General features: G+C 45.6%; 3 protein-coding genes and 8 non-coding genes across 17 annotated transcripts; 5 read left to right on the forward strand and 6 right to left on the reverse strand.

Annotated features, from left to right (window-relative positions):
* Positions 1–21,438: 21,438 nt before the first annotated feature.
* Positions 21,439–21,576, reverse strand: LOC119924714. Its single transcript, XR_005449410.1, has one exon. It is a non-coding gene; the product is annotated as a small nucleolar RNA SNORA7 (small nucleolar RNA).
* A 2,565-nt stretch (positions 21,577–24,141) lies between these two features.
* On the reverse strand, positions 24,142–24,283 carry LOC119923670. Its single transcript, XR_005448930.1, has one exon. It is a non-coding gene; the product is annotated as a small nucleolar RNA SNORA7 (small nucleolar RNA).
* Positions 24,284–25,859: 1,576 nt separating this feature from the next.
* Positions 25,860–31,497, forward strand: GPR141 (G protein-coupled receptor 141). Its single transcript, XM_038761929.1, has 2 exons — positions 25,860–25,920; positions 30,401–31,497. The coding sequence occupies exons 1-2, from the start codon at positions 25,860–25,862 to the stop codon at positions 31,390–31,392; spliced, it is 1,053 nt and encodes a 350-aa protein (XP_038617857.1). The 3' UTR covers positions 31,393–31,497.
* Positions 26,095–26,230, forward strand: LOC119925045. Its single transcript, XR_005449717.1, has one exon. It is a non-coding gene; the product is annotated as a small nucleolar RNA SNORA7 (small nucleolar RNA).
* LOC119924951 lies at positions 28,586–28,723 on the forward strand. Its single transcript, XR_005449628.1, has one exon. It is a non-coding gene; the product is annotated as a small nucleolar RNA SNORA7 (small nucleolar RNA).
* Positions 31,498–36,943: 5,446 nt separating the features above from the next.
* On the forward strand, positions 36,944–77,457 carry NME8 (NME/NM23 family member 8). 7 transcript variants are annotated; one of them, XM_038772476.1, is made up of 17 exons: positions 36,944–37,244; positions 42,925–42,961; positions 43,047–43,104; positions 43,917–44,023; positions 48,953–49,024; positions 51,873–52,007; positions 55,250–55,316; positions 57,672–57,745; positions 59,796–59,888; positions 60,678–60,841; positions 62,377–62,561; positions 64,037–64,181; positions 66,340–66,447; positions 68,615–68,766; positions 71,285–71,429; positions 75,055–75,293; positions 77,270–77,457. In XM_038772476.1, exons 2-17 carry the CDS (start codon positions 42,929–42,931, stop codon positions 77,284–77,286), a joined length of 1,794 nt encoding a protein of 597 aa, XP_038628404.1. In that variant the 5' UTR covers positions 36,944–37,244; positions 42,925–42,928; the 3' UTR covers positions 77,287–77,457. The 7 variants fall into 7 exon arrangements, with proteins under 7 accessions (XP_038628404.1, XP_038628413.1, XP_038628423.1 ...); XM_038772485.1 differs by having other exon boundaries at positions 62,380–62,561; XM_038772495.1 differs by having other exon boundaries at positions 51,891–52,007.
* LOC119925091 lies at positions 55,819–55,956 on the reverse strand. The gene has a single exon (XR_005449760.1). It is a non-coding gene; the product is annotated as a small nucleolar RNA SNORA7 (small nucleolar RNA).
* On the reverse strand, positions 70,773–70,910 carry LOC119924974. The gene has a single exon (XR_005449648.1). It is a non-coding gene; the product is annotated as a small nucleolar RNA SNORA7 (small nucleolar RNA).
* Positions 77,458–83,344: 5,887 nt separating the features above from the next.
* On the reverse strand, positions 83,345–104,058 carry SFRP4 (secreted frizzled related protein 4; the record flags this gene model as incomplete). The annotated part of the gene is made up of 6 exons (XM_038761939.1): positions 83,345–84,019; positions 87,827–87,890; positions 89,293–89,491; positions 92,143–92,208; positions 92,297–92,377; positions 103,650–104,058. Coding segments are annotated over 6 exons (1,005 nt in total), but the record flags the coding sequence as incomplete, so codon positions are not given.
* Positions 104,059–136,512: 32,454 nt separating this feature from the next.
* Positions 136,513–136,650, forward strand: LOC119924296. The gene has a single exon (XR_005449095.1). It is a non-coding gene; the product is annotated as a small nucleolar RNA SNORA7 (small nucleolar RNA).
* A 5,410-nt stretch (positions 136,651–142,060) lies between these two features.
* Positions 142,061–142,202, reverse strand: LOC119924492. Its single transcript, XR_005449203.1, has one exon. It is a non-coding gene; the product is annotated as a small nucleolar RNA SNORA7 (small nucleolar RNA).
* Between the last annotated feature and the right edge of the window lie 1,977 nt (positions 142,203–144,179).

The following is a 144,179-nucleotide window of genomic DNA, read 5'->3' on the forward strand; positions in this document are numbered from 1 at the left end:
CCCGCTTGGGCTGTGAGGCTCCTGAACAGGGACAGCCACTCGGGCTGCTCGGCATGAAGCCAATTTGGCATTCAATTCAGTGTGCTCCAGCTACCTTGCTGTACAGCAGACATACCAGTATCAAAATGTTTCCCCTTTCCATAATTTCAGGTCTTCACACTCGGGATGTTCCCAGCTGTGTGAAAGAACCCCAATGTAGGAATGATGAGGAGAAAGAATGTAAGAATGATAAAGAGAAAGAATGCATGAAATAATAATAATAATAATGATTATGGTATTTGTAAGGTGCTTACTATATGCCAGGCACTGCGATATGTTCTAGGGTGGGTACAAGCAAATCGGGTTGGACACAGTCCCTGTTCCACATGGAGCTCACAGTCTCAATCTCCATTTTACAGATGAGGTAACTGAGGCACAGAAAAGTGAAGTAACTAGCCCAAAGTCACACAGCAGATAAATAGTGGAGTCAGGATTAGAACCTCAGACCTTCTGACCCTCGGGTCCTTGCTTTAAACCGCTACACCATGCTAGAACATGGAGAAGCAGTGCTTCCTTGTGGATAGAGCCCAGGCCTGGGAGTCAGAAGGATCTGAGTTCTGATTTTGGCTCTGTCACTTGACTGTTTTGTGACCTTGGGCAAGTCACTTTACTTTTCTGTGCCTGTTACCTCATATGTGGAAAGGGGAGTAAGACTGTGAGCCCCATATGGGACATGGACTGTGTCCAACCTGGTTAACTTGTATCTACCCCAGAGCTTAGTACAGTGCCTGACACATAGTAAGTGCTTAACAAATATAATAATAATAATAATAATAATAATAATAATAATAATAATAATAATAATAATAAAGCCGGTTTGACATTTTTACACCAGGCAAAGCTCTACCAGCCAAACTTTATTTTGGCTCTCTTCTACCCTCTGCTGATCATACTATGAATCACATCTACCAAGAAAACCCACCTGTTTATGTATGAACGCATGTACATATTTATTCACTTAATCATATTTATTGTGTGCTTACTGAGTGTGGAGTACTGTACTAAGCACTTGGGAGAGTACATTACAACAATAAACAGATACATTTCCTGTCCACAACGAGTTTATCATCTAGATGGGGAGACAGACATTAATATAAATAAATAAATTACAGATGCTGATGTAAGTGTTGTGGAGCTGGGAGGGGGGATAATAATAATAGTAATGATGGCATTTGTTAAGTGCTTACTATGTGCAAAGCATTGTTTTAAGCGCTGGAGGGGGATACAAGGTGATCAGATTGTCCCATGTGGGACTCACAGTCTTAATCTCCATTTTACAAATGAGGTAACTGAGGCACAGAGAAGTGAAGTGATTTGCCCAAGGTCACACAGCAGACATAATAATAATAATAATGATGGCATTTATTAAGCGCTTACTACGTGCAAAGCACTGTTCCAAGTGCTGGGGAGGTTAAAAGGTGATCAGATTGTCCCATGGGGGGCTCACAGTCTTAATCCCCATTTTACAGATGAGGTAACTGAGGCACAGAGAAGTGAAGTGACTTGCCCAAAGTCACACAGCTGACAATTGGCGGAGCTAGGATTTGAACCCATGACCTCTGACTCCAAAGCCCGTGCTCTTTCCACTGAGCCATGCGGCTTCCCATGAATAAAGGGAGCAAGTCAGGGAAAAATATGGAATGCTTCTTTCAGGAGGATTTTTTAAGTGCCTACCATGTGCAGAACACTGTATTAAGTACTTGGGAGAATATAGTGAACATAGTAATAATAATTAGAATGATGGTATTTGTTAGCACTTACTACATGCCAAGCACTGTTCTAGCTGCTGCAACCCTCAATCCCACTGCACTTACTTAGGTACATATATAAAAATTATATATTATAAATTAATTTATACTCATGTCTGTCTCTCCCTTTAGACTGTAAGCCATTAAACTATCACACAGCTGACAGGTGTAAGACATGGGATTTTAGCCAAGTTGTGAAGATTGAACCGACATGATTTAGTGACAGATTGAATATGTGCGTTGAATGAGAGAGATGAGTTGAGGATGATGCCCAGGTGATGGGCTTGTGAGACAAGGAGAATGGTGGCGCTGTCTACAGTGATGGGAAATTTAGTGGGAAGACAGGGTTTGGGTGGGAAAATGAGGAATTCTGTTTTGGTGTTTGAGGTGTCAGCTGGGTATTCACAGAGACATATCCAGATGGCAGGAAGAAATACGAGACTGCAGAGCGGGAGAGAGAACAGAACTGGAGATGTAGATTTGGAAATCACCTGTGCAGAGATGGTATTTGAAGCCATGGGAGTGAATGAGTTCTCTGAGGAAGTGGGTGTAGTTGGAGAATAGAAGAGGACCCAGAACTGAGGATTCCACAGTTAGAGGGTAAAAGGCAGAGGAGGACCCCACAGAAGAGAGTGAGAATAAGCACTCAGAGAGATAGGAGGAGAACCAGGAGAGGACAGTGTCAGTGAAGCCAAGATAAAATGTTTCCAGGAGAAGGAGGTGATCCACAGTACTGAAGGCAGCTGAGAGGTTGAGGAGGATCAGCATGGAGTAGAAGTTGTTGAATCTGGCAAGCAGGAGGTCATTGCCTTAGAGAGGGCAGTTTCCATGAAGTGATAGGGATGGAAGACAGATTGGAGGGGGTAAAGGAGAGGAACTTGAGACAGCAAGTGGAGATGACTCACTCAGGGAGTTTGGAGACAAATGGTAGGAAGGAGATAGAGCAATGACTAGAGGGAACCATGGGGTCAAGGGAGGGTTGTTTTAGGATAGGGGAGACACTAGTGTGTTTGAAAGCAATGGAGAAGAAGCCACTGGAGAGTGAACAGTTGAGGGTCACAGCCAGGGAGGGGAAAAAGGAGGGGAGCAATCACATTGATAAGGTGTGAAGGGATTCACTCATTTATTCAATCGTATTTATTGAGCACTTACTGCGCACAGAGCATTGTACTAAGTGCTTGAAAAGTACAATACAGCAATAAAGAGAGACAATCCCTGCCCACAATGGGCTCACAGTCTAGAGAAGGGGAGACAGACACCAATACAAGAAAACAGGTATTAAAATAAATAAATAGAATTATAGATATATACATATATACATAAGTGCTGTGGAGCGGGGAGCAGAGGAAGAGCAAAGGGATGGAGTTGTGGTGACACGGAAGGGGAGCTGAGGAAAAGTGGGGCGTAGTCTGGGAAGGCCTTCTGGAGGAGTTGCACCTTCAGCAGGGCTTTGAAGGGGGGAAGAGTGATTGTTTGGTGGATTTGAGGAGGGAGGGCATTCCAGGACAGAGGCAAGACATGGAACAGGGGTCAGTGGCAAGATGGGAGAGATTGGGGCACAGCAAGAAGGTTGGCAACAGAGGAGCAGAGTGTGCAGGCTGGGTTGTAGAAGGAGAGAAGTGAGGTGAGGTAGGATGGGGTGAGGTGATGGAGAGCTTTAAAGCCAAAGGTGAGGAGTTTTTGTTGGATATGGAGGTTGATAGGCAACCACTGGGGATTTTTGAGGAGGGGGGTGATATGTCCTGAACATTTCTATAGAAAGATTATCTGGGCAGTTGAGTGAAGTATTTACTGAAATGGGGGAGAGGCAGGAGTTTGGGAAGTCAGAAAGGAGGCTGATGCAGTAATCCAGTCAGGATAGAATGAGGAATTGTAGTAACGTGGCAGAGGTTTGGATGGAGAGGAAAGGGCGGATCTTGGCCATGTTGTGAAGGTGAGACCGGCAGACTTTGGTAATGGATCGGATATATGGGGTGAATGAGAGAGCAGAGCCATGGATGGGATCAGAAGCACAGGTGGAGGTGGTGGGTTTTGAAAGGAGGTGGGAGATCTTCATACTGTTCCAAGAGATAATAATTATTTATTTAATAAATTTATGTAATTATTTATTTAATTTAATTTATTTAATAATTATGCATTTATTATTAAGTGCTTACTATGTGCCAAGCACTGTTCTAAGCCCTGGGGTGGATACAGGCAAATTGGGTTGGACATGGTCCCTGTCCCACATGGGGTTTGCAGTCTCAATCCCCATTTTACAGCTGACATAACTGAGGCACAGAGAAGTGAGCTGACTTGTCCAAGGTCACAAAGCAGAGAAGTAGCAGGTGTAAGATGTGAAAGTCAAAGAGGGGGCAGGTGGAGGGAGAGATCAATCAATCAATCAGTCAATCGTATTTATTGAGCGCTTACTGTGTGCAGAGCACTGTACTAAGCGCTTGGGAAGTACAAGTTGGCAACATATAGAGACAGTCCCTACCCAACAGTGGGCTCACAGTCTAAAAGAGAGATGGAGGATGATTTTATGGAGATCATATCTCGTAGTGATGATTTTTTGAAAGAAGTAGGAGCCAGGTCATTAGGGTCGGGAGATGGGGGTGGGAGGGACAGGAGGCTTGAGGAGGAAGTTAAATGTCTGAAACAACTGGAAGGGCAATAGGCATTGAGAGTCAATAAGGATGGAGAAAAGGTGTTGCTGGAAAAAAATGTTGATGGAAAGAAGGCCCAGATGGAGGGGGTAGATTTTGAGAGGAGACAGGAGATTTCTTCCTGAGCTGTGAATTGGTAAAAGCAGGTTGGGAAGCAGAAACTCTTGTTCTTTCAAAACTGGAGAGGTCATCTGAGTTACAAGTAAGCTGCTAGCATGGAAATTAGACTGTTAAAAAGGAGTTTGCAGAACACTGGAAGAACACTTTGCAAAGGTCACTAAACTACTAAATGCTTAGTAGAGTGCTCTGCACGCATTAAGTGCTCAGTAAATACCATTGGTTGGTTGATTGAGTTCTTACTGTGTGCAGAGCACTGTATTAAGTGCTTAGAAGAGTACAGTAGAGTTAATAGACACAATTGCTGCCTTCGAGGAATTTACAATTAAACTGGGGAGAAAAGAATTATAGGTAGGGGGGAACAATTTGGTCTTTGCAGTGGGAATCCCACAGAATTGATAGATCACCCTCTAGACTGTAAGTTCATTGTGGGCCAGGAATGTGTCTGTTTATTGTTATATTGTACTCTCCCAAATGCTTAGTACAATGCTTTGCACACAGTAAGTGCTCAATAAATGCAGTTGACTGACTAACTGATTTTCTGTATGCTCCCCTCTAGACTGTAAGCTCCTTACGTGCAGGGAGCTTGACTATGAACTCTGTTGCATTATATTCTTCCAAGTAGATACCTGTCTACTTGTTCTATTTTGTTGTCTGTCTCCCCCTTCTAGACTGTGAGCCCGTTGCTGGGTACGGACCATCTCTATATGTGGCCAATTTGTACTTCCCAAGCACTTAGTACAGTGCTCTGCACACAGTAAATACAGTGCTCTGCGCTCAATAAATATGATTGAATGAATGAATGAAAAGTGCTTACTACAGTCCTCTGCACTCAATAAGCACGTATTAAATACCATGAATTTATTTATTGATTATCACCATCTTAAATAAAAAAGGAGAGAGCTGACTGCGGAAACTACCACGATATCAATCGAGCAATCAACAGTATTTATTAAGCAACTGTTGTTTTACTTATCTCTGTTCCCTGCAAGATCTTTACCAGCATAATCAGCCTGATTTAATCCAACTTCTCTTTTCTGTCTGCTACAGAAGATATTTGGATATGAGGGGCTAATAGCAGCCTTTTCCGTCATACATATACCCACCATATACGCCTTCTTCTTCAAGAACTAAGACTGTGGCCTAGTAGATAGAGCACAGGCCTGGGAGTCAGAGGACCTGGGTTCTAATTCTGCCTCTGCCACTTCTCTGCTGCATGATCTTGGGCAAGTCTCTTAGCAGCACGGCCTAGTGGATAGAGCACGGGCCTGGGAGTCAGAAGGAGCTGGGTTCTAATCCCCGCCATGCCACCTGTCCGCTGGGTGACCTTGGGCAAGTCACTTCACTTCTCTGGGCCTCAGTTACCTCACCTGTAAAATGGGGATGAAGACTGTGAGCTCCACATGGGACGGGGGCTGGGTGCAACCTGATTATCTTGGATCTACCCCAGAGCTTAGAACAGTGCTTGATAAATATTAAGTGCTGAACAAATACCATTTTTATTATTATTCTCTGTGCCTCAGTTCCCTCATCTGCAAGTTGGGGATTCAGCACCTGTTCCCCCTCTTACTTAGACTGTGAGCCATGTGTGGAGCACCCCACTCTAATAATAATATTATGGTATTTGTTAAGTGCTTACTTTGTGCCAGGCACTGTACTAAGTGCTGGGGGCACTGTACTAAGCTCACTGTGGGCAGGGAATATGTCTGTTTACTGTTGTATTATATTTTCCCAAATGCTTAATACAGTGTTTTGCACATAGTAAGTGTTCAATAAATGCAAATGAATGAATGAATGAACCTGGTTATCCCGTAACTACCCCGGTGCTTAGTAGAGTGTTTGGCACATAGAAAGTGCTTAACAAATATTATTATTATTATTACCATTCCAAACTAATCAGGTTGGATACAGTCCCACATGGGGCTCGCAATCTTAATCTCGATTTTACAGATGAGGTAACTGAGGCCTAGGGAAATTCAGTGACTTGCCCAAGGTCCTACAGCAGACAAGTGATGATAATGATGGTATTTTTTAAGTGCTTACTATGTGCCAAGCACTGTTCTAAGCTTGGAGCCTGGATTTAAACTCAGGGCCTGACTCCCAGGGCCCAGGCCCTTTCCATTAGGCTACAATGCCTCCCTGCTCTCGATAAAGACATAGAAATGGAAATCTGCAAAATGGAACCCAAATGGACCCGTACAATTTCTCTCCTCACTCCTGCAAAAAGAGCAGCCTCCCCGTCCATCCCACCCAGGTCTTCTCTCTAAACTGAGCAGGAGGTGTCTGAGAGAAAGTTCAGAGAGGTACAGAGACTCTCCCTTGTTTCAGCAGTCACACACTTCCTTTATCAAAAGCCTTCACGTCGGTCGGCCCTGATCTAATTTTGCAACACTGAAGAGTCCTTCTGAAGAGCTTTGTGTGGGGGGCGGGGTTCATCACGATTTTAGGGTTTTGTGGTTGCTAGTGAAGACAGAAACTTGAAAAACTTCAGCTTCCTTTCCACTCCCCGTGCAGTGTTCAACTCCTGCTCCTGTCTACAGTGCTCCTCTGGACGTTGACAGCGGAGAGAGCCTGGATAAGTCACTGCGGAGTAGCTGCCCCGGAGAGATGCAAGAGCACGGCTGAAGTGCAGGAGAGCAAGGTGAGACACGTAAGGATCCTTTTCCCTCCCTTTCACACTTTTAAGCCTCCCCCTTCTCTGGTGCCATATCAGCCAGGCAGAAACCTCTTTTGCCCTTCTCTCTTTCTCCCCATCTTCTCTCCTTCTTGGCTACTCTCCACCTTATTCCCTTTGCTATCTGGAGCAGGGAAAACTTGGTTGGGAAGCTGAGGTGAAGGGAAGAGTGGCTCGCAAGAGGAGGACCTGAGCTGTGGAGATACTTGTGAAGAGCAGGAAGTGTCAATTCCTCCCGACAGATCACCTTGCCTTTTTTAGATCAATTTTTTATTGGTATTTGTTAAGCACTTTGTTCCAGGCACTGTACTAAGCACTGGGATAGATGCAAGCTAATTAGGTTGGACCCAGTCCCTGTCCCACAGAGGGCTCAGAGTCGCAATCCCCATTTTGCAGATGAGGTAATAGAAGTACAGAGGAGTGAAGTGACTTGCCCAAGGTCACACCGTGGGGCTGATATTAGAACCCTCTTCCTCTGACTCCTAGACTAATGCTCTAGTATGGCCTAGAAGAAGCGGAGTATCCTAGTGGAAAAAGCACAGGCCTGAGAGTCAAAAGGACCTGGGTTCCCATCCCTGCTCTGCCACATATCTGCTGTGTGACCTTGGGTGAGTCACTTCACTTTTCTCTGCCACAGTTCCCTCCTCTGTAAAACTGGGGATTAAGGCTATGAGCCCCATGTGGGACAGGGATTGGGTCCAACCTAATTAGCTTGTCTCTACCCTAGTGCTTAGTACAATGCCTGGCACACAGTAACCACTTATCAAATACTATTATTATTATTATTCTTAGTCACTAGACCACTCTTACTTGAAGCACCGAGAAGTGAATTGACTTGCCCAAGGCCACACAGCAGACAAATGGCAGAGCTGGGATTAGAACCAAGGTCCTCTGACTCCCAGGTCCGTGCTCTATCCACTAAGCTACACTGCTTCCTTTCAGTCGGTTCTGTCTGGTGCACGTCTTACACCAGCCTGGATCAAGAGAGGAAAAATTCAAGCGGCCAACTACCTATCAATCAATCAATCAATCAATCAATTATTGAGTGCTTAGTCTGTGCAGAGAATTGTAATAAGCACTTGGGAAAATATAAAACAACACCTCAAGGGGCTTACAGTTTAGTGGGGGAGACAGTCTAGTGGGGGAGACAGACATTAAAACAAATAATAGACAGGGGAAGGAGCGGAATATGAGAACATGGACATAAATGCTCTTGGGCTTGGGGTGGGGTAACTACTGAAGTGCTTATGGGGTACAGACCCCAAGTTCATAAATGATGCTGAAAGGAGGCTGAATAAGCTGGGGAAAAGAGAGGTTACTTAGGAAAGTCTTCTCAAAGTGTGATTTTAGGAGGGCTTTGAAGGTGGGAAGAGTGGTGATCTGTTGGAGTTCCAGGCCAAAGGGAGGATATCAGTCAGTCAATTGGGTAGGGATTGTCTCTATTTGTTGCCAAATTGTACTTTCCAAGCACTTAGTACACTGCTCTGCACACAGTAAGTGGTCAATAAATATGATTGAATGAATGAATTTAATAAGAGCTTTCTGTGTGCAGAGCACTGTATTAAGCACTTGGGAGAGTACATTAGAACAATATAACAGACACGTTCCCTTCCCATAACAAGCTCACAGACTAGAGGGGGAGACAGACATTAATATAAAGAGATAAATGATGGATATGGACATAAGTGCTGAGGGGCTGGGAGGGGGGATGAATAAAGGGAGCAAGTCAGGGGATGCAGAAGGGAGAGGGAGAAGAGGAAAGGAGGGCTTAATCAGGGAAGAAATCTTGGAGGAGATGTGCCTTCAGTAAGGCTTTGAAGGTGAGAAAAGTGATCATCAGTTGGATATGAGGAGGGAGGGTTTTCCAGTCCAGAGGCAGGACGTGGGTGAGAGGTCAGCAGCGAGATAAGACGAGATCGAGGTACAGGCAAAGAGTTAGTGATGAGACAGACGAGTTGCTCCTTGCAGCCAGGGAACGTGTCTACCAACTCTGTTGTACCAAACCCTCCTAAGGGCTTAGTTCTGTGCATTGCACACAGTAGGTACTCAGAAAATACCATCGAATGAAGTAAGCACTCGATATCATTGATTAATTGATGGCAGCAGTGAGTGGGTTGGCATTAGAGGAGCCAAGTGCATTGGCTGAGTTGTAGTATGAGATTAGTCAGGTACTTAGAAATGGGAAGCTGCGTGGAAAGAGCACAGAACTGGGTGAGAGGCCCTGGGTTCTAGTCCCAGCTCTGTCATTTGTCTGCTGAGTGGCCTGGGGCAAGCTGCTTAACTTCCATTTGCTTCAGTTCCCTCATCGACAAAATGGGGATTCAATACCTGTCCTCCCTCCTCCTATACTGAGATCCTCAAATAGGACCTGAATATCCTGCAGTGTTTCATACAGTGCTTGGCATATAGTAAGGCCTAACAAATACCACACTTATTTCTTTAATATTTTATGCCCAAACATGATAGCAAGTCACCCCTTGGTCTGTTCCGCTTTTCACAATCCTGCCTCTGGTAACTGAGCTTGATTCCACTCTCAACGCCCTGTTGTGAGAATGACCAAAACCAGAACCTCCCTCTCTGCTCAACTTCCCTTTGGTCCAAGTGTCATTTCCTCTTCTGAACAGGAATAGGGCTTTTGGTCTAAACTCAGGGAATGGACTAGTTCATTGAAAATGGAATTTGTAAATTAGAATAAAATTGCATTTGCCCCGGGGGCTGTAAAGGCCATGTACAATCAGTCAGTCAATCAATTGATGGCATTTATTGAGTACTTATTGTGTGCAGAGAACTGTAATAAGCACTCGGGAGAGTACGGTACAAAGAGTTGGTAGACATTTTTCCCTGCAGCTTCACAGAACATGTAGGCTGCTGGAAATCTTCTCTGTGCTGGTTGGTGCTCAGAAAATATTCTGTTTTTGAAATGTGAACACCTCTCACTCCTCATCCTTTCTTGTCCTTCATTCACCTGGTTACTCCCTTCCACTTCTACTAACTTCTTCACCATGTTTCTCTCTCTTTCTCTCTCTCGCTCTCTCTTTCTCTCCCTCCCTCTCTCTCTGATACCTAAGTCCCACTCTATTTTGAAGTTCTGTCTCTCCCTGGATCTGTCAGATGCAGCTATGCCTGAGCACTTTTCAGTTTCTGTCTTTCATTTCTCTACGTCTTTATAGCATCTGTCTCTTTCAATCTTTGCTGTTTCCCTCATTTTTCTTTGTCGCTAAATCTCTCCTTCTTTGTGTCTTTCCATACCTCTGTGTCTACCGCTCTGTTGCTGTCTGTATCTTTTGCTTCTGGTTCTTCTGTCTGTTTTTCCACCTTACTCATCTCTCTCTGCCTCTGTTTCTCCAGTCTCTGGGGCTCTGACTGCCTGTATCTCCTCACCCTAACTTTTATTTTATTTGTGTTTGTGTTTCTCTGCTACCGTCTTTCTTTGTCTTGCTGCCTAGCTCTCCATCTTTCCATCTCCCCGCTGTTTCTATCTTTGAGTCTCTGTCTTTCCACGATGCTGTACCTTCCTCTCATTGTGGTTCTCTATCTTTGCCTTTCAATCCCTGCTTTAGAACTCTGTTTCTTTGCCACTTTCTGTCTTTGGGAGCTGCTTTCTCTGTCAGCATGTTTCTCTTAATGCTGAGCCGGTTTATGGTTCTGATTCTAATTTTCTCCTCCCCAGCTATGAGATCATAATTTCTGCTACACAGAGTTTTACTGTTCTGTTGCTTGTTGCTTGGCACATAGTAAGTGCTTAACAAATACCATCATTATTATTTATCTTCCCCTGGTGGTTTTTCTTTGCTTCTCTCCAGGTTGAGACTCATTATGGGCAGGGAACGTGATGTACTGTACTCTCCCAAGCATTTAGTACAGTGTTCTGCACATAGTAAGTGCTCAATAAATACCACTGATTGATTGAGGCTGTTCTTCTCTGTCAGTAGCTGCCTCAGTGTCCCCCTTCTTTTCCCTCTCTCCCTCCCTCCTGTCTATCTTTGCATTTCTTCTTCCTCCCTCATGCTCCAGCTTGGATTTCTTTTTGGGCTGAGCTCAGTATAGGAAGTTGAGGGATAACAATGCTCACAGTTAAAAGGAGAGTCCAATGAAAATAATAAAGAATACACACTGGCTAATCAATCAATCAATCAATCGTATTTATTGAGTGCTTACTGTGTGCAGAGCACTGTACTAAGTGCTTGGGAAGTACAAGCTGGCAACATATAGAGACAGTCCCTACCCAACAGTGGGCTCTTAGGCCCTGCTCCTGAAAAGAACAGGAACAGACTTTCCATCTAGGTATGCTAGGAGGTAGAGACAATCCGCCAATCGATACTACTTTTCAAGAGTATTGAGCACTTATTGTGTTCAGAGCATTGTACTAAGCCCTTGGGAGAGAACAGAGTAGTAGAGTTGGTAAACCCATTCCCTGACCTCAAGGAGCTTACAGTCGAGAGGGGGAAGGGAAGCAGTATGGCCTAGCAGGAAGAACACAGGCCTGCAAGTCAGGCCTGAGACAGGATGTGGGCAAGGGGTCAGCAGCAAGACAGGTGAGATCAAGGCCCAGTGAGAAGGTTGGCAATAGAGGAGTGAAGTATGTGGGCTGGGTTGTAGAAGGAGAACAGTGAGATGAAATAGGAGGGGACAAGGGGATGAACTGCTTTAAAGCCAATGGTGAGGAGTTTCTGCGTGATGCAGAGGTGAATGGGCAACCACAGGAGGTTATTGAGAAGTGGGAAAGCATGTCCTGAACATTTTTGTAGAAAAATGATCTGGGCAGCAGAGTGAAGTATGGACTGGAGTGGGGAGAGACAGGAGGCTGAGAGGTCAGCAAGGCGGCTGTTACAGTAATCAAGGTGGGATAGGATAAGTGATTGGATTAGCGTAGTAGCAGTTTAGATGGAGAGGAAAGGGTGGATTTTAGCAGTGTTGTGAAGGTAGGACCAAAAGGATTTAATGATGGATTGAATATGTGGGTTGAATGAGAGAGAGGAGTCAAGGATTCATTCATTCATTGAATTGTATTTATTGAGCGCTTACAGTGTGCAAAGCACTACACTAAGCGCTTGGGAGAGTACACTATAACAATAAACAGACATATTCCCTGCCCACAATGAGCTTACAGTTTAGCTGTTTAGGGGAGACAGTCAGTAATATAAATGAATAAATAATGTCAAGGTTATGGGCTTGTGAGACAGGAAGGATGATGGGGCTGTCTACAGTGATGGGAAAGTCAGGGGAGGATAAGGTTTTGGTGAGAAGAAAAGTTCTATTTTAGACATGCTAAGTTTGAGGTGACAGGATGACATCTAAGTAGATAATGTCTTGAAGGCAGGAAGAAATGGGAAACTATAGAGAGGGAGAGAGGTCAAGGCTCGAGTTGTAGATTTGGGAATCATTCACATAGAGGAGGTAGTGGAAGCCATGGGAACGAATGAGTTCTCCAAGGGAATGGATGTAGATGGAGAATAGCAGGGGCCAAGAACTGAAGCTTGAGGGACCCCCATAATTAGGGGGTGTGAGGCAGAGGCAGAATCCACAAAAGAGATTGAAGATGAGCAGCCAGAGAGATAGGAGGAGAACCAGCAGAGGACAGTGTCAGTGAAGCCAAGGTTAGATAGTGTTTCCAGAAGAAGAGGGTGGTCGACATTGTCAAAGGCAGCTGAGCGGTTGAGGAAAATTAGGGTGGAGTAGAGGCTGTTGGATTTGGCAAGAAGGAGGTCATGGGTGACCTTTGAGATGGTGGTTTCTGTGGAGTGAAGGGAATGGAAGCCAGATTGGAGGGGTCAAGGGGAGAATAGCAGGAGAAGACCTTGAGACAGTGGGGGTAGATAGCTCACTCAGGGAGTTTGCGGAGGAATGGTAGGAGGGAGATGGGGTGGTAACTGGAGGGAGCTGTGGGGTTGAGAGGTTTTTTTTAGGATAAGGGGAGACATGGGCATGTCTGAAAGCAGTCACAAACAAGCCACTGAAGAGAGAAAGGTTGAAGATGGCAGTCAGGATGGGAAGAAGGGAGGGGGAGAGTGTTTTGATAAGTTGTGAAGGAATAGGGTCAGATGCGCAGATGGAGGTGGTGGATTTTGAGAGATGGCAGGAGATCTCTAGAGATACTGCTGGGAAAGATGGCAGAGTTGAAGAAGGAGTAGTAGCGGGGAGGAGTTGGGGAGAGGCAGGGGTGATTATAGGGAGAGCATGCCTGATAGTGTCAATTTTCTCAATATAGTAAATGTCCAGGTCATTGGGGGCAAGGGTCTGAGGAAGGAGTTAAATATCTGGAACAACTGATGAAGGAGATGGGCATGGGTGTCAATCTGGATGGAGAAATAATTTTGTCGGGTGGAGGGAAAGGCAGAGTTAAAGCATGCAATGATAAACTTGAAGTGGACGAAGTTGGCATGCTATCTAGATTTCCGCCAGCAGCGCTCAGTGGCTCATGCACAAGAGCGAAGGAAATGGACTGTTGGAGGTGACTCAGGGCTGTGACTTGGTAGGAGATCAACAAAAGGATAGGGGAGTGACTGAGTTGAATTCAGTTGAGAAGGTGGAGTTGAGAGCATCACTTTGGCCATCAAGGGAAGGTAGTTTGGGTATAGAGGTTAAAGTGACTCACTATGAGTTGAGAAAATTGGATGGAATCAAAAGCTTCGAGGACTTTGTGGGAGAACAGCATAGATTTGTGGGGAGGAGGTGTGTGAGAGAGAAGGCAGTTGAGGTGTTGTGTTTGACACATAATAAGTGTTTAACACATACCATAAAAAGGGGAAAGGCAGGCATTTAAATAAATTATGGATACATACATAAGTGCTGTGGGGCTTAGGGCGGGGTGAATATCAAATGCTTATTTGAAATGATGCAAATCCAAGTGCAAAGGTGATACAGATGGAAGAGGGTGTAGGAAAGAAGTCAGCGAGGTGAGGATAGAGGGGGTGAGTTGATTGAGTGCTTTATCAAGACCTTATTGTGATTGGAGCACTCAACTAAACACTTGGAGAGGTGCTATAGAGGAAAAAGCCTGCCTTTGAGTACCTTCCAATTTAACTGGGGAAGCAGAAATGAAGCAGGCTAGAAATATGAGAAAAAGGGAATAGAAAACTGTACAGGTGAATAAATAATGGCTTCAATAACAAAGTGGAAAGAGTACAGGATGGGGAGTCAGGGAATATGGGTTCCAGTCCCGGATCCACCACTTGCCTGCTGTGTGACCTTGGAAAAGTCCTTGTGCCTGAGTTTCCAAATCTGTAAAATAAGGCTGAAATATCTGTTCTACCTCCCCTTGAGACTGTGAACACCACATGGGACAGGGACTGTATTCGATTATTATTTGTTGTACTCTCCCAAGTGCTTAGTACACTGTTCTGGGCTCAGTAAGCGCTCAATAAATATGATTGATTGGTCTCTCATCTCTCCACCCCTTTTTCCTCTTTTCCTTTCATTGCCTCTGGTGATTCTTTTTCCTTCTCCTTCCCCTCACCTTCTCTCTCCTTCTTGTTTTCTCACCTTTTTTTTCTCATTTTCACCTCTTCGTTCTCTCCCCATTTTGACCCTTCACAGCTCTGCCCTCTCAGTGCTCTGCCTCAAGTTCTTCCCCATGCATGCAATGAAAAATCGGTGCTGCTCTGGTGTAGGATGGGCCATCCATTTCCATGAGGATGAGGTTTCCATGAGGCTTTCTGGAAAGAGATAGAGTACCCAGAACTGGTTGGACCTCGGGACTAAACAGAGTAGAAGCAGCTTGGCCTAGTGGAAAGAACTCAGGCCTGAGAGTCAGAAGGACCTGGGTTCTTATCCTGCCTCCTCCACTTGCTTGTTGTGTGACCTTAGGCAAGTCACTTCACTTCTCTGAGCCCCAGTTCCCTCATGTGGAAATTGGGGATGAAGACTGTGAGCCCCATGTGAGACAGGGACTGTGTCCAACCTGATTAGCTGTATCTACCCCAGTGCTTAGAACAGTGCCTTGTACATTGTAAGCACTTAGCCCGTTGTTGGGTAGGGACCGTCTCTATATATTGCTGATTTGTACTTCCCAAGCGGATAGTACAGTGCTCTGCACACAGTAAGCACTCAATAAATACGAATGAATGAATGAATAACAGATACCATTAAAAAAAAAAGATGAGGTAACCGATGCTCAGAGAATTTAAGTGACTTGTCCAAGGCCACACAGCAAACATCCACCAAGCTAGCTCTCTTCCTCCCTTCAAAGCCCTACTGAGAACTCACCTCCTCCAGGAGGCCTTCCCAGACTGAGCCCCCTCCTTCCTTTCTGCCTACTCCCCCTCCCCATACCCCCACCTTACCTCCTTCCCCTCACCACAGCAGCTGTATATATGTATACATGTTTGTACATATTTATTACTCTTTATTTTTTTTACTTGTACATATTTATTCTATTTATTTTACTTGGTTTATATGTTTTGTTTTGTTATCTGTCTCCCCCTTCTAGACTGTGAGCCCGCTGTTGGGTAGGGACCATCTCTATATGTTGCAAACTTGTACTTCCCAAGCGCTTGGTACAGTGCTCTGCACACAGTAAGTGCTCAATAAATATGATTGAATGAATGAATGAATGAATGAAGCAAGTGGCAGAGCTGGGATTAGAACCCAGGAGCCTGCTCTAAACACTAGGCAACACTGCTTCTCTTGCTCCTTAGTCAACACAACTGGCCCTCTGGAAAGCAGTCTACCCCTCACATCACAGGGGAGGACTCTGTGATTTGGGCCACAAAAAAAAGAAAGTGTCCCTCTAGACTGTGAACTCACTCTAGGCAGAGAACAAATCTACCAACTCTGTTGCATTGTACTCTCCCGAGCACTTAGTACAGTGCTCTGCACACAGTAAGTGCTCAATAAATCCCATTAGCCGCTGGATAAAGCATCCACTTGGAGGTAATTCTAACTGGAATGGGCATTCATTCATTCAGTTGTATTTATTGAGCGCTTACTGTGTGCAAAGTGCTGTACTAAGTGCTTAGGAGAGTAGAATACAACAATGCAACAACAGTACCTCACTCCTTTTTTACCCAGAGGCCTCGCTCTTCGGCTTCAGTTTCTCTAAAGCGGATCACCCAAACTTCTCCCTTCAGCCCTGACCTCTCTTCTGACCTGCAGTTCCACTTGCCTCGCCTCCTGGCCATCTGCTAGAGAAACGGCATGGCTTAGTGGATGGAGCACAGGGCTGGGAGTCAGAAGGTCATGAGTTTTAATCTCACCTATGCCACGTGGCTGCTGTGTGACCTTGATGAAGTCACTTCACTTTTCTGGGCCTTAATTACCTCATCTGAAAAATGGGGATTGAGACTGTAAGCCCCACGAGGGACTGTCCAACCCACTTTGTTTGAATCTACCCCAGCATTTAGTACAGTGACTGGCACATAGTAAGTGCTTAACAAACAACATTATTATTATCATCTCTCTGTAAAATGGTTGTGGCAGGGAATGTGTCTGTTTATTGTTATACTGTATTCTCCCAAGCACTTAATACAGTGCTCTGCGTGCAGTAAGTTCCCATAAATACGACTGAATGAATGAATAAATTCATGATAGCCCAGTGGCACCTCAGATTTACTCTCTGTACTTCTCATCTTTCCCCTTAATCTCGCTCCTCCTCCTAACTGAAACTGATCATTTAGGGAAGCACCGGCCAGGCCAGGCCTGGGAATCAGAAGATCTGAGTCTGAATTCTGGTTCTGTCATTTGTCTGCTCTGTGATGTTCTCCCCCTTCTAGACTGTGAGCCCACTGTTGGGTAGGGACTGTCTCTATATGTTGCCAACTTGTACTTCTCAAGCGCCTAATACAGTGCTCTGCACACAGTAAGCACTCAATAAATACGATTGATTGATTGATTGATTGATTGATGTTGGGTGAGTCACTTCTCAGTGCCTCTGTTTCCTCATCTGTAAAATGGGATGAGAATTAAATCCTACTCCCTCCTCCTTAGACCACGAGCCCCATGCGGGACAAGGACTATGTCCAACCTGATTACTAGTATCTAGAACAGTGCTTGGCACATAGTAAGCACTTAACGAGTACCATAATTGTTGTTTTTATGATTGTTATTTGTCCCTTCCCCACCACTCAAATAGCCACCTTCCTGCCAAAGTCTAATCATATTGCAGTTAAACGGAACAATCAGCCTCCTTGCTGGTCAGTCAGTAAGTCAGTTGTATTTACTGAGCTTTTACTGTGTGCAAGGCACTGAATTAAGTGCTTGGGAGAGTACAAAAAATAATAAACAGACATATTCCTAGCCCACAATGAGTTTACAGTCTAGAAGGGGAGACACACATGAATAGAAATAAATGAAATTACAGATATGTTCATAAGTTCTGTGGGGCTGGGGGCTTGGGGTAATGAATAAAGAGAGCAAGTCAGGATGATGCAAAAAGCAATGGGAGAAGAGGAAAGGAGGGCTTAGTCAGGGAAGGCCTCTTGGAAGAGATGTACCTTCAATAAAGCTTTTAAGTGGGGGAGAATCATTGTCTGTCAGATTTGTGGAGGGAGGGTGTTCCAGGTCAGAGGCAAGATGTGGGCCAGCAGTCGGTGGCAAGACAGATGAGATCATGGTACAGTGAGAAGGTTGGAATTAGAGAAGCAAAGTGTGCATGCTGGGTTGTGGTAGGAGAGCAGCGAGATGAGGTAGGAGGGGGCAAGGTGATGGACTGCTTCAGAGCCAATGGTGAGGAGTTTCTGTCTGATGCAGAGGTGGATGGACAACCACTGGAGGTTCTTGAGGAGGGGGAAACATGGACTGAATGTTTCTGTAGAAAAGTAATCTAGGCAGCAGAGTGTGGACTGGGATGGGAAGAGACAGGAGGCAGGGAGGTCAGCAACGAGGTTGATGCAGTAATCAAGGCGAGATAGGATAAGAGATTGGATTAACATGGTAGCAGTTTGGATAGAGAGGAAAGGGTGGATTTTAGTGATGTTGAGAAGGCCGAACAGACAGGATTTAAAGGTGGACCGAATATGTGTGTTGATTGAGAGAGAAGAGTCAAGGAGAACACCAGGGTTACAGGCCTTTGTAACAGGAAGGATGGTGGTGCCATTTACAGTGATGGGAAAGTCACGGGGAGGACAGGGTGGGAAGATAAGTTCTGTTTTCTATATGTTAAGTTTGAGGTGACAGGAAGACATCCAAGTAGAGATTCATTCATTCAATCGTATTTATTGAGCGCTTACTGTGTGCAGAACACTGTGCTAAGCGCTTGGGAAGTACAAGTTGGCAACATATAGAGACGGTCCCTACCCAACAGTGGGCTCACAGTTTAGAAGACTGTCTAGAAGGAGATGTCTTGAAGGCAGGAGGAAATGCGAGACTGCAGAGAGGGAGAGAGATCAGGGCTGGAGATGTAGATTTGGCTAGCATCCGTTCTCTCCGGTCTACATTACATGCCTGGATTATCTTCTCAAACTGTTCCTCAGCTCTCAGGAGTCATCTCCTTCAAACCTCCCACTGATTTCCTGGATTTCTCCGCATCAAACTCTCTTCATCAGTTTCAAGATCCCTGTCTTACTTCTCTGTTCTCTTCATCCTCGATTCCTCAACTCACTCTGTCCACTCCTCCCAAACCAACCTTCTAAATCTCCCCCCCTCGACTCTCCCGCCTTCACCCCCATGTTCACATAGTTCCCCTGGTTTGGAATTCTTTCCTTCCCCAAATCTGATGGCAGCCCTCCCCGACAATCAAGGCCCTCCTGAATTCTCACCTCCTCCAACAAGCCTTCTCCAATAAATTCCCAGTATCTTATAGCTCCTGTAAAGCCAATAGCCATTTCTGGCCCTTGTGAATTTGTTTATACCAGAATTCAGCACTTTTATGTAAATAGGATTATGTTGCACCTTCAATTTTATGTCTCTCTCTCTCTCTCTCTCTCTCCCATTGGAGTGTAATTTTCTTTTGGGAGGGGAATGTGTTGCTTCTTTGTTTCATTTTGAGTTTCCCAAGTGCTTCGTACAATACAGAGCACCACATGGGTGTTCAATAAATACTATTGCTACTACTAATGCTATTACCACTACTACTACTACTGCATGGCCTAGTGGATAGAGCACGGGCCTGAGAGTCAGAAGGACCTGGGTTCTAATTCTGGCTCCACCACTTGTCTACTGTGTGTCCTTAGACAAGTTATTTCACTTCTCTGTGGCTCAGCTCCCTCATCTGTAAAATGGGGATTTAGATTGTGAGCCCTATGTGGGACAAGAACTGCATCCAACCTGATTTGCTTGGCACAGTGCTTGAGACATAGTAAGTGCTTAACGAATACCATGTTATTATTATTATTATTAGTACCACTACAACTGGGACTACTACTACTACTACTACTACTACTACTACTACTACTACTACTACTACTAGAGAAGCAGCGTGGCTAAGTGGAAAGAGCATGGGCTTGGGAGTCAGAGGATGTGGGTTCTAATCCCGCCTCCATCACATGGCTGCTGTGTGATCTTGGGGCACGTCACTTAACAGTTTACAAGTAAAGCAAAGATGAAAAATGAAGAGCAGATGACACAGAACTGGGAGTCAGGAAGTCTCACGTCCTCCCCCTGGCCTGGAATGCCCTCCCTCCACACATCTGCCAAGCTAGCTCTCTTCCTCCCTTCAAAGCCCTACTGAGAGCTCACCTCCTCCAGGAGGCCTTCCCAGACTAAGCCCCCTCCTTCCTCTCCCCCTCCTCATCCCCCCCACCTTACCTCCTTCCCCTCCCCACAGCACCTGTATATATGTTTGTACATATTTATTACTCTATTTTACTTGTACATATTTACTATTCTATTTATTTTGTTTTGTTTTGTTGTCTGTCGCCCCCTTCTAGACTGTGAGCCCGCTGTTGGGTAGGGACCGCCTCTATATGTTGCCAACTTGTACTTCCCAAGCACTTAGTACAGTGCTCTGCACACAGTAAGCGCTCAATAAATGTGACTGAATGAATGAATGAACTTAACTTCCCTGTGCCTCAGTTCCCTCATCTGTAAAATGGGGGTTAAGACTGTGAGCCCACATGGGACAAACCTCATTACCCTTGACCCTATCCCGATGCTTAGAACAGTGCTTGGAATATAGTAAGTGCTTAACAAATGCTATTATTATTATTATTATTATTACTATTATTACTCCTACTACCTAGTTGTGGTCAGGGATTGTGTCTGTTTATTTTTATATTGTACTCTCCCAAGCACTTAGCACAGTGCTTTGCACACAGTAAGCACTCACTAAATACGATTGAATGAATGAATGAAAACTACTAGCAACTTTTTTATTGTGCTCTCCCAAGCACTTAATACAGTGCTGTGCACATAGTAGGCACTCAATAAATCCCACTGATTGATTGATATTATTACTACTACTACTATTACTACTTCCACTACTACCACCAATACTATTACTACTAATAATGATGGTATTTATTAAGTGCTTTCTCTGTGCCAAGCACCATTCTAAGCTCTGGGGTAGTTACAAGGTAATGAAGTTGTCCCACATGGGGCTCACAGTCTTAATCCCTGTTTTACAGATGAGGTAACTGAGGCACAGAGAAGTTAAGTGACATTCCCAAAGTCACACAGCTGATAGGTGGCAGTGCTGGGATTAGAATCCACAACCTCTGACTCCCAAGCCTGTGCTCTTTCCACTAAGCCATGCTGCTTCTCAAATGACATCTATACCTCTACTACTACTATTACTAGTACTACTACTGCCGCTACTGCTACTTCTACTGGACAGAGCACAGGCCTGGGAGTCAGAAGGACTCTTCCTGTCTGTTGTGTAACCAAGGGCAAGTTACTTCACTTCTTTGTGCCTAGGTTCCCTCAGCTGTAAAGTGGGGATTAAGACTGTGAGCCCCCTGTGGGACACCTGATTACCTCTCTTTGTTGCTGAATTGTACTTTCCAAGTGGTTAGTACAGAGCTCTGCACACGGTAAGTGCTCAATAAATTCAATTGAATGAAAGAATGAATTACCTTGTATCTATTCCAGCGCTTAGAACAGTGCCTGGTACATTGTTGTTGTCTTATGCTGTCGAGTTGTGTCCGACACATAGCGATGCCATGGACACTTCTCTCCCAGAATTCCCTACCTCCATTTGCAATCATTCTGGTAGTGGATCCATAGAGTTTTCTTGGTCAAAATACGGAAGTGGTTTACCATTGCCACCTTCCATGGAGTAAACAAGTCTCTGCCCTTGACTCTCTCCTGTGACACTGCTGCCCAGCACAGGGGACTTTTGCCTTGTAGCAGATTGCCTTCCATTCACTAGCCACTGGCCAAGCTAGGATTGGAATGGGTAGGCCTCTGCTTGACTCTTCCTCCCATAGCCAAGACTGGTAGAGTACTGGAAACTCTCCAGGTGTGACCCTGAGCGGTATGCCTGGCACTTAGCAAGCGCTTAACAAATCATTATTATTATTACTATTATTGTTACTACTACTACAAGAATCATTCCCCCTCACTTCAACCCCCACCTTCCTTCCCTCCTCCCTTCCTCTTCCCCTTCCGTCCTCCCACGAATGTGTGGGGGTAGGGATTTGGCTAGATCAGAGCTGTTGCCTCATGTTTTCAGTAACCTCTGGAAAGAGGATGTGAGCTCTTGTTCAATAGTGAAACCATTTCACATTCCTCTGTGTCTCAAGTATGTTTCAAGTGCCCAGAGGTTGGTGAAGCCACTGGGGCTTGGGGTCCATTTTTCAAAGCCGGAGTTGGAATTGTGCAGCCTCTTTTCTGAGACCTCTGAGCGAGGATTATGAGCTCGTTGTGGGCAGGAATGTGTCTGTTGTTATATTGTACTCTCCCAAGAACTTAGTACAGCACTATGCACACAGAAAGTGCTCTATAAATACCACTGACGAAGAAGAAGAAGGTCTTTGGTACAGTGTGGCCCCTGGGAAAGACCACAGGCCTTGGAGACAGAAGGACCTGCTTTCTAATCCCAACTCTGCCACATATCTGCTGTGTGACCTTGGGCAAGTCACTTCCCTTCTCTGGGCCTCAGTTACCTCATCTGTAAAATGGGGATTGATATTGTGAGCCCCAGATGGGACAGGGACTGTGGCCAACCTGATTAACTTCTATCTACCTTAGTGCTGAGAATAGCACTTGGCACATAGAAAGTGCTTAACAAGTACCATAATTAGTATTACCTGGGGTCTTACACCTCTTACGCCTGTTGGCTGGGTGACCTTGGGCAAGTCACTTAACTTCTCTGTGCCTCAGTTTCCTCATCTGTAAAATGGGGATTCACTATCTGCTCTCCCTCCTACTTAGACTGTGAGCTCCACATGAGGCAGGGGCAGTGTCCAACACAATGATCTTGTATCTAAGGCAGAGCTTAGCACAGTGCTTGGCCCACAGTAAGTGCTGAGCAAATACCAGAGTTATAGTATTATCATTTACCATCAGACCTGAATGCAACTGGATATTAAAACCAGAGACCTAGTTTTCCAGATAGTTGTTCTCTGTTTTCTTCTCTTTCAAATTCCAAAATACATTTTTGGCTAAGCCCTTGATTCAGTAGGTTTCCTTCCCTTTTTAGGTATCATTTCAGCATGTTTGGATGAGATCTACTAGGGATCCAGGTCTGTTTGGAATCAGCGTGGTGTAGTGGATAGAGCATGGGCCTGGGATTCAGAAGGTCATGGGTTCTAATCCTGACTTCACCACTTGTGTGACCTTGGGCCACTCTCTTCACTTCTCTGTGCCTCAGTTACCGCATCTGTAAAATGGCGATTGAGACTGTGAGACCCAAGTGGGACAAGGACTGCATCCAACCCATTTTGCTTGTATCCACCCCAGCACTTAGTACAGTGCCTGGCACATAGTAAGCATTTAACAATATAATTATTATTAATTATTATCTACCCCAGCGTTTGGTTCAGTGCCTGGTGCATAGTGGGTGTTTAGCAAATGTCATAATTTTCTAATAGCAAAAAAGTGGCAGAGTAGAGATTAGAACTTAGGTCCTTCTGACTCCCAGATCTGTGCTGTATCCACTGGGCCACACTGCCCCTCTGTTGTTTTCTCTAGTTGTCAATCTATTATAGACAATATTGTTGCTTCTCCCCGTCCAGAATGCAAGCTCGCTGTGGGCAGGGAATGTATCTGTTATATTGCTGTGTGGTACTCTCCCAAGCGCTTAGTACAGTACCCCTCCCATCCCAGTTCCCCTGAAGGCAGGCTGGTCTGCATTCCTAGGGGGAGGTCTCACTAAGTCTCTCCCCCGATACAAATCCATACCGGACTGTCTCTCTCCCCAGGCTAGCTCAACTGCTCAATCAATCAATCTGGTATATTTTGAGCCCTTACTGTGTGCAGAGCACTGTCATGGCCTAGTGGAAAGAATACGAGCCTGGGAGTCAGAGACATGAGTTCTAATCCCGGCTCCGTCACTTGTCTGCTGTGTGACCTTGGGTAAGTCGTTTCACTTCTCCAGGCCTCAGTTACCACATCTGTAAAATGGGGATTGAGACTGTGAGCCCTATATAGGACAGGGACTGTGTCCAACCTGATTACCATGTATCTATCCCAGTGCTTAGAACATGCTTGGCACAGAATAAGCATTTAACGATTACCAAAATTATTATTATTATTCACTGTACTAAGCCCTTGAGAAAGTAGAATGTAACAGAGTTGGTAGACATGTTCCCTGTCCATGATGAGCTTATGGTCTAGAGCCCTGTTTGCATGTGGCCAATCTTGTCTCTGCTCAGTTCTTATCTTACGCTTTTGAGTCATCTCTGACCCATAGCGACTCCATGGACGCATCTCTCCCAGAACGCCCCACTCTCCATCTGCAATCATTCTGGCAGTGGGTCCATAGAATTTTATCGGTCAAAATATGTAAGCAGTTTACCATCACCTTCTTCTGAGTGGTAAACTTGAGTCTCTGCTCTCGGCTCTCTCCCATGCCGCTGCTGCCCAGCACAGGTGAGTTTTGACTTGTAGCAGATTGCCTTCCACTCTTTATCCACTGTCCAAGCTAGGAATGGAATGGGTATGCCTCTGCTTGACTTTCGCTCCCTCCCACATCCAAGACTGGTAGAGTCCTGGAAACCCTCCAGGTGCCCTCCTGAGAGGGGGTCTGCTCGGTGACCACCATAATTAGCTCACTTGCTGCCCTGTCAGTTGACAATACTATTTTGACTTCTGCCTGCCTCAAACTCTACCAGTTTGGTAGCCCACTAGGCCTGCAGCCTGCCCTGCTGGGACTTACAGTCTCAGAAGGTAGAGAGTTTGGTCATCTCTCATATTCCAGAAGCTCGGCAGCAAAACCTCTCGGGTCCAAATCCCTCATTACCTAATAATAATAATTGCGGTATTTAATAATTATGGTACTTGTTAATTGCTTACTATGTGCCAAGAACAGTTCTAAGCTTTGGAGTAGATTCAAGTCAGTCAGATTGGACACAGTCCCTGTCCCACATAGGGCTCAAGTGCTTACTGTGTGCCAGGCACTGTACTAAGCACTGGGGTAGATACAAGGTGATCAGGTTGGACAGAGTTCCTGTCCCACTTGGGGCTCACGGTCTTAATCCCATTTTACAGGTGAGGTAACCAAGGCACAGAGAAGTGAAGTGAGTCACCCAAGGTCACATGGTAGACATGTGGCAGAGTCCAGATTAGAACATAGGTCCTTTGGAATCCCAGGCCCGGGCTCTAACCACTAAGCCATGCTGCTTGAGGAGAGGGTAAAGGGCACCCCAATATGCCCAGAAGGGGAGGAGGGTCTAGACAGGACCGGTTCATGGGATGATAGGAGTAGGGACCCCCAAGCTGGCCCAAGTCACATGATTGATCTAGGGACCCCCAAACTAAAATCCTGAACCACACAGTAGAAAGCATCATGGTCAAATGCTGAAGAATCCATCAATCAATTAATCAACCAATCACACAAGCAGTGGTATTTATTGAGCACTTTCTGTGCACAGAGCAGTGAACTAAGCCCTTGGGAGAGTACACATAGTAAGCGCTTAATAAATGCCATCATCATTATTATTATTACAATACGATCGAGTTGGTAGACAAGTACTCTGTCCATAAGGAGCTCACTGTCTAGAGGGGTGGAGAGAGATATTAAAATAAATTACCAATAGGGTGGGGTGAATACCAAGTGCTGAAAGGGTATAGATCCAAATGCATAGGTGTTGCAGAAGGGAGAGGGAGTAGGGGAAAAGAGATCTTAATCGGGGAAGACCCGAAGAAGGAGAGAAGAGAAAAGAGATGGGGGGGGCGGGGGGGGGGGAAGGGAAGAGGAAAAGTTAGGGCAGAGGAGAGCAAAGGGGAGAAAGGCAGAAGAGAAAGTTAGATGAGATGATGTAGAGACAACGATAGTCACCACTTACTATATGCCAAGCACTGTGCTAAGCTCTGGGGAATACCCAAGATAATCAGGTCAGACACAATTCCTGTCCTATATGGGCCTTACAGTCTAAGGAGAAGAGGTATTGAATCCCCATTTACAGATGAGGTAACTGAAGTGCACAGAAGTAAAGTGACTCACCTAGGTCACACAGCAGGCAAGTGACAGAGGCGGAATGAGAACTCGGGTTCTAATTGGAAGCAGAGTGGCTTAGTGGATAGGGCATGGGCCTGGAAGTCAGAAGGACCCGAGTTCTAATCCTCGATCTCATCTGCCTCACTGCTGGCCCCTCACCTATGTCCTGCCTCTGGTCTGGCCTGGGTCAGGGCTTGGGGGACGATGTTGAGGAGACCCAGGGTATGGGATGCGTGGATTGTGGGAGGTCTCTAAAGGCTGGGGAAGACAGGAATCCAGCACAAACTGAAGAGGCTTAACATTAATGACAGCTCTAAGCACTAAGCTCCCTCTAGACTATAAGCTCTTTGTGGGCAGGGAACATATGTTATGTTGTTGGGTTATACTTTCCCAACTCCCCTCCCAGGATGGCACCTGGAGAGTCCAGTACTCTACCAGTCTTGGCTATTGGAGGGAGAGTCAAGCAGAGGCCAACCCATTCCATTCATAGCTTGGGCAGTGGCTAGCGAGTGGAAGGCAATCTGCTACAAGTCAAAACTCCCCCATGCTGGACAGCAGAGGCATGGGAGAGAGTCGAGGGTGGAGACTCAAGTTGACTGCGCGGAAGAAGGCAATGATAAACTACTTCCGGATTTTGACAAAGGAAACTACGGATCTACCACCAGAACAATTGCAGATGGAAATGGGGCATTCTTGGAGAGATGTGTCCATGGAGTCACTATGGGCCTGAAACTTGACAGCATAAGATGAGACAAGACAAGACTCACCCAAGCACTAGTACAGTGCCCTGCTCAACAAATTCCACCTATTGATTAATAGCTGGAGGTCAGGGAAATAGGTCAGTCTTTTGGAGTCCAGGCTGGCAGAGAAGATTACTGGGTTTAATTAAGGAAAAGAGAGGCAGCTTCCCCCTGGAGGAGAATAGAGAAGCAACATGGTGTAGTGGATAGAGCACAGGCCCGGGAGGCAGAAGGCCATGGGTTCTAATCTCAGCTCCGTCACTTGTCTTCTGTGTGACCTTGGGAAAGTCACTTCACTTTTCTGTCCCTCAGTTACCTCATCTGTAAACTGGGGATTGAGGCTGTGAGCCCCATGTGGGATGGGGACTGTGTCCAACCCAATTTCCTGTTATTCATTCATTCATTCATTCATTCATTCATTCAATTGTATTTATTGAGCGCTTACAGTGTGCAGAGCACTGTACTAAGCGCTTGGGAAGTACAAGTTGGCAACATATAGAGAGGGTCCCTACCCAACAATGGGCTCACAGTCTAGAAAGGGGAGACAGACAACAAAAGAAAACATGTAGACAGGTGTCAAAATGAGCTTACAGTCTAGACAGGAAGACAGACATTAATTCAAATAATTTATAATATCTAATCCCAGTGCTTAGTACAGTGCCTGGCACATAGTATAAGTGCTTAACAAATACCAGCATCATCATCATCACCAACATCGTTTTACAGAAGAGGTAACTGAGGCCCAGAGAAGTTGAATTTTGGGGGTTTTCAACAACTTCTGCATTCTTTGAAAAGGGTTGGGCAACACTCCCTTGTTGGTCTTTCTTCACTTTCCAGAGCCACGCCAAGCCAGAATCCACTCAACAGGGTTAAGAGGCAATTGCCTGTTTGCCTTAGTGATGCTACTAAATATTAGCCTGCCTGGATAAACCCTAGAGCAAGAAAGAGGGGAGTTCACTGCAGGGAGGGTAGAACAAATTAAGACATCGGAAAATCCAGTCTTCAATGAAGTGGCAATAATAATAATAGTTGTGGAATTTAAGCACCTACTATGTGTCAAGCAATGTACTAAGTGCTGGCGTTGATGCAGGATGCATCAGGTCCGATATGCTCCTTGTCCCATGTGGAGCTCTCAATGTGGTGGACAGCTGGGGGAATATGGAGGCAGGCAGACTGGCTTCATCAACTGAGGCCCAGAGAAGTAACGTGGTTTGCCCAGGGTCACACAGCTGATAAGTGGCAGAGCCAGGATTAGAACCCATGTCCTCTGACTCCCAAGGCCATGCTCTTGCCACTAGACCATGCTGCCTGCTTCTCTATGCAACTTATTCAGAGCAAACTGTCTACAGGGTACCGTACTAAGCACTGAGCCCGTTGTTGGGTAGGGAGCGTCTCTGTTGCTTGGAATTGTACTTTCCAAGCGCTTAGTACAGTGCTCTGCACATACTAAGTGCTCAATAAGTATGATTGAATAAATGAAATTCCTGCCTTTAAGGAGCTCACAAGGGGGAGAGAGGTGGCTTTTCTTGAGCAAAAGGTTTAAATGAAGATCAGACAGCCAAGAGGCTTGAAAACAGACAACTGTCTCTTATCTGGAATCAGTCCATCAGCTCAGCAAGGGGCTGTTTTTATGTACCAACAATGAGGAAGGGTGTGTGGTTCACATCACACACACATATACGCGTAGATCGCAGTGTCAGTTGCATCACTTTTGACATGACAGACAGCTAGCGATCAGCGTAATAACCACAGCTAATGTTTTTGCTTCTAGATTTTCCACAGAGACATCCCCTTTAACTGAAGCTCTGCAACAACAGGAGTTTGGGGTTCTAGGTTTTCCACGATGATGTCGCCTTAGCAGTAAGCACCACCACCATGCTGATATTGAGAAGGAATAAAAGTAAAATCTAAGTCATGATAATAATAACAGCAATAATAGTACTGATAATAACAACAATAATAATTGTGGTGTTTTAATCAATGAATCAATTATTGAGCACTTACTGTGTGCAGAGTACTGTATTAAGTGCTTGGGAGAGTACATTACAACAGAGTTAGCCGATGTATTTCCTGCCCACAGTGAGCTTACAGTCTAGAAAGGGAGACAGACATTAATAAAGATAATTTATAATGTTTAATTTAAAGATCCCCTCTCAGGGTCGCATCTGGAGGGTTTCCAGTACTCTACTAGTCACGACTATGGGAGGGAGAGTCAAGCAGAAGCCTGTCCATTCCATTCCTAGCTTGGCCAGTGGCTAGAGAGTGAAAGGTAATCTGCTACAATAAACTCACCCATGCTGGACAGCAGCGTCATGGGAGAGATTCGAGTTTACTATGAGGAATGCAGCATGGCTAAACCGATTCCATATTTTTACCAAGAAAATTCTATGGATCCACTACCAGAATGATTGCAGATGGAGGTGGGGCATTCTGGGAGAGACGTGTCTATGGTGCCGCTATGGGTCTGAACACGACTCGACAGCATAACAACAACAATTTAAAGATATGTATATAATTGCTGTGGAGTTGAGGGTGGGCAAGTATCAAATGCTCAAAGGGCACGGATCCAAATCGGTCAATCAATTATGAGCACTTCCTGTGTGCAGAGCACTGTACTAAGCACGTGGGAGAATACAACACAACAATAAACAGACACATTCCCTGCCCCCAACGAGCTTATAGACAGGGCTTACTCTGTACTAAGTGCTGGGGAGAGTACAGTACAACAGATTTAGGAGACATGCTCCTTGTCCTCCATGAGTTTACAGTCTAGAAAGGGAGACAGACTAATATAGATCATTTATAATGTCAAATTTGAAGATATTCACTCTATCATATCTATTGAGTCCTTCCTGTGTGCAAAGCACTGTTTGAAGCCCTTGGGAGGTTACAGTATAACAATAAACAGACATGTTTCCCTTCCACAGCGAGCTTATGTACTGTGACATGGGGTTGAGGGTGGGGTGAATATCAAATGCCGAAGGTCACAAATTTGAAATGCTTGGACAAAGCTTACTGTGCACAGAGCACTGTACTAATTGCTTTGGAGAGTACAATACAACAGCATTCTGACTTTGATATTATCTGTAATTTATTTATTATACCTGTAATTTATTTATTTCTATTCATGGCCATCTTCCCCTCAAGACTGTGAGCTCACTGTGGGAAGGAAACTTGTCTACTTATTGTTCTACTGAGAAGTGGCATGGCTTAGTGAAAAGAGCACTGGCTTTGGATTCAGAGGTCATGGGTTCTAATCCCACCACTTGTCTGCTGTGTGACCTTGGGCAAGTCGCTTAACTTCTCTGTGCCTTAGTTCCCTCATCTGTAAAATGGGGATTCAGACCGTGAGCCCCACGTGGGACAACCTGATTACCTTGAATCTGCCCCAGTGCATAGAACAGTGCTTGGCACATAGTAAGCACTTAACAAATACTATCATTATTATTATTATTGTCCTCTCCCATGTGCTTAGTACAGTGCTCTGTACACAGTAAGCTCTCAGTAAGTACTATTGAATGGCCAAAGATGATGATGATGATGATGGTTATGATGATGAGGAGGACTGTGACATATGATGGATACCCATGGAGTGGGCTGCTTTGTCTCAGCACTTAGAACAGTACCTGGCACATAGTAACGCTTAACAAATGCCATCATTATTATCATTATTCTCCTTTTCTTAAAGGCCCAACTTCCATTCTGACTTCTGTTCTACTTCTGCAGGAATCTGTCTGCAAGTCTGGCCCAGTTCTCCCCATCCCAGATCACGGGGAATGCCGGGATGCCCAGACCTGGGCCAATTTCCTGATGCAGATACCAGCAGGCTGGAATACTTTCATTCATTCATTCATTCATCCAGTTCTATTTATTGAGCGCTTACCATGTGCAAAGCACCGTACTGAGCGCTTGGGAGAGAGCGATACAACAATAAACAGATAGCAGTCGTCACCCCCCCCCAGTTCCCAAAGAGGAGAAGACCACCCCCCGGCTCAGCCCATCGGCCTGCAGGGGACCCACGGGCCGTTCGAGTGACATGGCAGCATCCAACGTGTCTCACAATGTGAGCTCCTGCAGTCCCATACTGGCCCCTTTCCTGACCAGGCTGTACTTGGTGGTGCTCATCGTGGGCTTGGCCGGGGTGATCTCCATCCTGTTCCTGCTCGTGAAGATGAACACGAGAACTGTGACCACCACGGCCGTCATCAACCTGGTGGTGGTCCACGGCCTTTTCCTCCTGACCGTGCCCTTCCACCTGTCCTACCTCATTCGCCAACACTGGGACTTCAGCTGGGACTTCTGTAAGTTTGTCAGTGCCATGCTCCACATCCACATGTATCTCACTTTCATCTTCTACCTAGCCATCCTGCTCACCCGCTACCTCATCTTCTTCAAGAGGAAAGACAAGGTGGAGTTCTACCGGAAGCTGCATGCTGTGGCCGCCAGCGTGGCCCTGTGGCTTCTGATCCTGGTCCTCATCATCCCCGTGATGTTCTCTCACTATGGGACGTATGGGAAGTATGATGAGAAGCACTGCTTCAGCTTCCAGAAGGAGCTGACCCATTACCCTGTGAAGATCGTCAACTACTTCATTGCTGCCGGGGTCATCGTCCTGGCCTGCCTCCTTTTGGCCTGCCAGGTATTCATCACCGTGACGGTGATGAGGAAGCTGCCCCATCCTTTCCTCTCCCACCAGGAGTTCTGGGCTCAGCTGAAGAACCTGTTCTTCATTGGCATCATCTTCGTCTGTTTCCTCCCCTATCACCTCTTCAGGCTCCACTACCTCCAGAACGAGAGCCCGAAGGACAAATGCAGTCAGCTGGAGTTCTTCAACGAAGTTTTCCTCAGCCTATCAGCCCTCAGCTGCTTCGACCTGCTCTTATTTGTGATCGGTGGGAGCCGTTGGTTTAAACAGAATATCATCCACCTGCGGGGTAGCCTCTCCTGTTGCTAGGGCCCCTTGACTAGCTGAGCTGGCTCGTGAGGTTCTCAGGAGGGAAGGAGAAGTGGAAAAAGATCCTCAGGCTTCCTTTTGCCAGGATTTGGGATTTTCCTCCATGTGGTCTCTCTGTCAGTTGATCATATTTTTTTACAATGATAATGATTTGTTTACAACAATAAACAGACGTATCCCCTGCGCACAACGAGCTTACCTAAGACAAAACTCTCGTCATTCTTTCAGTCATTCAATTGTATTTATTGAGTGCTTACTGTGTGCAGAGCACTGTACTAAGCACTAGGAGAGTACAATACAACAATAAACAGACACATCCCATGCCCGCAACGAGTTTACATCTAGAGATGGGGAGACAGACATTAATATAAATGAAAGAAATTACACATATGGACACAAGTTATGGAGAGTTAGGGTAGGGGGATGAATAAAGGGAGCAAGTCAGGGTGATGCAGAAGGGAGTGGGAGAAGAGGAAAGCGGGGCTTAGTCTGGGAAGGCCTCTTGGAGATGTGTCATCCATAAAGGTTTGAAGGGGGAGACAGTCATTGTCAGATTTGAGGAAGGAGGGCGTTTCAGGCCAGAGGCAAGATGTGGGCTAGAGGTCGGCGGTGAGACTGGTGAGATCAAGGTACAGTGAGGTTAGTATTAGAGGAACGAAGTGTGTGGGTTGGGTTGTAGTAGGAGAGTAGTGAGGTGAGGTAGGAGGGGGAAAGAGGATGGACTGCTTCGAAGTCAATGGTGAGGAGTCATCTGTTGGATTTCAGGAGGAAGGGCGTTCCAGGCCAGAGGCAGGACTTTGTGCGAGGGGTTGGCGGCAAGATAGGCGAGATGGAGACGCAGTCAGAAGGTCCATTCCCTTGAATCAGAAAACCCAGGAAGCATGTGTTGGCAGGTCCCCAGGGGGAATCTGGGCTCTAACTGGCATTTCCTCCACCCTCTCTCCTTCCCTCCCTCCCAACTCCTGGAAGATGCCCATTCCCGCTGTGGGAACTACAGCATCTTCTGTTGGCCTACATTTCTAACAGCCTCCCCTATCATTATTTTTGTTATTGTCATATTCATTAAGCACCTACTGTAATAATAATGATGAAGGTATTTTTTAAGCACTTTCTATGTGCCAGGCACTGTACTAAGAGCTGGGATGGTTACAAGCAAATCAAGTTGGACACAGTCCCTGTCCCATGTGGGGCTCACAGTCTCGATCTCCATTTTAACAGATGAGGTAACTGAGGCCCAGAGAAGTTAAGTCCCAAGGTCACGCAACTAACAAGTGGTGGAGCTGGGATTAGAATCCATGACCTTCTGACTTCCAAGCCTGCACTCTATCCACTACACCATGTTACTTCTCCAGGAACTGTATTAAGTTCTGGGGTGGATACCAGCTAATCAGGTTGGGCACAGCCCCTACCCCACATGGGGCTCACAGTCTCAATCCCCATTTCAATCCCCATTTTACAGATGAGGGAACTGGGACAGAGAAGTTAAGTGACTCACCTAAGGTCACACAGCAGACGAGTAGCAGAGCCAGAATTAGAACCTAAGTCCTTCTGACTCCCAGGCCCGTGCTGTATCCACTAGGCCATGCTGCTTCCTTACTGTCTTCCCTGTACAAGTTCCTCAGTAATAATAACAATTACTATGACATTTATTAAGCTCTTATTTCATCAATCAGTCAAATTTATTGAACACTCAATGTGTGCAGAGCACTGTACTGTGTTTGGGAGAGTACAATATAACAATAAACAGACACATTCCCTGCCCACAATGAGCTGTTCTAAGCTCCGGGGCAGATACAAGTTAATCAGGTCGGACACTGTCCCTGTCCCCCGTGGGGATCATGGTCAAGTAGGAGGGAGAACAGGTATTGAATTCCCATTTTACCGATGAGGAAACTGAGGCACAGAGAAGTGGAGTGACTTGTCCAAGTTCGCACAGCAGGCAAGTGGCAGAGGCGGGATTAGAACCCAGGTCCTCTGACTCCCTGGTCCGGGCTCTATCCATTAGGCCATGCTGCTTCTCCACACACAGAGTAGACTCACCTCCTGTTGCCTCCCCAAACCCCAAAAATACATTGGAGTCCCTATTTGCCCTCCCCTCCCCCCACCTGCATACTATGTCAGGACATTATGGCGATATTATTTTATTGTTGCATTATTCTGGGCCTTCCGGGATTCACTTCCTAGGGCCATGTGGGGAAACATCCCCACACGATTGCGCTTCTGGTTCACAGGGGGACTGAAGCATGGGGGGGAATTTATTTATACATCGTGTGTCTCTTGCTTTGTTTGATAATGGTTGATGGCCCAAGTCTTGGGCCAGATGAATCTCCAACAGGTAGAGCTTTTAAAAGAATCACTATACCTGCACCAGAGTGAAAGTAGGTGTCATCAGTCACAACCTATGGAAAATTGACTTTCAGTGATATTATTTGGTCCTCCTGACCAGTCCTTTCCACGTGCTCTGATGTTACATCATCCTCTTATCTTTGCTTTTTTCCCATGTCCTCTCCTTCCATGCCAACTCTCTCCCTTTCCTCCAAATTATCTCCTCTCCTTCTCCATAATAGGAACAAAAACAAAGGAAGGAGAGAAAACATTCAATCAACCAGTAGACATTTTGTCCAATGTTCTTTAGTATGCATGTTTTGGTGTTTTGGCTATGACGATTAAATCCTGGAAGGCTAGAGTAATGCGTTCCACGCTGTTTAGGGACCCAACCCTTAGGGTCATGGAATAAATATTGACTGATAATGCAAATTATTTCCTTTGGCTGTAAGGGAAAAAGGCATTCTCTGAAAGCTCTCAGGGATACCTTCTGCCTGGAAGGGAAGGTGTCTGGGGTGTCTGGCCCCAGGGAATGTTGGGAGTTTGAACAGGGACTTCCTGTTGGCTTGTCTCCAGAGCTAAGGGAGGGGGCTGGAGTCTGGGGGAAGGACAAAGTCAAATGTGCCTCTAGAGTGTAAAGCTTTAGACTGTGGACAGGGATCGTGTCTACCAGCTCAGTTACATTGTACCCTCTTAAGTGCTTGATACAGTGCTCTGCACACAGTAAGCCCTCAGTAATAATAATGATGGCATTTGTTAAGCACTTACTATGTGCAATGCACTGTTCTAAGCGCTGGGGAGGCTACAAGGTGGTCAGATTGTCCCACGGGGGCTCACAGTCAATCCCCATTTTACAGATGAGGTAACTGAGGCACAGAGAAGTTAAGTGACTTGCCCAAAGTCACACAGCTGACAAGTGGCGGAGCTGGAATTTGAACCCATGACCACTGACTCCAAAGCCTGTGCTCTTTCCACTAAGCCACGCTGCTTCTCCATACATATCATTGAGTATGTGTCTGTTTGGGGAATGTATCTGTTGTTATACTGTGCTCTTCCAAGCCCTTTGCACACATTGTCATCAATAAATCCAATTGAGTGAATGAACTGAGTTGATTGCTAGAGTACAGATAGTTTTTGTTTTTAAATGGTATTTGTTAAGTGCTTACTATGTGCCAGGCACTGTACTAAGCGCTGGGGTTGATACAAGCTAATCAGGTTGGACACAGTCCACATCCCACGTGGGGCTCACAATCTTAATCCCCATTTTACAGATGAGGTAACTGAGGCATAGAGAAGTGAAGTGATTTCCCCAAGGTCACACAGCAGACAGATTCATTCATTCAATAGTATTTATTGAGCACTTACTGTGATCAAAGTACTGTCCTAGGCACTTGGGAGAATACAGAATAACAATAACAAGTAGCAGAGCAGAATTAGAAATCAAGTCCACTGACTCCTGTGCTCTTTCCATTAGACTACAGTGTTTCTAATTCTGATGATGTTGCACTACCCTTCCCTTCTTATGTCTCACTTTTCAAAATGGTATTCTTTAAACACTTATTATGTGCTGGGCACTGTTCTAAGCGATGGGATAGGTACACGTTTATCAGGCTGGACACAGTCCCTGTCCCACATGGTGCTCACAGTCTAAGTAGGAGCCTCAGTTTCTTAAACTGTAAAATTGGGATTCAATACGTGTTCTTCCCCAACCCCTTAGCTGGTGAGTCCCAGGGAGGACAGAGACCGTATCCATCCCAATGCTTAGTACAGTTTCTGACACTAGTAAGCACTTAACAAAGACTACAATTATTATTATTATTAAAGTCAGCAGTGAATGGTTTCTTGTCTTATTTTGTTTTATGCGATTGAGTCGCCTCTGACCCATAGCAACGTCATGGCCACATCTCTCTGAGAATGTCCCACCTCCATCTGCAATTGTTCTAGTAGTGGATCCATAGAGTTTTCTTGGTCAAAATCCAGAAGCGGTTTACCACTGCCTCCTTCCATGCAGTCAACTCGAGTCTCTGCCCTCTACTCTGTCCCATGCTGCTGCTGTCCAGTACAGGTGAGGAATGTGTCCTCCTTTCCCTTAAAATCAATCAATGGTATGTATTGAGCACTTACTGTGTGGACGGCACTGTACTAAGCAGTTCATTCATTCATTCAGTCATATTTATTGAATGCTTACTGTATGCAGAACACTGTACTAGTGCTTGGGAAAGTACAATACAACAATAAACAGACACATTCACATTCCCTACCCACAGTGAGCTTACAGTTAAGGGGTGGGTGTGGGGGAACAATACGCGAGATTGATTAGACATGCCCCCTGCCCACAAGGAACTTGCAATCTAGGAGGAATACTTCCCCTTAAAAAGGAATGCATGGCCTTGTTCTTCCCGTACCATGTGTGACACGTTCTGGCAAAAATTTGTGCAGTTTTACTCACACACCCAAAGACGTACACAAGTAGTTCTAGAAAAGCAGCTTCCCGAGAAGCAACATGGCCTAGTGGACAGAGCATGGGCCTGGGTGGTTACAAGCTAATCAGGTTGAACACAAACTTTATCTCACATAGGGCTCACAGTCTTAATCCCCGGTTTGCAGATAAGGAAACTGAAGCACAGAGAAGTGATTTGCCCAGGGTCAAATAGCAGACAAGTGGTGGAGACTGGATTAGAACCCTGATCCTCTGACTCCCAGGCCCATGCTCTTTCCACTAGGATACGCAGCTTCACTGATATATTCAATTATTTATTCAGCGATTTCATCTTCAATCATATTTATTCATCTTGATGGGGTTGAATTTTTTTCTTTTATTCCATTAGGTGGTGAGATTCTTGAGGGCAGGAGCAGGCTTCTTTCTTTGTCATTCCCTCATGAGTGTTTAGCACAGTGCTTTAAACTCAGCAGATGGTCAAGAAATACCACTGATTTATTGGGTAGGGACTCTGTGGTGGATCTGCATACAGTAGGTGCTCAATAGATATGATAGATAGATTGACTGATTCATTGAAGAGAGAGAAGAGGTTGCCACAGTTACCAGTGGGAAGAGGGGGAAGAGGTTGCCACAGTTACTAGTGGGAGGAGGGGGAAGAGGTTACCATAGTTACCAGTGGGAGGAGGGGGAAGAGGTTACCATAGTTACCAGTGGGAGGACGGGGAAGAGGTTGCCACAGTAACCAGTGGGTAGAGTGGGACCCCTTGTTGCTATAGTCACCAGGAGGAGGATGGGGAAGGGGTTGCCATAGATACCAACGGGTGCCAGGTGGAGCTCAAGCAGTAACTCCATGTTGAGCAGAGAAGTCCTTGACTCTGACAGGATCCGTGGCCTTAAAACCCACAGCCTAATCAGGACTGAGAACCAGGAAAGGGAGAGCAAGGTAAACCTACCCAGGAAATCCCAAGTCCAAAATCCTGACCAAACTCTACCAAAGAAGTGACAGTTAACCGGCATCCAGGATCCAACTCTGTCACTTCTGTTTCCTGCTCTGCCACTGAACTCTTGTCTCCGAAGAAATTCCCAGGTATCTGTTCTCCTTTAGAAGGTGTGAGGGAATGAAGGGGTAGTCACAGATTACTTTAAAGTCCTTAAGAGGACAGGAGGTGATGAAACGTTTTGATGTGTCTCCCCGCTTCTAGACTGTAAGCCCGTTGTGTGCAGGGATTGCCCCTCTTTATTGCTGAATTGTACTTTCCTAGGGCTTAGTACAATGCTCTGCACACAGTAAGCACTCAATAAATATGACTGAATGAATAAATGAATGAATGAATGAAATAGAGGACAGCACTGCAGTGACTCATGATTCAGCTTCTGAGTCCTGTGCACAGTACTCCTCACAGTGTGGCTCTGAGAAGCAGCATGACAGTGGATAGAGCACGGGCCTGGAAGTCAGAAGGACCTGGTTTCTAATCCTGGCTCTGCCACAAGTCTGTTGTGTGACCTTAGGCAAGTCACTTCATTTGTCTGTTCTTCAGTTGTGGAGCTAACTGGTGTGAGGCTAAGGGTGAGGTGATAAAGGGTGAAAATCCAAGGACAAGGGCAGAAGGGAGTGAGAGAAGAGGAAAAGAGAGCTTAGCCAGGAAGGCTTTTCGAGGAGAAGTGCTTTAAATAAGGCTTTGAAGGTGGGGAGAGCAATAGTCTGTTAGATGTGAACACGTTCTCGCCCTGGTCCGTGTCCTACCTCTGGCCTGGAACGCTCTCCCTTCTCAAATCTGCCAGACAATTACTCTCCCCCTCTTCAAAGCCTTATTGAAGGTACTTCTCCAAGAGGCCTTCCCAGTATAAGCCCTGCTTTTCCTCATCCTCTCACTCCCTTCTGTATCACCCTGATTTGCTTCCTTTGCTCTTCCCCCATCCCATTCCCACAGCACTTATGTACATATCTCTAATTTTATTTATTTGTATTGATAATAATAATAATAATAATGGCATTTATTAAGCGCTGACTATGTGCAAAGCACTGTTCTAAGCACTGGGGAGGTTACAAGGTGATCAGGTTGTCCCATGGGGGGCTCACAGTCTTAATCCCCATTTTACAGATGAGGGACCTGAGGCCCAGAGAAGTTAAGTGACTTGCCCAAAGTCACACAGCTGACAATTGGCAGAGCTGGGATTTGAACCCATGACCTCTGACTCCAAAGCCCGGGCTCTTTCCACTGAGCCACGCTGCTTGATGTCTGTCTCCCCCAGCCCCAGACTGTGAGCTCATCATGGGCAGGGGTTGTCTCTCTTTATTGTACTTTCCCAAGCACTTAGTACAGTGAGCTGCACACAGTAAGCGCTTAATAAATATGATTGAATAAATGAGTGAATTGTACTTCCCAAGTGCTTAGTACAGTGCTGTGCTCAGTAAATACGATTGAATGAATGAATGTGAAAGGGGAGAGACTTCCAGGTCAGAGGCAGGATGAGGGTGAGGGGTCAAGGGTGAGATGGGAGAGATGGAGATACAGCGAGTAGTTTGGCATTAGAGGAGCAAAGTTTGTGGGCTGGGTTGGAATAGGAGATCAGCAAGGTAGGGCAGTAGAGGACAAGATGATTGAGTGCTTTAAAGGTAAGGAATTTCTGTTTGATGTGGAGGGAGATGGGCAACCCCTGGAGGTTCTTGAGGAGTGAGGAATCATGGACTGAACAGTTACATAGTGCTTACTAGGTACAAAGCGCTGGGAAAGAAATACACAAATGATTCTTAGACAGGGTTCCTGGCTCTGAAGAGGTTCACAATTTAAGAATGGGGGGAGAAGGGGGCTGGTGAGAGACTCCGGAAAAGTGAAGAAGATAAAGACGATGCTAAAATGTGAAAGCAGAGAGGTGTTTGGATTTTATGTTTGTGAGTGACTGTGGTTCCCAGTAGGAGGGGCAAGAGAGATAGAGATGAGGAGTAGCATTGCCTAGAGGAGAGAACTCAAGCCTGGGAGTCAGAGGACCTGGGTTCTAATCCCAGCTCCACTACTTGCCTGCTGGGTAGCCTTGTACATATATATGTATATATGTTTATACGTATTTATTACTCTATTTATTTTACTTGTACATATTTATTCTATTTATTTTATTTTGTTAATATGTTTTGTTTTGTTCTCTGTCTCCCCCTTCTAGACTGTGATCCCACTGTTGGGTAGGGACCGTCTCTATATGTTGCCAACTTGCACTTCCCAAGTGCTTAGTCCAATGCTCTGCACACAGTAAGCGCTCAATAAATATGATTGAATGAATGGACAAGTTACTTTACTTCTCTGTGCCTCAGTTGCCTCACCTGTAAAATGAGGATTAAGACTGAGCCTTGTATGGGACAGGGACAGTGTCCAACCTGACAATTTTATTTCTACCCCAGCTCTAAATACAGTGCCTGGCACATAGTATAAGTGATTTAAAAAATACCACTGGAAAAAATACCTTATCTGTGCCTCAGTTTCCTCACCTACCACCAGTTTCTTCCACCTACTTAGACTGTGAGCCCCCTGTGGGGCAGGGACTGTGTCCAACCTGATTAACCTATACCTACCCCTGTAGTTAAAATAGGACTTGACACAGTAAGTCCTTAAATACCATTAAAAAAAAGAGTAAAGATTGTGAATTGGGGAATGGGAGATGAAAGCAGAGAGAGAGAGACCATGGAGAGAATTATGAAGCCAGTGGCAGGATGCAGCTCTTTGCGGAGTGAAGCGATGCAATCTGAACGAAATTTTAGAAGGGCGATCCGGGTAGCAGAGTGCAGATTAGAGTCAAGTGGGGAGAGATTGGAAGTTAGGCCATCATAGAAGAGGTTGGGTCTAGTTGAAAAGTGCCAAGAGATCAAACCAGGGTGATGGCAATAAAGGGAAGATCAATAAATATTATGAAGAAAACCTGGCAGAATGCAGAGATGCACTGAATGTGAAAGGAGAAACGCAAAGAGGAGTCAAAGATGACCTTGGGGTTGTGAGCTTTTGGGTCAAGGAGGATGGTGTCTTTGACTTTTGAGGAAGTTATAGAGTAGGAAGAAGAAGTTTAGGAGAGAGGAAGAGAAGCAGTGTAGCCTAGTGGATAAAGCACAGTTGTGGGAGACAGAAGGACCTGGGTTTTAATCGCAGCTCCGCCACTTGCCTGCCGTATGTCCTTGGGCAAATCGCTTCACTTCTCTGTGCCTCAGTTACCTTATCTGTAATATGGGGATTAAGATTGTGAGCCCCACATGGGACCTGGACTGTGTCCAAACTGATTCTCTTGAGCTTAATGTTCCGGCAAGGTAACCATGTGGAAGCACCTGAAGGCAGGAGGAAATGCAAGTTTGTAAAGATGATGGGAAGCCAGAGCTGGCAAGGGAGTTTTGGGAATCACTCTCCCAAGCGCTTAGTACAGTGCTCTGCACACAGTCCATGTCCCACGGGATTACAGTCTTAATCCCGATTTTACAGGTAAAATATCTGAGGCACAGCGAAGTTAAGTGACTTGCTCAAGGTCACACAGCGGACTAGTGGTGGAGCCAGGATAAAAACCCAGGACCCAGGCCCATGTCATTCCACTAGGCCATGCTACTTCATTTATTTCCCCTTGCCTTCAGGACAGATCTAAATGGATGTCCATCGGTCACTTTCAACATATCTGAAACTGAACTCCCCATTTTCCCTCCCAAATCCTCCCTTAATTTTCCTTTGATTCTCATCCCATCCCAGCCTTTACATACATATCCTTATCCTCTCCCATTCCCATTAGCAGTTCATTTTCATGTCTGCCTCTCCCTCTGGATTGTGGTCTCCTTGTGGGCAGGGAACATGCCTACCACTTCTACTGAACTGTTCTTCCTGAAGCACTTAGTACAGTACATGGAACACAATAAGCACTCAATAGTTACCAGTTGATTGATGGATTGATTTCCCGTCACAGTCAACACCACCATCTTCCCATCTCTACACCTGCAAACTTGGCGTTGTCTTTGATTCATCTCACCCTTTCAGACTTTCACCAAATTATGTTGGTTTCCCCCACAAAGCATTCCCAGGTGGCTCTGCTTCCTCTCCAAGCAAGCAAGCCTCACACTGTGTCCAGGCCTGTGTCATATCCTGGAGTCATAACCATATCCTGTTAGAGAAGCAGCGTGGCTCAGTGTAAAGAGACCAGGCTTTGGAGTCAGAGGCCATGGGTTAAAATCCAGGCTCCTCTAATTGTCAGCTGTGTGACTTTGGGCAAGTCACTTAACTTCTCTGGGCCTCAGTGACCTCATCTGTAAAATGGGGATGAAGACTGGGAGCCCCACATGGGACAACCTGATCACCTTGTTACTGCCCCAGCGCTCAGAACAGTGCTTTGCACACACTTAATAAATGCCATCATTATTATTATTATTATATCCCTGCAAAAATACTGCACCAACCTCCTCGCTGACCTCCCTGCCTCCAACCTCTACCTCTACAATCCATACTTCACCCTGCTGCCCAGATCTTTTGACTAAGACATCATTCTGTACATATCTTCTGGATATATCTCTGCTGTCTGGAACATTTTCCCACACATTTCACTCCTTAAAACCCTCCTGGTTACACATTTCCCTCTAAATCAAGCAGAGATTCCTGTCCGTCAGCTTTAAGGTCTCCCACCAGCTCTTTCTTCACAGCATTACTAGGACACTCTGCTTCTGCTCCAATCAAACCAAACGAGCCTCACTTTAGTCCAGGCACTCTTCATATCCCTGCCAGAATACTGCACCAGCCTCCTCACTGACCTCCCTGCCTCCAGCCTCTACCCTCTCCAGGCAATACTTCATCTGCCCGGATCCTTCATCTAAGACATCGTTCTGCAGATATCTTCTGGTTCTTCAAAAACCTCAAATGAGTTCTCTCTGCTTCAAGCAGAAACTCCAGATCACTAGCTTTAAATGTCCTCGATTCACTCTTTCTCTCCCACTTTTCCAGTTTTTCTGCACCTTCCTAACCCCAGCAGTTAATGCTTTTCCCAGAATTTCACTGACACCAAGGACACAGTACATACTGAAAAAAGTAACTTGACACAGTTATCTCATTAATTTCCCCCTCTAGACTGTGAATTCCCCCTCTAAACTGTAAGCTCATGGTGGGCAGGGAATGTATCTGTTTATTGTTATATTGTGCTCTTCCAAGCTCTCAGTACAGTGCTCTGCACACAATAAGTGCTCTTAAGTATGATTGACTGATTGATTAATCAATCAATCAGATTTATTGAGTGCTTATTGTGGAGGAGCAACATGGTGTAGTGACAAGAGCATGGGCTTGGGGGTCAGATGGCCATGGGTTCTAATCCTGGCTCTACCACTTGGCTGCTGTGTGACCTTGGGCCAGTCACTTCACTTCTCTTGGCCTCAGTTCCCTCATCTGTAAAATGGGGATTGAGACTGTGAGCTCCACATGGGACGGAGACTGTGTTCAACTCTGCTTGTATCCCAGCACTTAGTAGAGTGCCTGGCACATAGTAACTGCTTAACAAATACCATCATTATTATTATTATTTATTATTATTATTATTACCAAGGGCTCGGGTGAGTACAACACAACAGAGTTGGTAGAAATGTTCCCTACCCATAAGGACAGGATTTTTGGTGTGGTATTTGTTAATCGGTGAGGGAATTACAAGCTAATTAGGTTGGACACAGTCCCAGTCCTGCATGGAGCTCACCATTTGGCATGAATAAATGTAAAAATGAAATTCGGCAGCAGTTTTCATTTTAGTGATCTCTTCGTTCCATGCTGTTCCAGGGAAATGGCAAGCAAGAAGAAAGAAGTCCAATTACAGGTAATTTGTTTGAATCAAAAATAATTCCTTACTTTGTGTCTTAGTATTTTGGCAAAAGCAATTATCTTTTTCTTTTTAATTGCAGACAGTGATTAACAATCAAAACTTATGGAATGAAATGTTGCTGAATAAAGGTCTAACAGGTACCAGAATTGAATCCACAGATAACAGCATTATCTGGAGTACTTCTATTTTTCCAAAGATCGATCATTTTACTGTCTCCCTTAGATGAGGTCAGGATTGAAGGTGGGAGCAATTGTTTTCAAGTGGTGAGAAACAGCATGGCTTAGTAGAAAGAGCCCAGGCCTGGGAGTCAGAACACCCAGGTTCTAATCCCGGCCCTGCCACTTGTCTGCTGCGTGACCTTGTTCAAGTCACTTAACTTCTCTTATGGTCCAGTTCCCTCATCTGTAAAATGGGGATTTAGACTGTGAGCCCTATGTGGGACCTGGTGATTTTTTTATCTACCTCAGCACTTAGTACAGTATTTGGCACATACTAAACACTTAACAAAGACCACAATTATTACAAGGGGAAGCATTTCTGCTGGGCTGAGATGGGAATGATGTATCAGAACAATTGACTCAGGGGTTCTAACTGCCTAACTCTTTGTTCCTTGGGCCCCCACCACTCAGAGGCCAGAAAATCAATCAATCAATCAATCAATCAATCAATTGTATTTATTGAGTGCTTACTGTGAGCAGAGACTGTACTAAGAACTTGGGAAAGTACAATATAACAGAGTCAATAGACGTGTTCCCTGCTCACAGTGAGCAGACCGCCCATTAGAGATTAGATTCTCAAAATGATCCACGATTCGTGAAAAGCCGCCATACCCATCTGAGAGATGTCGTGTAAAACTGACTTTATTCTTTGTATGTTTTGCACTGACCAGTCCAGGCCTCTCTTCCTAAAAAGTTCCTCCAAGCCATTGACCGTGACTCTTGTATTTCAGTGATTGATGTTTATCAAGCCTGGTGTGGGCCCTGCAAAGCTGTTCAAACTTTATTCCGGAAACTGAAAAACGAATTGGCTGAGGACGAGCTTTTGCATTTTGCTGTAGTGAGTATTCAAGTCCTATTTCTATTTATTGGCTGGTGTCGGTTTTCACCCTCTGCTTTTCGAGGAATTGACCGAGGGCAAGGTAAAAGCATAACAGGTGGATCAAAGGAATCATTGCAAACCTTCACTGCAGAAATGAGATAGGGAATGCTATTTTCAGAACCTAGCCCTCGTGCTCCATTAAAAAGAGCAGTACAGTGCTCTGCACACAGTAAGCACTCAGTGAATTCAACTGATGCCTGTCTACTTGATGTTTTGAGGTCTGTCTCCCCGCTTCTAGACTGTGAGCCAGATGTAGCAGGGATTGTCTCTCTTTGTGGCTGAATTGTACTTTCCATGTGCTTAGTACAGTGCTCTGCACACAGTAAGCACTCAATAAATAAGATTGAATGAATGAATAATTATGATGATGATGATTTTAGTAACTGTGGTGTTAAATACCTACAATGTGCAAAGCATGGGGGTAGATACAATTAAAATCACACCAGACACAGTATCTGTCCCACATGGGACATGGCAGAGAAGCAGCATGGCTCAGTGGAAAGAGCACGGGCTTTGGAGTCAGAGGTCATGGGTTCAAATCCCTGCTCTGCCAACTGTCAGCTGTGTGACTTTGGGCAAGTCACTTAACTTCTCTGGGCCTCAGTTACCTCATCTGTAAAATGGGGATTAAGACTGTGAGCCCTCCGTGGGACAACCTGCTCACCTTATAACCTCCCCAGTGCTTAGAGCAGTGCTTGGCACATAGTAAGCGCTTAGCAAATACCAACATTATTATTATTATTATGGGGCTTAGGATGGTGCTAGGTACAGAGTAAGCCCTTAACAAATGCCAAAATAATAATAACAACAGCAGTAATGATGATAACTCTGATCATCTTAATGGTATCTGTTAAGTGCTTTCTGTGTGCCAGGTACTGTACTAAGTGCCGAGGTAGATAGAAGCTAATCAGGTTGGACACTGTCCTTGTCCCACATGGGGTTCACAGTCTTAATCCTCATTTCACAGATGGGGTCATTAAGGCACAGAGCAGTGAAGTGACTTGCCCAAGGTCACACAGCAGATGAGTGGCAGAGCCAGGATTAGAACTCAGGTCTTTCTGACTCCCAGGCCTGTTCTCTATCCACTTGGTCATACTGCTTCGGTCCTGCAGGCCCACCATAGCTAAAATCCACCCTTTCCTTTCCATCCAAACTGCTACCACATTAATACAACCACTCATTCTATCCTGCCTGGATCACTGCATTAGCCTCCAGTCTCTCTGCACTCCAGTCCATACTTCACTCCGTTGCCCAGATCATTTTTCCACATAAAACTCCAGTAGTTGCCCATCCACCTCCACATCAAGCAAAAACTCCTCACTATTGGCTTTAAAGCAGTCCATCACCTTGCCCCCTCCTACCTCACCTCGCTTCTCTCCTTCTACATCCCAACCTGCACACTTCACTCCTCTGGTGCTCACCTTCTCACTGGGCCTCCATCTCGTCTGTCTCACCACTGACCCCTGTCCCACATCCTATCTCTGACCTGGAATACCCTCCCTCCTCAAATCCTAAGGACAGTTGCTCTCCCCTCCTCGAAGCCTTATTGAAGGCCCATCTCCTCCAAGAGGCCTTACCAGACTAAGCTTCACCTTTCCTCATCTGCCACTCCCTTCTTAATCCCGACTTACTCCCTTTCCTCTTCCCCGTCCCAGCCCCACAGCACATATGTACAGATCTATAATTCAATTTATTTATTTTCATGTCTGTCTCTCCCAGTGTAGACTGTAAGCTCGTTGTGGTCAGGGAATGTGTTTGTTTATTGTTGTACTTTACTCTTCCAGGCACTTAGTACAGTGCTCTGTACAAAGTAAGTGCTCAATAAATACAATTGAGTGAATGAATAAATGCTTCATATCCACTCCAGCCATTAGCCCTGAGTTTTGCTCAGATCAAGTGCTTAATAAAAGCATAGCTAACTGAAGTTAAATAATAATATTTGTGGTATTTATTAAGTACTTTGTGCCAAATACTAGACTACTCGGATAGATACAATGAAAATCAGGCCAGACACAGTCCCCATCCTACATAGAGTGAGAAGCTGTGTGGCTTAGTGGAAAGAGCTGGGCTTGGGAGTCAGAGGTTGTGGATTCTAATCCCGGCTCTGCCACTTGTCAGATGTGTGACTTTGGGCAAATCACTTAACTTCTCTGTGCCTCAGTTACCTCATCTGTAAAATGGGGATTGACTGTGAGCCCCAAGTGGGACAACCTGATTACCTTGTATCTACCCCTGCACTTAGAATAGTGCTTGGCACATAGTAAGCACTTAGCAAATACCTTCATTATTATTATTATTAAAGAGTGCACAGTTCAAGAAAGAGGGAGAACAGTTATTCATTCAGTCATATTCATTGAGCACTTACTGGGTGCAGCAGAGTGCCATACTGAGCACTTGGGAGAGTACAATGCAACAACAAACAGACACATTCCCTGCCCACAACGAGATTACAGTCTGAGGGGTGGGGGTGGGGGTGGGATTGAATCCTCATTTTACTTTAGAGGAAACTGAGGCACAGAGAAGCTAAGAGACTTGCCCAAGGTCACCCAACAGGCAAGAGACAGAGCTGGGATTATAACCCAGGAGTCCTGACTCCCAGACCCATGATTTTTCTATTAGACTATGCTGCCATCGTAGAATATGGAACTCATTTCCACTGTGAATTGATATAGTGCTGTGTCTTGTGATGATTCCAGGGATGGAGGCTCATGAGAATGTTCACAGAAATGATGCAGTGAGAAAATTTGGAGATGGATGTTGAATGAGGAGTTTGAGTTGCATTATAATAATGATGGCATTTGTTAAGCGCTTATTATGTGCAAAGCACTGTTGTAAGCACTGGGGAGGTTACAAGGTGATCAGGTTGTCCCACGTAGGGCTCACAGTCTTAATCCCCATTTTACAGATGAGGTAACTGAGGTGCAGAGAAGTTAAGTGACTTGCCCAAAGTCACACAGCTGACAAGTGGAGGAGCCAGGATTTGAATCCATGACCTCTGATTCCCAAGCCCAGGCTCTTTCCACTGAGCCACGCTGCTGCCTCCTTAATAATAATAACAATAATAATAATAATAATAATAATAATAATAATAATGATAATAATAATAAGTGCAATGGGGTAGGTACAAGATAATCAGTTCCCACATGGAGCTCACAGCCTAAGTAAGAGAGATAACAGGTTTGAATCCCCATTTTGCAGATGAGGAAACTGAGGCGCAGAGAAGTAAAGTGACTTGCCCAAGATCACACAGCAGGTAAGTGGCAGAATTAAATTAGAACCCAGGTCCTCTGACTTCCAGGCTCATGGTCTTTCCACCAGGCCATGCTGCTTCTCTATGAAGAGAAACTCTGGAATTATTGGAATTGATAGGGTGCAGTGTTATGTGAATAATCGAGGGCTAGAGTCTCACGAGAGAATTAACAGAAATAATATAGCAAGAAAGTGATACAGGAGTCTTAATTTGCAATAGTGACTCTCCTTGTGTCGCAGAAACGGTAATACACTGCTCCTAGGGTACCCCTGGGGAAGTAGGGTAACCCTTAATCAATCAGTGTTGGCCTTCAGGAAGCATTTACTGTGTACTAAGCACCAGAGTAGATACGGAATAGTCAGATGGAAGGCAACCTGCTGTACTTGGTATACCCAATCTAAGAGAGAGAGAGAGAACAGATATTGAATCCCCGTTTTAAAGATGAGGGAATTGAGGCCCAGAGAAGCCAAATGACTTGCCCAGGGAAACACAGCAGGTCAGCTGCTTGGTGTAGCAACCTGGTCTCCTGCCTCCTAGAAATGGACCTTTCCATTCATTCAATCATATTTATTGAGCACTTACTGTGTGCAGAGCACTGTACTAAGCACTTGGAAAGTTCTTTCCAGTATCTCACACTGCCTCCCTATGTAGTACGCACCTTCCCTCCCGTAACCTTTAAAACTCTGTATTCGTGTCACCCCCAGCAGAAGCAGGATGGTTTACAGTCAGAATGGCAGCCTTCTTGACTTCCACCTTGTCTAGAGCATATAGAGTTTGCAGATGGAAATGATCATGAAGCTGAATCTTTTATAATATTGCTGGGTGAGAGACAGGTTTCACCCAGCGGTTTAGAAGACACTGTCATCTTATAAACCTTATAAACCAAATACACTAAGCAGTGTGGTCTAGTGGATAGAGCCCAGGCCAGGGAGTCAGAAGGGCCCATGTTCTAATCCTAGCTCTGCCACTTGTCTGCTGTGTGATCCTGGGCATGTCACTTAACTTCTCTGGGCCTCTGTTACCTCATCTGTAAAATGGGGATTAAGAGTGTAAGCCCCATATGGGACAGGGACTGTGTCCAACTTGGTTTGATTGTAACCACCCCAGCACTTAGAATAGTGCCTGACACATAGTAAGTGCTTAACAAATACTAACAAAATAGAAATCTACTTCCAGGAAAGTGCAGAATTTTAAGGACTGTTATGATCCTATTAGAATAGAGGAGTCTAATTTGTTAAGTTGCCTTGTGGAAGCAGTGAGGCTTAGGGGAAATAACACAGGCCTAAGAGTTAGAGGACCTACGTTCTAATCCCGGCTCTGCTACTTGTCAGTTGTGTGACCTTGGGTGAGTCACTTCACTTCGCTGTGCCTCAGTTACCTCATCTGCAAAATGGGGGGTTCAATAGTTGTTCTTTCTCCTACTTAGAATGTGAGCCCCAGGTGGGATCTGATTAGTTTGTATCTACTTCAGCACTTAGTTTAGTGCAGTATAGTACTGCAATCAATATTATCGTATCTTAGTACTGAAAATCACACAGTAATCATCAGGTTGACTTTGACTTGCACAAAAATGAATAGATCGAGCTCCTTAATTTCTCACCTTAATCAAATGATGGGTTTGTTTGCATTTATTTTAGGCCGAAGCTGACAACATTTTGACTTTGCAGCCATTCAGAGACAAATGCGAACCCGTTTTTCTGTTTTGTGTTGTAAGTATCACTTTCACAACTCCCTGTTGTGCTCCCCAGTTCAATTTTCCAGTAGAAGGAAAATAGAGAGAGCTTGGGGAACCCCCAGAATTGATTGGCATTTGGTCATTGTTCAGCATTGACTACATCTACTATGTTAGCATAATGGCAATTTGGTATTTGAAGCTCTTGCTTTTCATGACGGTAGTTCCCAAAATGCTTTTCCAGTAAGACTTTTGTATGTGTGTGAGCATACCCTTGATCTCTCTCCCTCTCTCCAGTCTTGTCTCTCTTCCTGCCTTCAAGACATCGTTGCTTGTATGTCCTCCCATCACCTCAAACTTAACATGTCCAAGACAGAGCTCCTGAGATTCCCACCCAAACCCTGTCCTCCCCCTGACTTTCCCATTACTGTCTCACAAGTCTGGAACCTTGGTGTTATCCTTGACTCTTTCATTCATCCCACATATTCAATCCATTGCTAAATCCTGTCATTCCCACCTTCACAACATCGCTAAAATCTGCCCTTTCCTCTCCATCCAAACTGCTACCGTGTTGATACAATCACTCATCCTATCCCGCCTGGATTACTACATCATCCTCCTTGCTGACCTCCCGGTCTCCTGTCTCTCCCCACTCCAGTCCATACTTCACTCTGCTGCCCGGATCATTTTCCTATAAAAATGCTCAGGACATATCACCCCACTCCTCAAAAATCTCCAGTGGTTGCCCAACCACCTCCGCATCAAACAGAAACTCCTCACCATTGGCTTTAAAGCAGTCCATCACCTTGCCCCCTCCGACATCACCTCACTTCTCTCCTTCTACGTCACCTCGCTTCTCTCCTTCTACAACCCAGCCAGCACACTTCACTCCTCTAACGTTAACTTTCTCACTGGACCTTGATCTCACCTGTCTCACCTCCAACCGCTGACCCACATCCTACTTCTGGCCTGGAATGCCCTCCCTCCTCATATCTGCCAGACAATGGATCTCCTCTGCTTCAGAGCCTTATTGAAGGCATATCTCCTCCAAGAGATCTTCCTTGACTAAGCCCCCACTTTTCTTCATCTCCCACTCCCTTCTGAGCCACCCTGACCTCCTCCCTCTGCTCTTCCCCCCTCCCAGCCCCACAGCATTTATGTCCTTATCTGTCATTTATTTATTTGTATTGATGTGTGATATCTGTCATTTATTTATTTGTACCGATGTGTGTCTCCTCCTCTCTAGACTAAGCTTGTTGTGGTCAGGAAATGTGTCTGCTTATTGTTATATTGTACTCTCCCAAGTGCTTAATACAGTGCTCGCCACACAGTAAGCATTCAATAAATATAATTAAATGAATGAATGAGTGTGTGTGTGTATAGCTATATTTGTTAAACATTTACTGAGTACTAAGCATCTGTATATGGTAAGTGTGCAATAAATACGATTGAATGAAGGAATGAATGAATGAATAAGACAGTCAGGTCCAACACAATCCCTGTTCCACATGTAGCCTGCCATCTGAAGAGAACAGGCATCGAATTCCCCTTATACAGATGAGGAAACTGAGGCACAGGGAGGCTAGTGACTTGCCCAAGGTCACACAGCAGACAGGTGGCAGAGTCAGGATTAGGACCAGGTCCTCTGACTCCCAGGCCAGGCCTCTTTCCACTAGGCCATGCTGCTTCTCGAGGAGGTGAACCAGAGGAAAACTTTTCTTCCTAATGTAGATGATGACTCTTCCTGGCTCAAAATCAACTCTGCAGTGTAGGTGATTGGCAGTGTCAGTAGCAGACCAGCTCATGAACCCCTAACTAACCAGCTTAATGTGGCTAGCCATTTTCAGCTCAGTAATGATTTGGGATTTGTTTGGGGCTGGGTTCCCCAATATTTAGATTTTGACCACACCACCACAGAGTTTTGAATTCATATCACCACAGCACTATCTGGCAGTTGCGAATGCTACTCAGTGCTCCATTTCTCTGAATTTGGTCACAGTTAGATCCTCGGGGCAGGAAGGGAGATTTTCCTTCATTACCTAACATTCAAAATCACATGTGGCAAAATCATCCAGAGTCTATCAGTCAGCCAATCTAGAGTTTCAACTGAGCACTTACTCTGTGCAGAGCACTGTACTAAGCACTTTGGAGTGGACTAGAAGTTCCTTATTCATTCATTCAACAACTCTGCTATGGTGTACTCTGCCAAGCGCTTAGTACAGGTCTCTGCACACAGGTAAGCACTCAATAAATACCATTGATGGATTAATGTGGAGAGTTCAATAGAGTTAGTAGATAGGATCACACAACAGACGAGTGGCGGAGCCGGGATTAGAATCCAGGTCCTTCTGAATTCCGGGCCTGAGGTCTATCCACTAGTCCATGCTGCTTTGAGACAAAATAAAGAAGCATCAACACTGAGGAGAATCTGCTTTTGGATGGTGACATATTTATGCATCTTGAGTGTATGAGTCTTAAATTCACCAAATTTTGGCTTTTAAAATCAAATGTATTTATTGAGCACTTACTCTGTGCAGAGCACTGTACTAAGTGCTTGGAAAGTACAATTCGCCGACTAATAGAGACAATCCCTACCTAATGGGCTCACAGTCTTGGGCCCCTTCTTAGCCTGAGACTGAATCTAATTCTCAACTATGTATTTTTGCCCAGTGCTTAGAACAGTACTCTTCACAAAATAAATCAATTATATTTACTGAGGGCTTACTGTGTGCAGAGCATGGTTCTAAGTACAATAGAACAGAGATGGTAGACATGTTCCCTGCCTATAGTGAGCTTACAGTCAGTAAGTGCTTAGATACTATTAATACTACTTTTGAGTTAAATGTACAAAATTAAGCAACTAATCCCCAAACTATTGTTTAAAGGGCAACTTTTCCTTTCAGAATGGCAAGATTATATCCATGGTCAGAGGAGCTAATGCGCCACTTATAAATAAAACAATAATTGAAATAATAGAAGATGAAAGAAAAATAGAAGCTGGGATAATGGTTCGCCCTGAGGTAAATTAGGACAGAGAATTATTTTTTTTCAAACCAAGACCAGGTTGGAGGGTGTTCCTCCTTTAACATTGATCGGATAGTTCCCTAGCAGTGTGGTCTAGTGGAAAGGGCCCAGGCCCAGAAATCAGAGGATCTGGGTTCTAATCACAGCTCTTCCACTTGTCTCTGTATGACCTTGGGCCGGTCATTTCACTTCCCTGTGCCTCAGTTCTCTCATCGGCAAAATGGTGATTCAATGCCCGTGCTTCCTTAAAATGTGATGTAATTTAAAATATTATTTAAAATGTGATCCCCTTGTGGGACCTGATTAGCTTGTATAATAATTATGGTATTTGTTAAGCCCTTACTATGTGCCAGCCACTGTACTAACCACTGGGGTGGATACCAGCAAATTGGGATGGCCAACAGTTCCTGTCCCATTTGGGGCTCACAGTCTCAATCCCCATTTTACAGATGAGGTAACTGAGATCCAGTGAGATGAAGTGACTTGCCTAAGAGAAGTGTGGCTTAAGGGAAAGACCAATGCATTGGGAGTCAGAGGACATGAGTTCTAATCCAGGCTCTGCCACTTGTCTGCTGTGTGAGCCTGGGCAAGCCACTTAAATTCTCTGTGCCTCAGTTCCCTCATCTGTAAAATGGGAATTAAAACTGTGAGCGTCACATGGGACAACCTGATTACCTGATATCTACCCCAGCACTTGCTTGGCACATAGTAAACAATCAATCAATCAATCAATCAATCGTATTTATTGAGCGCTTACTATGTGCACAGCACTGTACTAAGCGCTTGGGAAGTACAAATTGGCATCACATAGAGACAGTCCCTACCCAACAGTGGGCTCACAGTCTAAAAGGGGGAGACAGAGAACAGAACCAAACATACCAACAAAATAAAATAAGTAGGATAGAAATGTACAAGTAAAATAAATAAATAAATAAATAAATAAATAGAGTAATAAATATGTACAACCATATATACATATATACAGGTGCTGTGGGGAAGGGAAGGAGGTAAGACGGGGGGATGGAGAGGGGGACGAGGGGGAGAGGAAAGAAGGGGCTCAGTCTGGGAAGGCCTCCTGGAGGAGGTGAGCTCTCAGCAGGGCCTTGAAGGGAGGAAGAGAGCTAGCTTGGCGGATGGGCAGAGGGAGGGCATTCCAGGCCCGGGGGATGACGTGGGCCGGGGGTCGAGGGCGGGACAGGCGAGAGCGAGGTACAGTGAGGAGATTAGTGGTGGAGGAGCGGAGGGTGTGGGCTGGGCAGTAGAAGGAGAGAAGGGAGGTGAGGTAGGAGGGGGCGAGGTGATGGAGAGCCTTGAAGCCCAGGGTGAGGAGTTTCTTAAGAAACTCTTAAGAAATACCATTATTATCATTATTATTATTAAGATCACACAGCAGACAAGTGGCAGAGCTGGGATTAGAAACTATGAACTTCTGTCTCACAGGCCCATGCTCTATCCATTACACCATGCTGCTTCTCGTATTTCTTAAATGCTTACAATATGCTAGGTACTTTATTCATTCAATCATATTAATTCATTCAATCATATTTATTGAGCGCTTACTGTGTGCAGAGCACTGTACTAAGCGCTCGGGAAGTACAAGTTGGCAACATTATAGAGACGGGCCCTACCCAACAATGGGCTCACAGTCTAGAAGGGGGAGACAGGCAACAAAAACAAAACATGTGGACAGGTGTCAAGTCAGAACAAATAGAATTAAAGCTAAATACACATCATTAATAAAATAAATAGAATAGTAAATATGTACAAGTAAAATAAATAGAGTAATAAATCTGCACAAACATATATACAGGTGCTGTGGGGAGGGGAAGGAGGTAAGGCAGGGGGATGGGGAGGAGGAGAGCACTTTACCAAGTGCTAGGTACTTTACAATGTGCTGGGGCGGACACTAGCAAATTGGTTTGGACACAGTCCCTGACCCACGTGGGGGGTCACGGTTTTAATCCTCATATTTCAAATGAGGTACCTGAGGTACAGAGAAGTGAAGTGAAATGACTTGTCCAAGGTCACACAGCAGACAAGTGGCAGAGTGATATTAGAACTCAGATCCTCTGACTCGTGTCTACTCCAGCACTCAGAATAGTGCTTGGGACATAGTTGGCGCTTACCAAATACCACAGTTATTATCATCATTATTATTGTCCCATGTAAATGGCTGGTTTCCTTCACCCTCCTTCATTCTCAGGCTTTGAACAGGGACAGATCTGTCAGATTTGCTTAGGAACTACTATCTTCTGGCAGGACCCCGGCTAAATACCTGTTGGGGATGCCAACCCTGTGAGGCTAAGTGGAAGAAGGCTGTTGCATGAGCCTTGAAAGTTCATACAGACAATCTCTGTGGAATGGAGAATGATAAATAGGCTCTGTGACTTTCCCAAACAAAGGCAAACTGAGAGACAAAGGAAGAGTGGCCAGAGGGAAGATAAGCAGGGTTTGGCTTCCCAATTGTTGCTGAAAGAATTGAAAGCAGAAGATAAAGGGCCATGACCTCATCTTGGGTCTTTGGGAACGCCTTTTGGCCAACCTCTCTTAAACTCATTTCAAATATTCATTATATTGTCTGAAAAAGAGCCTTTTGCATGAGTTAGGAATGTAACATCGGGGAATCACGTTTGGCTAATTTATTATTCAAAAAAAAAACCAAGTCGAGAAGCAGCTTGGCCTAGTGGATAGAGCATGGACCTGGGAGGCAGAAGGACCTGGGTTCTAATTATGACTCCACCACTTGTCAACTGTGTGACCTTGTACAAATAACTTCACTTCTCTGGGCCTCTGTTACCTCATCTGTAAAATGGGTATTAAGACTGTGAGCCCCATGTGGGACAACCTAATTACCTTCTGTCTCCCCCAGTGCTTAGAACAGTGTTTGGCACATAGTAAGCGCTTAACAAATACTATCATTATTATTATTGTATTGATTCCAGTGCTTAATACAGTGCCTGGTGCACAGTAAGCTCCTAAGCATTTTAAAAAGCCATTTCCAATTCTAGTTTACACGACATTTTCAAGTTTCACTTGATAATCAACTTGCAAATATCAAGTGAGTTGCTTGCCTGAAACAAGGACCATATGAACAGTCACAAAGAACAAGAGAGTAATGGTTTTAGTGGATTGACCATTGGAAAGGAAGATTTTCACCCCAATTTGAAACAAACTAGGATCTTGGTTTGGGGATAGGTTTAGAATATTACTAACAATGCTCGCATTTACTATTCCATAGCTGCAAGAGCTAGTCTTCATGGAAATGAAGGACTCTAATGCTTGTGCTGAATCAAGGGAGTCTTTGGGCAAGTAATAATTACTTTTTTTTTAATATAAAAAAGAAGCAACCATGTTAATCTGTAATGGTTCAATTGATATGGAGAAGTAGCATGGCCTAGTGGAAAGAGTTGAGGCCTGTGAATCAGAGGACCAGGGTTCTAATCCCTGTTCTGCCATGCGCGATCTTGGGCAAGTCGCTTAACCTCTCTGTGCCTCAGTTACCTCATCTGTAAAATGGGGATTGAGACTGTGAGACTGATTGGGGACATAGTCTGTGTTCAACCTGATTAGCTTGCATCTGTGGTCTTATGCCATCAATTCATGTCTGACCCATAGGGATGCCATAGACACATTTCTTCCAGAATGCCCCACCTCCATCCATCTGCAGTCATTCTGGTAGTGGATCTATAGGGTTTTCTTGGTAAAAGTATGGAAGTGGTTTACCATTGGCTCCTTCCACACAGTCAACTCAAGTATTTGCCCTCAAAATTCTCTCATGCCACTGCTGCCAAGCACAGGGGAGTTTTGACTGATAGCAGATTGCCTTCTACTTGCTAGCCACTGGCCAAACTAGGAATGGAATGGGTAGGCCTCTGCTTGACTCTCCCTCCCATAGCCGAGACTGGTAGAGTACTGGAAACTCTCCAGGTATGACCCTGAGAGGGGAGCTTGCGTCTACCCTACCACTTAATCCAGTGCCTGCCACATAGTAAGCGCTTAGCAAATACCATTTTAAAAAATGCTTCCCTCTTCCGCTATTCATTGGCTGTTAGTAGTTTAGATTTCAGGTGAAAAAGAAAACTTGTCTGAAGATATCATAAGAGCGATAATAATAATATTTGGAAATGCAGATCACTTGGTGCTTGGGAGACCTACAGAAGAAAATGTGATCTCTGGTGACACCAGGGCTGCGGGCTTGTGAGACGGGAAGGATGGTGGTGCCATCAGCGGAGATGGGAAAGTCAGGGAGAGGGCAGGGTTTGGGAGGGAAGACAAGGAGTTCAGTCTTGGACATGTTGGACATAGGAGGACTCCTACCTCACCTCCCTCCTCTCCTTCTACAGCCCGGCCCGCACCGGGCTTATTATTATTATTATTATTTCTTTATTATTTCTTATTATTTCTTTATTCATTTATTTTACTTGTACATATCCTATTTATTTTATTTTGTTAATATGTTTTGTTTTGTTTTCTGTCTTCTCCTTCTAGACAGTGAGCCCACTGTTGGGTAGGGACCGTCTCTATATGTTGCCAACTTGTACTTCCCAAGCGCTTAGTACAATGCTCTGCACACAGTAAGCGCTTAATAAATACGATTGATTGATTGATCTCAGGGCTGTAAGCTCATTATGGGCAGGGAACATGTCTACTCATTCTGCGGTATCATAACAATAATAATAATTATGGTATTTGTTAAGCGCTTACTATGTGCCAGGTACTGTTCACTCATTCATTCATTCATTCAATCGTATTTATTGAGTGCTTACTGTGTGCAGAGCACTATACTAAGTGCTTGGGAAGTACAAGTTGGCAACATATAGAGACAATCCCTACCCAACAGTGGGCTCACAGTCTAGAAGGGGGAGACAGAGAACAAAATAAAACATATTAATGAAATAAAATAAATAAAATAAATATGTACAAATAGAATAAATAAATAAATAGAGTAATAAATATGTACAAACATATATACATATATACAGGTGTTGTGGGGAGGGGAAGGAGGTAAGGCTGGGGGGATGGGGAGGGGGAGGAGGGGGAGAGGAAGAAGGGGGCTCATTATGTTATAGCAGAATCTTTGAACATTGATGGTCCTGGGATTCACAACTGTCAAAAGAACAGAGTTCACAGATACCTAAGCCCTCCATCCTTACTTATTGTAAACTATTCTGTAGTGAAATCCTCAAGGAAACAGTATAGATGAGTTGCTCTGTCCGACCTTAAATTACACATTTGCAGAGGAATCCCAGACCTACTAATTTCCTTCAGATGAACCGAATTAAAATGAAATACCTAAAAGTTTGATATTGCCCCATGAGTAGCACTTATATACTACACACAGACATAACTGGTTCCTGAAAACTACCTGTGGTGAAGTATTTTATGGGAGCAATGGTTTAGAATCAAGGCAAGGCTACCGCTGGGGTAGTGTTCGCGGTCTCAATTTCCATTTTACAGATGAGGTAACTGAGGCCCAGAGAAGTGAAGTGATTTGCCCATGGTCACATAGCAGACAAGTGGCAGAGCCATGATTAGAACCCATGACCTTCTAACTCCTGTGCTTTATCCACTATGCCCAACTGTCCCAAGCCCTTAGTACTGTGCTCTGCACATAGTAACCACTCAATAAATTATTGATTAATTGATTGATCTTCTCCTAGAGGACAAATACACTGTTGCCATCATAAAACCAGATGCTGTGGCAGATGGAAGAGTAGAAGAAGTTAAACAGAAGGTAAACAGCATTTTTCTTCAAGAAAGATTGGTTGAAATTGCTAAGTGATTGAGGCCTGTATTTGTTTCTTGGTGTTGACCAACACAGAGTCATTCCAACTGTCTCTCAGATCAATCAATCAATCAATCAATGATATTTGTCAAACGCTTACTATGTACAGAGCCCTGTACTAAGTGCTTGGGAAGGAACAATACAACAAAATTAGCAGGCATGATTCCTGCCCATCAGAGCTAACCCAGACTCCACAGTAATCTTGTAATAATTATAATAATTGTGACCAATATTAAAAGTGACAATCAATGAGGTAGACAGGGTACAATTAATTTGGAGCCAGGAGAGTGAGAACTGGTATCTAATTCCCATTTTACTGTTGAGGATAATGTGGTACTTTATTTATTAATTGATTTTATTTTATGCAATTTGTTAAGCGCTTACTATGTATCAAACACTGTTCTAAGCACTGTGTTAGGGAAAGGTTAATTAGGTCGTGTACAGAACATGTTCCACAGGGGGCTTACAGTCTAAGTAGGAAGGAGAGCAGGTATTCCTACTTTACAGTTGAAACTGCAGCACAGATAAGTTAAGCGACTTACCCAAGGTCACAAAGTAAGCAGTTGGCATGGTAGAATTAGAACCCAGTTCCTTCTGACTTCTAGGCCCATGCTTTCTTCACTGGGTCACATTGTTTCTCAGAACAGAGAAGTGATGTTCCCAAGGTCATACAGCAGCAAGTGGTGGAGCCAAGATTAGAATCCAGGTTCTCTGATTTCCACATCTATGCTCTTTCAATCGATCAGTGGCATTTATTGGGTGTTTACTGTGTGCAGAGGACTGTACTGTACTAAGCACTTGGGAGAGCAACAATGCAACACAGTTAATAGACGTGTTCCCTGCCCACAACAAGCTGACAGTCTAGAGGGGGAGACACACATTAATATAAATCCACTAGGCCACATTTTTTTCTATGGGCCCCCAAGTCTTCCTGGTATTTCCTGACCTCCTTGGCCCCTCCATACCCCTGAACCCCCAAACTGCCCTTCCTCCTCCCCTCAACATTGCCAGCTATGCTATCCCCTTTCTCCAGTTCCCTGCAACTTGCCCTGCCTGTCTGTTTTCAATCTCGTTCCCCTGGCTCATCTTCCCTGCCTCTGCACACAGAGCCCTTCACTAAGCACTCAACAGAGAATAAAAGAAACAAAGTGCTCAGTCTCTGCCCTTAAGAGGGAAAACTGGCAGACCCAAAGGAAAAAATTGTCAGGGCAGGTATAAGCGTACGAGAATATGTAGTAGGGAAGCAGCATGGCGAAGAAGAGAAGCATCATGGTGTGGTGGACAGAGCATGGGCCTTGGAGTCAGAGGTCATGGGTTCTAATCCCTATTCCTTCACTTGTCTGCTGTGTGCCCTTGGGCAAGTCACTTCACTTCTCTTTGCCTCACCCATCTGTAAAATGGGGGTTGAGATTGTGAGCCCCACATGGGACAGGGACTGTGTACTCCTCAAGAGTAGGCAAGAGTAAGCAGCCTGGCTTGGTGGAAAGAGCATGGGCTTTGGAGTCGGAGGTCTTGGGTTCAAATCCTGGCTTCTCCAATTGTCACCTGTGTGACTTTGGGCAAGTCACTTAACTTCTCTGTGCCTCAGTTACCTCATCTGTAAAATGGGGATTAAGACTGTGAGCCCCACATGGGCAACCTGATCACCTTGTATCCTCCCCAGCACTTAGAACAGTGCTTTGCACATAGTAAGCACTTAATAAATGCCATTATTATTATTATTACTATTACTCGATCTGCTTGCATCCACCCCAGCGCTTAGTACAGTGCCTGGCACATAGTAAGTGCTTAACAAATACCATCCCTCTGAAGACTAAAGCTCACTGTGGGCAGGGATTGTGTCTACCAACCGTACTGTATTTCACTCTCCCAGGCACTTAGCACAGTGCTCTGAACGTGATAAACGCTCAAAAGATACCATTGATTGATTGAGATGAAGCTAATTCTGCTGCTTTATCTCAAAATGCATCCGGATCGGGACACCTATCGGCAATTGAAGATCAAAAAGGCGGGCTTCGTCATAGCCGCAGAGGCTGAGCGGACACTCAGCGAGGAACAAGTTCGAGACTTTTATAATCGGAAAGCGGAACAGGTAAGAAGGCCTGAGAAAGGTGAGGTGCATATTAACTACCACCAGGTCCACTTCAGCTTGACATTTAGACAAACGGAGAATGAGAAATAAAAAAAGGGTGCTTCTGTGAGTTTAGCAGTGTGACCCAGTGGGTAGAGGGAGTCAGAAGGGCCTGGGTTCTAATCCTAGCTCTGCCACTTATCTGCTATGGGACCTTGGACAAGTCACTTTACTTCTCTGGGCCTCAGTTACTTCATCTGAAAAAATGATGATAATAATGGTACTTGTTGATGATAATGGTACTTGCTAAGTGCTTACTATGTGCCAAGTACTGTTCTAAGCTTTGGGATAGGTACAAGTTAATCAGGATGGACACAGTCCCTGTCCCACATTGGCTTCCACTCTTAATCCCCCATTTCACAGATGAGGTAGCTGAGGCCCAGAGAATTGAAGTGACTTGCCCAAGGTTACACAGCAGACACAGGGAGGAGCCAGGAGTAGAACCCAGGTCCTTCTGACTCCAGGCCCATGCTCTATCCCACTAAGCCACACTGCTTCTGGGGATTAAGACTGTGAGCTCCATGTGAGACAGGGACTGTGTCCACCCCGATTTCTTTGTATCTACCCCAGATTTTAGAAAAGTGCATGGCAAATAGTAAGAGCTTAACAAATGCCATTATTATTATTAATAATATAATTAGTTTATCTGCATTTTTTCCATTGGAATCTGTTTCACTTTGACAGCCGAGAAGCCGCCATTTTGACTACAGGGATCAAACCCTTTCTCAGACAGCTGTTTTTGTTCCCTAGCCCGACTTTGAAGAATTTGTAAAGTTTATGCTGAGTGGCCCCAGCCACATCCTGATCATTTCCCAGGGGAAAAGAGAAACGACCGACATTCCCCACTGGACTGAACTGATGGATTTCGAGCCAACTAATGAGAGTGAACAGGAGGGCCATGGTCAGGAACCCAGGTAGAGGAAGACAGTGAAATTGCATATCCCCTCTTGGCCTTCATATTCCAATCAATCAGTCCATCAGGGGTATTTATCGAGCACCTCCCGTGTGCAGAGCACTATACAAAGTGCTTGGGAAAGTACAATCCAACAGAGTTGGTAGATGTGATCCCTGTCCACAAGGAGCTTACAATTACAGAATAATAATCATAATGATGATAATAACAATAATAATAATGATATTTGTTAAGCACCAAGCACTGTTCTAAACTCTGGGATAGATAAAAGCTAATCAGGTTGGACACAGTCCCTGTCCCACCTGGGGCTCACACTCATCCCCATTTTACAGATGTCATACAGCAGACGTGTGGTAGAGCTGGGGTTAGAACCATCATTGTTATTTTATCAGGCTTATGATAGTAGAAAGCTGTCCAAAACAGAAGTCTTTATCTTTCTACCCAAACACTATCCTTTCCCTGTCTTTCCCATCACTGTAGACAGTACCACTGTCCTTCCTTTCTCACAAGCCTATAACCTTGGCATTATTCTCGACTCATCTCTCTCATTCAACCCACAAATTCAGTCTGTCACCAAATCCTGTTCAGGTCAGACCCCTTATATCCCAACCCCATGGCACCTATGTACATACCTTTAAATTATATATTACACATTATTTATTTATATTGATGTCTGTTTCCCCCTCTAGACTGTAAGCTTGTTATGGGCAGAAAATGTGCCTGCTAATTCTGTTGTAATGATGATGATGATTGTGGTATTCAGTAAGTGTTTACTATGTGCCAAGCACTCTAGTAAGCGGTGGGGTTGATACAAGGAAATTGGGTTGGACACAGTCACTGTCCCACGTGGGGCCCACAGTCTCAATCCCCATTGTACAGATGAGGGAACTGAAGCCCAGAGAAGTGAAGTGACTTGCCTAAGGTCACCCAGCAGACAAGTGGTGGAGCTGGGATTAGAAACCCATGCCCTTCTGACTCCCAGGCCCTTGCTCTATTTACTGTGCCATGCTGCTTCTCTCCCAACCGCTTAGTACAGTGCTCTGCACAGAGTAAGTACTCAATAAATACCACTGATTGATCAGTTGAGTACTTTCACAACATTGCTAAAATCTACCCTTTCGTCTCCACCTAATCTACTACTATGCTGATCCAAACACTGATTATTCCACTTTGTCTGCTGCATCAGCCTCCTTACTGCGCTTGCTGTCTCCGATCTCTCCCCACACCAGTCCATAATTCACTCAACTGCCCGGAGATCAGGTATTTAATTTCCGTTTTCTGGATGAGGAAACTGAGGCACAGAGAAGTTAAATGACTTGCCCAAGGTCACACAGCAGGCAAGGGGCAAAAGCCAGTCTAGAACCTGGGTCTCGATGCTGCCCTATGCGCTTTCCGTTAGGCCATCCTGCTTCTCCACTTTACTCAGTGGAAATGAGAAGGAATCACTAAGAATTTGATTAATCTTCGGAGAACTCATGCATTGATGAGGTTTCGTCTATGGCCTCTCTAAATCTTCACTTATCCTTTGGGTTCAAGCAGCTTGCAGGAGGCTTTAGCCTCGCAGCAGATGGCCACGCTGTGTGACATCGAAGACAGCGTGGAGAATGCCAGCAGGCAGTTGGCTTTCTTTTTCCCGGAATTCTCTAAAGCCAAGAAGACAGGGCTAAAGGTGGAGAAGACGCTAGCCTTGATCCGTCCTGATCTCCTAAAGAAAAGAAGAGGTGAGCTACTCTACTTAAGGTAGGCAGGGTTCTCTCACTAACCTTAAGACCCAGAGGAAGCCAGGGGGCCTAGTGGAGAGAGCATGGACCTGGGAGTCTGAAGGACCTGAGTTCTAATCCCGACTCCGCCAGTTGTCTGCTGTATGACCTTAGGGCAAGTCACTTCACTTCTCTGGGCCTCGGCCTCCCCATCTGTAAAATTGGATTAAATGGGGAGCCCCACGTGGGACATGGGCCGTGTCCAACATAATTAGCTTGTATCTACCCCAGCACTTAGAACAATGCTGAACAAAAGCCATTAAAACAAAAAAACAAACAAACAAAAAACCCTGAGCTTAGTTTCCTGATAGCCCCCACTGGGAGGGACACCATGGATGGGTAGTGCAAAGGCTGGTGGGATACAGAGGGCGAAGGGCCTGTGGCTTTGAGTATATCGCATAACCATTTCCCCACTCTTCAAAAAAATCCAGTGGTTGCCCATCCACCTCCACATCACACAAAAACTCCTCACCATTGACTTTAAAGCAGTCTACCACCATACTCCCTGAAACCTCAACTGGGTAGTCTTCTACTACTACCCAGCCCACACACTTTGCTCCTCTATTTGGCACCTTCTCACTCTACCTCTGTCTCATCTATCTCTCTGCCAACCCCTTGCCCACATCCTGCCTCTGGTCTGGCTCACCCTCCCTCCTCATATCTAACTGACAATTTCTCTCCCCCACTTCAAAGCCTTATTGAAGGCACATCTCCTCCAAGAGGCCTTCCTTGACTAAGCCCCACTTTCCTCTTCTCCCAGTCCCTTCTGTGTCATCCTGACTTGCTCCCTTTGTTCATCCCTGCCTTCCAGCCCCACAGTACTTATGTACATATCTGTAATTTTTTTTTATATTAATGTCTCTCTCCCACCACTCTAGACTCTAAGCTCATTGTGGGCAGGGAATGTGTCTTTATTGTTGTATTGTACTCTCCCAAGTGCTTAGAGTGGTGCTGTGCACACAGTAAGCACTCAATAAATATGAATGAATGAATGAACAACTGCATTTCCCATGGTAAACCAGATCATCAACTCCCCACTAAATCATAAGTTCCTTGAGAGCAGGGATCGTGTCTACTAACAGTAGACTATTAATAATGTCTACTACTAGAAGCAGCATGGTCTAGTGGATAGAGCACAGACCTGGAAGTCAGAGGACCTGGGTTCTAATCCCACCTCCTCTACTTGTCTGCTGTGCGACCTTGGGCAAGTCACTTCTCAATTTCCTCAACTGTGAAGTGAGGATTACCTGTTTTCCCTCCTATGTAGGCTGTGAGCCCCATGTGGGAAAGGAACTGTGTCTAACCTAATTAAATTGTACCTAGCCCAGGATCGATAATGGTGTGTGGCATATAGTAAGCCCTTAACCAATATCGTAAAACAAATGAACCCCTACCACTGCCACTGCAGCCCCGCTCATCCTCTTGCTTCCATGCAGATTCTGTTCTGAGACGGATCCGAGAGGACGGCTTTACCATAGCAATGGAAAAAGAGATAGTCCTGACCAAAGAGCAAGCTCACAGCTTTTACAAGGAACACGAGAATGAGGATTTCTTCCCGGTTCTTCTGGAACACATGACTAGGTATCACCTTAAGGGTCCCCGCAGAGCTGGTGGAGGACACAGAGCCCCCCAAGAGAGGCCAGAGAGGTGACTGTCAGCACAAGACTGGAAGATCATTGTGGGCAGGGAATGTGTCTGTTTATCATTGTAGCGTACTCTCCCAAGTTCTGTGTACAGTGCTCTGCACACAGTAAACACTCAATAAATACCGCTGAATGAAAAAGTACAACCCAGCCCACTCAGTGATCACCTTTTGGCCATGAGTCCCCCTAGATGGTAAGCTTCTTGTGGGCACGGAACATGTCTTCAATGCTGATATATTGTGCTCTCCCAAGCCCTCAGTACAGTGCTCTGCACACAGCAGGTTCTCAATAAATATGAATGATTGAATCCAAGTCGAAGTCAGCCTGCCAGGACTGTAAGCTGTCAGGATTGTAGACTGTCAGCTCATGTGGGCAGGGAATGTAGTCTGCTTATTGTTATAATGTACCTTTAGTACGGTGCTTTGCACACAGTAAGCACTCAATAAATGCTATTGAATGAAGTCTTCTTGGGGTTGATCCTCTCTCCTCAAGAGCCTCCAGGGGTTGCCCATCTACCTCTGCATCAAACAGAAACTCTTCATCGTCGACTTTAAGGCACTCTATCCACTCTCCGTCTTACCTCGCTATTAAGACTCAAACCATACACTACACTCCCTTAACATCATTCTGCTCTCGGTACCTTGACATCTATACTGCCCCCGGCCCCTTGTCCACGTCTTCCCTCAGTTAACTTCCTCCCCCTTCATATCTGACAGATCACCCCCTTTCAAAACCCTCCTAATATCCTATCTCCTCCCAAGAGGCCTTTCCCAACTAAACCCTCATTTCTCTCTAGACGGTAAGCTTGTTGTGGGCAGGGAATGTGCCTGTTATGTTGTTCTATTGTCCCCTCCCAAGTCCGTAGCACAGTGCTCTCAATAATTACAACTGTCTGACTGAATCTTTCTGCCCTCCCTTCTATGTTGTCTATGCACTTGCCATGTACCTCGTTATCACTTTGTTACCTCACCCCAGCCCCACAACACTTAGGTGAAATTTCTTATACTCTACCATTTCCCCTATCTGTAATTGATTTTCATGCCTATCTCCCCATGTAGACAGTAAGCTCATTGTGGGCTGGGAACGTGACTTCCAACTCTGTTATATTGTACTTTCCCAAGCACATACTACAATGCTCTGCACACAGTGAGCACTCAATAAATGTCATTGATTAACTGATTGATCCTGGTTGAACCAGAAAGAAAGGAAGAGCTATGTCATGGTTGAGTCCATGTGTCTAGAGATAAATCCCTTCTGTGACCTAAGAAAGACACACCCTTCAGCCGCTTGATAGTTACCCTACCCTCAGCCCCACAGCATTTATATACGTTAACCTGACACTCTGTCATTTCCTCTTTCTTTGATTTAATATGTCTCCTCTGAAATATCTAAATAATAATAATAATAATAATAATAATAATAATAATAATATATGAAAGCTCCTATAAGCAGGGATGTTGTCTACCAACTCTATTGTATTCTGTCATCAGCAATTGTGTTTTTTGAGGACTTACTGTGTGCAGAGCACTGTACCAAGCAATTGAGAGAGTACAACAGAGTTGGTAGACATGTTCCCTGCCCTCAACAAGCTTACAGCCTAGAGGACTCTTCCAAGTGCTTAGTACAGTGCTCTGCACACAGTAAGTCCTCAAAACACTCAATAATAATAATAATAATAATGGTATTTGTTAAGAGCTTACTATATGTCAAACACTGTTCTAAGCACTGGGGAAGATGCAAAGTAATCAGGTGTACCACGTGGGGCTCACAGTCTTATTCTACATTTTACAGATGAGGTAACTGAAGCCCAGAGAAGTTAGGTGGCTTGCCCAAGGTCACACAGCAGACAGGTTGTGGAGTCGGCATTAGAACTCTCATCTCTCTGACTTCCAAGCCCATGCTCTTTCCACTAAGCCATGCTGTTTCTTTTATGGTAATGTCTGCATCTTCCTTTAGACTGTAAGCTCCTTGTGGGCAGGGAATGTGTCTACCAACTCTGTTATATTGTGCTTTCCCAAGTGCTTAGCGCTGTCCTTTGCAAATGGTGAGTGCTCAGTAAATACCATGGATTGATTTCAACTGGTTTTGTTCTGCAGTGGCCCCACTCTTGCCCTCGCCTTAGTGCGAGAAAATGCAGTGCAGCGCTGGAGAGATTTACTTGGCCCCAAAGTGGTGGAGAATGCCAAGGAGGAAAAGCCAGAAAGGTAAAGTTTATTCACCCATCCCACAACAGCTCCTTCATTCATTCATTCAATCATATTTATTAAGCACTTACTGTGTGCAGAGCACTGTACTAAACTCTTGGGTAGGTACAGTGCAACAATAAACAGTGACATTCCCTGCCCACAATGAGCTCATGGTCTAGATGGGAGGAGACAGACATCAAGACAAATTAATAAAATTACAGATATATACATAAGTGCTGTGGGGCTGGAATGGAAAGGAAGGGCAAAGAGAGCAAGTCAGGGCAACATAGAAGGGATTGGGATATGTGGAAAGGTAGGGCTTAGTCTGGGAAGACCTCTTGGAGGAGATGGGCCTTCTATAAGGCTTTGAAGGAAGAGAGAGTCATTGTCTGTCAGATTTGAGGAGGGAGAGCATTCCAGGCCAGAGGCAGGACGTGGTCCAGGGGTCAGCGGTGAAACAGGTGAGATGGAGACAAACTGAGAAGGTTAGCACTAGAGGAACAAAGTATGCAGGCTGGCTTGTAGAAGGAGAGAAGCGAGGTGAGATAGGATGGGGCAAGGTGATGGACTGCTTTAAAGCCAATGGTGAGGAGTTTTTCTTTGATATGGAGGTGGATAGGCAACCACTGGAGATTTTTGAGGAGGGGGGTGACATGTCCTGAACATTTCTGTAGAATGATGATCCAGCTACTTGCCTTTAATCGCTCAGTCCTGGGCCACAATCACTCTGTGGAAGGAGGCTAGGGCTCTTCATACTTAGCACAGTGGCAAGTGCTTAGTACGGTGCCCTGCACACAGTGAGCGCTCAATAAATTCCATAGATGATACAGACTAGTAGAGGACTAAATCACCTCCCTGCTCACTGTCCTCAGCTTGTATTGCTTCCCTATTAAAAATATTAATAACATCAATTACGATTGAAATATAATGCATGCTATATAAAATATGTAAATATATTATAATATGATGTATAATATATAATATCTAATAATAATAACGGAGAGGGAGTGTATTCTAGTGGCTAGAGCACGAGACTGGGAGTCAAAAGGACCTGGGTCCTAATCTCAGCTCCATCACTTGTCAGCTGTGTGACCTTGGGCAAGTCACTTCACTTCTCTGTGCCTCAGTTACCTCATCTGTAAAATGGGGATGGAGACTGTGATCCCCGTGCAGGGCAGGGAATGTGTCCAACTTGATTTGTTTGTCTCTACCCCAGCACTTAATACAGAGCCTGGCACATAGTAAGCACCTAACAGATACCATAAAAAATGTATTAATAAGATTGTAAGTTCCTTGAGGGCAGGGATTGTATCTATTTCTCTGTCATAGTCTCCCAAGTGCTTAGTACAGTGTTTTGCAGGGAGTAAGCATTCAATAACTATGCTTATTGACAGATCAGTTGTGACAAACACCAGGATGGATTCCGTATAGTCAGATCAGACACAGTCCCTGTTCTACATGGGACTCACAGTTTAAGGGCACAGAGAACAGGTACTGAATCCCCATTTTACAGATGAGGAAATGGAGGCACAGAGTAGGCTGCTGACTTGCCCAAGGTCAACACAGCAGCCGAAGGACAGAGCCAGGATTAGAACCCAGGTACGTGTGCTTTCCATTGGGTCCCTCTGCTTCTCAAGGGCTTTCCAAAATGGAATCCCCCGCTGTTGAGTGGGAACACCAAATATACATTCCAACAGGAGTGACGGTAGTTTCTCTAGTTCAATGCACTACTGGGGTGAGAATCCACTGGAATGGGTGAGCATCTAATAATAATAACAATTGTGGTATTCATTAAGCACTTACTATGTGCCAGGCAGTGTACTAAGCACTAGGGTGGTTACAAGCAAATCAGATTGGACAGTCACTGTGGCTCACAGGGGCTCACAGTCTTAACCAGTGCCAACTTCAGTGCATCTTAGGACACCTCCAAGCACTTAGTATGGTGTTCTGCACACAGAAAGCGCTTAATATATATGAATGAATGAATGAATCTCCCCAGTGTCACATGGCTCCGGCCATCCCAAGGTGCATACACCCCTTCAGATGCCCAGCACAGGGGCCAGGGACTAGGCTGCCATTTTGAATCACCCTTTCCTTTCCCGACGGGTCATCGAGTCAGCCTTCCTGTGGTCATTTCCTGTATTCCTTTCTCACCTTGGAACACATGTCCTTTTTAATTTCGTAGTTTACGGGCTCAGTTTGCTGTGGAAAATGTAGCCATCAACCAGCTGCATGGAAGTTCATCTCTAAACGAGGCCAAGAAGGAGCTCAATTTCTTCTTTCCTTGCCAACACACCCTAGCAATAATTAAGCCTGATGCGCTCCCGATTCACAAAGGTAAGCTTTTTTAAAAAAATATAGTATCACTCAAATTCAAATATGTTCCAAATCTTGAAGTCATTCCTTTGTAATAGATTGTTTCCTGGAATTCCTGTTAGGCTGCTAGGCAGGGTTTGAGAAGCAGGGTGGTCTAATAGATAGAGCATGGGCCCGGGAGTCAGAAAGATCTGGGTTCTAATTCCAGCTCCACCGCTTGTCTAGTGTGGGACCTTCACTTCTCTGGGCCTCAGTGACCTCATCTGGAAAGTGTGGATTAAGAGCAGGAGCTCCATGTGGGACAGGGAATTTGTCCAACCTGATTAACTTGTATCTAGCCCAGAGCTTAGAACAGTGCTTGGAACATAGTAAGCACTTAAGTATTATTATTAGTATTATTTTAAAACCTTCCCTGAGACACAGCCAGGTATTGCAGGGAAGGAAATGGCAAAAACTACAAGACCCAGAGTGCAAAGGGGCTGGTTATCCTAGTTTTTCCAGAAGTCACTGGGCGGAGTTTAGTTTTCTCTAAGTGACTGAGCAGAGGCAAGGATTGGGCTCTATGCCTTCTACACCCCTGCTGGTAGCTTCCTATCTGTTTCAGCCTGGGACCATAATAATGGTGGTATTAGTTAAGGACTTACTATGTGCCAGACACTGTACTAAGGGCAGGGGTGGATATAAGCAAATTGGGTTGGACAAAGTCCCTGTCCCACATGGGTTTATAGCCTTGAGCCCCACTTTGCTGATGAGGTAACTGAGGCACAGAGAAGTGAAGTGACTAGCCCAAGGTTATACAGCAGATGAGTGGCAGAGCTAGGATTAGAACCCACATCCTCCGATTCCCAGGTCCGTGCTCTATCCATGCCACTTCTCACTTGAGTCCTCCTGTTTGTCTATTTTCCAGTTTTTGTAATATAGATTCAATCTTGACTTTGGTCATTATTCTGTTGGGCAACATATTTCATTCATGATCAATAGGGCTTTTGCAGAGATAAAATGGATATATTTTTCTGTTCCTTACTGGATATTTGAGTCTCTGGAAGCAAAGGCAAACCTGAAGAACTTTCAGAATTGTGTGATAGATGCCTAAAGCTTTCGAGATTTTGGGGGGCTGCCTCCAAGAGCATGAAATAATTTGACAAGTACCGCACATGTCTTTAAGATTATACTGCATTTTAAAATTTGAATTTCAAAATCCTTTTCACCAGTTCCCCACCCCCTCTTTTCCTCTGGAGCTTTTGCTGACTATAGAAGGGTCATTATATCATTACTTTCATCTTTGTTCTATGTAACTCCGACAGGCGATTGCTATGATTTCACAAAGCATGTGACTCTGAGGTAAATCATCTCTCTCACTTCTCAGTGGTCTAATTACTGGTTTTCATTATTATTATTAATAATGATAATACTTGCTAGGCACTTACCATGTGCCAAGCATTGTACAAAGTGCTGGGGCAGATACAAGATAATCAGGTTGGACACAATCCCCATCCTACATGGGGCTCACAGTCTAAAAGGAGGGAGTAGGATTTAATCCCTATTTTACATATGAGGAATTTGAGAATCAGAGAAGTTAAGTGACTTGTCCAAGGTCACGTAGCAGGGAAGGAAGTGGGAGAGTCAGGATTAGAACCTCTGTCCTCTGATTCCCAGGCCCAGGCTCTTTCTATGAGGCCACGCTGCTTCCTACATTGTCTTGAAACAGCTGCTTAGATCTGAATTATCTATCTGCTCCTAAATCGAGTCCAAAACCAAATCCTAACTGCTAGCCTAAATCCTAACCCTATCCCCTTGTCTTGTGTTGTCTTTTGCTGTCGAGTCGTCTCCGACTCATAGCGAAGCCATGGACACATCTCTCCCAGAACACCCCAACTCCATCTGCAATCATTCTGGTAGTGGATCCAGAGAGTTTTCTTGGTCAAAATATGGAAATGGTTTACCATTGCCTCCTTCCACTCAGTAAACCTGAGTCTCCACCCTCGACTCTCTCCCATGCCACTGCTACCCAGCATGGGTGGGTTTTGACTTGTAGCAGATTGCCTTTCACCCGCTAGCCACTGGCCAAACTAGGAATGGAATGGGTAGGCCTCTGCTTGACTCTCCCTCCCATAGTCAAAACTGGTAGAGTACTGGAAACTCTCCAAGTGCAACCCTGAGAGGAGCCTTATCCCCTAAACCTATCTTAATCCTAATTTTAGTCATATCTCCACCTTTAGCCCTAATCCCATCCCAAGTATTCTTCCAAGAGTCCTGGTCTAGGAAGGAAGTAATGTTGACATAGCAGTGACCTTACTCACATTCCTAGGTTCCTATGCTACTAATGTTTCTCTGCTCCTTCTGAGTGCTATTTTCAGCCCTGGATAGCTGCAGAACTTTTCTTGGCAAAATTATTCTGACGAAAATGTATTTTTACGCCATCTCGAACTAGCCTGTCAAACAAGAAAAACAAGCGAATCTGTCACTTTAGGTGGTGTTGCATCTCTCCAACTATATTAGAAAGCAAAGAGAGTTTTTAATAAATGTCTTTTTTATCTAGAAAAAATCTTGCAAACAGTCCACGATTCCGGGTTCATCATATCCCAGATGAAGGAAACTCACTTAACTCGAGAAATGGCAACACAGTTTTACAAGGCACATGAAGGAAAAGAATTTTTGAACCAGTTAGTGGATTACATGTCTGAGTAAGTATCTGTTTATATTCAATCGATCCATCAGTGGTACGTATTGAGTGCTTACTGATGCTATGCTGTATTATGGATCTAGGGAAAGTTCAATGCCATAGATTATCATGATCCCTGACTACAAAGAACTTATAGTCTACAGAGGAAGACAGATATGAAAATAAATTACAGATGGGGGAAAAAGGCTTTGGAGCTGAAGTGAGTATCACAGTGTTTAAGGAGTATGGAATCAAGTGCAAAATCGACACAATGCAACAATAAACAGACATATTCCCTGCCCTCCCTGCTAGCTTACCGTCTAGAGGCCAGTGAGACAGACTAATATAAATAAAATTACAGATATGTACGTAAGTGCTCTGGGGCTGGAAGTGGGGAAGAATAAAAGGAGCAAGTCAAAGTGACTCAGAAGGGAGTGGGAGAAGAGGATCAGGAGACTTAGTCAGGAAAGGCCTCTTGGAGGAGATGTGCCTTCAATAAAGCTTTGAAGATGGGGGGACAATCATTGTCTGTTGAATTTGAGGAGGGGGTCCCAGGCCAGAGGAGGACAAGGGAGAGGGGTCAGAGGCAAGATAGATCAGATCGAGGCCCAGTGAGAAGGTTAGCATTAGAGGAGTGAAGTGTGCAGGCTGGGTTGTAGTAGGAGAGAAGCGAGGTGAGGTAGGAGCGGGCAAGGTGATGGAGAGCTTTAAAGCCAATTGTGAGGAGTTTTTGTTTGTTACGGAGGTGAATGGGCAACCATTGGAGTTTTAAGAGGAGGGGGGAAACATGAACATTAGAATCTGTTCTCCCTCCTACAGTGACTGTGATCCCCTTGTGGAACCTGATTATCTTTTATTTACCCTAATGCTTAGTTCAGTAATTGGCATATAGTAAACACTTAACAAATCGTCACCAAAACCTACCAGTCTCACCTCCACAACATCGCCAAGATCTGCCCTTTCCTCTCCATCCAAATTGCTACTTTACTGGTTCAGTTGCTCATCCTATCATGACTGGATGACTGCATCAGCCTCCTCTCTGATCTCCCATCCTTCTGTCTCTCCCTGCTTCAGTCTATACTTCACTCTGCTGCCTGGATTATCTTTGTACAGAAATGCTCTGGGCATGTCACTCCCCTCCTCAAAAATCTCCAATAGTTGCCTGTCAACCTAGGAATCAAGCAAAAACTCCTCACTCTAGGCTTCAAGGCTCCCCATCCCCTCTCCCCCTCCTACCTCACCTCCCTTCTCTCCTTCTACAGCCCAGCCCGCACCCTCCGCTCCTCTGCTGCTCACCTCCTCACGGTTCCTTGTTCTCGCCTGTCCCACCGTCGACCCCCGGCCCACGTCCTTCCCCTGGCCTGCAATGCCCTCCCTCCACACATCTGCCAAACTAGCTCTCTTCCTCCCTTCAAAACCCTACTGAGAGCTCACCTCCTCCAGGAGGCCTTCCCAGACCGAGCCCCCTTTATCCACTCCTTCTCCCCACCCCTACTCTGCCCTACCTCCTTCCCCTCCCCACAGCACTTGTATACATTTTTTACAGATTTATTACTCTATTTATTTTACTTGTACATATTTACTATTCTATTTATTTTGTTAATGATGTGCATATAGCTATAATTCTATTTGTTCTGATTATTTTAACACCTATCTACATGTTTTATTTTGTTGTCTGTCTCCCCCTTCTAGACTGTGAGCCCGTTGTTGGGTAGGGACTGTCTCTATATGTTGCCGACTTGCACTTCCCAAGCACTTAGTACAGTGCTCTGCACACAGTAAGCGCTCAATAAATACGATTGAATGAATGAATGAATATTGTGCTCTCCCAAGTGCTTAGTACAGTACTCTGCACCAGTAAGTGTTCAATAATACAATTGAATGAATGAATAGTAAATTTACAAAGCTTCAAACCAGTCCATCCTTTGCATACAGAAGGCATGCAATGTATACTACCTGTTGATTCATGCGGTATTAACAATGGAGAGATGGAGATGGAGAGGGAGAGCTCCAGAAAGATTTGGTGGCAGAAAACTCAGCTGGGTGGGGAGAAGTTTCAGAAGAAGTCAAACCACACGGTCCTTGGCTCTTTGCAGTCATTTAGACTGCAACCTCATTTCTGGGCAGAGTCCACATTTACCAACTCTGTTGTATTCCCCCAAACAGTGAGTACAGTGTTCTGTAGACAGTAAGTGCTCAATAAATTGCACTTCTGTGCTTCTGTTTTCTCCCACTTGGAAAAGGGATTAGGTCTGATCTGTAAAGTCACTGTGGGCAGGGAACGTGTCTACCAATTCTGTTGCATCCTACTCTCCCAAGTGCTTAGTGCAGCGAAGCAGTGTGGCCTAGAGGATAGAGCAAAGGCCTGGGAATCAATAGGACCTGGATTCAAATCCTGCTCCACCACTTGTCTATTGTGTGACCTCCGGCAAATTGCTTCACTTCTCTGTGCCTCAGTTACCTCAACTGTAAAATGGGGGTTATGACAGTGAGCACCATGTGGGATAGGGACTGTGTCTAACGTGATTTGCTTATATCCACCCCAGAGCTTATTACAGTGTCTGGCACATAGTAAGCACTAAATAAGTACCACAATCATCATTATGGTGCTCTGCACATTACAAGTACTCGATAAATACCATTGACGGTGATGATCTTATATCGATCTCAGTACTTACTATAACGTTTGGCACATAATATTTAAATGCCATTATTATAATAAATCCATTAATGATATTCATGGAGCGCTTACTGTGTGCAGAGTACTGCACTAAGTGCTTGGGAGAGTACAAGACAGAGTTTGTAGAAACAAAATGCCTTTATTATAACAAATACTGTTGATTGATCAATTTGCAAGTTATTGCAATCCACTGGTCCAAGCCTAATTCGTTTTCCACCACTGGGAGAGGTTAAGGTGGGAATGGGGAAGTTAGAGACAGAGTACAGGGAAGAACAAGTTATTGGTTTGTTGATTCTCCCCCCGACCACCAACCCCAAAAGGGAGAATCCAGCTGACTGCCATCAGGCGAATGTTTTCTTCAGTAGTTGTCTACTGTGGAGATTGTCTTTCCCATGTGTGAAGAATATAAGATCCTTGAGGGCAGGGATTGTCTGGACTAACTCAGTCCAAACACTGTACAGCCTGGGAGTCAGAAGTTCATGGATTCTAATTCTGACTCCAACATTTGTCTGTTGCATGGTTTTCACTTCTCAGCACTTCACTTCTCTCTGCCTCAGTTACCTCATCTGGAAAATGGGGTTTGAGATTGTGAGCCCCACATGGGACAGGGACTATGTCCAGCCCAATTTGCTTAAATCCATCCCAGGGCTATAATAATGAATACCACTATTATTATTATTGATTGATTGTATCTTTTTTATGGTATTTGCTAAGTGCTTAACCATGTGCCAGGCATCTTTGTTGGCAGGGAATGTGTCTACCAACTCTGTTATATTATACCCTCCCATGCACTTTGTTCAGTGCTCTGTACAGAGCAAACACTCAATAAATACAACTGGTTGATTGACAGATTCTGTACTCTCCCGTCAATAGCACTCAATAAATACCATTGATTGATATTGTGCTCTCCCTAGCATGCAGTACAGTGCTCTCCCAAGTGCTTAATTCAATGCTTCTTGTGTTCCAGAGGCCCCTCCATGGTCATGATCCTGAGCAAGAACAATGCCGTGGAAGACTGGAGAAAATTAATGGGTCCCACTGATCCCGAAGAAGCCAAGAGGATCTCTCCCAACTCTCTTCGAGCTCAGCTGGCCACAAGCATCCTGAAAAATGCCGTCCACGGATCGTCTAACAAGAAGCATGCTTGGGAGAGCATTGCTTTCCTATTTGGAGATATCGACTTGGAAAATCAGAGCCAGATGCAAGGTGTAGTATCTGGACAGATGCCCTGGCTTGATTCAATGCCGTTCTCCCAAATCCTTATTGGAGGCACATCTCCTCCAAGAGGCCCTCCAAAACTAAGCCCTCCTTGATCCGACTTGCTCCCTTTATTCATCCCCCCTTCCCAGCCCCATAGCACTTATGTTAGACTGTGATCCCCACATGGGACAGAGACTGTGTCCAACCTGATTACCTTGTATCTATCCCAGCACTTAGTGCCTGGCACATAGTAAGTCCTTAACAAATACCACAGTTATTATTATTATGTGCAGTTTTGTTTATTTCTATCAATGTCCCTCTGTACTGTAAGCTCGTTGTGGGAAGGGAATATGTCTGTTTATTATTCTATTGTACTCTCCCAGGGCTCTCTGCACATGGTTAGTGCTCCATAAATAGCACTGACTGACTGACTAACTGGATGCAGCCTGGAATATTCCTTCCTCTCAGTTCCTGTGGCTTTCCAGAGAGACTGAACTTTGGCCTGGTTCATCCTCCTTTACCTCATCGGAGGAGGGATGCTCATAGTTGGTGGGTGGGGGAGAGGGACCAGAATGGTCTTCCCAAGCCTGTGTTGGACCATCCTGTCCATGAGACACGTAACCTCCCAGCCTCATTCTACCTGGTCACGGGTTTCCCTTCTTCCCTGGGAGTTCTGGGTTGGCAGCCAGGGAGGGCTGGGGAGGGGACTACTTATTTCCACTGCTCTTGAGCTGTATTGGGATTCATTCATTCATTCAACAGTATTTATTGAGTGCTTGCTTTGTGCAGAGCACTGCACTAAGCACTTAGGAGACTACACTACAACAATAAACAGACACATTCCCTGCCCAAAATGAGCTTACAGTCCAGGTAAAGAGAGTCCAACCCTCAGAGCCTGGAAATCAGTGGGCAGGGAATATGTCTGTTTTTATCGTTCTGTTGTCCTCCCCCAAATGCTTAGTACAGTGCTCAATAAATACATTGAGTGATAGCGAAGTGGTGTCTGGACACCTGAAATCCTGCAATTCCCCTCCTCTTGGGGAGCCGAGGTTTGTCACTCCAGCCTGGGGCAGTGATACCCCCAACTTCCCCTCTCCCCTTCACCAATATCATTTGAATCCCGGGCCTGTTTGGCAGAGTAGCTCCCTGTGGCCTCGCTATTCCAGACCCACCAATTGAGTCATTTGGAGAAGAACTGCTAGGGCCTGGAAGTCAGAAGGGCCTGGGTTCTAATCCTGGCTCTGCCACTTGTCGGCTGTGTGACCTTGGGCAAGTCACTGCCACTTCTGTAGGCCTCAGTTCCCTCATCTGGAAAATGGGGATTAAGACTGTGAGCCCAATGTGGAACATGGACTGCATCCAACCAGTTATCTTGAATCTACCCCAGTGCTTAGTACAGTGCCTGGAACATAGTAAGTGCTTAACAGATTCCATTATTGTTATTATTATTATTAGGTGCCTGATCCCCTGGGAGTCACTCTTTGGGATCTTTATATTGCTCTAAAACCAAATATTAGCTTATATCTACCCTAGTGCTCAGTAGAGTGCCTGGCACATAGTAAGCGCTTAACAAATACTACAAAAAAAAAGATGATCACTCCCCATTTTTGTTTGGGCCGGGTTCCCCTTCCACATGTTATATTTCTGGAGACCTGGAACTCTGAAAATAAAGTGAGAAAGAAATCCTTAAATGGGAAAACTTCACCATGAGCCATCATTCCATTTTATTTTTTGTTTTTATTTTTAAGAAGGTCATGACGCATTTCACACCTTGAAATCCAATTGTGCCATGATGGAAAAATATGATATTTATTTAGGTTTTAATATAAATGAAAAAATGTCTTACCAAAAAACTCAGTGCGTTGTGTTAAGTTTTGGGGGCAATCAAAAGTCTGATTAAGAAATGACTACTTCTGAATGTTTTAACGACTATCTAAAGAACATATACTATTTCTTTGACCTGTGGTCTATTATTATTACAGATCAATTTGCAGAGTAAAGTCAAGTGGAAAAAGGGTAATTTACTTCAACAATACAATCTTAAAGAACCTACACCATCTACAATATTCTTCTAGCTTTCACTTCAGCATTTTTTGTAAACTGATTGGAAATTTGTTTCATTCAACTGAGCAATCAACTGCAGAATTTTAAGAGCAATAAACAATTTCTTTTCAAAGTCCAATTTTCTGAAATTTTCAACTGACAGCTTGTGTGGGATGTGTAAGTATGGGGAGTACCCTGTCACGGCAGGTGATTGGGTTTGCATTTTTCTAGAAGAAGGAGAAGAAGAAAAAGGAGGAGGAGGAGGAGGAGGAGGAAGAGGACAGGGGGAAGGAGGAGAAGCAGAAGAAGAAAAGAAGAAGGAGAAGGAAGAGGAGGAGGAAGAGGAGGAAGAGGAGGAGGAGGAGAAGAAGGAGAAGAAGAATAAAAAGAAGAAGGAGGAGGAAAAGAGAAGAAGAGGGAGGAGGGGGAGGAACAGGAGGACGGGGGAAGGAGGAGAAGGAGAAGAAAAGAAGAAGAAGAAGGAATAGGAGGAAGAGGAAGAGGAGAAAGAGGAGGAGGAAGAGGAGGAGGAGGAGAAGAAGAATAAAAAGAAGGAGGAGGAGGAGGGAAAGGAAAGAAGAGGGAGGAGGAGGAGGAAGAGGCGGGGAGAGAAAAATGGTATTTGTTTAGTGCTTACTTTGTGGCTAGAAATGTTCTAGGCATTTCTCTCAGGCCCAGAGAAGTGAAGTGACTTGCCTGAGGTCATACAGCAGACAAGTGCCAGAGCTGGGATTAGAACCCAGGTCCTTCTGACTCCTAGGCCCTTGTTCTATCCATTAGGCCACTCTGTTTCTCTACAGTGGTACGGTCCTGGGAAGACACTGTTGAAGGTCTACAATTCCCCAACATCAGTAGGTGATGTTTTCAGTACTGCTTAACCTTGAGAAACAACTTGGCTTAGTTGGAAGAACAAAGGCCTGAGAGCCAGAGAACATGGGTTCCAATCCTGGCCCTGCTACTTGTCTGCTGTGTGACCTTGGGCAAATCACTTTACTTCTCTGAGCTTCGGCTCCCTCACTTGGAAAATGGGGATTAAGACAGTGAAGGACAAGGACTGTGGCCAACCCAAATACCTTGTTTCTACCCCAGTACTGAGTACAGTGTGTGGCACATAGTAAGCATTTAACAAATGCCCCAATTATTATTATTACTCCGTGCCTGCATTTCCTCATCTGTAAAATGAGGATTAAATCCTCCTCCTTCTGACTTAGATGGCCAGCCCCATGTGGGACAGGGACTGTGTCCAACTTGATTGCCTTGTATCTAGCCCAGCACTTACAATAGTGCTTGTTATATAGCTTGTTTAAGTCACTTCACTTCTCGAAGCCTCAGTTGCCTCATCTGTAAAATGGGGATTGAGACTGTGTCCAACTTGATTGCCTTGTATCTAGCCCAGCACTTACAATAGTGCTTGTCATATAGCTTGTTTAAGTCACTTCACTTCTCTAAGCCTCAGTTGCCTCATCTGTAAAATGGGGATTGAGACTGTGAGCCCCATGTGGGACAGGGACTGCGGTCAACCCAACTACCTTTTTTCTACCCCAGCACTAGTTATGCGACCCCCCGATCACCCCATATCCCTCCTACCATTCCTTTCCAAACTCCTTGAACGAGTTGTCTACACTCGCTGCCTAGAATTCCTCAACACAACTCTCTCCTCGACCCCCTCCAGTCTGGCTTCCGTCCCCTACATTCCACGGAAACTGCCCTCTCAAAGGTCACCAATGACCTCCTGCTTGCCAAATCCAACGGCTCATACTCTGTCCTAATCCTCCTCGACCTCTCAGCTGCCTTTGACACTGTGGACCACCCCCTTCTCCTCAACACGCTATCTGACCTTGGCTTCACAGACTCCGTCCTCTTCTGGTTCTCCTCTTACCTCTCCGGTCGTTCTTTCTCAGTCTCTTTTGCAGGCTCCTCCTGCTCCTCCCATCCTCTTACTGTGGGGGTTCCCCAAGGTTCAGTGCTTGGTCCCCTTCTGTTCTTGATCTACACGCACTCCCTTTGTGACCTCATTCGCTCCCACGGCTTCAACTATCATCTCCCAGATCTACATCTCTGCCCCTGCTCTCTCCCCCTCTCTCCAGGCTCGCATCTCCTCCTGCCTTCAGGACATCTCCATCTGGATGTCTGCCCGCCACCTAAAGCTCAACATGTCGAAGACTGAACTCCTTGTCTTCCCTCCCAAACCTTGCCCTCTCCCTGACTTTCCCATCTCTGTTGACGGCACTACCATCCTTCCCGTCTCACAAGCCCGCAACCTTGGTGTCATCCTCGACTCCGCTCTCTCATTCACCCCTCACATCCAAGCCGTGACCAAAACCTGCCGGTCTCAGCTCCGCAACATTGCCAAGATCCGCCCTTTCCTCTCCATCCATACCGCTACCCTGCTCATTCAAGCTCTCATCCTATCCCGTCTGGACTACTGCGTCAGTCTTCTCTCTGATCTCCCATCCTCGTGTCTCTCTCCACTTCAATCCATACTTCCTGCTGCTGCCCAGATTATCTTTGTCCAGAAACGCTCTGGGCATATTACTCCCCTCTTCAAAAATCTCCAGTGGCTACCAATCAGTCTGCGCATCAGGCAGAAACTCCTCACCCTGGGCTTCAAGGCTGTCCATCACCTTGCCCCCTCCTACCTCACCTCCCTTCTCTCCTTCTACAGCCCAGCCCGCACCCTCCGCTCCTCTGCCGCTAATCTCCTCACCGTACCTCATTCTCGCCTGTCCCGCCATCGACCCCCGGCCCACGTCATCCCCCGGGCCTGGAATGCCCTCCCTCTGCCCATCCGCCAAGCTAGCTCTCTTCCTCCCTTCAAGGCCCTACTGAGAGCTCACCTCCTCCAGGAGGCCTTCCCAGACTGAGCCCCTTCCTTCCTCTCCCCCTCATCCCCCTCTCCATCCCCCCATCTTACCTCCTTCCCTTCCCCACAGCACCTGTATATATGTATATATGTTTGTACATATTTATTACTCTATTTACTTATTTATTTTACTTGTACATATCTATTCTATTTATTTTATTTTGTTAGTATGTTTGGTTTTGTTCTCTGTCTCCCCCTGTTAGACTGTGAGCCCACTGTTGGGTAGGGACTGTCTCTATATGTTGCCAATTTGTACTTCCCAAGCGCTTAGTACAGTGCTCTGCACATAGTAAGCGCTCAATAAATACGATTGATGATGATGATATAGTAAGCATTTAACAAATACCATGAAAAAATTAAAGAGTGCAACTAAGGCCACCACTAGCCAGCCTATGTTTCTGGCACTAGGCTGTGGTCCCTTTAGCTCTAAGGAGGACCCTGCATGCTATGATAGGGCACAGGCCTGGGAGTCAGTATGTCCTGGGTTCTAATTCCGGCTCTGCCACTTGTCTGGTGTGCAACCTTGTTTAAGTCACTTCACTTCTCTAAGCCTCAGTTGCCTCATCTGTAAAATGGGGATTGAGACTGTGAGCCCCATGTGGGACAGGGACTGCGGTCAACCCAACTACCTTTTTTCTACCCCAGCACTGAGAACAGTGCCTGGCACAAAGGAAGTGCTAAACAAATACCATTTAAAAAAATCCTGCTTATCTACTTTGGTATGAGTTGTGCTCTTGCCTGCCTACTAATCCATAGCACTCTTTCCCTCGACGAGAACATGATTGGTGGGGATTTATGCCCCCTTCTGTAATTTATTTATTTCTGTTAATGTCTGTCTCCCCCTCTAAACCGTAAGCTCGTTGTGGGCAGGGGATCTGTCTGTTTATTGTTGCAGTGTACTCTCCCAAGTGCTTACTACAGCACTCTGCACACAGTAATTGCTTGATAAATGCAATCGATTGACTGATTGGAGAGGTGAAACAGAACACAAAGTCAATATAAAAGATACGGACGAGAAGAATTTTAGGCTCCTTGTGCTTCAGAATCCACAGTCGCAAGTGCGGCCATAGTCCTACCTCACCTCGCTTCTCTCCTTCTACAACCCAGCCCACACACTTCGCTCCTTTGCTGCTAACTTTCTCACTCGGCCTCCATCTCGCCTGTCTCACCGCTGACCCTTCACCCACATCCTGTCTCTGGCCTGGAACGCCTGCCCTCCCTCCTCCAATCCGACAATGAGTCTCCCTCCCTTCAAAGCCTTATTGAAGGCCCATCTCCTCCAAGAGGGCTTCCTAGACTAAGTCCCCCTTTTCCTCATCTCCCACTCCATTTTGCGTCACCCCAACTTGAGCCTTTTGCTCTTCCCCCCTTCCCAGCCCCACAACGCTTATGTTTATATATGTAATTGTATTTTTATTTATTTTATTTGTAATTTCATTTATTTGTATTGATAGTCTCCCCACCCCACTGGACTGTGAGCTCACTGTGGGCTGGGAATGTCACTCTTTATTGTTGTATTGTATTTTCCCAAGTGCTTAGTACAGTGCTCTGCACAAAGTAAGCACTTAATAATACAATTGAGTGAGTGAACGAATAAATGAATGCTCAGGAAGTAGCCCTGAGCATACCTAGGCCTGACAGGGAAGAATCAGCTGCTTCAAAACATAGGACAGTTCCGGGTACAGAGTAAACGCTCAATAAATCCCACCAATATATTGATTGGAGGTTGGTTCAATGCATTGTATTTGAAAATGAAAGCTTCTGAGCCAGTTCACTTGTAATAATACTTTTATTTGACATGTCATTGTTAGTTAGCAAAGAGGCAGAAATAATCTTAATGCCAGTGTGTAACAGAATGCAAAATCCAGCCTAGCCCTCCGGAACCTTCTCCCACCCGCCCCTGAGCAAGATTAATGGCCTCATCCCAGAGCATGGATGGGCAAGTGGGAGGACCTGGGTTCATGTCCCAGCTTCGCCCCTGGCCTGCTGGGTGACCTCTGGAGAGGCGCTTAACCTCTCTGGGCCTCAGTCGTCCCATTTCCAAAATGGGGATGACACTGGTCTTCTCTCCCTTCTCCCCACTTCCTTCCAGGGATGTTCATTCATTCATTCAACCATATTTCATGAGCGCTTACTGTACTAAACGCTTGGGAGAGTACAATACAACAATAAACAGACACATTCCTTGCCCACAACGAGCTTGACAGGACAACAGGAGATGTGATGCAAATGCTGGTGGGAAAACAACAGCTTTGTGCAATTTTTATCTTTGCCAGAGATGGAGCCCCCCACCAATTCACAAAAAAATCCACTAGGTGATTTGGGGGCTTAAAAGAAGGCCACATCCCCATGTGGTTTTCCTCAGCGGGGCCCGAAGGACGGCTCAAGCAGGGGGCTGGGATTCTATGCCGGGGTCCTGAGAGGAGGTGTGAGGAATGGGGGGTGGGGTCCCCAGGAGTCAGTCCTAGAGGTCACCAATTTGGGGAGCAGAACAAGTGTCTAAGCCCAGTGTGGGAAGGGGGTGAGTAGTGGTGACAGCAACCCCTGCAGGCTGTGATGGATTGGGGGGTCTGCAGTATCAGCGCATGGCCTATTCTATGCCCTCCCTCCCCTTCAGTCAGAGGACCACTGGCCTGAACTTGCCAGAATATTGACCTGCGCAAAGGTGTCTGCTGTCCAAACTCTCAGTATATGCAACCCTTTGGCACAAGAGACTCAAGTGGACCTGTTCTTTAAACACTTTCTGAATGTGTACCTGTTGTTGAGAAGCAACATGGCCCTAGTGGGAAGAGCACAGCCCTGGGAGTAGGAGGACCTGGGTTCTCATCCCCCAGACTATAAACTCATCACAGGCAGGGAACCTGTCGACCAACTCTGCCATATTGTCCTCTCCCAAGGGCTTAATCCAGTGCTCTGCACACACAGTAAGCGCTCAAAAATTACCATTGAGGATGATGATGATGATCTCGCTCTGCCACTTGTGTGCTGTGTGGCCTTGGGCCAGTCACTTAAATTCTCTGGGCCTCAGTTTCCTCATCTGTAAAACGGAGATTCAATCCCTGTTCTCCCTCCTACTTGGACTGTGAACCTGATGAGGGTCAGAGTCTGTGTCCCACCTGATGATCTTGTAGCTATCACAGTGCTTGATGTATAGTAAGCGCTTCAGAACAAACACAATTACTATTACTATTATTATTGTTATTATCAGAAACCCCTGCAATACTCTTTGCAGTCCTATCCTCAGAAGCCGGCTTCGATACAACGCACATTTAAAAAAAACAAAGTGCTTGTTTTAAATGCTTTTTTTATCTGACATCACCACACACACACACACACACACACACACACACACACACACACACACACACGTGTTGAACCTGCCCACCCTTCATTGATGAAATGAACATTTGTCTTTTTGGACAAGGATAAGCTGCAACCTATCAGTTCTACTCTATTTTCCTGCAGGAAGTGGAAGTCTACATCTATTTCGCAGAGGCATAGAGGAAAAAGCAAGCGGGTTAACAGTGAGTTGGGGCAAAAGAATTCTTCGATGCGATGGGGTGGGGAGGTGGGGATCGGTATCCACAGCAACCAGGACCCCCATCACCCAGCCCAAATGTCTTTGGTGGTACAAGAATTCCTAGTTGGCTTTTTTAGGGTTCATTCTTTTCTTGGCACTTCTGGTTTTAATTGTCTTTTTGGGGCCAGCAGGACGGGGGCCGGAGGGATTCCCTTTGGGTTTGGGGGAGCTGCTCTGGCTCGGGCGCCCCGAGATCCGCTGGTTGGGCATCACTCGCCATTCTTCTTGCAGGCGCTTTTCCCACTCCTGTAGGGACGGTGAGACACAGAGCAGAGATGCGGAGATGGACTCACCAAGAACTGCCCTTCTTGGGCCAGGGCAGGGAGAAGGAACTGTGTCTGCTCTGATGCAGACAATCAGTCAGTCGATCAGGGGTAACGACTGAGCTCTTGCTATGTGCAGAGCACTGTACTAAGCACTTGGGAGAGTACAAGCTTACAGTCTAGAGACTATCAGACAGGAAGTTAATTTCCACTGTGAACATGGCGGGTAATGATGATAATAATCATAATGATGATAATAGAAGCAAGGGGGCCTAGTAGATAGAGCACAGACCTGCAGTTCGGAAGGGTTCTATTCTCAGCACTGCCACTTGTCCGCAGTGTGACCTTGGGCAAGTCACTTCACTTCCCTGGGCTGCAGTTACCTCATCTATAGAGGGTGGATTTAGAGTGTGAGCCTCACGTAGGACATGGTCCATGTCCAACCTGATGAGCTTGTATCTACCCTAGCGCTTCGAGCAGTGCTTGACACTAAGTAAGCGCTTAACAAATTCATTCAATCATATTTATTGAGTGCTTACTGTATGCAGAGCACTGTACTAAGCACTTGGAAAGTACAATTCGGCAACAGATAGAGACAATGCCTACCCAACAACAGGCTCGCAGTCTAGAAGAGGGAGACAGACAACAGAACAAAACAGGTAGACAGGCATCAATAGCAACAAATACTATGATGATGATGATTATTATTATTGATAAGCACTTAGTACAGTGCTCTGCACACAGTAAGTGCTTAATAAATGCAATCGAATGAATTGAATGAATAGTATGATAATTATTCAGGCACTTAGGGCAAACGGTAACCCACTGAGACCGCAAGGTGTCGTTCAGTGTCTGTTGACTTCATCATGGACTTTGTGTAACAGCTGCTTAAAACTCCCCCTGGGGAGGGAGCTTTGGCTCCTGTCCCCTTCCTTGCCTCTCTGTGAGCTGACTGGATGACAGGACCCTCAGCCTGGCCCTGTTTGGTGAACTGAAAGGGGGCACAGGCAGGCCTGGAGGGCAGAACAAACCATTTAGACACCCAGGAAAGCTCAGTCCATGTGGTCTAGTGGAAAGAGCCCAGTGCCTTCCCAGTGCTCAGTACAGCACCAGGCATGTAGTGAGCGCCTAACAAATACCATAGTAAATATATTTATGTGCATAAAAAACAATGAATGAAGCAATGCAGCCATTGGAGAGGCTGTTCTTCTGGAGTTAAGCCTTCTCCAGGATTGGGACACAGTGAGCCCGTTGTTGGGTAGGGACCGTCTCCATATGTTGCCAATTTATACTTTCCAAGTGCTTAGTTCAGTGCTCTGCACACAGTAAGCGCTCAATAAATATGATTGAATGAATGAATGATGGGGAAGCCATGAGACAGTGTGGCCTAATGGAAAAAGCATAGGCCTGGGGAAGTTAGAATACCTGGGTTCCTCTCCCTGCTCCACCATCTGCCTGCTGTGGGAACTTGGGCAAGTCACTTGATTTCTCTGGGCCTCACTTTCCTCATCTGTAAAATGGGGATTCAATACCTGTTCTCATCTTTTTTTTGGTGGGGGTGGTATTTATTAAGTGCTTACTATGTGCCAGGCACTGTACTAAGTGCTGGGGTCAATACAAGATAATTAGGTTGGACACAGTCAAGGTCCCACGAGAGGCTTACAGTCTTAATCCCTATTTTACAGATGAGGTAACTGAGGCACAGAGAAGTGAAGTGACTTGCTCAAGGTCACACAGGAGAAAAGTGGCAGATCTGGGATTAAAACCCAGATCTTCCTCAATCAATCAATCAATCAATCCTATTTATTGAGAGTATACTGTGTGCACAGCACTGTACTAAGTCCTTGGGAGAGTACAATATAACAAAGTTCGTAGACTCATTCCCTACTCACAATGAGTTTACAATGTTAGAGGCAGAGACAGACATTAATATAAATAAATAAATCATGAATATGTATAAAAGTGTTGTGGTGCTGAGGAAGAAGTGAATAAAGGGAGAAAATCCAAGTGCAAGGGTGACCCCCTCCCTCTTAATAATAATAATAATTGTGGTATTTGTTAATTAATTAATTCATTCAATCGTATTTATTGAGCGCTTACTGTGTGCAGAGCACTGTACTAAGCGCTTGGGAAGTACAAGTCAGCAACATATAGAGACGGCCCCTAACCAACAAAGGGCTCACAGTCTAGAAGGGGGAGACAGACAACAAAATAAAACATGTTAAGTTCTTACTATGTGCCAGGTACTGTAGTAAGTGCTGGGGTGGATGAAAGCAGATTGGACTTTGCACAGTCCCCTGTCCTATGTGGTGCTCATGGTCTCAATCCCCACTTTACAGATGAGGAAACAGAGACACAGAGAAGTAAAATGATTTGTCACAGAGAAGCAGCGTGGCTCAGTGGAAAAGAGCACGGGCTTTGGAGTCAGAGGTCATGGGTTCAAATCCCGGCTCTGCCAATTGTCAGCTGTGAGACTTTGGGCAAGTCACTTAATTTCTCTGGGCCTCACTTCCCTCATCTGTAAAATGGGGATTAAGACTGTGAGCCCCCATGGGACACCCTGATCACCTTTTAGTCTCTCCAGCACTTAGAACAGTGCTTTGCACATAGTAAATGTTTAATAAATGCCATTATCATTATTATTATTATTTGTCAAGGCCACACAACAGATAAGTGGTGGAGCCAGAATTAGAATCCATGACCTTCTTACTGCCAGGCCCGTGCTGAATCCACTACACCAAGCTGCTTCTCCTAGACCATAAGCCCTATGTGGGACAGGGACTGTGCCTGATCTGACTGCATTATCCCTACCCCAATGCTTGGCACAGAGTTAACAGAATAGAGAAGTAGTTTGGCCTAGTGGATAGAGCAGGGGCCTGGCAGTCAGAAGGACCTGGGTTCTAATCCTGGCTCCACCACTTGTTTGCTGTGTGACCTTGGGCATGTCACTTCACTTCTCTGGGCCTCAGTGACCTCATCTGGAAAATGGAGATTAAGATTGTGAGCCCCATGTGGGACAGGGACTGTGTCCAACTTGATTAACTTGTATCTACCCAAGGGCTTAGGGCAGTACTTGGCACATAGTAAGCACTTAACAAATATCATCATAAGAAAACGGTGCCTAAAAACACAACCAGGTTTCGATAAATACCACTGATTTAGCAATTACTGCAATAAGTAGTATTATTATTGATTTTAGGTTTGAAAACAGAGGCAGGGCAAGTGTAGGTGTGCAAGCTCATTAGTATGGCAAAGGTTTAGTCTTCCAAGCAAAGCTGCAGCAGGGAATTCTTGTCTTGTTAGACACATACACACACAAACACACACCATGCACCCCCCCATGCCACAATGCTGCTAACAACCTCTATTTTTTTTAAATGGTATTTATTAAGCACCGACTATGTTCCATTTACCATACTAGGCACTGGGTAGATACAAGCCAATCAGGTTGGACACAGTCCCTGTCCCACATGGGGCTCACAGTGTTAATCCCCATTTTCCAGATGAGGTCACTGAGGCCCAGAGAAGTGAAATGACTTTTCCAGGGTCACACAGTAGGCAAGTGGTGGAGGCAGAATTAGAACCCAGGTCTTTCTGACTCGCAGGCCCATGTTTTTAGTTTGAGTTACTCCCAAAGTGCCTGGCACTCTGAGGGAGAATTAGGCTGGCTTGGTACTGTTAAACACTAACTCTTAAGGGGATTTGCAGACACGTGATGATAATGAAAATCTGTTCCTTAGCATCTGAATGGAGTCAGTGCGGGAAATGAAGATTCATTGATTGTACTTACGGTAAATCTTCTGCTCAGCTGGTCTTTCCACTTCTCAACCAGGCAATCTTCAAGAAGCATCATCCTGAGAAGAAAATTTCAGGTGCCTCCTTCACATTCCCAGATTAGTTATGGCTGCATACTCTGACGCTCAGGTTGTCTAAGAATAATAATAATTATCTTTTTTGTTAAGCACTAGCACTGTACTAAGTGCTGGGGTGGATACAAACAAATCAGGTTGGACGCAGTCCCTGTCCCATATGGAGTTCAAAGTCTCAATCCCCATTTTACAGATGAGGAAACCAAGGCACAGAGACATGAAGTGACTTGCCCAAGGTCACACAGCAGACAGGTGGCAGAGCTGGGCTTAGAATCCACAACCTTCTTCTTATTAAAGGTTTGCCTTTCAAAGTCCTACAAAGTTCCTGAAACCACTTTGCATTCATGTCTCCCCTCATTTCAGATGGCTTTTAGGCCCTTCTCTTATTGGCCCTAGTTTCCCCTCTGGCCACTCTATAAATAATTTCTGTAATCTGAAATTTGAGAAGCAGTGTGCTCTATGGATAGAACCTGGGCCTGGGATTAGAAGGACCTGGGTTCTAATCTTGGCTCTGCCACTTGTCTGATGTGTGATCTTGGGCAGATCACTTCAATTCAAGCACTTAGTACAGTGCTCTGCGCACAGTAAGTGCTCAATAAATACGATTGAATGAATGAATGAATGAATGAATTCTCTGGGTTGCAGTTCCCTCATCTGTAGAGTGGGGATTAAGGCCGGGAGCCCCATATGGGACATCGACTGTGTCCAACATGAATAGCTTGTATCTACCTCAGTGCTTAGTACAGTGCTTGTCGCATAGCAAGCGTTTAACAAATACCATAAAAAACTCTAAATCATGCCCAATTTACAAGTCATGAATTGGACAGATGCCTGCTATAAAAAATAACCACAAAACCCTTTCTTTTTCAGTCTTCTGCTTAATAATAATAATGATATTAATAATTATGGTATTTGTTAAGCACTTACTAGTGCTTGTAACAGTGCTTGACACATAGTAAGCGCTTATCAAGTACCGTAATTATTATGTGCCAGGCACTGTACTAAGCTCCGGGGTGGATACAAACAAATAGGGCTGGACACGGTCCCTGTCCCTCATGGGGATCACAGTCTCACTCCCCGTTTTACAGATGAGGCAACTGAGTCCCAGAGAAGTGAAGTGACTTGGCCAGGGTCACAATGCAGACAAGGGGCAGAGCAGGGATTACAGCCCATGATCTTCTGGACTCCCAGGTTCGTGCTTTGCCCTATGCCATACCGCTTCTCAAGTTGCAGAGTTACTCTTGCAAATTCAGTTCAAACAAGGGTGGTCAGTTCCCGTTTAGGACAAATTGAAAGCACAGACGAATGAGCTCTTTCCAAATCAAAGTTACCTCAGAGACCCACCAAAGCAGTTAATCTGAAGCTTGTATCCTCTATTGGAGCTTACCTAGAGTGCCACTCGTAGCACATAATGAGAACATCTTGGTGGGGAAGGGTGTGTGGGCACTGGCATGATGAATTAGTGATCAGGGAGACTTGCATTCCGAGAACGGGTGCTGACGACTTGAAAATCTCTTTCACATCAACCACGGTCGTGACTTCATTGCATCCGCTCCTCTGCACAGCTTTGACTTTGGCGTGAATAACTGCGGGGCGGGGGGAAAGCACAGAAGCATCGTCAGAGCCTTCTGAGGCTAAACTTAGAGGAAGGGGAGATAAGCCCAATAATTGGACATTTGGGAGGGCGGGTTTCCAGTTGAGAATTTGATGGATAGAGGCCCAAACCATCACCAGGTTCTAGCTGACCTCACCTTTATAATGATAATACTTGCGGTATTTGTTAAGCGCTTCCTCTGTGTTGAGCACAGGTCTAAGCACTGGAGGAAATCCAAGATAATCAGGTAGGACACAGTCCCTGTCTCACTCGGGTCTCATAGTCTAAGTAGAAGGGAGAACAGGGGTTGAATCCCCATTTCACAGATGAGGAAACTAAGACACAGAGACGTGAAGTGACTTTATTCATTCAGTTGGATTTATTATGTGCTGTGTGCAAAGCACTGTGCTAATTGCTTAGGAGAATATGATGTAACAATAAATAGACCCATTCCCTGCCAATCAATGCAATCCCGCACCCCTCAGCCTAGCTGCCATTCACAACTCAAGATAATTCCAGAAGGCAAAAGCCCTTAAGGATGCAGTTGTTCAGAAAAGTAACTATCCCACACTTCCTCATTCATTCAATCGTATTTATTGAGCACTTACCGTGTGTGGAGCACTGGACTTAGCGCTTGGGAGAGTACAATAGTCATTCATTCAATCGTACTTATTGAGCACTTACTGTGTGCAGAGCACTGTACTAAGCACTTGGGAAGTACAAGTTGGCAACGTATAGAGACCGTCCCTACCCAACAACGGGCTCACAGTCTTGAAGTACAATTCCCTGCAAGTGTGCTTTTGTGACCTTCAGAGGCAGGACGCTGGGCTGGATGAAGCACTGGTGCCCATGATTTTAGATGAGAAGTAAATCCTCGACTTTGGACAATTAAATTTAAGCGAAACGTCTCACCTAATTATACACTCTATTTCAGCTCTAAGACACACCAGTGCAATTTATTTATTTATATTGAAGTCTGACTCTTCATCTAGACAATAAGGTCAAAGTGGAGAGAATGTGTCCATTGTTATATTGTGCTCTCCTAAGCGCTTAGTACAGTGTCTTGCAAACAGTAAATGCTCAGTAAATATGGCTGAATGAAATGAAACTGATTCAAATTTCAACGCTGTCTCTGTTTATTGTTATATTGTACTCCCCCAAGTGCTTAATACAGTGCTCTGCAAATAGTAAGTGCTTAATAAATACCATTGATTTATGGATTGATCGATTGAAAAATCCACAGTGTTGTAGTGGAGGGAAGGGAGAGGGAGGATGGAGTATCTGGTCACCAGACAGTCTCCAGTGAAAGTCAGCTACTTCATTTTACTGCTAATGATGATGATGATGAAGATGATGATGATGATGATGAGAATTGTAGGCATTTGCTAGGTGCTTCATGTATGCCAAGCACTGTACTAAGCACTGGAGTGGATTCAAGATAATCAGGCTAGGACTAAACCCCTGTCCCATATGCAGCTCACAGTCTAAGAAAGAGGGAGAACAGTTATCGAATCCCCATTTTACAGATAAGGAAGTTGAGGCACAGAGAAGTGAAGCAACTTGCCTAAGGGCACACAGAAAGCCAGTGGCAGAGCCAGGACAGTTCCTCTGATACTCAGGCCCATGATCTTTCCACCAGGCCACACTGCTGAAGAGGAAAAATTCTGGTTACCCTGTCTCTGAGTACACTAGCGTATCTACCTCACTCAGCTTTAATTTTTTGAGTATTTTTTGAGAAGCAGCATGGCTTAGTGGAAAGAGCACATGCTTGGGAGTCAGAGGACATGGGTTCTAATCTCAGCTCTGCCATTTGTGTTGTGTGACCTTGGGCAAGCTACTTAACTTCTCTGTGCCTCAGGTACCTCATCTGTAAAATGGGGATTAAGACTGTGAGCCCCACGTGGGACAACCTGATTACCTTGTATCTACCCAGTGCTTAGAACAGTGCTTGGCACATAGTAAGTGCTTAACAAATACCATAATTATTATTATTATTCTTAATGATGATGATGATTATTATCTAAGGATTCATTAGTGACTTGTCCAGCTCCTGCATGACATCTGTCAACCCAACTGAAGATGAACATGACAACCGTAAAGTACAACTTAAAGCTGGTTGGAGGCAGGGTGGCTCTTGGGCTGAAGACAGGGAAGGCTGTAAAATGTGTGGGTCACCTTGAATTATGGGGTCAAGTCTGCTATTATAGGTACAATTTAAGAACAAGCTTCTTTCTCTCTAAGTTATTCAGACTGATTCTCGACGCTCCCCAAATTCACTTTGCTCTTCACATTGGACATCTTGCATTATTAGGGTCACGGAGCACAGGTGTGGGAGCACGAAGGTCATGGTTTCTAATCCTGACTCTGCCACTTGTCTGTTGTGTCACCTTGGATAAGTTGCTTCACTTTTCTGGGCCTCAGTTACCTCATCTGTAAAGCGGGGATTGAGACTGTGAGCCCCATGTGGGACAGGGACCGTGTCCAACCCGATTTGCTCATAACCACCCCAGCGCTTAGTACAGTGTCTGGCGTCTGGTAATCACTTAACAGATACCACAGTTATTATTATTAAGGCCAAAGTAAGGAAAATCCGGGGGTGGGATCAAAGCCCTGTAAACAAACTGGTTTCACTAGTCCTCTCACCATAGCTGTAGTTCTTGCTCAGGTAGGTGGCCAGTGTAGCTTTCACCTTTTTGCACTTGCACCGATCTCGGAAAAATGAGACAAGAAAGGATTTAGAAAGTAAACTGGGCCCAGAGGAGAAAACAGACGGGATCTCGATGAAGCATAAACTCACCGGGGCTGAGGTGTTTGCAGTCAGCATCTACAGGCTGTTCTGGAATATCCATGTCTGAAGTGACATCCATCCACTTCCCACCTGGAAAATATTGGGGTTCAGACCCTGCAGAATTGGACTGTGAGCTCCGCTTATTTTTTCAATGGTACTTGTTAGGCGCTTATTGCGTACCAGGCACTGTACTAAGCGCTGGGTAGATATAAGCTAATCAGGTTGGACAGAGTCCACGTCCCACATAGGGCTCACAATCTTGATCCCTACTTTACAGATGAGATAACTGAGGCACAGAGAAGTGAAGAGACTGGCCCACTAGCCATGCTGCATCTTAAAATTTTGACTTCCAAATCAGTCCAGCCAATCACAGGAGATTTCAGGGTATGGACGGGCAGGGATGGTGAACCTCTAAAATCAGGGCCCCATGAGACTAAAATGTAACAAGGGTCTCCTTCTGCTTAGCAAACAGGCTAATACTCAAATGGTATATACCCTAGTGCTATCTACTGACTCCCAAATAGAAGAAAGAATTCTTGGATGCCCTCAAGGCTAATCAATTGTATTTTATCAATCAATGATACTTATTGAGTGCTTGCTGTGTGCAGAGCACAGTACTAAGCACTGAGGAGAGTGCAATATAACAGAGTTGGGGGGGGGGGGGCACATTCCCTGCCCACAATGATCTTACAGTCTAGAGGGGAAGATGGACATCACAATAAATTACAGATATGTAAATATGGATAGGTATCTCAGAGATCATACCACTGTCCATGAGAGGAGGTCTTAAAAAATGTGATCCAGAGCTGGACTGGCCAAATTCCAAACTTGAGCTATGTAACTCATTTCATAAAGGGGACTTTGATTTCTGAGGAACCTGGCAAATAAAGAAAACTGTAAGATGCCACAGTAGCCATTTTGGGAACAAGGAAACCCAGCTCCCAAATATGGACTTTTGACAGAGAATGGATATTTGTCGCAGACACTCTCTGCTTAGCAGTCATTAAGACTATGAGTGTGGCAAAGCGGGATGGATTATCGAGATCAGTTTGGCAAGAGGCCTAGAAATGGGAGCAAGGGCCTGGGAGTCAGAGGACCTGGGTTCTAATTCTGGCTCTGCCACTTGTTTGCTGTGTGACCTTGGGCAAGTCACGTCACTTCTCTGAAACACAGTTCCCTCATCCACAATACCTGTTTTCACTCCTACTTGGTCTGTAAGCCCCAGGGAGGACCTGATTATCTTGCATCTGCTGCATCATTCAGTACAATGCTCAGCAAATATTAGTATCTTAATTATCACCATTATTATTTCACTATTATTATTATTTTGTTGCAGGTATTACTGCATACTTGTAACAAAATAGGAAATGTATTTACATCACCTTGTAGCTCCTCATAATCATACCAATCAGAGGCCTATGAACAATGAGGATAATAATAATAATAATAATAATAATTTTTTTATTAAAAGCTTATTGTGTGCTATGTACTGGGGAAGAAACAAAATAGTCCAATCAGACACAGTCCTTGTCCCATATGGGGCTCACAATCTCTGCTTGGATGTCTTCCTGTCACCCCAAACTTAGCATGTCCAATCAATCAATCAATCAATCTTATTTATTGAGTGCTTGCTGTGTGCAGAGCACTGTACTAAGCGCTTGGGAAGTACAAGTTGGCAACATATAGAGACAGTCCCTACCTAACAGTGGGCTCACAGTCTAGAACAGAACTCTTTATCTTCCCACTCAAACCCTGTCCTCCCCCTGACTTTCCCATCACTGTAGAGGGCACCAGCATTCTTCCTGTCTCACAAGCCCATAACCCTGGTGCTATCTTTGATTTCTTTCTGTCATTCAGCCCACATATTCAATCCATCACTATATCCTGTCGGTCCCAACTTCACAATATCACTAAAATCTGCCCTTTCCTCTCCATCCAAACTTCTACCACCTTAATGCAATCATTCATCCTCTCCTGCCTGGATTACTGCATCAGCCTCCTTGCTGACCTTCCAGTCTCCTGTTCCTCCCAACTCCATTCCATACTTCACTCTACTGCCCGGATCATTTTTCTTCAGAAACATTTAGGACATGTCTCTCCACTCCTCAGAAACCTCCAGTGGTTGCCCATCCACTCCCTCATCACACAGAAACTCCTTATCATAGCCTATAAAGCACTCAATCACCTTTCTCCCTCCTACCTCACCTCGCTACTCTTTTACTACAACCCAGCCCACACACTTCTCCTCTGGTGCTAACCTTCTCACTGTGCCTCCATCTCACATCTCCCTGGCCCATATCCTGCCTCTGACCTGGAATGCCCTCCCTCCTCAAACCTGAAAGTCAGTGACTCTCCCCCGGCTTCAAAGCCTTATTGAAGGCCCATCTCCTCCAAGAGGCCTTCCCTGACTAAATCTCGTTTTCCTCTTCTCCCACTCCCTTCTGCATCGCTCGGACTTGCTCCCTTTTCTCTTCCTCCCTCCCAGCCCCACAGCACTTATGTCCACATCTGTCATTTATTTATTTATATTAATGTCTGTCGCCCTGCCTTCCAGACTGTTAGCTCCTTGTGGACAGGGAATGTGTCTGTTTATTGTTGTATAGTACTCTCCCAAGCGCTTAGTACAGTGCTCTGCACACAATAAGTGCTCCAAAAATGCAAATGAACCAATATAAGGGAGGGACGGTAGCTATCTTTTCCCCATTTTACACAGGAGGAAATATGGAGGCCCAGAGAGGGTAAGTGACTTGCCCAAGGTCAAACAATGGGCCAGTGGCAGAGCTGGAACCCCCCGCTCCCTCTTCCATGTTCTTCCCACTGGACCACACTGCTTCTTAACGAATGTCTCTCGTGGGAATACAGGCCTTTTTTTCCATTATTATTGTTATTATTCAAGTGCTTACTATGTTCTAGGCACTGTTCTAAGCACTGGGGTAGCCACAGGCTAATCAGGTTGGACACAGCCCTTGTCCCACATAAGTATTCCAGTCTCAATCCCCATTTTACAGATGAGGTAACTGACGCCCAGAGAAGTGAAGTGACTTGCCCAAGGTAACACAGCAGACAAGTCATGGAGCTGGGATTAGAACCCAGGTCCTTCTGACTCCCAGGACTGTGCTCTTTCCACTAGGCCATGCTGCTTCTAAGCCTCTTCCAGCTCATTTAGCTATGAGCGGCATCTTAAACTCTTTGAGATAGTAGCTCAAAAACTGTACTCATCAATTACTGGATTGATCAATCAATCAGTGGTATTTACTGAATCAGTCAGTCAGTCATTCCTATTCATTGAGTACTTAACTGTGTGGTACTTAACTGTGTGTAGAGCACTGTTATAAGTGCTTGAGAGAAGCAATGTGGCTCTGTGGAAAGAGCATGGGCTTGGGAGCCAGAGGTCATGGGTGCTAATCCCAGCTCTGCCATTTGTCAGCTGTGTGACTTTGGGCAAGTCATTTAACTTCTCTGTGCCTCAGTTACCTCATCTGTAAAATGGGGATTAAGACTGTGAGCACCATGTGGGACAACCTGATCACCTTGTATCCCCCCAGCACTTAGAACAGTACTTCACACATAGTAAGCACTTAACAGATGTCATTATTATTATTATTGAGAGAGTACAATAGAACAATATAACTGATATACTCCATGCCCACAGTGAGCTTACAGTCTAGCTGGGGAGACAGACATTAATATAAATAAATTCCAGATATGTACCATGGCCTAGTGGCAAGAGCACAGGCTTGGTAGTCAGAGTAAGTGGGTTCTAATCCCAGCTCTGTGACTTGTCTGCTGTGTCACCTTGGGCAAGTCACTTAACTTCTCTGTGCCTCAGTTCCCTCATCTGTAAAATGGGGATTAAGACTGTGAGTCCCACGTGGCACAGGGACTGTATTCAACTTGATTACCTTGATTCTATCCCAGTGCTTAGAAAAGTGTTTGGCACATAGTAAGTACTTAACAAATACCATGATTATCATTATTATTATTACCAAGTGACCTGGGGCTGAGGAGAAAGGATGAATAAAGGGAGCAAGTCAGGGTGATGCAGAAGGGAGTTGAAGAAAAGGAAAAGAGGGCTTGGTCAGAGAAGGCCTCTTGGAGGAGCTGTGTCTTCAATAAGGCTTTAAAGGGGCAGAGAGTCACTGTCTCTTGGATTTGAGGAGGGAGGGTGTTCCAGGCCAGAGGCAGGATATGGACAAGAGCTGAGCAATGAGATAAAGGAGATGGAGGTACAGTGAGAAGGTTGACATTAGAGGAGCCAGGTGTGCGGCCTGGGTGGTAGTAGGAGAATAGCGAGGTGAGGAAGGGAGGACAAGATGATTGTTTTAAAGCCAGTGGTGAGGAGTTTCTGTTTAATGCAGAGGAGAACGGGCAACCACTGGAGGTTCTTGAGGAGTGGTGAAACATGTTCTGAACGTTTTTGTAGAAAAATAATCTTGCTGTCTGCAAAACACTCTTCAAAGTGTTAGGGAGAGTATGATATCACAGAATTAGTAAACACAATCTTTGCTCAGAAGAAGCTTGCATTCTAGAATGGGAGACAGTCATTAAAATAAGTTACATAGAATGTACTTAGAATGTGATCCTCTTGTGAAATCTGATTATCTTGTATCTACCCCAGTGCTTATTACAGTAAGCGCTTAAAATATCACAATTATTATTATTACTACAGTTAGTAAGCTCATTGTGCGTGGGAAATGTGTCTGTTTATTGTTATAGTGTACTCTTCCAAGTACTTAGTACAGTGCTCTGCACACAAGTAAGCGCTCAATAAATACAATTGAATGAATGAATGAGATAGGGGAAATGGTGAAGTAGAAGAATCTGTTCAAAAGTGTTGTTGGTCTGGGAGTGGGGTGAAGAGGAAAGTATTCAAAGGGTACAGACACAAGTGCTTAGGCAATGCAGAATGAGGGTCAGTAGGATGGAAGAATGAGGAGTGAGTCAGGGCAGGCCTTTTGTGGGAAATGAGGCTCTGAAGCTGATTTGTAGGATAAAAAGAGGAATGATTTCTGGACCAGAGGGTCAATATGGGCAAGGGGTTGGTAGCGAGATGGATGCGATGGAGGCAACAGTGCCAAGGTTGGCTTTAGAAGAGCAAAGTGTTGGGGGTGGGTCGTAATAGGAGATTAGCCAGGTTAGACAAGGTGATTGAGTGCTTTAGAATTTCTGTTGGATGCAGAGGTGGATGGGCAACCACTGGAGGTTTTTGAGGAGTGGGGAAACTCGGGCTGAATGTATTTTAGAACAGTGATCCTAAAAACATGAGCTGGAGTGGGGAGAGACAGAAGGCAGGGAGGTCAGCAAGGAGGCTGACACAGTAGTCAAGGCTGGATAGGAGAAGCACATGGATGAGCATGGTAGCAGTTTGGATAGAGAGGAAAGGGCGGATTTTAGTGAGGTTGTGAAGGTCAGACTGAGAGGATTTGGTAACAGGTGGGTTGAATGAGAGAGATGAGTTGAGGATCATGTCAAGGTTACATGCTTAGGAGGCAAGGAGGATAGTGGTACTTTGATGGGAAAGTCAGGGGGAAGACAGGGTTTGACTGGGACATTTGTTTGGGACATTTTAAGTTGGAAGTCTCAGCGGGACAGTTAAGTGAAGATGTCCTGAAGGTAGGTGGGAATGTGAGATAGCAGAGGCACTGTACTCTCGGAGGCAGGTGCACAAGAGGATATGCTACTAGTTAATGACAAAGAAAAGTTTCCTGGCTCTGCACATTTTGGGCAGGCAATAAGTTTGGAGAAAACCAAAGCTATTCCCCTTTCATAACTCCCTGGGAAATCCCATTCACAGATAAATCTTCTCAATGCCCCCCCACCCCCCGCTACACACAAACACACATGCACACACACACTCTCTGGACTTCATGCAGGACTCCTTTCAATTGTACACGGATAGCAGCATGGCCCAGTGGTTGGAACTTCGGCTAGTGAGTCAGAAGGACCTGCGTTCTAGTCCCAGCTCTGCCACTTGTCTGCCACGTGACCTTGGGCAAGTCATTTCACTTCTCTGGGCCTCAGCTCCCTCATCTGTCAAATGGGAATTAAGACTGGAAGTCCTGTGTGGGACAGGGACTGTGTCCAACCTGCTTACCATGTACCTACCCCAGCACTTAGAACAGTCCCTGGCACTTGGTAAGCACTTAACAGGTACCATTTATCTAATAATATATACATTTTAGAAAGAGCTGGGAAGCAGAATCAAGAAGAACAGCATGCTCTAGGGCAGATACCCAGGAGGAACAGGGCTGCAGAGGGCCATCAATGTATATGTATATACCTGTATATATACCTGTATATATGTATATATGTTTGCACATGGTATTATGTATATATGTATATATACCATCTGTCAGTGGTATTATGTATATATGTATATATCTGTATATATGTATATATGTTTGTACATATTTATTACTTTATTTATTTTACTTGTACATATCTGTTCTATTTATTTTATTTTGTTAGTATGTTTGGTTTTGTTCTCCATCTCCCCCTTTCAGACTGTGAGCCCACTGTTGGGTCGGGACTGTCTCTAGATGTTGCCAACTTGCACTTCCCAAGCACTTAATACAGCGCTCTGCACACAGTAAGCGCTCAATAAATATGATTGATTGATATGTATGTACCTGTATATATGTATATATGTTTGTACATATTTATTACTTTATTTATTTTACTTGTACATATCTATTCTATTTATTTTATTGTGTTAGTATGTTTGGTTTTGTTCTGTCTCCCCCTTTCAGACTGTGAGCCCACTGTTGGGTAGGGACTGTCTCTAGATGTTGCCAACTTGGACTTCCCAAGCGCTTAGTACAGTGCTCTGCACACAGTAAGCGCTCAATACGATTGATTGATGTGTATATACCTGTATATATGTATATATGTTTGTACATGTTTATTACTTTATTTATTAATTTTACTTGTACATATCTATTCTATTTATTTTATTTTGTTAGTATGTTTGGTTTTGTTCTCTGTCTCCCCCTTTTAGACTGTGAGCCCACTGTTGGGTAGGGACTGTCTCTAGATGTTGCCAACTTGTACTTCACAAGCGCATAGTACAGTGCTCTGCACACAGTAAGCGCTCAATAAATACAATTGATTGATAGATCAAGCTGGTACTGTACTGGATATCTAGAGCATCTACAGGCGGCACCGACTGGCTTCTTGGGCTATTTCACTCATGTCCCAACAAGCCATACTCAGTCTTAGATGGCAAGACCCAATGGCCAACAGCATGGTCCCCTGAGATGCCATCAGATGTGATGCAGCGGCGGATCTGGGCTCACAGCCCCTCTCGGGCAACCTGCAGGTGGGGCAACTTCAGGGCAGAGTGGCCAGTTCCACCTCCGGGTGGGGTGTGGGGCGGGCTCGGTGGGGGGGACCCCTCATCCCCTTCCCACTTCTCGCCCCCTTCCATCCGGGACCACTTTCATTCTTTCATTCGGTCCTATTTATTGAGCACTTACTGCATGCAGAGCACTGTACTAAGAGCTTGGGAGAGCGCAGTCCTGGGAGGCCTAGGTTGCGATCAATCAGGGGTATTCAAATACCTAGTACAGTGCTTTGCACCAGTAAGTGCTCAATAAATATGATTGAATGAATTTGTGGTGCACTTACTGTGCGCAGAGCACCGTCCTGAGAGTTGGGCGAGTACAGGTCTGTAGATATAAGTTGTTGACAAGGTAGGTAAGGAGCAGACGCAGGTCAAGGAAAAATAATGATTATAATGGTACTTGTTAAGCGCTTACTATGTGCCAAGCACTATTCTACGCACTAGGGTAGGTACAAGTTAATCAGATTGGACACAGTCCTCGTCCCACATGGGGCTCACTATCTAAATCGGAGGGAGAAGAGAACTGAGGCCCAGAGAAATGAAGTGACTTGCTCCAGGTCACCCAGCAGACATGTGGTGGAACCGGGATTAGAACGCAGGCCCTTCTGACTCCCAGACTCCCATGCTGCTTCTCCACTATGCTCCTATCCAGGGCAGATCTGGTTATGGGGGAGGACCAGCCCCACCTTTGGGGGGGAAGGGGGCATAGAGGCAGAGATGAGAAACCCCCAGGGGTAGGGGGACAGGGACAGAGAGAGTTAAGATGTGGAGTGGATGAGGGGCGGAATGACACGTCCAATGAAGGGGTGAAGAAAAGACTATTTTCTGAATGCCAGGGACTCAGTGTAGTCGGGTGACACCATGGTCTGGGCCGGATTCACAAAGGACAAATATAAAAATGGGGGAAGGGAGGGCAGGGTTGGGGGTGGGGGCCAGGAGTGCTTGGGTTCCCAGAATCCCCCAGAAACAGACTCCTATCCCTTCCCATCTTTCCCTCCCCAAGGGCAACAAGAGAAAACCATTCTTCCCCTTTAATTATAATGATGGTATTTGTTAAGCGCTAACAATGTGTTCTAAGCACTGGGGTAGATACAACCTAATCGGGTTGGTCACAGTCCCTGTCCCACATGGGGCTCACAATCTTAATCTCCATTTTACAGGTAAGGTAACTGAGGCACAGAGAAGAGAAGTGATTTGCCCAAGGACACACGGCAAGCAAGTGGCAGAGCTGTGATTAGAACCCATGACCCTCTGATTCCCAGGCCTGTGCTCTATCCACTACACCATGCTACTCTTCTTGACTGTAAGCTCGTTGTGGGCAGGGAAGGTGTCTGTTATATTGTTGTGTGGCACTCTCCCAAGTGCCTACCTCGGTGCCTTGCACAAGGTAAGTGCTCAATAAATATAATTAATTGATTGATAAGCAGAGAGGAGTGTAGGCAGAAGACAGGGAGAAAGGGAAGAAAGGAAGAAGGAGCAAGTAAGCAAGGGGGCACTGTCTCCTTTCTCCCTCAGGACACAGCAAAGTTTCTGGGTTTGGAATGGGGGGAAGCAGGAGGTTTGGTGCCAGAGTGGATGGACAGATAATAATAAGTATTATGGTACTTGTTAAGAAAAAAAAAGGTGGAGGAGGAGGAGGTCGTCCGGAGTGACCCAATTTGATAATCCCATGCACTTAATACAATACTCTGTCTGCACATAGGAGTCACTTAATAAATCCTCTTGATTGACTGATGGATCATCAGCCCCTACAGACAGGGAGATGTCGGTCCCTCAACAGGGTTGACTCAGTGATTACAGGCGACAGTGAGTGGTCCCCAACCCTTGAGGGAGAGAGAATCAGTATAGAACACAAACTCTGCCGGCCCTTGAAAGGCTTACAGCCTAAATGGGGATTGGGGAAGAGGGGTGGAGAGCAATGAGACATGAACTGCTGATTTATGAATGGGGAAATTAAACTCAACCACAAACACGGATGCATCATTTAGTAAAAAAAGAAGGGGAGCATGGGGAGGGGGGGGAATGTGGGAGGATTAAGCAGGGAAAACCTCTTGGAGAAGAAGGAAGAAGAGAAGGAGAAAGAAGAGGAGAAAGAAGAGGAGGAGGAAAAAGGAGAAAGAGAAAGAAGAGGAGGAGAAGAAAGGAGAAGGAAGAGGAGAATGAGAGGAGGGGAAGGAAAAGGACAATAGGAAGAGGAGAAGGAGGAGAAGGCGGAGTTTAGAAACAAAGGAGGAGGAGGAGGTGGAGGTTTGGAAGAGAAGAGAAGGAGGAGGAGAATAGGAAGCGAGGAAGGGAAGGAGGAGAATAGGAAGAGAGGAGAAGAACAGGAAGAGAGAAGGAGAATAGGCAGAGCAGGGAAGGAGAAGAATAGGAAGAGAAGGAGGAGAATAGAAAGAGAGGAAGAGAAGGAGGACAATAGGAAGAGAGGAGTAGAAGGAGAAAAAAGAAGAGGAAGGAGAAGGAGGATAGGAAGAGGAGGGGAAGAATAGGAAGAAAAGAAGGACAAGGATAGAAAAAGGAGGTGAGAAGGCTAAGAAGAGGAGAAGGAGATTTGGGAGAGGAGGAGGATAAACAGGATAGGAAGAGGAGACGGGTAGGAAGAGAAGGAGGAGGAGAATAGGAAGAGGAGAAAGATAAAGAGGTTAGGAAGAAAAGGAGGAGGATAGAAAAAAGGAGGAGAGGAGAAGGCTAGGAAGAGAAGGAAGAGGAGAAGAAGGAGAATCAGTAGAGGAGGAAGATAAAGAGGGTAGGCAGAGGAAAAGGGCAGGAAGAGAAGGAGGAGGAGAATAGGAAGAGGAGGATAAGGAGGATAGGAAGAAAAGGAGAAAGATAGAAAAAAGAGGAGGAGAGGAGAAGGCTAGTAAGAGAAGGAAGAGAAGAAGGAGGAGGAGAATAGGAAAAGGAGGGGAGGATAGGAAGTGAAGGAGGAAGGGAATAGGTAGAGGAGGAGGATAAAGAGGATAGGAAGAGGAGAAGGGTAGGAAGAGAAGAGAATAGGAAGAGGAGAAGAATAAAGAGGAAAGGAAGAGAAGGAGGAAGATAAAAAGGATAGGAAAAAAGGAGCAGGAGAATAGGACAAGGAAGAGGATAGGAAGAGAAGAAGGAGAATAGGATGAGGAGGATAAAAAGAATAGGAAGAGAAGGAGAAGGAGAGGAAGAGGAGGCAGTGGAGGAGGAGAGGAAGAGGAAAAAGAGAAGGAGAATACAGAGGATAGGAAAAGGAAGAGGATAAAGAGGCTAGAAAGAGAAGGAGGAGAATAGGAAGAGGAGGAGGATAAAGAGGACAGGAAAAGGAGGAGGATAAAGAGGATTGGGAGAGGAGGAGGATAAAGAAGATAGGAAGAGAAGGAGGAGGAGAAGGAGGAAGAGCAGGCCTTGAAGAAGGGGAGGAGGAGGAAAAAGAGAAGGAGAATAAAGAGTATAGGGAGAGGAGGAGGATAAAGAGGATAGGAAGAGGAGGAAGAGGAGGAGGATAGAGAGGATAAGAAGAGGAGGACGATAAAGAGGACAGTAAGAGAAGGAGGAGAATAGAAAGAGGGGGAGGATAAAGAGGATAGGAAAAGGAGGTGGATAAAGAGGATAGGAAGAGAAGGAGGAGAAGAGGAAGAGGAGGAGGATAAAGAGGGGAGGAAAAAGAGGAGGAGAAGAAGGCGTCCGTGGGCAGCGCTCTCTTCCGTCCCTGGTGTGCAGAAAGCCCCCTTGCTCCCTCACGGGCGGAGTTGGAGGGGTGGGCCGTCCCATCGAAGCCCGGGAAGGGGGAGGCAAGGCGGAGAGGGAGGAGAGAGCGAGGGCGGGGATGCTCGGGGGAAGAAGGAGTTGGAGCGTCGCGCGCAAAGCTCTCCAGGACCCCGGAGAGCCAAGACGTCCGCCCCAGGAGCCCCCCGAGCCCCGGGACTCCCGGGCCGGGGTCCGGAGGGGGAGAGGGGGCGTGGGAGGGGTCACCTCCCTCCCTCCCTCCCCTCGGGGTGCCCCCGGGCCCCGGGCCCGCTGCGGGGGGCGGCCCAGCCCGTGCGCTCTCACCATCTCCAGGGTGGGCGACTATGGCCTCGGGCACCAGGCAGACGCCGCGCTCGTATTCGGGCAGGTGGTCGCAGGCCAGGCTGTCGGGCCAGCTGTGGTTGTACCTGTTGACCAGGGGCTCGCAGCCTCGGCGGGCGCGTTGGCACACGGCCCGGCAGGGGGGCACCGGGCCGGGCAGCAGCAGGTCCCGGGCGCAGATGGGCGCCAGCAGGGCGCAGAGGAAGAAGCGCAGGGCCGCGCTGCAGTTGGAGGCCACCAGCTCCTCGTACTGCTCGCTGGCCAGCACAGCGTTGTGCTGAGTGCTGTGGTAGAGGTGGTTGGGCATGCGGGTGAGGTTCCAGGGCATGTCCAGGCAGAGGGGCACCCGCACGGGCTCGCAGGGCGCGCCCCGCCCGGCCCCGGCCCGGCCCGGCCCCAGCCCCAGCCCCAGCCCCAGCCCCAGCCCCAGCAGGGCGCTCCGGGGGCACCCCCGCCCCATGCCCGCCCCCTGGACCAGCCTCCGCCTCCCTCTCGCCCCGGCCGCGCTGCTGGGACACAGCGCCTCGCCGAGCCTCGTTTATCCTGCCGTTCCCGGGACACGTGACCGGGGGCCTGACCCCTCCCCGCCCCCCCGGCTGGCCCCCGCGTCCTCCCCTCTTGTCCCCTCCCCCTGCATCCCTCCCTCGTCCCCTCCCCCTGCATCCTTCCCCTTGTCCCTTCCCCATGCGTCCCCCCTTGCCTCCTCCCCCTGCATCCTTCCCTCCCCCTGCATCCTTCCTCTTGTCCCCTCCCCCTGAATCCTTCCCCCCACCTCCCTCCCCTTGTCCCCTCCCCCTGCATCCCTCCCTCGTCCCCTGCCTCCTTCCCCTTGTCCCCTTCCCCTGCATCCCCCCCTTGCCTCCTCCCCCTGCATTCTTCCCCCCACCTCCTTCCCCTTGTCCCTTCTCCCTGCATCCCTCCCCTTTCCCCCTCCCCCTGCATCCTCCCTTTCCTCTGTATCCCCCCTTTCTCCCCTTGCCGCTCCCCATGCATCCCCCCTTGCCCCCTCCCCATACACCCTTCCCCCCACCTCCTGAATCCTTCCCCTTCCCCCTCCCCCTGCATCCCTCCCCTTGTCCCCTGCCCCTGCATCCTCTCCTTGCCCCTCCCCATGCATCCCCCTTGTCCCCTCCCCCTGCCTCCTCCCCTTCCCCTGTATCCCCCCTTTCCCCCTGCATCCTCCCCTCGCCCCTCCCCATGCATCCACCCTTTCCTCCTCCCCCTGCATCCTTCCCCCCCCAGCTTCCCTCCTCTTGTCTCCCCCCCTGCTTCCCTCCCCTTGTCTCCTTCCCCTGCTTCCCTCCCCTTGTCCCCTCCCCCTGCCTCCATGCCCTTGCCCCTCCCCCTGCACCCCCCCTTGGCCCCTCCCCCTGCATCCTCCCCTTGCCCTGTTTCCCCCCCTTTTCCCCTGCATCCTCCCCTTGCCCCTCCCCATGCACCCCCCTTGCCTCCTCCCCCTTCATTCTCCCCCCACTGCATCCCTCCCTTGTCCCCTCCCCCTGCCTCCATCCCCTTGTCCCCTCCCCCTGCATCCTTTCCCCTCCCCCTGCATCTCCCCTTGCCCCTCCCCTTGCATCCCACCACTTTTCTCATCTACCCCTGGCTGGGTCCCTGACCAGCGGCCTGGCTCCCTTCCTAACCCTTCCCCAGACCCCCACCCCCACCCCCAGTTTGGCCTAGGATACACCTCCCACCCCAACCGACCAGAAGGAGGCTGTGTACTGGAGGCCCCTCCCACCTCTCCCCCTCCTCCCTCCCGCCCCAGCCTTTCTCTTCTCCATCTCTGGCCAAGACCCCCAGACAGCCTGAGCAGGACTCAGAGGATGCTCTGATGGGAGCTGGATCGGCCCTGACCAGTCGGCTAGCCGGCTGGGCTACATCCCGATTAGTCTGGCATGGCTCTGAGCCAACCAGCAACACCACCAGCATCTAGCCGGCTGGGCCAGGACCCAGTTAATCTGACACGGCTCTGAGCCAACCAGCAACACCGCTGGCATCTAGCTGGCTGGGCCAGGACTCAATTAGTCTGACGGGGTTCTGAGCCAGCCAGCGACACCACCGGCACCTAGCCAGCTGGGCCAAGACCCAATTAGTCTGACACATAGTTGAACTCCTGATTTATAACCTACTATGTGTTGGGTGCTGGAATGGGACCCCACTGTGTGCAGAGAGCTGTTCTAAGCACTCACTTTTTTTATGGTATTTGTTTAGGGCTTACTGTGTACCAGGCACTGAACTAAGTACTGGAGGAGATACAAGCTAATCAAGTTGGACACAACCCCTGTCCCACATGGGGCTCACCATCCTAATCTCCATTTTCCAGATGAGAAAACTGATGTGAAGTGACTTGCCCAAGGTCACACAGCAGACAAGTGGCAGAGCTGGGAATTGAATCCGGGTTCTTCTGACACCCAGGTCCCTGCTCTATCCACTAGGCCACACTCCTTCTTACTGGGGCAGAGTGCTGCATCAGTCACCTAGAGTAAGCAGAGCACTGTACTGAACACCTCTGTGTTTACAGCTCAGGACTGGGCATCTATTGTGTGCAGAATCCCGTGCTGGGTGTCCACTGTGTGCAGGGCAGGATACCAAGCACCATTCAGGCACAGATCGCTGTACTGGATGTCTCCGCTGTGCTGATTGTTGCTGTGGCCATAGTATTTACTCTTCTATCCCCAAGACCATTCCAATTGGGTTCCATGCAAACATAGCATTAAGCAGTAACATAATTGTGGTATTTGTTAAGTGCTTACTATGTGCCAGACACTGTACTAAGCGCTTGGGTGGATACAAGTAAATCAGGTTGGACACAGTCCTTGTCCCACATGGGGTTCACAGTCTCATTCCTCATTTTACAGATGAGGAAACTGAGGCCCAGAGAGGTGAAGCGACTTGCCAGAGGTCACACAGCAGATGTGAGCTGGAGCTGGGATTAGAACCCGAGGCCTCTGACTCCCAGGTCTGTGCTCTAACCACTAGACTATGCTGCTTCTCTAAAGGATGGGGTAGGATGAGTGATTGTACTAATGTGGTAGTGGTTTGGATGGAGAGAATAGGACAGACCTTGGCCATATTGTGAAGGTGAGACAGGCAGGTTTTGGTGACAGATTGGATATGTGGCAATGAATGAGAGAGCAGAGTCAAGGATGACACCAAGGTTACAGGCTTGTGAGATGGGAAAGATGGTGGCACATCTACAATGATGGGAAAGTCAGGGAGAGGACAGGGTTTGGGTGGGAAGATCAGCAGCTCTGTTTTGGACGTGTTAAAGTTTGAGGTGACGGGAGGACACCCAAGCACAGAGCTCTTGAAGACAGGAGGAGAAGTGAGCCTGGAGAGAGGAAGAGAGATCATCATCATCATCAATCGTATTTATTGAGCACTTACTGTGTGCAGAGCACTGTACTAAGTGCTTGGGAAGTACAAAATGGCAACATATAGAGACAGTCCCTACCCAACAATGGGCTCACAGTCTAAAAGGGGGAGACAGAGAACAAAACCAAACATACTAACAAAATAAAATAAATAGAATAGATATGTACAAGTAAAATAAAGAAATAAATAGAGTAATAAATATGTACAAACATATATACATATATACAGGTGCTGTGGGGAAGGGAAGGAGGTAAGATGGGGGGGTGGAAAGGGGGACGAGGGGGAGAGGAAGGAAGGGGCTCAGTCTGGGAAGGCCTCCTGGAGGAGGTGAGCTCTCAGTAGGGCCTTGAAGGGAGGAAGAGAGCTAGCTTGGCGGATGGGCAGAGGGAGGGCATTCCAGGCCCGGGGGATGCCGTGGGCCGGGGGTCAATGGCGGGACAGGCGAGAACGAGGTACGGTGAGGAGATTAGCAGCGGAGGAGCGGAGGGTGCGGGCTGGGCTGGAGAAGGAGAGAAGGGAGGTGAGGTAGGAGGGGGCGAGGTGATGGACAGCCTTGAAGCCCAGGGTGAGGAGTTTCTGCCTGATGTGCAGATTGATTGGTAGCCACTGGAGATTTTTGAGGAAGCCACTGGAGAGATCAGGGGAGATGTAGATTTGGGTATCATCCACATAGAGAAGGTAGCTGAAGCTGTGGGAGCAAGGGAGTGATTGTAGATGGAAAATAGAAGGGGACCAAGAACCGAACTTTGAGGGAGCCCTGCAGTTAGGGGGTGGGAGGCAGAAGACTCTCCTAAGAGCTTAGTACAATGCTCTACACACAGTGAGCACTCAGTAAATATAATTGAATAAATGAATGAAATCAAAACCACTTAGAAGTCCCCCCGCCCCCTCCACCCCCATGCCAAAAACAAGGACCACAGTTAGCCATCCTTTATTAGAGCAATCCAAGGAAGAGAATGGGATTAGGAATGCCAGTCAGGACCGAGTTTGTGACTGTAAACACACTGGAAACCCAAACAGAATAAATATTATTATAGTATTTGTTAAACACTTACTACGTGCCAGGTACTGTTCTAAGAGCTGGGGTGGATATGAGCAAATTGAGTTGGACACAGTCCCTTTCCCACATGGGCTCACAATCTCAACCCCCATTTTCTGGATGAGATACCTGAGGGCCAGAGAAGTGAAATGACTTGCCCAGGTCACACAGCAGATAAGTGGTAGAGCCTGGATTAGAGCCCATGACCTTCTGACTCCCAGACCCGTGCTTTATCCACTACGCCATGGACCAGAGCTGGGATTTAATCACTACCATATATTGGAAAGGATCACAGCAGAAAATCCCAGAGCTAAGATTTACAAGATAATAGTTACAGCCACTGAGATTCAAAGTGGAGGCTCCACTTGCCAGGAATCAAGCATCATGTGACTCACCGCAGGGCTGTCTGCATTCTTTTCTTGGGGAGGGGGCTGAGTGAAAGGATTTAGCCTAAAATCACCCCAAGTTCACATGCCCTAGCTGTGTCCTAGGTATAGCTTATGTAGCAAGAAGTCTTTTGTCACAAAATAATACTAATAATAATAATTGTGGTATTGGGTAAGCACTTACCATGTGCCAAACACTCTACTAAGTGCTGGGGTAGATGTAAAATCATCAGGTCCCACATGGGGCTCACTGTCTAAGTAGGAGGGAGAACAGGTGTCAAATCCCCTTTTTGCAGATGACGGAACTGATGTACAGAAAAGCGAAGTGACTTGCCCAAGGTCACATAGCAGGTACATGACAGACATAAGGTTAGACCCCAGGCCTGTGTTAGAAGTTCTTATGGTGTAGTCCCATTCCAGGAGCAGATTGATTTATTGATTGATTGTTGCCGACTTGTACTTCCCAAGCGCTTAGTACAGTGTTCTGCACACAGCAAGCACTCAATAAATACAATTGAATGAATGATTGATCTGAAGACCCCAGCTCAGGAGAACAAATTGACCAAGTTCACTTAGCTTCAGCCTCAGGCAAACTCAGTCTCTCCTCTAGGGAAATAATAATGGCATTTGTTAAGTGCTTACTATTTGTCAGACACTATTCTAAGAGCTGGGACAGGTTGGACACAGTCCCTGTCTCACATGGGGCTCACAGTCTAAATAGGAGGGAGTAGGAAGTGCTTACTACAGTGCTCTGCACACAGTAAGCGCTCAATAAATACAACTGGATGAATGAATTTAATCCCTTCCTTTCCTCTTCTCCCACTCCCTTCTGCATCACCCTGACTTTATTCATCCCCCCTCCCAGCCCTACAGCACTTATGTACATATCTGTAACTAATTTATTTATAGTAATATCTGTCTCCTCTTCTAGACTACAAGGTCATTATGGGCAGGGATTGTGCTAATTCTGTTGTATTCTGCTCTCCCAATTGCTTAGTACAATGCTCTGCACATGGTAAGTGCTGAATAAATATGATTGATTGATTGATTGATAGATTCTGTTGTCTCCAGCCTAATAATCTCAAATCTACCTCTGTGCTTAGTATAGAGGGCTTGGCACACAGTGTGCCCTTAAAAATACCATCATCATTATCATCCTGGTTCTCCTCCTATTTCTCTGGTCACTCCTCCTCAGTCTCTTTCACAGGCTCCTCTTCTGCCCCCCACCCCCTAACTGTGGGCTCAATTCTGGATCCTCTTCTATTCTCCATTTACACCCACTCCCATGGAAAACTCATGTACTCCCAAGGCTTCAACCATCATCTCTATGAGGATGAATCCCAAATATACATCTCCAGCCCTGATCTCTCTCCTTCTCTGCAGTCTCACATTTCCATTTGCCCTCTAACTTAACATATGCAAAACAGAATTCTTCATCTTCCCACCTAAGCCCTGTCCTCCCCCTGACATTCCTATCACTGTAGACAGAACCACCATTCTCCACTTCTCATAAACCCTTAACCTTAGCATTATCCTTGATTCATCTCTCTTAGTCAACCCACACATTCAGTCCGTCACTAAATCCTGTTCATTCAACCTTCACAACATTGCTAAAATCCACTCTTTCCTCTCCATCCAAACTGCTATAATGCTGATCCAAGGACTTTTCTTATCCCACCTTGATTACCGCATCAACCTCCTTGCTGACCCCCCTGCCTCCTGTCTCTCTCCACTTCAGTCCATATTTCACTTGGCTACCCAGATCATTTTTCTAAAAAAAGGTTCAGGCAATGTTTCTCCACTCCTCAAGAACTTCCAGCAGTCACCCATCCACCTCCACATCCAACAAAAAACTCTTTACCATTGGCTTTAAAGCTTACCTATCTTACTTATTCTTACCTCCTGGATTTTCTGCTTCAACTCAGAACACTCTAACATCAACCTAACCACTGTACCTACATCTTGTCTATCTTGTCACAGACACTTTGTCCACATCCTCTCTCTGGCCTGGAACTCGCTCCCCCTTCTTATCCGTTAGACAATCACCCTTTAAAACCTTATTAAAATCATATCTCCTCCAAGAGGTTTTCCCTGACTAATCCTTCATTTCCCCTTCTTCTTCTCCCTTCTGTGTCACCCTTGCACTTGTGTCACTTCCCTTTATTCCCCCCCATCTCAGCCCCACATTACCTATATACACATCCATAATTTATTTTAGCATCTGTCTCCCCATCGAGTAGTGTAGTAAGAGCAGTAGCAGCTGTATCAATCAACCTCCCACTTGCTACATCCCGGCCCCTTGTAGGACTGGGACTGTGTCCAAACTGAGTATCTTCATTCATTCATTCATTCATTCATTCATTCATTCATTCATTCAATCATATTTATTGAGAGCTTACTGTGTGCAGAGCACTGTACTAAGCATTTGGAAAGTACAATTTTGGCATCATTTTGTATCTATCCCAGAGCTTAGTATGGTGCTTGTCATGTAGTAAGGACTTCAATATTATCATTATTATTATAATTATCATTATTAGTAGTAGTAGTCTGGAGTGGAGAAAGCAGGAAAGTCCTGGCCCTCTGTTCCTGGGCCCCAGGGTGGATAGAGGAGATGAAATGAGAAATAATAATAATAATAATAATAATAATGGCATTTATTAAGCATTTACTATGCGCAAAGCACTATTCTAAGCACTGGAGAGGTTACAAGGGGATCAGGTTGTCCCACGGGGGGCTCACAGTCTTAATCCCCATTTTACAGATGAGGTAACTGAGGTACAGAGAAGTTAAGTGACTTGCCCAAAGTCACACAGCTGACAATTCATTCATTCAATTGTATTTATTGAGCACTTGCTGTGTGCAGAGCACTTTACAATTGGTGGAGCCGGGTTTTGAACCCATGACCTCTGACTCCAAAGCCCGTTTCTCTTTCCACTGAGCCACACCCTGGGATTGTTGGTTTTTATTTAAAAATCTGACAAAAAAATACGCCCCCCAGGGGTCAGTAGTAACTCAAGGCACAGTCAATCCCCAGACCACCGTCAGTCAATCAGTCATATTTAGTAAGCACTTACTTTGTGCAGAGCACTGTATGAAGCAGTTGGGAGAGTACAATATAACAATAAACAGACATATTCCCTGCTCACTGTGAGTTTACAGTCTGGGGGGAACAACAATTAATACAAATAAACAAATTTACTTGGGGCCATGTGAGGGGGTTGGGCACCAGGCTGGGGTCAGAATGCATCATTTGATTCTGCGGGGGAAGCAGCACCATGTTGGGTCATAGTTCAACCCCTTCACCATGGCTTCGGCAGAACTGATAGGATGCTCAGATAAATTTGTGAGCCAACCAAACTCCTCTTACCCAAATCACACCCTCTGTCCCCCATCGCGGACCCTACCCCAGCCTCTCTATTTCCCTGTCCCCTGTAGTTTCTTCTATGTTAATGTTCTCATTAAGCGTGTAAGGAGCATAGCGAGCAGAGAAGGGTGGTGGTTACAGGTGTTTGATTTTAGAACAATACTCTCTTCCTCACTGCCTCATTCTCATCTCAGATCCTAGCTCCAGAGCTGAGATCTATGGTCTGGGAGCTTGGAGACTCCTTGGAGTTGCTGGATTGGGGGAGGACAGCAGTTCCTGGGGTTTGAAACTTGGAAAATTACCTGTTCTCCCTCCCTCACTGTGAGATTCATGAAGGATAGGGACTGTGTCCAATCAATTTTTTTGTGTGTGTGGTATTTGTTGATTGATTCTTAATTTAGACTGTAAGCTCATGGTAGGCTGGGAAGGTGTCCATTTATTGTTGTATTGTACTCTCCCAAGGGCTTAGAAATGTGCTCTGCACACAGTAAGTGCTCAATTAACGATTGAATGAATGACCCTCGAGATAAACTCAAACTACCGCTTGGCTCAGAAATTTAAACAAAGTGTTGGGACCATTTTTGTCTTCCCATAACCAAACAAGTGATCATCTTAATATCAATATTTAAGAAAATTCCTCCTTCCTATATTTCCCCTCTCCTCCCCACTCCTTACCACAGAGTCACCAATACAATTTAGTGTGGCCCTTCCTTCCGTCCCTGATATCTTCAGTCAAAGCCGGGATGGCGTAATGAATAGGGCACGGGCCTGGGAGTCAGAAGGTCATGGGTTCTAATCCTGCCTCTGCCACTTGCCTGCTGTGTGAACTTGGGCAGATCACTTCACTTCTCTGGGCCTCGGTTACCTCATCTGTAAAATGGGGATCGAGACTTTGAGCCCCATGTGGGACAAGGACTGTGTCCAACCTGATTAACTTGTATCTACCCCAATGCTTAGAACAGTGCTTGGCACATACTAAGTGCTTAATCAGTACCACCATTATTATTATTATTATTAATGAATCCCAGCACGGGCAGTTTTTTGGGGGGTCCATAATGCTCTGAGCCACCTTGAAGTTAAAAGCACACCCCTAATGACCTTTATCAACCAACACATTCCTCTCCTCGCCTCAGCTCCATTCTAAGCTCAGAGACTGTTCTAAGCTCTGGGGTAGATACAAAGTAAGCAGGTTGGACACAGTCCGTATCCCACATGGGGCTCATGACCTTAATCCCCATTTTCCAGATGAGGTAACTGCGGGCCAGAAAAGTGAAGTGACTTGCCCCAGGCCACACAGCAGACAGGTGGTGGAACCAGAATTAGAACCCAGGTCCTTCTGACTCCCAGGCCCGTGCTCCATCCACTAGGTCATACTGCTTCAACATTATCTAGTACAATTATCCTGTACAATAATAATAATGATGATGGTATCTGTTAAGCACTTACTAAGTGCCAGGAACTGTTCCAAGTGATCTTGATACAATTATCCCATATCTAACCCAGCGTTCGGTGCATGACACAATGTGAGTTCTTAACACATCCTCCAAACTAGCTCCCTTCCTCCCTTCAAAGCCCTACTGAGAGCCTCCTCCAGGAGGCCTTCCCAGACTGAGCCCCCCCATTCCTATCCCCCTCCCCATCCCCCCGCCTTACCTCCTTCCCCTCCCCACAGCACCTATATATATGAATATATGTTTGTACATATTTATTACTCTATTTATTTTACTTGTACATATTTATTATATTTATTTTATTTTGTTAACGTTTTGTTTTGTTGTCTGTTTCCCCCTTCTAGGCTGTGAACCCGCTGTTGGGTAGGGACTGTCTCTATATGTTGCCAACTTGTACTTACCAAGCGCTTAGTACAGTGCTCTGCACACAGTAAGCACTCAATAAATACGATTGAATGAATGAATGAATGAACACATGCAGTAGCAGCAGTATCAATCCACCTCCCACTTGTACTTCCCAGCCCGTTTTTTGCAAGTTTCAAACAAGAACAGCTGAATTCAATCGGTGGTATATATTGAGCGCTTACTGTGTGCAGAGCATTGTACTAAGTGCTTGAGAGAGTACAACATAACAGAGTTGGAAGACGCTTTCCCTGCCCACAGTGAGCTCCCAGCCTAGCAGGGGATGTTCTTCTACAGGTCCAGAAATGAAAGACTGAACAGTCTGTTGGAAATGGCTTCAGGATACAGTTGTGCAATGGGAGAAATATCAACTTCTGGGCATCTCAATTATTAATGGCATCTTGTTTTTATTAGGGTGATGGTCAGTGCATACTTTTAAATATCTGTTTCATATTGAAATTTGGAAACTCTGGTCAACTGGCTAAGTAAACACGGCCCTGTAAGCACACTATCTTTGGGGAGGTTCTGTGGTGTTACAACAACCACAGTAGTTAGGCAATCCGAGAGTAGAGGAGGTGTGTTTCTGTGGCCGGTTCCACCGATCCCGATAGATCAGATGTTTTCCCTTCACAAGCATCCATCCAAAGCCACAGAACTAAGTGCTATTATCCTGCATCAGGGTAATTTTAGATGGCAAAACGTGAACCCTACCCTTTCGACTATTACCGTCATGCTCTTTGATTTCAAGAGAATGATCGAGAAACACACGTAATGACCCCAGGGTTATTTTTTCCATCTTCGAAAACCATTTCTCAAACCCAAAATGCTTTCCCTTGGTCGTTTCCCAGCCTGGCTGGGCTTGCTTCTCTCTCTGGCAGCAGGAAGGAGGTGGGATGGAGCCAAGTCACTTGGCGATGGTCCTCCACCAAGATATGCCGCTTCACTTGATTCCGAGATTCCCCTTCTCCCCGGCTGAAGCCCCTGGTTGATTGGCAGAGTGGCTCTGGGCTCCGGGTTGGACCCGGGAGAAAATGTGGAAGCAGTTCCTCAAGGGTATCCTGTCATCTGTTTCTTCCCAAACACAACAATATTCCCTTGCTTAGAAGCCCCAGGGAATCTGTTGGCTGGACATTTGAGAAATGTGGAAAAATAAAAGTCATTATTTGGGTCCCTAAAACCCAACAGGGCTTGGTTTAACTTGGGGTGAGGATTTTTTTTATGGTGTTTGGTAAGTGTTTACTACATAACAGGCACTGTACTAAGCGCTGAAGTATGTACAAGAGGATCGGGATGGACACAGTCCCTGTCCCACATGGGGTTCACAGAAGACTTAATCCCCATTTTACAGATGAAGTAACTGAGGCACAGAGATGTAAAGCGACTTGCCCAAGGTAACACAGCTGATGAGTGGTGGAGCCAGGATTAGAACTCAGGTCTTTCTGACTCCCAGGCCCGGGCTCTCTCCATTAACCACAAGGTTGGATCTTTCTTTATTCTCGCAGCTTTGTCCTTGTCTTGGGTCCCAGTGAAATCTGTTTCCACCAGACCTTTTGGGCATTACAGTTTTTTGATGTCTTTTCTGTAACTTTGTTTTTATATTATTTCAGAGTTCTATCACCAAACCCTACCCCAACTTATCCATTGGTTATGAGGCCCTGGAGAGCCAGGAAGGGATCTAGTTGTGGTATTTGCTAAGCGCTTACAATGTGTCAAGAACAATCCTAAGCACTAAGGATTATTATTATTATTATTATTATTATTATTATTATTATTATTATTATTATTATATTGCCATCATGTCGTTTCCGATTCAAAGCGACGCCAGAGATATATCATCTCTACGCTGATGACACCCAAATCTACATATCTGCCCCTACTCTCTCCCCCTCCCTCCAGGCTCGCATCTCCTCCTACCTTCAGGACATCTCCATCTGGATGTCTGCCCACCACCTAAAACTCAACATGTCCAAGACTGAACTCCTTGTCTTCCCTCCCAAGCCCTGCCCTCCCCCTGACTTTCCCATCACTGTTGACAGCACTACCATCCTTCCCGTTTCACAAGCCCGCAACCTTGGTATCATCCTCGACTCCGCTCTGTCATTCACCCCTCACATCCAAGCCGTCACCAAAACCTGCCGGTCTCAGCTCCGCAACATTGCCAAGATCTGCCCTTTCCTCTCCATCCAAACTGCTACCCTGCTCATTCAAGCTCTCATCCTATCCTGTCTGGACTATTGCATCAGCCTTCTCTCTGATCTTCCATCCTCGTGTCTCTCCCCACTTCAATCCATACTTCATGCTGCTGCCCGGATTGTCTTTGTCCAGAAACACTCTGGGCATGTTACTCCCTTCCTCAAAAGTCTCCAGTGGCTACCAATCAATCTGCGCATCAGGCAGAAACTCCTCACCCTGTGCTTCAAGGCTGTCCATCACCTCGCCCCCTCCTACCTCACCTCCCTCCTCTCCTTCTACAGCCCAGCCCGCACCCTCTGCTCCTCTGCCGCTAATCTCCTCACCGTGCCTCATTCTCGCCTGTCCCGCGGTCGACCCCCGGCTCACGTCATCCCCCTGGCCTGGAACACCCTCCCTCCCAACATCCGCCAAGCTAGCTCTCTTCCTCCCTTCAAGGCCCTGCTGAGAGCTCACCTCCTCCAGGAGGCCTTCCCAGACTGAGCCCCCTCCTTTCTCTCCCCCTCATCCCCCTCTCCATCCCCCCATTTTACCTCCTTCCCTTCCCCACAGCACCTGTATATATGTATATATGTTTGTACATATTTATTACTCTATTTATTTATTTATTTATTTTACTTGTACATATCTATTCTATTTATTTTAATTTGTTAATATGTTTGGTTTTGTTCTCTGTCTCCCCCTTCTAGACTGTGAGCCCACTGTTGGGTAGGGACTGTCTCTATATGTTGCCAACTTGTACTTCCCAAGCGCTTAGTACAGTGCTCTGCACACAGTAAGCACTCAATAAATACGATTGATTGATTGATTGATTGATATACTTTCTCCAGAACGTCCTGTCCTCTGCCATAATCTGCAACTTTTCTAACAGTTCTTCCATTATCGTTGTTATGGTCTCTATCCATCTAGCTGCCAGTCTGCCTCTTCCACATTTTCCCTGGACTTTTCCTAGCATTAGTGTCTTCTCCTGAGAATTAGTCCTCCTGATTACGTGTCCAAACTATGCTGATCTAAGTCGAGTCACTTGGCCTTTCAAAGACTACTTTGCTTTAATTTGCTCCAAAATCCATTTGTTTGTCTTTCGGGCACTGAGGAAGATACAAGGTAATCAGGTCAGATACAGTCCCTGTCTTTCACAGGACTTACCGTCTAGGTAGGAGAGAGAACAAGTATTGAGTCCCCATTTTACAAATGAGGTAACTGAGGCCCAGATAAGTTAAGTGACTTGCCCAAGGTCACACAGCAGACAAGTGGTGGAGCCGGGATTAGAATGCACATCCTCTAACTCCCAAGCCCGTGCCCTTTCCACTAAGCCACTACAGCTACTGTTACAATTATTACTACTGCTGTTGCTGTTACTGCTATTGCTACTACCCCATTCCATTTTCTCCACTCATCATGACTCACTTAGCCTCTTCACACCAACTACCTTACCTTGATGACCAAACTGATGCTCTCGACACCCCCCTCTCTACTGAACTCAACTCTCCTGCTCCCCTATCTCCTCGTCGCTTTCGTACCACTAACACAGAGCCCTGGGTCACTTCCACTGTCCGCCTTCTTCACTCTTGTGCATGAGCCACTGAGCGCTGTTGGCAGAAATCTAGATGTCAGGCTGACTTCGTCCACTTCAAGTTTATCCTTTCTTGCTTTAACTCTGCCCTTTCCCCTGACCGGAAAAATTATTTCTCCATCCTTTTTGACACCCCTACCCATCACCCTCACCAGTTGTTCCAGATGCTTAACTCCCTCCTCAAACCCCCTGTGCCCCTGCCTCCCATATCCCTTGTCCCCAGTGACCAGGACATCTACTTTATTAAGAAAATTGACACTATCAGGTGTGATCTCCCTAAAATCTCCCCTGCCCATCCCCAGTCCCTCGCCCCTCCTGACCTTTTTCAACTCTCCCATCTTTCCCAGCAGCATTTCTAGAGGTGATATCCTGCCTTCTCTCAAAATCCACCCCCTCCACCTGTGCATCTGACCCCATTCCTTTGTATCTTATCAAAACACCCCTTCCCTTCTTCCTTCCCTAACAGCCATTTTCAACTGTTGGCTTTTCATTGTCTTCTTCCCACTGCTTTCAAACACTCCCATGTCCCCCCATCCTAAAAAAACCCTCCCTGGACCCCACGGCTCCCCCCAGTTATTGCCCCATCTCCCTCCTACCAATCCTCTCCAAACTCCTTGAGTGAGTTGTCTACACCAGCTGTATCAGATTCCTTTCCTCCAGTTCTCTCCTTGACTCCCTCCAATCTGGCTTCTGTCCCTTACACTCCACAGAAACCACCCTCTCAAAGGTCAGCAATGATTTTCTTCTTGCCAAATCCCATGGCCACTATTCATCCTAATCCTCTGCGACCTCTCAGGTGCCTTTGACACTGTCGACCACCCACTTCTGGAAACATTATCTCAATTTGGCTTTACTGACGCTGTCCTCTCCTGGTTCTCCTCTTATCTCTCTGGCTGCTCATTCTCAGTCTCTTTCACAGGTTTCTTCTCTGCCTCAAGGTTCAGTCTGGGTTCTCTTCTATTTTCCATCTACACCCACTCCCTTGGAGAACTCATTCACTCCCAAGGCTTCAACTACCACCACTACATGGATGATACCCAAATCTACATCTCCAGCCCTGATCACTCTCTCTCTCTGCAGTCTTGCATTTCCTCCTGCCTTCAAGACATCTCTATTTGCATACCTTCCTGTCACCTCAAGCTTAACGTGTCTTGAACTCCTTATCTTCCCACCCGAACCCTGTCCCCCCAACTACTTTCCCATGTAGATGGCACCACCATCCTTCCTGTCTCATAACCCCTTACCTTGGTATTATCCTTGACTCCTCTCTCTCATTGAACCCACATATTCAATCCGTCACTAAATCCTTCACAACATTGCTAAAATCTGCCCTTTCCTCTCCATCCAAACTGCTACCATGATAATCCAATCACTTATCCTATCCTGCCTCGATTACTGTGACAGCCTCCTTGCTGACCTCCCAGCCTCCTGTTTCTCCCCACTCCAGGCAATACCTCACTCTGCTGCTTAGATCATTTTTTTACAGAAATGTTCAGGATACATTTACCCATTCCTGAAGAAACTCCAGTGGTTACCCATAGAGAAGCAGTGTGGCTCAGTGGAAAGAGCATGGGCTGGGGAGCCACAGGTCATGGGTTCAAATCCTGGCTCTGCCACTTGTCATCTGTGTGACCTTGGGCAAGTCACTTAACTTCTCTGGGCCTCAGTTATCACATCTGTAAAATGGGGATTAAGACTGTGAGCCCCCCATGGGACAACCTAATCTCCTTGTAACCTCCCCAGCACTTAGAACAGTGCTTTGCACATAGTAAGTGCTTAATAAATGCCATTATTATTATTATTATTATTATTATTCTCTGGGCCTCAGTTCCCTCATCTGTAAAATGGGGATGAAGACTGTGAGCCCCACGAGGGACAACCTGATTACTTTGTATCTACCCCAGTACTTAGAACAGTGCTTGGCACATAGTAAGCGATTAACAAATACCAACATTATTTTTATTATTATTATCCACCTCCACATCGAACAGAAACTCCTCACCATCTAGTTCTAAAGCAGTCCATCACCTTAACCCCTCCTCCCTCACCTTGCTGTTCTCATTCTTCAACCTAGCCCACACACTTTGCTCCTCTAGTGCCAACCATCTCACCAGGCCTCCTTCTCATCTATTTCACCGCTAGCCTCTTACCCACATCCTGCTTCTGGCCTGGAACATCCTCCCTCTTCCGGTCAGGTCCAAGCAACATCTGTTGCCTGTGTGGACACACCCACACCCCCAGACAAGCTTCACCCCTGCTAACTGTTCAGCTTCGTGGCTGGTATTCCCGCCTCCACCTTCTCCACTGTTCCCTCTCCACCACATCTGCTGCGCAGTGGATAGAACCCGGGCCTGGGAGTCAGCAGCTCATGGATTCTAATCCCGGCTCTGCCACATGTCTGCTGTTTGACTTTGGGCAAGTCACTTCTCTGAGCCCCAGATAACTCATCTGGAAAATGGGGATGGAGACTGTGAGCCCCCCTTGGGACAGGGACCGTGTCCAACTCGATTTGCTTGTGTCCTCCCCAGTGCTTAGTATAGTGCCTGGCACAAAGTAAGCACTTTGCAAATACCATCATCATCATTGCCATCTGCTGCCTGGGTCACTGCTCTGACTGATGTGGGATTCAAAATGCGTCTGTCCACACCTCAATGCCTCCAGTTGCTCCCCATTCTCTTCTCTGTCCAGCAGAATTCCCAGACTGTTGTCCTCCATTCATGTTCACAAAAACCTGCTCTTTTCATCCTCCCCACCCACCTCCTCTCTGGGCCTGCCAACTCTTCTGCTTCTAAGTCCTGGAACTCACTCTCTCTCTTTCTTATGGTATTTGTTAAGCGTTCACTATGGACTAGGTACTGTTCTAAGTACTGGGTAGATCCAAGCTTGTCAGAGTGGACACGGTTCATGTGCCCCCATAGGGCTCACGGTCTTAATCTCCTTTTCACAGATGAGGCAACTGAGGCATAGAGAAGTGAAGTGACTTGCCCAAAGTCACACAGCTGACAATTGGTGGAGCCGGGATTTGGACCCAGGTCCTTCTGACTTCCAGGCTCATGCTCTATATCCACTAGGCCATACTGTTTCTCTCTTCAAATAATAATGATGATATCTACTACACTATGCACCAAGCACTATCCAAAGCACTGGGGTTGATACATGGTAAACAGTTCAGTCAATCAATGGCATCTGTTGAGCACTTACTATATGCAGAGCTCTGTACTTAGTGCTTGGGAGAGTACAACAGAATTAGTAGACATGATCCCTGCCCATAATGAGCTTACAGTCTAGAGGGGAAGACAGACATCAATATTCATTCAATTGTATTTATTGAGTGCTTACTGGTGCAGAGCACTGTACTAAGTGCTTGAATAATATGAATGGTATGAATAATAATAATATGAATAATATGAATAAATAAGTAATTAATAAGTATGATTTTAAGATACATACATACATACTGTGTGATTAGGGGTGGGGTGAATATCAAATATCCAAAGGTCACGGATCCAAGCGCATTGATGATGCAGAAAGGAGAGAGAGATGGGGAAAGAGGGCTTAATCAGGGAAGACCTCTTGGAGGAGATGTGACCTCAATAAGCCTTTGAAGTTGGAGAGAGTGATGGACTGTGTACTGAGGGCTTGGGAGAGTAAATACACCAACATTGGTAGACTCGTTTCCTACCCCCAAGGAGCTTACAGTCTAGAGGGAGTGACTGTTACAGTTATGGAGATAAGTGCTGTGGGGCTGAGTGTGGGGTAAATATTCAGTAGTGTCTCCTCCCAGGTAGATATTAAATGTATATCTTCCTGTTCCTCTCCACACTCCCCAGTCCTCATTAGATTTTAAGGCCCTTAGGAGACAGGAACCATGGCTCTGATTTTTGTTTTACTTTCCCAAACACCCATTACAGTGGTCTCTGCACAACAGGCAATCCATCGATGGTATTTATTGAGCACTTCCTTTGTGCAGAGCACTGTACTAAGCACTTGGGAGAGTACAATACCACATTGGTAGATTTTTTTTTTATAGTATTTGTTAAACCTGATGTGCCAGATGCCATACTAATGATGGTATCTACTACACTATGCACTAAGCACTATCCAAAGCACTGGGATTGTTACATGGTAAACAGTTCAATCAATCAATGGCATTTATTTAGCACTTACTATATGCAGAGCTCTGTACTTAGTGCTTGGGAGAGTACAATTAGTACAATTACAATTAGTACAATGCTAATTCTAGGGTCTTTGTCTTTATCTTATGCTGTCTAGTCATCTCTGACCTATAGTGACTCCATGGACACATCTCTCCCAGGAAGCCCCACCTCCATCTGCAAACGTTCTGGAAGTGGATCCATAGAGTTTTCCTGGTCATAATATGGAAGTGGTTTCCCATTGCTCCTTCGGCGCAGTCAACTGGAGTCTCTACCCTCGACTCTCTCCCATGCCATTGCTGCCCAGCACAGGTAAGTTTTGACTTATAGCAGATTGCTTTCTGCTCACTAGCCACTGCCCGAGCTAGGAATGCAATGGGTAGGCCTCTGCTTGACTCTCCCTCTCATAGCCGAGACCAGCAGAGTACTGGAAACCCTCCAGGTGCCATCCTGAGAGGAGGATCACTGGGATAGGTACAAGATATTCTGGTTAGATTCAGTCCATGTCCCACATGGGGCTGACAGTCCTAATCCCCATTTTACAGATGAGATAACTGAGGCCCGGAGAAGTGAAGTAACTTGCCCAAGGTCACACAGCAGACAAGTGGCAGAGCCAGCATTAGAACCTGGGTCTTCTGACTCCCAGGCCAGACCTCTTTCCAATAAGCCATGCTGTTTCCCTGCCTTTAAAGTATTTTGCACCTGTTTTCTTTTTCAAATGCCATCTAGTCATTTCCAATTCATAGCGATTTCATGGACATATTTTCTTCAGAATGCCCTACCTTCTGCCATAATCCATAACCTTGCCAACAGTTCTTCCATTAAAGTTCTTATAGTTTCTATCCATCTAGCTGCTGGTCTGCCTCTTCCACTTTTTCCCTGAAAATTTTCCTAGCATTAGTGTCTTCTCCAGAAAATTTGCACCTTGCTCAGTAAATCCAATCAGTGAATGAACACAAAGGATGTGAGTATGTGTGTGTGTGTGTGTGTGTGTGTGTGTGTTTCTCATCACCACCATCCTTCCTATCTCACAAGCCCATAACCTTGGCATTATCCTTGACTCCTCCCTCTCATTCTACCTACATGTTCAATTCATCACTGTTCTGCACACAGTAAGCACTCCATCAATATGACTGATTGACTGATTGATTGAAATTACCCAGTAATTGAAAGCAGCATAGCGGATAGAGCACGGGCCTGGGAGTCAGAAGGACCTGGGTTCTAATCCCAGCTCCTACACTTGTCTGCTATGCGACCTTGGACAAATCACCTCACTTCTTTGTGCCTCAATTCCCTCATCTGTGAAATGGGGATTAGGACTGTGAGCCCCATGTGGGACAGGGACTGCATCTAATCTGATAATCTTGTATCTACCCCTGCTCTTAGAACAGTACCACAGTTATCATTATTATAAACTGAAATTCAGGATCCCATCTTATGCAACAAGAACAGGTCAGTGAAAGCATTTTCTTTCTTAAAACTGCCTCCTCTTTCCTCGGACATTAGACCCTTCCCTACCTGGACTCCTGGACTCTTTTCAGGCATCTTTGAAGGCCATCCTCAACTACAGGGCAAACCTGGTTTGGGGCCACGAGTCTCCCGAGAAAGACCACAGGGTCTGGGAGCAGAGGATTTAGCTACCCAACCTCAGCTCTTTGTTCCCACAAAGCTTCCTTGGAAAAGAAAATACCAAACTGGATACATGATGCCTGTCGGTTTTCGTGACTGTATTTGACTTCGACTTTCCAGGAAGAGCTAATTTCTTTCTTTGCTTCTTTGTTTTCCTTTCTGGTTTCCCCCACAAGTTCATTAAGCTTGATTTACGCAGGAAGATCATCTTTGCGTTGTGATTATCATCATGTATTATTGCCACTGGCACCCTCCAGTGGCTCCTGGCCAAAGGATATCCCGGAGCTTTTCTGACGGTGAATTATTCAGCCTCAAAAAGGCAAGGTTTACTCTAAAGTATGGGGAAACATGGAATATGGAGAGATTCGGGTGACTTTGTTATAACATTTTGGTCCTTGCCAAACTGATTCTGGTGATTGGGGTTACAGTCTCAGAATTTGTCTTTAATTTGGATCAAAATGCAAACTTTCTCCTGTTTCTCGGGGCAAGCTGATTATCCCAGCCATAGGTTATCAGCAAGGATTTGTACAGCATCCCAGCTCCGCCATTTGTCTGCTGTGTGACCTTGGACAAGTTGCTTCACTTCTCTGGGCCTCAGTTACCTCATCTGTAAAATGGGGATTGAGACTGTGAATCCCACATGGGACAGGGACTGTGTCCAACTTGATTTGTATTCACCCCAGTGCTTAGTACAGTGTCTAGCATATAGTAAGTGCTTAAATACCATTATTATTATTATTATTATTATTATTATTATTATTATTATTACAGAGAGTTGAGAAAAACTTTTTGGCTAACAAACCATAAGTGTCAGGTGTGTGACCTTCTGCAAGTCACTTAATTTCTCTGTGCCTCAGTTCTCTCATCTTTAAAATAGGTACTGAGACTGTGAGTCCCGTTTGGGACATGGACTGTGTCTAATAATAATAATAACTGTGGTATTTGTTAATCGGTTACTATGTGCCAAACACTGTACTAAGCTCTGTGGTGGATACAACCAAATGAGGTTGGATACTGTCCCTGGTCCATACAGGTCTCACAGTCTTCATCCCCATTTTACAGATGAGGTAACTGAGGCCCATAGAAGTAAAGTGACTTGCCTAAGGTCACACAGCAGATAAAGTGACAGAGCCAGCATAGAACCCAGGTCCTTCTAACTTCCAGACCTGTTCTCTATCCACTGGGCCATGCTGCTTAATCTGATTAGCTTGAATCTAACCCAGTGCTTAGTTCAATGCCTGGCACAGAGTAAGTGCTTAACAAATACCACTAAAACTCTCTCTCTCTCTCTCTCTCTCTCTCTCTCTCTCTCTCTCTCTCTCTCTCTCTCTCTCTCTCTCTCTCTCTCTCGTGACCCAGTTCTCAATCATTCTGCCTTTGGCTTTGGCTCACACCATCCTGGGCAACAGGAGAAGAGAAAAGAGGGACCAAACAGCTGGTGGATACAGAGGGTCAAAGGACTGGAGATTTCTTCACTCCACAGATATGTGACAATATGATTGATGGATTAATTGATTTTTTAATAATTGTTATTTGGTAAGCAGTTACTATGTATCAGACACTATTCTAAGCACTGGGGTAGATAATAGTGAATTAGGTTGGACACAGTCCCTATCCCACGTGGAGCTTACAGTAAGAAGGAGGGAGAACAGGTGAACTGAGGCATGGAGAAGTTAAGTGACTTGCTCAAGGTCATACAACAATAATTTGGCAGAATAGGGAGAACAGTGCTCCGCACATAGTAAGCGCTTAACAAATGCCATTATTATTATTATTAAAACCCAGATCCTTCTTACTCCCAGGCCCATAGTCTCTCCACAAAGCTACCTCTCGCTCATGTCCTGCCTCAGTCTTGGAACACCCTCCCTCCTCATGTCTGACAGACAATGACTCTCTCCCTCTTTAAAGCCTTATTGAAGGCACATCTGATTAAGGCTTCTTTTCATCTTCTCCCTCTCCCTTCTGTGTCACCCTGACTTGTTCCTTTTATTCACCCCCCCAACCCCAGACCCACAGCGCTTCTGTACATATCGTCATTTGTTGATTTACATTAATGTCTGTCTCCCCCCTGTAGACTGTAAGCTCATTGTGGGCGGGGAATGTGTCTGTTATATCGCTGTGTTGTTCTCTCTCAAGCACTTAGAACAATGTTCTGCACAGAGTAAGTGCTCAATATATACAATTGAATGAATGAATGAAAATACAGTACTCGAGAGTTGGTAGAAAGAATCTCTGCAGACGAGGAGCTTAGAGTCTCTGGGGGAGACAGACATTAACATGGATTACAGATAGAAGAAATGGAGGAGTATAAGGATCTGTATGGCAACAGGATATTTCAAGGAATTTGGAGGATAGCTGCCCTCTTGGAAACCCATCATCATGGGTAAAGAGCACCAATCAATCAATAGCATTTATTGAGAACTTACTGTGTGCAGAGCACTATACTAAGCACTTGGGAGAGTACAGTACAACAGATTTGTTGGACATATTCCCTGCCTCACAATGAGCTTACAATCGACAGAAGCAGCATGGTGCAGTGGATAGAGCACAGACCTGGGAGCCAGAAGGTCATGGGTTCTAATCCCTGCTCTGCCACTTGACTGTTGTGTGACCTTGGGCAAGTCACTTCACTTCTCCATGCCTTGGTTCTCTCATCTGTAAAACGGAAATTAAGACTGTGAGCCCCACGTGTCCAACCTGATTACCTTGTAGCTGCCCCATAGCTTAGAATCATGCTTGGCACATAGTAAGCACTAAACAAATGTTATTATTATTATTATTATTATTATCAATAAATAAGTTATGGATATATACATAAGTGCTGGGGGGTTGAGGGGTGAACACCAAGTGCCCAAAGTGTTTAAATCCAAGTGCATAGATGTTGCAGAAGGGCGAGGGAGATGGAGAAAAGAGAACTTAATCATGATAGGCCTCTTGGAGGAAATGTGACCTTCATAAGGCTTTGAACTCCCCTTTCCATCAGTCAATCATATTCCTTAAGTTCTTACTATGTGCAGAGCACTGTACTAAACTCTTCAGAGAGTACGATGCAACGGAGTTGGTAGCCACATTCCCTGGCCACAACATCCTCTATCCAAAGTGTCACTGAGGCTATAGCATTAAGAGTTACAGGCAGATTTAATGGCAAAGCAAGTGTCCCCAGCTTTCATTCCAGGTACCAGTGCTGACTGAAGCAGCATGGTGTAGTGGCTAGAGCACTAGCCTGAGAGTCAGAAGGTCATGGGTTCTAATCCCGGCTCCACCACTTGTCTGCTGTGTGACTTTGGGAAAGTGCCTTCACTTATCTGTACCTCAGTTCTCTCATCTGTAAATAATAATGATAACAATGATGACATTTACTAAGTGCTTACTATGTGTGAAGCACTGTTCAAAGCACTGGGGAGGTTACAAGGTGATCAGGTTGTCCCATGGGGGCTAACAGTCTTAATCCCCATTTTACAGATGAGGTAACTGAGGCGCAGAGAAGTTAAGTGACTTGCCCAAAGTCACACAGCTGACAATTGGCAGAGCCAGGGTTTGAACCCATGACCTCTGACTCCAAAGCCCGTGCTCTTTCCACTGAGCCATACTGCTTCAATGGGGATTGAGACTGTGAGCCCCACATGGGACAGGGACTGTGTACAACCTGATTAGCCTATATCCACCCCAGATCTTAGTACAGGACCTGGCACACAGTAAGTGCTTAATAAATACCACAGTTATTCTTATTATTAGTCCAGATACCTCTCCACATCCATGCTTTACAAATATGATAATTGCTAATAATAATTACTGTGTTTTTTATAAGTTTGCTATGGGCAGGGAATGTTTCTGCTAATTCTATTGTAGTGTACTCTCCCAAGTGCTTAATACAGTGCTCTGCACCCAGTAAGCACTCAATAAATGCAACTGCCTGACTGACTCTGACATCCACTATTATTTATTTATTTATTAATCGTATTTATTGAGCACTTACTATGTGCAGAGCACTGTACTAAGCACTTGGGAAGTACAAATTGGCAACATATAGAGACAGTCCCTACCCAACAGTGGGCTCACAGTCTAAACCACTACACCACTTTCTGTATGTCCCTGTTTGTTCTTGTGCTGAGTGGTATAGGGAAGAACAATTCTGGGTTTGCTCTCTTCACCTTCTTTGTAAGGGGGAACCCAGCCCAACCCAGCCTGGGGGAACCCAGTGGAAACGGCCCAGGGCTGGGGGTCAGGAGACCTGTGTTCTCATCCTGGCTCCACCTCTTGACTGCTGGATGACCAAATGTAAGTCATTTCACTTCTCTGGGCCTCGGCTTTCTCATCTGTAAAATGGGAATTCAATGCCTGTTCTCCCTCCTATAGCCCTGTGTGGGGCAGAGTCTGGGTCTGATATGATTATCTATCCCACCATTTAGTACAGTGCTGGGCTCTTAATCAATCAATCAATGGTATTTATTGAGTGCTTGTGCAGAACACTGTACTAAGCACCTGGGAGAAGTATTATTACAATACAACACAACAGCAAATATGTTCCCTACCCATAATGAGCTTTTAACAAATTCCATGATTATTATTAAACATGTTAAGCACTTACTATGGTGCTAAAGCACTCTCCTAAGCGCTGGGAAGATCTAAATTAATCCAATCCCTGGGGCTCACAGTCTAAGTAGGAAGGAGGAGGATTTGATCCGCATTTTACAGATGGAGTAACTGAGGCTCAGAGAAGTGAAGTGACTTGCTCAGCAGACAAACGGCAGAGTCAGGATTAGAACCCAGGTGCTTTGGACTCCCAGGCCAAGTTGCTTGTCTTCAATATTTATTATTTCAATCCTAATCCCATCGGATGGGTGGAACTCTACAATTAGGTTTAAAGTAAGCCATTATATGGGTAGTCGTTAACTATGATCCCTCAGATTGGAAGGGTGGCTCCCTCAGCCCCCCATATTTTGCCTTATGCAGGTCTGAGGTGAGAGCATTTCTGAGAAGCTTTGAGTCTCAAGTAGAAGCAGCATGGCCTAGTGACCAAAGTATGGGCCTGGGAGTCAGAAGGTCATGGGTTTTAATCCCTGCTCCGCCACTTGCCTGCTGTGTGACGCTGGGCAAGGCAGTTCTCTTCTCCGGGCCTCTGTTTCCTCAACTGTAAAATGGGGATCCAGTGCCTGTTCTCCCTCCTACTTACACTGAGAGCCCCATCTGGGACAGGGACTCTGTCCGACTGATTAAATTGGGTCAACCCCTGCACTTAGGACAGCACTTGACACATAGTAAGTGCTTAACAGTCCCTAGTCTGGACTGTGAGTTCTTTGTGGGCAGGAAATGTGTCTGGTTGTGGATATTCTGTACTCTCCCAAATGCTTAGTACAGTGCTTTGTGCACAGTAAGTGCTCAATAAACATGACTGAACAAGTATCATAATTATTAAGGACCTGCTAGCCAGTGGTGCTGTCAATCAGGTCAGATTCGCTGCTACTGTTCAATCAATCAATAATATTTATTGAGCACTTACTGTGTGCAGAACACTGTACTTAGTGCTTGGGAGAGTACAATATAGTAATAGTATTATTATTATTACCATAATTATCAAGTTTTGTTGAGTCATTTCCTATTCATAGCGACTCCCTGGTGTACTTCCTCAAATAGTGGCATTTGTTAAGCGCTTACTATGTACCAGGCACTGTTCTAAGCACTGGGTTAGATACAATGTAATCAGGTTGGACACAGCCCCTGTCCCACATGGGGCTCCCCATCTTAATCCCCATTTTCCAGATGAGGTCACTGAGGCCCAGAGAAGTGAAATGGCTTGGCCAGGGTCACACAGCAGACATATGGCAGAGCTGAGATTAGAACCCAGGGCCTCCAACTCCCAGGCCCTTGCTCTATCCACTAGGCCACGCTGCTTCCCATCACCCTATCGTTATCTTTATTCTTATTATGGTATTTTTCAAGCACTTACTCTGTGCCTAACACCACTAAGAGCACTGAGGAAGATACAAGTTAATCTCTGGAACGTCTGCTCTCAACTGATTCCAGCCCTACCAAGGGTATGCACGAGTCAGCCAGCAAAACCCTGGGCCCGTTGCCTTGTTTCCACACACTCCTCCTGGGTTTCCAAGGGAACCGGGCCGGACTACAGCGTGAGCTTGGACTTCTGACTGTCCACCGGGAATCCCCTCGGAGTCTCTTAGCCATTTCTCCTTGCCTTAGTATTCATCTGCTGTAAACGTGGCAATGGGAGGCTCTCTCTGGGCCTGGATTCATTGGCCCAGGGGTCATAAGTCACTGGCGAGTTCGAGCTGTTTTGGAAGGGGAATTCTTAGGACAACAGGCCACTGGGCTCTGGGAAATTGAGACATTAGGGTGACATTTTGTGGGCAGGAGAGGCAGGCTGGACATCACGCTGGGAAAAGGGCTTAGAACAGTTCTCCCCACTAAGGAAATTCACAAAGGCCCCCACCAGGGGAATTCCACCGTGGACAGGCTAACACTGGAAAAGTGTAGACATCTTCACCTCTAGACCATAAGCTTGTGGGCAGGGAATGCATCTACCAACTCTGTTTTAGCATACTCTCTCAAGTGCTTAGTATAGTAATTGGTGGGGAGGGAATGTGTCTGTTTATTGTTCAATTGTACTCTCTCAAGGGCTTAGTACAGTGTTCTGCACACAGTAAGCCCTCAATAGATTGATTCACCAACATACCCCGAGGGGGGATTTCAATGAACAGACCAAGAGCATGGAAGCTTTGAGCAATTGAATGCAGAGACTAGCACACCATCTCTTTGCAGTGTTTGAGACCTCCTTGGGCTGGCTAATAATATCGCGAGCCACACAGCTCCACCAATTGCAGTACCAATTCAGTAGTAAGCGCTTAACAAGTGCCATAATTATTATTACTATTAATTATCATTATTATGGGCTTCCAGACTCATCATCACTCTATGACTTCTGCCCACTCAAAATCCTCCAAACAAGTCTTATGCAAACATCTTATAACCTGAAGTGTTGGACGAGCACATTTAGGATGAAGTGGTGTTGCCTAGAAGAAAGACTCCAGGCCTGGGAGGCAGAGGATCTGGGTTCTAATCCTGACTCTGCACTTGCCTGTTGGGTGACCTCGGGTAGGTCATTTAACTTCTCAGTGCCTCAGTTTCCTCCTCTGTAAAGTGGTGATTCAATATCCGTTCTCCCACATCCTCAAACTCTGAGCTCCATAAGGGAGAGGGACTGCTTCCTACCTGATTATCTTGTTTCAATTCCAGCACTTAGACAGTGTTTGGTATAGAGTAAGCACTTAACAAATAACATTAAAATAAAAAAGTAAATCATTTTCCACATCCTCCCCACCCAAAGTAAAATAGGGACTTGGAGGAATCTTTCAACCAAGTGATCAATTAATCAATGGTATTTATTGAGCACTCTCATGTGCTGAGCACTGATCTAAGTTCTCAGTAATGTTGGCAGACATGATCTCTCTCCATGGTTCAAGTCAGAGTTTCAAGGCCCCAAAGGGTCTGCTAAGCAACTCTCCAAAAAGGATTTTGAACGGAAGTGGCGACTTCATTTGGAAACCGATGATGTGATTGTCAACGAGTTAATTTCATCCCATTCGGAGGAACCGGTTCCCAACAAAAACCTTATTGAACAATGACCATCCAAAGCAGCCGTGCAAGGTGTCAGACCACAGCGTGGCTTAGCGGCAAGAGCCCGGGGTTGGGAGTCAGAGGTCGTGGGTTCTAATCCCACCTCTGCCACTTGTCAACTGTGTGACTTTGGGCAGGTCACTTCACTTCTCTGGGCCTCATTTACCTCTTCTGCAAAATGAGGATTAAGACTGTGAGTTCCACATGGGACAACCTGATTACCTTGTATCTACCCCAGAACTTAGAACAGTGCTTGGGACATTGTAAATGCTTAACAATTACCATTATTATTATTAAGAAGTAGTTATGGTCTCTTGACCATGTTTCTCCATATATGTGTATATGCACACACACAGGTGAGTGGTATAGAGTCCTCTATCTTGCTGTCAGTAGGGAACACACCTACCAACTCTTGTGAGACGCAGCTGTCTCTTGGCTAGGGCACAGGCCTGGGAGTCAAGAGGACCTGGGTTCTAATCCTAGCTCCACCACTTGCCTGTTGTGTGAGCTTGGGCAAGTCACTTCACTTCTCTAGGCCTCAGTTACCTCATCTGGAAAATGGGGATTGGAAGTCTGAGCCCCATGTAGGATAGGGACTGTGTCCAACCCAATTTGCTTGTATCTACCCCAGAGCTTAGTACCGTGCCTGGCAGGTAGTAAGCACTTAACAAATACCACAATTATTATAATATTATTGCTACTCTTTAATGGAGCAGCTTTTGGTTGAAGTTTCATCCACATTTTCCTAGGAGTTTCCTGAACATTTCTCTGGAGCAGGTCAACAAATGAGCAGGACGCTTTCAGCAACCACTGACAAACAGTGCCTGGCACATAGTAACAAATGCCATCATCATCATCATCATCCACCTTGACCAAGATTGTACCTAGAACAATCAGTTCTCCGACAACACACAGGGAATCCTTCTAGATCGTAAGCTCATAGTAAGCACTCCATAAATACAAATGACTGATTGACTGACTGAAATCCTGTGCTGTAATTTCCACCCTGGTGTCCAAAACCATGACTGCTTCTTCTGACACTGCATTGAGCCTTATCAACAGATGGTTCTGGGTCAGAAGAATGGTTCCTAATTCTGTCATCACATTCTATCCAAAATGCGTAGTACTAACACACATCGTGCCAGAACTGACTGCATATATATCCCCTGAACAGTAAGAAGTTATCAGAAAAAGTTTTCCTAGCCAGGACAACAGAAAAACTTATCTTCCTCTACCGGACGAGTTCCCAGGAGCCTACGATCTTGGCATCATCTTTAACTCTCTACTGACTTTCAGTCCTCACAGCCAATCGATCTTGGCATCATCTTTAACTCTCTACTGACTTTCAGTCCTCACAGCCAGTCGATCAGTCAATGGTATTTATTGAGCACTTGCTGTGTGCAGAGCACTGTACTAAGCCCTTGGGAGAGTATAACATAACGAGCAGACACATTCTCTGCCCACAATAAGCTTGGTGTAGTGGCTAGAGTATGGGCCTGGGAGTCAGAAGGTCATGGGTTCTAATCCCACCTCCACCACTTGTCTGCTGTGTGACCTTGGTCATGTCATTTCACTTCTCTGGGGCTCAGTTACCTCCTCTGTAAAATGGGGATTGAGACTGTGAGTCTCATGCAGGCCAGGGACTGTGTCCAACCTGATTTGTTTGTATCTACCGCAGCACTTAGTACAGTGCCTGGCATATATTAATCACTTAACGAATACCACAATTATTATTATTATTATTGTTATTATTATTAGTCAACTTCTAAATCTTGCCAATTCACCTTCTGTAACATCTCTTGGATTCCCCCACCCTTCAGACAACTCCCTATCTGGTCCAAGGCCCTGTGATAGCCTCCTTCCTGGTCTCCCCGCCTCCAGCTTCTACCCTCTTCTTCCCACACTCGAAACTGCTGGACAAACCTTCTTCATTCAGCTTTACTTGATACCCTTAAATCAATCAATGGTATTTATTGGACACTTTACCATGTTCAGTGCACTGAACTAAGAGCTAGAAAGATTACACCATAACAAAGTTGGTAGACACATCCCTGCCCACAGCAAGATTATTCATTCATTCATTCAATCACATTTATTGAGCACTTACTGTGTGCAGAGCACTGTACTAAGTGCTTGGGAAGTACAAGTTGGCAACATATAGAGATGGTCCCTACCCAACAGTGGGCTCACAGTCTAGAAGGGGGAGACAGAGATTACAGTCTAGAAGTCTCTTCACTACTCAAAATCCTCAAATGATTACCTATCTCTCCCTTTCTATCAAACTTTCTCCTTCTTATATAGCATATTTATCATATCTTATATATATCTTTTTTCTTATATCTTATATATCTTACATTATCGAGAAGCAGCGTGGCCTCATGGATAGAGCACAGGCCTGGGTTCTAATCCCCACTCTGCCAATTGCTTGCTGGGTGACCTTGGGCAAGTCATTTAACTTCTCTGTCCCTCATTTTCCTAAACTGTTAAATGGGAATTCAATGCCTGTTCTCCCTCCTACTTAGACTGTGAGCCCCATGTGGGACAGGGACTGGGTCCAACCTGATGAACTTGTGTCTTTCCCAGAAGGCAAATATAATAAAAAAAACTCTACTTTCTTCACCTGCTAATCCTTTGCTCCTCCCAAGTTCTCATTCTAACCGTACTTCCCTCTCAGTCAGTCATATTTATTGAGCACTTCCTGTGTGTGGAACACTGTACTAAGTGCTTGGAAGAGTACAAAACAACAATATATCAGTCATATCCCCTGCCTACAATGAGCTTTCAACTCTCCTGCCTTCGACTCCTAGTTTATGCTTTTCCCCCTGCCAGGAACTCCTTTTTCTCCCAAATCTGCCAGACTACAGCTTTCTCTATTCTGGAAAGTGGAATGGCTTAATGGACAGAGCACGGGCTTGGGAGTCAGAAGGTCTTGGGTTCTAATCCCCATTCTGCCACTTGTCTGCTGGATGATGTTGGGCAAGCCCCTTAACTTCTCTGTGCCTCAGTTCCCTCATCTGTACAGTGGGGATTGAGAGTGTGAGCCCCTTGTAGAACAGGGACTGTGCCCAACTGCATTAACTTATATCTACCCCAGTGCTTAGAACAGTGCTTGGCACATAGTAAGTGCTTAACAAGTACTATTATTATTATCATTATTATTATTATTAAGACTTCCTACACTACCAGAAGGATTGCAGGTGGAGGTGGGGCTCTCTGGGAGAAATGTGTCCATTGAATCACTATAGGTCGGAAACAAGTCAACAGCATAAAACAAGACAAGATAATCCCAACTCCACACTCCTGTAAATATGCATGTTTATTAATTGATTTATATGGTATTTGTTTATTTAACTGCATAATCACTTGTTTGGCTGTTTTCTCTTCATGTATTTTCCTTCCTGGCTTGTTCTTCCTTTGACTTTCACTCTGAAAACAACTTGTGTCTGTCTGTCTTCCAGCATTAGAGGATAAGCCCCTTAAGGGCAACTTCCATGTGTCTCCTTACTGCTGTGCTCTTCCAAGTGTTCAGTACAGTGCCTCACCCCTTAGTAGGCACTCAAGTTGTGCACTGGTTGAGAGAAGGAAGACACAGATGGGAATTTTCTACCTCAGTACATTTTGATGATAATAAAAGGCAGACCTGATGAACTCTGACATTTCAGGCACACAACTGAAACTTAAACTGAGAAGCAGTGGGAACCAGTGGATAGAGCACAGGCCTGGGAGTCAGAATGACCTGGGTTCTAAACCCGGCTCCACCACTTATCTGCTGTGTGACTTTGGGCAACTAAGTTTCTCCGTGCCTCAGTTGCCTCACCTGTAAAATGGGGATCAAGACTATGAGCCCCACATAGGACATGGACTGTGTCCAACCTGATTATCCTGCACATAGTAAGCACTTAACAAGTACCTTTTTTAAAAAAAAAAGCACCTACTGATCTCAAGATGAGAGAACGCTACTTCTAGGGAAGTGTAGTTATAATAATAATAATAACAATAATAATAACAATACTATTGGTTATGAGACTACTTGTTCTGTTCTTGAGAAACAGTGTGACATGGTAGAAAGCACACAGCCCCCAAACCTGGGTTCTAATCCCAACTCTGCCACTTGTCCACTGTGGGAATTGGGCAAGTCATTTCACTTCTGATCTGCAAAATGGGGATTAAATAACTGTCTTCCCTTCCCCTTAGACTGTGAACCCCACTTGAAACAGGGACTACGTCCGATCTGATAATCCTGCATTTAGCACAGTGCTTGGAGCACTGTAAGCACCTAAAATGCTACTCATGTGCTTATTATCCTGCCCAGCCTGTTGCATCCATGTAAATACAAACTGACTCGGACCAAGAGCGTGATTCAGGTTACTCTAAAGGGGCCGAGAGGAACCACAGTCAAATCCGAGCATCTGTTTCCAAACCCGTGGGACGTGGGGTGGCCAGATTCCTAACCCGGGGAAAAACCCACCCTCGCTTTTTCCACTTGGGTCAGAGCAGGCTCCGTTCCTAACTTTCCCACTCTCCCCTGTCTCCACCCTCATCCTCGGCCGGTTGTTGATGCCTTCCTCCTCAGTGTGACTCACTCCCTGTGGCTCTCTTGGCTGCCGTCAGGATAATGGTTTGCAATCATCACATTGACCCGGGGGTTGATAACGGCCCCAGATGAAAATCAACCAGTGACTGACCCCAGCGATTTCAAACGAGGTACCACTTTCCCCCAAATTTGCGGCTTTCGTTTCGGTAATGCGACTAGGGAAGCAGACACTGGCTATTTTGAAGGATGAGAAAACAAGCGGGACTTCTTAGTCTTCAGTAAGTAACCAGGCACCCAGTAGATAGAGAAGAGGGCCTGGGAGTCAGAAGACCCGGGTTCTAATCCTGGCTCCACCACTTGTCTGCTGTGTGACTTTGGGCAAGTCACTTCACTTCTCCATGCCTCAGTTCCTGCATCTCTAAAATGGAGAGTAATTCTGCGAGCCCCATGTGGAACAAGGACTGTGTCCAACCTGAGACCATAATATCATTGTGAGAAGAGAATGTGTCCCCTAATTCTGTTGTACGCCTCTTGCATACGGTGTCTGGCACATAGTAAACACTTTACAAATATTATTTTTTAAAAAAAGATATTCTGGCTGAGTAAAACCCAGAGAAGGCCTTGGCTCTGCCTTTGTTATTATTATTAACAGCCGTCGAGTCGTTTCCGATTCGTTGTGACTCCAGTAAATATATTTTCTCCAGAATGTCCTGTCCACTGCCACAATCTGCCTTAGGGGAATACTGAATCTATGTATGCCCCAGAGATTGCCAATTCCCAGAATTCTCATTGATATGCTTGACTTTTCCAGCTCTTCATGCTGTATGGGATTCTTAATGGAGCACAGCTACTGAGGAAGCAGTGCAGCCTAGCAGGTGGAAATGCAGAGGTTTGAGACTTAGGAGAGGTGGATTCTAATTCCGGTTCTACTTGCCTGCTGGGAGACCTTGGGCAAGTCACTTTAAATTATCTGTGCCTCAGCTTCACCATCTGTAAAATGGAAATGAAATACCTGCCCTCTCTCCTACTAAACTGTAAGCCCCAAGTGGGACAGGATCTATTTCCAAACTGCTTATCTTGTATCTACCCCAATGCTGACCTCAGGAGTTCCCTGTGCCCCTCACAGGATGGCACCTGGAGAGTTTCCAGTGCTCTTCCAGTCTCGGCTATGAGAGGGAGAGTCAAGTAAAGGCATAATCATTCCATTTCTAGCTTGAGCAGTGGCTAGGTAGTGGAAGACAATCTGCTACAAGTCAAAACACTCCTGCGCTGGGCAGCAACAGCACAGGAGAGAGTCGAGGGCGAGACTCAAGTTGACTGCATGGAAGGAGGTGATGGTAAATCACTTCCATATTTTGACCAAGAAAACTCTGTGGATCCACCACCAGAAAGATTGAAGATGGAGAGTGGGGTGTTTGGGGAGAGATTTGTCCATGGAGTCACTATGGGTCAGTGACGACTCAACAGCAAAAGACAGAACAAGAACTTTGGGCATGACACACTGTAAGCCCTTAAAAAATACCACAACAGTGATTATTTTTTTATCTAAGATCAAGACAGAGAATGCATGCAGATGAAAATAGGTAATCAATTTTCTCACGCTATTGGTATTTGTAATTCAGCCAGTGACCTCTCCTTGCAAATTATTCTACAGCAGCATTTATAAAAGCTCTCCAGTCTATTTGAACTGGTAATGTTGCCAGAAAAAAAGAAAAAAAATCACAGCTGCAAAGGGTACATGTGATATCCACATGGTTGCTGTTCAGTTTCTGTGTGTGTACAAGCTTTAACACAGCTTGATTTGGATTATATTAGAAAAGCATGGTGTGACCCCATAGGAGAAAATAAGACAGTGCTGGGACATCAGAAAGGCTTGTTGGACTCACAGAGCAGGATATGAAATTAAGCAGTGGATTTGCCTTGGTTCAAAGAAAGTAAATGTGGTAAGGGTCAGTTATTTTCAAATCAATAGATATTTTTCTTGTCTACTGTTCATGCACATTGTTAGCTATCTGGTATGTTAGGCACCGAATTGCATTATGATAGTGCTTCCCAAGAGCTTAGTACAGTGCTCTGCACGCAGTAAGCGCTCGATAAATACGATTGAATGAATGAATGAATAATAGTGGTGTCTGTGAAATGCTTACTATGCGTCAAACTCCGGGGTAAATATCATCAGATCAGACATAGTCCTGGTCCCATCTGGGGCTCACAATGTGAAGGGAAAGAAGAAGAGGTATTTAATCCCTTTCCTACAGATGGGGAAACAGTGCAGCCTGGTGGAAAGAGCACGGGCCTGGGAACCAGAAGGACCTAATCCCGTCTCTGCCACTTGCTTGCTGTGTGACTCTGGGCAAATCACTAAACTTCTCTGTGCCTCAGTTTCCTCATCTATAAAATGGGGATTAAATCTTACTCCCTTCTACTTCATTTGTGAGCCCTATGTGGGGTAGGGACTGAGTCTAAACTGATAATTTTATCTACCCCAGCCCTTACGGCTGTGCTTGGCATATAGTAAGGGCTTAACAAATACCATAATTATTATTATGACGAGACCGAGGCACAGAGAAGTTAAGTGATTTACTAGTCTAAGTTCACTCAGCAGGTAAGGGACAGAGATGGGATTAGAATAATAATAACTATTATTATTATGGTATTTGTTGAGCACTTACTATGTGCCAAGCACTGCTCTAAGCACTGGGGTAGATACAAGGTAAACAGGTTGTCCCATGTGGGGTTCACAGTCTTAATCCCCATTTTACAGATGAGGTAACTGAGGCACGGAGACGTAAAATGACTTGCTCATGGTCACCCAGCAGGCAAGTGGTGGAGTCTTCTGACTCCCAAGCCAATGCCCTTGCCACTAGGCCATGCTGCTTCTCTTAGGCTATGCTACACTACTAGAACCCAAGCCTCCTGACTCCCAGCCCTGTGCTCTGTCCCCTAGGCTCTGCCGCTTTCTCTGACTGCCCTGACTGTACACCTCCAAAACCTGTTTTTCATGAACGCTGTTGACTGGATCAACTCTGATAGCTACTGTCCCATAAACACCTTTTTCCCCTCTCCCATACCACTGGAAAAAATCAATGAAGAGAAAAACCACCTTGAATTGGGCCTTGCATAATTTTTAAATCTGTGGTCCAAATTCTGGTTTCTATTACAGTGTGGTATTCCTCTTTTTGAGTGTAATAATAATAATTTGGGTATTTGTTAAGCTCTTACAGTGTGTTAGGCACTGTAATAAGTGCTGGGATGGATCCAAGCAAATCGGGTTGGATTCAGTCCCTGTCCTACCTTGGGCTCACAGTCTTAATCCCCATTTTACAGATGAAGTAACTGAGGCCCAGAGAAGTAAAGTGACTTGCCCAAGGCCACACACAAACAAGTGGTGGAACTGAGATTAGAACCCATGACCTTCTGATTCCCAGGCCCATGTTATTTTATTGCCATAGCTGCTGTAGGGTGCTGAGGGGGTCTGGGATGGGGGTGTGATTTTTTTTAATGGTATTTGTTAAGCACTGCCAGCACTGTGATTTGCATAAGAGATTGGCTTACAAATTTGTCTGGGCGACCTATCAATTTGTTTATTTTTTATGGTATTTCTAAAGCATTTACTATATGAGGGGCATCGTACTAAGCACAAGTTAATCAGGTTGGACAGAGTCCCTGTTCCACTTGGGGCTCAGAGTCTCAATCCCTGCATTACAGACGAGGTAACTGAGACCCAGAGAAGTGAAGTGACTTTCCCAGGGCCACGCAGCAGACAAGTGGCAGAGTAGGGATTCGAACCCATGACCTTCTGACTCTCGACCCTGGACTCTATCCACTACGCCACATTAGTGGGCAGGGAATGTGTCTACTGACTCTATAATAGCGTACCTGTCCAAGGGCTTAATACAGTGCTCGGCACACAGGAAGCTCTCAATGAAGATGATTGATTAGGAGGCAGTCTATGTCCAAGCACCTTTGTGCTTAAAAAGTGACAATCGGGGAAAACCACTGGTGGTGTTGAGGCATGTATGCTTTTAGGTGGATAAGTTGAGGTGCCTCTGGCCCCCCGGGTACCCCAAAAATACTAGAGTCGAGAGAGAATGGGGTTGAGCTTGTTCTGCAGTGATCAGAATGAGGAGAGAATCCCTGAGAGGAAGACAAACGCCAGTGACCTCCAGATAGCTGGCTTTCCGATAACGAGACTGGATCTAGAGTCCTGGATGTGGTTTTGTTGGAAATAGCTCTTCTTCTACCGGAAAACCAAAGCCACGGTCCAAGCGTAGCATCAAAAATGCACCCGAAAAATTCTTTTTACATGCCAACTCTCTGGGGCAACCCACTGCTGGCTCTCTGACTCTTATGACTGTTATGACCTTACGGACTGTAAACTTGTTTTGGGCGGGTATCCTGTCGTATTGTACTCTCCCAAGTGCAGAGTACGGTATTTGTTCAATTATTCATTGTTATATTTATTGAGCACTTATTCTTCCCCCTCCCAGCCCCACAGCACTTAAGGACATATCTGTAATTTTCTTTATTTGTATTGATGTCTGTCTCCCCTCATCTAGACCTTGAGCTCATTATGGGCAGGGAGTGTGACTGTCTATTGTTTGGTTTGTACTCTCCCAAACTTATTGTATTCTCCCAAATGTGTAGTTCAATTGTTCATTCAGTTGTATTTATTGACCACTTACTGTGTGCCAAGCACAGTACTAAGTGCTTGGGAGAGTACAATAGAACAATAAACTGAAACATTCTCTACCCACAGTGTGCTTATAGTCTAGAGGGGGAGACAGACGTTAATACAAATAAATGAACAGTTCTCTGCACACCACAAGCGCTCAGTAAATACCTCTGATTGACCAGCTGATTGTAATGACTCCATTCTTTACTCTCTCCCGGTAACGTTTTCTAAAATGTTTCTCAGAGCAGGCACTTTAATGTACAAAGCTGAGCCAACCTCCTAAGCAAATGAGAGGATTGGCAGTCTTGGGGTGGGACGTCACAGCGAGGAAAACACTTTCCCATACTTTAACTTTTTGTCGGTCAGATGGTCATCAAGAGAAGTGGCTTAGGGACCCCTGAAGTATTCATTCATTCATTCAATCATATTTATTGAGCACTTACTGTGTGCAGAGCACTGTACTAAGGGTTTGGGAGAGTACAAACAGAACAATGTGGTCACATTCCCTGACCACAATGAGCTCAAGGTCTAGGCGAGGGAAAACAGATATCAATAGAAATAAGTAAAATTACAGATATGTCTATAAGTTCTGGGGGTCTGGGAGGGGGAAGAGCAAAGGGAGCAAGTCAAGGCATCGCAGAAGAGAGTGGGAGATGAAGAAAGGTGGGGCTTAGTCTGGAAGACCTCTTGGAGGAGATGTGCCTTCAATAAGGCTTTGAAAGGGGGAGAGTAATTGACTGTCAGATTCGAGGAGGGAGGGTATTCCAGGCCAAAGGCAAGATGTGGGCCAGGGGTCGGTGAGATCAAGGCCCAGAGGAGTGAAGTGGGTGGGCTGGGTTGTAGAAGGAGAGAAGTGAGGTGAGGTAGGAGGGGACAAGGTGGTGGACTGCTTTAAAGCCAATTGATGATGAGTTTCTGTTTGATGTGGAAGTGGATGGGCAACCACTGGTGGTTTTTGAGGAGCAGGGTGACATGTCCTGAACCTTTCTGTAGAAAAATGATCTGAGCAGCAGACTGAAGTATTGCCTGGAGTGGGAAGAGGCACGTGGCTGGGAGGTCAGCAAGGAGGCTGATGCAGTAATGCAGGCAGGATAGGATGAGAAATTGTATTAACGAGGTGGAAGTTTGGGTGGAGAGGAAAAGAAAGGAGGCAGTGTGGTCTAGTGGAAAAAGGCCAGACCTGGGACTCAGATGACATGAGTTCAAATCCCAGCTCTGCCACTTGTGTGGTGGGTGACCTTGGGCAATTCACTGAATGCCTCTGTGCCACAGCTTTCTCATCTGCAAAATTAGGATGAGGGATCAGTTCTCCCTCCCTTAGACCATGAGCCTTGTGTGGGACAGGGAATGTGTTTAATCAGTTTATATTGTCTTTACAGTATTTGGTCTGAAGTTATTCCTTAAATTCCACAGTTATTATGTTCTTCCCCTACTCCTAATAATAGCAGTATTTGTTAAGCACTTACTAAATGCTAAACATTGTACTAAGCCTGGGGTCTTGTCTCATGCTGTCGAATCATCTTCAGTCCGCAGCAACTCCATGCAGCATGGCTCAGTGGAAAGAGCACGGGCTTGGGAGCCAGAAGTCATGGGTTCTAATGCTGGCTCTGTCACTTGTCAGCTGTGTGACTTTGGGCAAGTCACTTAACTTCTCTGGTCCTCGGTTACCTCATCTGTAAAATGGGGATTAAGACTGTGAGCCCCACATGGGACAACCTGATCACCTTGTATTTCCCCCTCAGCGTTTAGAACAGTGCTTCACACATAGTAAGTGCTTAACAAATGCTATCATTGTTATTATTATAACTCCATGGACACATCTTCCAGAATGTCCCACCTCCATCTGCAATTGTTCTGGCAGTGGGTCCATAGAGTTTTCTTGGTCAAAATGCAGAAGTGGTTTACAGTTGCCTCCTTCCGTGCAGTAAACTTGAGTCTTCACCTTTGATTCTCCCCCATGCCGCTGCTGCCCAGCTCAGGTGAGTTTTGACTTGTAGCAGATAGCCTTCCACTCTCTAGCCACTGCCCAACCTGGGAATGGAAAGGGTAGGCCTCTGCTTGCTTGACTCTCCCTCCTGTAGCCGAGGCTGGTAGAGTACTGGAAATTTTCCAGGTGCCATCCTCAGAGGGACAAGCCTGGGGGAGACACAGGATAATCAGATAATCCCTTTTCCACAAGGGACTAAAAGTCTAAGTAGGAGGGAGAACAGGTATTATGCTTTCCATTTTATGCTGCTTCCTCTAGACTAATCCTGGGTTTCCAGTTTTACCTCTGCTCTCCCCCTGCTGCTCCTGACCCTCCCCTCAAGATTTGCTCGTGCCAGGTTAGAACTGCTGTTAATTCACACAAGCGTCTTCTCTTTTCATCCAGTTGGATACCGCACTCTTGACCCTGAAACCTCCTGCCATGTCCTGTCTCTAAACTGTCGCTCACTTCTCTTCTTGACTCTGGTCCCTCTGGCCTCATTTCCCAGCTCTCAGTTAAAATGGCTGAGCCAAAATAGCTAGCAACCCCTTCTTTTCCAACCCTCCCCTGCAATCGCTCTTTCCCTATGAAAAGCAGTGTGGCCGAGTGGGAAGAGCATGGTCTGGGAGTCAGCAGACCTGGGTTCTAATCCCACTTGTCTGCTGTGTGAACTTGAGCAAGTCATTTCACTTCTCTGGGCCTCAGTTACCTCATCTGTAAAATGGAGATGTAATACCTGTTCTCCCTTCCACTTAGATTGTGAGCCCTCTATGGGAAGAAGATTAGGTTCAACCTCAGTCTCTTGTATCTACCACAGTGCTTGGCACACAGTAAGTACTTTAACAAATACCACAATTGTTAATACTGTCTGTGGCCAAGGACCTTGTTGATTTCCCACCTGTGGATTCTTTCCTAGCACTTAATATAGTGCTTTACACACAGTAAGTGCTTAATAAATACTATTACTACTATTAATAATAATAATAATTGTGGAATTTGTTAAGCACTGTACTAAGTGCTTTGGAAAGTACAGCATAACAACAGACACAGTCCTGTCCACAACGAGCTTACAGTCTAGAGGATACCTATATATCGATTGATCTACAAATCTTACTCACATATTTACTTTCTTATTGATCTACCCATCTTTCCTTACTCCTGCTATTGCTGGTTGTAGCTTGGCATTTGTCCTTCTGCTCTCCATTAATTCTAACTAACTTTTGTCTGCCTGTCTCCTCTGTTAGATTGTAAACTCCTTTAAGGTGGGGAGACATACTATGGCCTAGTGGCCTAGGTAGTCAGAGGACCTGGGTTCTAATCCTAGGTCTGTCATTTGCCTGCTGGGTGACCCTGGGGAAGCCACTTCACTTCTCTGTACCTCAGTTTCCTCATCTGTAAATAGGAGATTCAATCCCTGTCCTCCCTCCTATTTAGACTGTGAGCCCCAAGTGGGACCCGATTGTCTTGTATCTGTCTCATTACTTAGTACAGTTCTGGGAACAGAGTAGGCACTTATTAAATGCTACGATCATTTTATCTTTCACCTCTGGGGTACTTTTCCAAAGACTCTGCACAGGGCTCTGTGCTCAGTAGGTTCTCAAGAAAGACTACTGACAAATAACATTCCCAAACATCTAGTATAGTGCTTTGCACACAGTGAGCACTCAATAAATAGGATTGAATGAAAGAATGAATGGAGCAATTGGTTAATTGATTGATTGTTTGAATATGAGTCACAAGGAGTTGTCAGATGGAAAGCCTGGGGGTTGGGAGGTGTCCTGGGCTTCCAGCTGTGTGGAAGGCGGGGCAGCAAGTGACTATCATATTGTTATACTGTCCTTTCCCAAGCACTTAGTACAGTGCTCTGCACATGACAAGCACTCAGTAAATAGGACTGACTGACTCTGGAGTTTTTCCATCTGGTCTGGAGGCTGCCTCGGCTGCCACATTTGGTTTGACGGGCTCCCAGAAGAAGGGCTGGTCTTCTTGATCCGGAAAGAAGATCAAAACCATTTCCCGAGTGGGAAGTGCTCGCAGGGAAAGATTGGTTTTGCCATCCTCCTGACCTCACCAGCCTCCCCTCCCTCCTGTGGCCGAGCAGATGTGGAAACCCTAAGGAAACACGAACGCATATTTTCTTAA

The sequence above is a fragment of the Tachyglossus aculeatus genome, chromosome 2, assembly GCF_015852505.1.
Source record: "Tachyglossus aculeatus isolate mTacAcu1 chromosome 2, mTacAcu1.pri, whole genome shotgun sequence".
Classification (NCBI taxonomy): Eukaryota; Metazoa; Chordata; class Mammalia; order Monotremata; family Tachyglossidae; genus Tachyglossus; species Tachyglossus aculeatus.

What these genes read in the sequence shown, in the direction of transcription:
- GPR141 (XM_038761929.1), top strand. Translation starts at nt 25,860, where the DNA reads ATGTCCTGCCTCTGGTCTGGCCTGGGTCAGGGCTTGGGGGACGATGTT. An exon ending in CGATGTTGAGGAGACCCAGG is followed by an intron (nt 25,921 to 30,400) that starts GTATGGGATGCG and finishes ACCCCCCCCCAG; the next exon opens with TTCCCAAAGAGGAGAAGACC.
- NME8 (XM_038772476.1), top strand. Translation starts at nt 42,929, where the DNA reads ATGGCAAGCAAGAAGAAAGAAGTCCAATTACAG. An exon ending in GGATAATGGTTCGCCCTGAG is followed by an intron (nt 52,008 to 55,249) that starts GTAAATTAGGAC and finishes ACTATTCCATAG; the next exon opens with CTGCAAGAGCTAGTCTTCAT. An exon ending in ATAATCGGAAAGCGGAACAG is followed by an intron (nt 59,889 to 60,677) that starts GTAAGAAGGCCT and finishes TTTGTTCCCTAG; the next exon opens with CCCGACTTTGAAGAATTTGT.